Source organism: Cyprinus carpio, chromosome A25 (genome assembly GCF_018340385.1).
Source record: "Cyprinus carpio isolate SPL01 chromosome A25, ASM1834038v1, whole genome shotgun sequence".
NCBI lineage: Eukaryota > Metazoa > Chordata > Actinopteri > Cypriniformes > Cyprinidae > Cyprinus > Cyprinus carpio.
The window spans coordinates 8,753,889-8,898,067 of NC_056596.1; the positions used below are offsets into that span (position 1 = coordinate 8,753,889).

General features: G+C 36.8%; 5 protein-coding genes and 2 long non-coding RNA genes across 14 annotated transcripts; 4 read left to right on the forward strand and 3 right to left on the reverse strand.

Annotated features, from left to right (window-relative positions):
* Positions 1-1,080: 1,080 nt before the first annotated feature.
* On the forward strand, positions 1,081-14,491 carry LOC109050638 (protein C12orf4 homolog). Of its 4 annotated transcripts, none has more exons than XM_042715329.1 (14): positions 1,081-1,168; positions 3,482-3,665; positions 3,758-3,903; positions 5,457-5,638; positions 6,429-6,528; positions 6,616-6,737; positions 7,109-7,215; positions 8,414-8,611; positions 8,724-8,852; positions 9,814-9,885; positions 9,970-10,172; positions 11,884-11,941; positions 12,509-12,576; positions 13,439-14,491. In XM_042715329.1, exons 1-14 carry the CDS (start codon positions 1,082-1,084, stop codon positions 13,529-13,531), a joined length of 1,749 nt encoding a protein of 582 aa, XP_042571263.1. In that variant the 5' UTR covers position 1,081; the 3' UTR covers positions 13,532-14,491. The 4 variants fall into 4 exon arrangements, with proteins under 4 accessions (XP_042571263.1, XP_042571264.1, XP_042571267.1 ...); XM_042715330.1 differs by lacking the exon at positions 1,081-1,168 and adding an exon at positions 2,893-2,999; XM_042715333.1 differs by lacking the exon at positions 1,081-1,168 and adding an exon at positions 3,089-3,109.
* Positions 14,492-16,614: 2,123 nt separating this feature from the next.
* On the forward strand, positions 16,615-40,647 carry LOC109050832 (solute carrier family 45 member 3-like). Of its 3 annotated transcripts, none has more exons than XM_042715335.1 (6): positions 16,615-16,751; positions 30,576-30,917; positions 35,029-35,856; positions 38,499-38,764; positions 38,884-39,319; positions 40,112-40,647. In XM_042715335.1, the coding sequence occupies exons 2-5, from the start codon at positions 30,770-30,772 to the stop codon at positions 39,301-39,303; spliced, it is 1,662 nt and encodes a 553-aa protein (XP_042571269.1). In that variant the 5' UTR covers positions 16,615-16,751; positions 30,576-30,769; the 3' UTR covers positions 39,304-39,319; positions 40,112-40,647. The 3 variants fall into 3 exon arrangements, with proteins under 3 accessions (XP_042571269.1, XP_042571271.1, XP_042571270.1); XM_042715337.1 differs by lacking the exon at positions 16,615-16,751 and adding an exon at positions 22,621-22,921; XM_042715336.1 differs by lacking the exon at positions 16,615-16,751 and adding an exon at positions 28,150-28,673.
* LOC122135577 lies at positions 30,914-42,477 on the reverse strand. 2 transcript variants are annotated; one of them, XR_006153602.1, is made up of 4 exons: positions 42,346-42,477; positions 39,053-39,299; positions 38,463-38,745; positions 30,914-31,209 (listed from the first exon to the last, which is right to left on the reverse strand). It is a non-coding gene; the product is annotated as an uncharacterized LOC122135577 (long non-coding RNA). The 2 variants fall into 2 exon arrangements; XR_006153603.1 differs by lacking the exon at positions 30,914-31,209 and adding an exon at positions 36,604-37,219.
* LOC109050659 (fibroblast growth factor 4B) lies at positions 41,925-47,528 on the forward strand. Its single transcript, XM_019068238.2, has 3 exons — positions 41,925-43,015; positions 43,685-43,788; positions 45,417-47,528. The coding sequence occupies exons 1-3, from the start codon at positions 42,679-42,681 to the stop codon at positions 45,591-45,593; spliced, it is 618 nt and encodes a 205-aa protein (XP_018923783.1). The 5' UTR covers positions 41,925-42,678; the 3' UTR covers positions 45,594-47,528.
* Positions 47,529-52,340: 4,812 nt separating this feature from the next.
* On the reverse strand, positions 52,341-55,765 carry tigara (TP53 induced glycolysis regulatory phosphatase a). The gene is made up of 6 exons (XM_042715339.1): positions 55,069-55,765; positions 54,421-54,458; positions 54,081-54,226; positions 53,664-53,717; positions 53,448-53,558; positions 52,341-53,040 (listed from the first exon to the last, which is right to left on the reverse strand). Exons 1-6 carry the CDS (start codon positions 55,098-55,100, stop codon positions 52,654-52,656), a joined length of 768 nt encoding a protein of 255 aa, XP_042571273.1. The 5' UTR covers positions 55,101-55,765; the 3' UTR covers positions 52,341-52,653.
* Positions 55,766-56,518: 753 nt separating this feature from the next.
* On the reverse strand, positions 56,519-73,850 carry ccnd2a (cyclin D2, a). Its single transcript, XM_042715338.1, has 5 exons — positions 73,073-73,850; positions 71,494-71,709; positions 68,483-68,642; positions 63,929-64,077; positions 56,519-60,015 (listed from the first exon to the last, which is right to left on the reverse strand). Exons 1-5 carry the CDS (start codon positions 73,265-73,267, stop codon positions 59,839-59,841), a joined length of 897 nt encoding a protein of 298 aa, XP_042571272.1. The 5' UTR covers positions 73,268-73,850; the 3' UTR covers positions 56,519-59,838.
* Positions 56,816-70,059, forward strand: LOC122135578. 2 transcript variants are annotated; one of them, XR_006153605.1, is made up of 4 exons: positions 56,816-56,940; positions 59,812-59,964; positions 68,801-68,911; positions 69,838-70,059. It is a non-coding gene; the product is annotated as an uncharacterized LOC122135578 (long non-coding RNA). The 2 variants fall into 2 exon arrangements; XR_006153604.1 differs by lacking the exon at positions 68,801-68,911.
* Positions 73,851-144,179: the final 70,329 nt, after the last annotated feature.

Genomic DNA, 144,179 nt, shown 5'->3' on the forward strand with positions numbered 1-144,179 from the left:
CACATCATCAGTCTAACACGAAATCCATGACTAATCTCAAGCAATTCATTGCCTGATTCCTCTCACACAGCATCTAGTCCACAAGCAAAGAAAGAAACAGTGACTCAAGATGAGAACATCTTCAAAAAGTCGTAGATTTCACAGTTCAAGTTCTGAGAGTCTGTAGTGTATTTTACATTAAAGGAATAGATCTTTCAAATTTAAAATTATATCATTGTTTATTCACCCTCATGTCATTCCAAACCTGTTTAACTTTATTTTTTCACAAAAGGAGTTGTTTAGCAGCATGTTCATGGTGCTCTTTTTGCATATGGAAGTGAATGGTGACCAGAGACTGTCAAGCTTCAAAATGACAACAAACTAAATTTTGTAAATTATAACAGAATTGTCATTTTATGATAAACTACCTCTTCAAAAAACATGCAGCGCTGAGCAGGCGGATTGCTGAATCTGAAAACAGGAGGACGTTATTCTCTCTACAACAGAACAGGTCAGCCATTAAGCAGAATGCAACCAGTGTTCCTGTTTTACATGTACAGTACAGCACAATGATCTGAGGACAAATCTCACCAACATGTCATCTACAAAACGAATAAATGGCAGTATTTTCGAAACAGATGAAGAAGGAGTTGTAGTGTGTCAGCAGAAATGCTGAGATACCCACATTTCATAACATCAGGTTGTAAGTGCTTTATGGGTTTGCATCAGAGTTGTGGTATCTGCCAAAGCTCCAGGATACTGGACTGGTAAAAAAAAAAGTCACTGAGAAAGAGCTGTGCTCAAAAAAAATGAAAAAATGGCTATGGGTACCATTAAAACTATTCTCCATTTGCCATTGATCCAACAAACAGATAGTCTAGCCCCAAACTCATGCTTCGGATGAGTCAGTGTTCAATGCATGTAAGCTTGGGTAGTAGACCTTATTTTAACACTGAATAAAGTTTCAGATTTATTTTCTTCTTTTCTTTAAGCCAACAGGAGCAGAGGTTTACTGATGTGCACATGTGCTGCATGAAGTTATGACTCATCCTTCTGGACAGTGCATTAAAGTGCATCTACCTTTTTCACCAAAGGAAGGCTAATGTTCTTCTCCTTCATGAGTGTCTCCAGTTTCTTCCTCACAGCTTTTCTGTTCGAAGCAAAACATATCTATGCTTTAGGAAATGCTGTAAGTAAAAAAAATACATATATTTTAAAAAAACGGTGTAGGATTTACTCTGAAATATTTTTTTTATTATTATTTTTTTTTACACAGAAATTGCTTTACATTTACATAATTACAAAGAAACAGCAATAACACATTGAATTAAAAGTTAAGTTTTGAAAATTCATAATAAATATGTATTTGTATAGGTTCTATACATTTTAATTATAAACATGAATATGAATATAAATTGTTTAACTAAATATATTCACCGGCAGTTAGTGCTGGAGGCTATACTGCAAGCGTCTAGTGACCCCAGCTGGTTAAAATCATATTTATTCGTATAGCCTATACATTATTTTTCTACAAAATTTTCTACACACTCTTTATATAGCAACCTAAGCTTTAAAATATGTTTGCCGATATCATAAGCCTTTACAGACTGTATAACTTGCACAACTTTATGCAAATACAAAAAAAAAGGAAACGAAAGGTGGAAGAATGCTGTTTCTACTTACTTTTTGTCCATGATCAGATCACTTGCTCTCATTTAACAGGATGTACGAAAACCCATCCACTTCTGCACGTGTTTCATCGTGTTGTGGTGGTCGACGTAACCATGGCGGCAACTTTACAACGCCTGAATATTTCTGGAATTATTAAACTGTTTATTTAAAGGCACAGTCAATTAAAGTTAAATAAAAAAATTATAATTAAAAAAAAACCTTTTGACGATTTGTACGACGCGTTGGCCTATGATTTATATTGTTTTACCATAAAATATCCATTAAATAAGTAATGAGATTATAAATGATGCTTTGACACAAAATACTCAACTATTAATATTAAATATTGCAGCAGCACGAAAGGGATTTGTATGGACAATATAGGTCCACAACTGCTATTATACAAATAACCTAGATTTTAACATTTAGAAACATCCATAAACATATTGAACAATATATATTACATTTAAAAAAATTAAATTATACAAATTAAATTAATAATTAGTAATTTAGCAGACGATTTTATCCAAAGCGACTTACAAATGAGAACAATATATATATATATATATATATATATATATATATATATATATATATATATATATATATATATATATATATAAATCTCTCTCTCTTTTCTTTTTCATTGTTTGCACACTTATTGAACATATTAATGATATTGGTCATTTGTGGGGAAATAAAGTTTATAATGCATGTTGAGAATGATCTTTAAAAAAAAACTTGACCAATGATCATATAACCTAATTATAGCCTACATTATTAATTATAATAGTATTTTATCTGATAAACATGTTAGTTTAAATTCTTACATGCAGTGGACACACACAGCACTGTGCTTGCTTGTATTTAGGTAAAAATGAACAGCTGCATATGCAAAAATAATTTTTTTTGTGTGTGATTAATGTGCAGTAATTAACATATTTCATCAGAGGATAGGCCTACATTTTTTAGGAATGAGGAGGAGAGGATTAATTGGAGTATACGAAGAATGAGCAACATCAAATTAAAATAACAAACCTATGTTAAGATATTTACACTGTTGCACCAAAGATACTACGCATAATATGCTTATGGCACAAATGAAAAGATTCTGTTGCTTTCTTCAGTATTTTGTGTTGGACGAAGCACTTTCAACAAATAAAATTTAGCTAACTTTTGGCCTGTATGTTGGTCTGAATTATTGCATACTAATTATTGCGAAAATAATTTAAGAATTAAATTACGGGCGAGCTAAAAACAATACACGCTTCTAATATCGTATGGAATCTGCTGTTACTAATCTTACACTAGCGGATCAGCTGACAGCTCGCGGAGTAAAACAAGTGGCGGTAAGTAGGAAGTGTCTCGCAAGCAAATAATATTGGACAGTTTACTAGAAAATGCACGAATAATAGCCGTATAGTTCTGCTACACCAGATTTTCAAATATATTTCAGACAGTATGTTGTGGTTTCGTCGTCTAGCACGAGCTCTTTTCCTAGCACTCAGTTCATTCACGTGATGATGTGAGAGTTGTTGAATAGCATTTGTTTTTTTGGTTAGTTTATTGTTGTTTTTGTATTTTTAATGGTGTGTTTATATTTATGAACGGATATTTACGTCCATATTTTCAGTATTTGTCTAACGAGAATTGCTGGCTACATAACATCACAATGGTTTGGAGTTATTTATGTCAGGCGTGCATCTATACCAATGCATCTCTGCATCTAGGGAGCTAACGTACCCTACCTAGACAGCATTCATAATAATAATGCATAATCATTGTCTATTATATAAATCCATTATTTTTTATGTCTGTCTTCTATATACAGGTGAAGATGAGGAAAAACAAAGGGAAAACCAATACAATCGAAAAGGAGTTTGTGTTTGAGTTTAAGGCAGGAGAAAACCACTGTGTTCTCAAAGTACCACTTCAGTTCCCTTTTAATGAACATGTCAGTGATCTTCATGGGCGGATCATGCTGCTTCATAAAATCCCCTGTTTTGTAGAAAATGGTAATGTATTAACATTTATTCGAACATGTATATGATCAGATTCGACCCTCGGTGTTACTGTACATTCTCTTACTTTTCTGCATTGATTTTAGACTTGAAAAACAGACTGGTTAGTTTCATAGAGAGGGAAACATTAGTGGATTATGACCGGGAGGCAGAAGCAGCCCTGCAGAGACTCACTAACGGAGAGGTCGACATCAACAAAGTTACAAATTCATGGGCCAAGGCCTATTCTGAGGTGAGAGCACGGTCTCAGTTTAAATGGTTCAGTTATTTTGTATCATTGCATTCCTCTTAGACATCACCGTTTTTATATACATTAGCAATTTTTAAGGTTCATCCTTTTTTTCTTTAAATTAAAATATTTTTTAAATTAAAAATGTAAATTTTTAAATATTTAATTGTATACTACGTATTATATAAAACAATGCAATATAATGTGATAAACAATATATAATAATTAATTATTTTCATGTGTAATCTCTTATAAAAACTGTTTTATATTATTTGCTGTTGAGTTCAGACTTTTCGGGGGAAAACAACCTACTAATGTCATACTTCTGGTTTTCTCTGTACATTAACATTTAGAAATTTATTTTACAATTTGAAGAAATTCCACACTTCAGTTTTTAATTCTAAATGAATTTTTATTTAGTATGTCAATAGTCAAGTCACATTTACTTACATAGTGCTTTATACAATAATAGTTCCGAAGCAGCTTCATATTAATAAAGCAGGAAAATAACAGTGTTAATGTTGTAGAAATTATACTTAACGAGAATTGCTGGCTACATAACATCACAATGGTTTGGAGTTATTTATGTCAGACTTGCATCTATACCAATGCATCTCTGCAGAACTATGCCTGCGTCTCAACAACTAGAGAGCTACCCTACCTAGACAGCATTCATAATAATTATACTTATGAAACAAATTGAATTTAAGCTGCAAAGCAGCTCTACAGAAGATAATGAAGTAATTTTAGTCAGCTCAGTTTAGTTCAGTGTTGTTTCAGTTGAGTTCAGGAACTGTCAATGCTTAGCAATTATGAAATTAGTTTAATTCCTCTATAGGCAGCTCTACAGAAGGCAATTGTCATTATTTAGCTCAAGTCAGTTCAGATTTTGTTCTCAGTGCCATTATATTGATACTATTACTAAATATGAATAGTCTTTTATACCAATTAATCACTCTGACTCTGCCCACGCAAGAAATTGCTTTGAAACTGAATATCTGACCTAATTCCACATTTAAGGTCAACCTGACCATCTGCATTAGCACTTCAAAGTATTGCAGTTTAAATTCTGCTTCCACTCGCTCCAGCGAACTTATAAAAAGAAGCAGGATCTGCCCCTCCCTTTCCTATGAAGCGCTTTTGGCTCACATCTATGCACACAGAATAACCATTAACATTTTACAGCAGCCATACACAAATACACATGGATGCTCTCCGATCTATTTCAAGTTCATCAAATGGCCTTTTAACGACCACCTGGTTGTTTGCGTAAAAAGATTTTTATGTTTATATTTAGAGCAGTAATTAAGCTTCCAGGATGTTCTGTGTAATCAGAGTGTGAGGGCAAAAGTTAATCAGAAAGTATTAAAGTAAGTGTGCAACCTATGCTTTTATTTACAAAGAAAATTATTAATAAAAACATCAAGATTTAAAAATAACAATAAACAAAAACATTGAAAGGAAGTCGACTAGCTGGTGCAGAATGAGTACTCAGCTAGTCAGTTGCTCTTGTGCATCTCTGGTAAATCTCTCTTTTGCATAATTTCTGTGTGTAGACTACACTGGAACACGCCTGTCCTGAAGAACCCAGCTGGGACGAGGACTTTGCGAGTGTCTATCATGAACTGATCCACTCCCCGGCCTCAGAGACTCTTCTCAACCTGGAGCACAGTTACTTTGTCAGTGTCTCTGAGCTCATCAGCGAGAGAGACATGGAGCTCAAGAAACTTCAGGAGAGGTTTGTGTGGGAGGTTGTTATGAGATGGAATGCCAGGGAGTGCAATTTGGATAATGAGCTCCCAACATAAATTCAGAATAATACCATACTGAGTAATTAGCAAAAGGTCAAAAATAAGACCTTTTGTTTAATTGCAAATTATTGCAAAGGCGTTCTTTTATCTGTGCACAAAAAAAAAAATTGTTTAATTGAAAATTATTTTTATTGATTTTTTAAACAAAAAAAAAATTGACATTTATACTACTTTTTTTTTTTTTTTTTTTGTTATAGTTTCATATGTGTACTATGGCTGCATTTATTTGATCAGAAATACAGTAATATTGTGAAATATTAGTAAAATCTAAAAATATCTGTTTTCTGTTTCAATTTTTTTTTTTATTTTTTTATGTAATTTATTCCTGTGACGCAAAGCTGAATTGCATCAGCCATAAATCCAGTCTTCAGTGTCACATGATCCTTCAGAAATTATTCTTATATGCTTATATTTCTAATTAATTTCTTGGTAAACATTTCTTCATCAATGTTAAAAAACAGTTGTGCAGCCTGACCTTTTTCTTAACTTTTTTTCTTAATTAATTATTAAATTATTATATCCTATTATTAAAGATTATAGATTTTATTTGTCATCAAAAACACAAATGAAAATATAGGAATTATGCAGTGACAGAGAATGTTAAATAAATCTGAATTATCTTACATTTAAGCTTCTTCATGAGAAACATGCCCAAAATGTCCAAACTTTTGACTCCTACTATAAGTGTATATGTAATAGTTCAATTTGTCTTTACAGACAAGCTGTTGAGATGGACAAAGTCATGCAGGAGCTCGGAAAGACCTTGTGTGACCAGGATGTGAATACTGTTGCTGCCCAACACTTTGATGCCCAGCAAGTAAGACCAATCTGACAGTCAGATTGAAACTAACATTTATTCAGAATGACTCCTGACTCTTCTTTTTGGTATTTTTGTGATGGGAAGGTGCTGGAGAACAAGTGGGCCAGTGAACTGAAACAAGTCACAGGTATCCAGAAACAAGAGTATCAGGAGTGGGTGATGAAGCTCCACCGGGACCTACAGAACCCCAACAACAGTACAATAAAGTGAGTGAAAGAGAAAGCTTTAAAGATGCTGATGGAATAGAGTTGATCAATGTTTGTCCTGGGAAGTGAATAGTATTGGGAATCGGACACAGAGGAGCAGAAAGTAAGATATTCCTCATGTTATCACTCAAGAAATTCTGTCTTAGAGATTACATTCAGTTTCATTCAAATGTGAATGTTCTTGCCACCACATTAGATGCAGTTTCAGTTCTGATTAGATTTTACGACATCCCTGCTTTGACACATTGACACTGTCTAGCACATGAGTGAATAGTGTTACACTTGAGCCAACAGCAAAACAGCTGTATTTATCATCGTGATTGATGGACGCCGGAGAACTTCAGAAATTGAGCCTGTTATTTGTGTTTCAGCGAGGAGATCAAGGTGCAGCCGGGTCAGCTGGGGGAGGCAGGGGAAGCGGGGGCCCGGCTCTTCGAGGAGCAGCGACAGCTGGAGGAGAGCTTCACCATCCACTTAGGTATGGTGTTTCCTTGGAAACACTGGCTGCTACTAAACGATGCATAAAAATACCTGCATACAATACACTGCCGCAGTAATTTGCGCCCACTTCCAATCTGTCTCTCAAGTTTTGTTCACATGTAGTGGACATGTTCCACATATGTTTGACAACCAGAAATTGTCCAAATGCATTTTATCTCTCTCTTTTTTTGTTTGATAGCAATGTATGATAGTTTATTATGACATTCATACAATGACATTCATACATTTTTAGTAGTGGCTAAAGGGTCCAAATATTTTTGGGATCACTCTACATAAATTTGTTAAGGATGCACAGATTTAAAAATTCTGTGCAATAACATAATTAAAATAGAGATAGAAATATTCATATTATTTTAGCTAAATATTTTTTTTTAACTTAAATCAGTAATTTTAAATACATGCATTTAGGCATCACAATATTATAATGGACAATATAAGAAATGGACAATCATTTTAAGATTTGCTAAAGATTGCATTTAAAAGTATTATTAAACTATCAGTGTAAATACATATTGACTAAAAGGTTTTACTAAGTGCGTGATGACAATGTAAAAATAAAGGAAATACACAAAAAAAAAGTCCAATATTGACTAGTATACAGTACTGTATAGAAGTCTGGGGTCAGGGGAATTTTTTTTTTTAGAAATGAAAACTTGTATTTAGCAAGGACACTTTAAATTGATCCAAATTGGCATTAAAGACATTTATTATTTTTATTTCAAACAAATGCTGCTAGTTTCAGCTTTCTGCTCATCAAAGGAGAAATTGTATTGTGGTTTCCACAAAAATATAAAGCAGCTGTTTTCATAATTGATAATAGTAAGAAATATTTCTAGAGCAGCAGATCAGCAGATTAGAATGATATTAAAGTCATATTAGAATGACTGCTGAATAGTCATCTCTGTCATCACAGGAATAAATTGCATTTTAAATGTATTCAAATAGGAAACAGTTCAGTCAAACTATAATATTTTACAATTTTACTACATTTTTATCAAATAAAAGGTAGCCTTGGTGTGCATGAAGCATAAGAGGCCTCTATCAAAAACAGAAAACAAACCTAGTGTATATAGGTAGTGTATATTGAATATGTAATTATATCAAACTATACATCTTTTTTAAATAAACAAATTATAAAGCATACAAATAGATATAACAGTTTGATATACTTTTAGGGGCTCAGTTGAAGACCATGCACAATCTACGTCTGATGCGATCTGATGTTCTGGATTTTTGTAAGCACCGTCGTCACAGCAGCAGCGGGGTGAAGTTACGGCGACTGCAGACCGCGCTCTCTCTGTACTCCACATCGCTTTGCGGCCTGGTGCTGCTGGTCGACAACAGAGTTAACTCGTACAGTGGCATCAAGAGAGGTATCATACCTAATTTGTAGTGTTTTGTTGCAACGATCAGAAGTCAAAGTCAGAATCTAAAGGATTTGGCAACTAACGTAAACAACATTTCAAATTGTTCCTATGACATCAGACTTTGCAACAGTGTCTCGGGAGTGTACAGACTTCCACTTCCCCAGAGTGGATGAGCAGCTGGACATCATCCAGCAGGTGGTGCTGTATGCACGAGCTCAGCACAGCAGCAAGCAGAGAGAGCAGCCCGGTGAGTGACACAACAACTGTGTGTGTTTGTGTCCGTCCAAAACCAGCACCTCTGCATTTCAGCATCACATATCCGACTTCAGTCCTACCGCGAGGAAGTGTCCAGTTTCATGCAACAGGGACTAGCTACAATGAAATGCGATACACATTTTTTCACGATGCACAAACGTTTTTCCAGAAAATGGAATGCTCTCATGTAGTTTTGCATTTTGTTAAGTATTTGTAATAACTGTTATATATCTAATGAACACTGTTACATAACTTGGATTGAAAGAGAACACATATTACCATAATATTATCTCTTAGAGTTTTTTTTTTTTTAAGTGATTTATGGTGAAATGAACCACTGAGATTCAAATTATATATATATCACATTATATATTAACATTATTACTGTTTTTACTGTATTTTTGTTCAAATACATCTGGCTTTAGTGATTTAAAAAAAAAAGTTTTATTTAGCGATAAATATGTTCAGGTCACATTTGACACAAAAATCAAAAGGAAATTATATGAAATCCATTTTGTTTTGCATAAAATAAGCATATTTTAAGACTGATAAGATGTAAAAAAAAAAAAAAAAAAAATATTAAATTGCTATATTTTTATATTTTCAGTTTAATTTTAAGCACATCCTCCCAGCCTAATTGACAGAAGCCTGATTTTCTTATTACTAAAGTTTAAGGTTTTTTTTAAGATTTAAAATTTTTAAATCATTAATTAAATTCTTTTTTTTTTTTCTTTGTAGAAAATGCCTTCTGCCTTTTTTGAATATGACAATTAAGCACATTTTCCTCCTTAATTAATTAAATTACTGGAATGACAATAAAAACTATATATCATTTAAATTGTAAATTAAGTTGTAAATGTATTCATGCATTATTTTTATATATTGTTTAAGTTCTTCATTGTGAAAATATTTGAAAATATTACACTAATACACTTCATGAATTTGTTTTATAGAAATGCCAAGAAATGGAGGAAGTGAAGACAAAAATAAGATCATAGACAGAAATTCCTCCAATATCCTCCCAGGTAATTAAAACATTGTCTCATGCTTTTAGTGCTCTGTTTGATTAGTCGTAACACTGGAGGATGCTGTGCTCTCCTTCTCTTCAGGTGAATTCTACATCACACGCCATTCAAACCTGTCTGAGGTTCATATTGTGTTCCACCTCTGTGTGGATGATAATGTGCGTTCGGGAAACATCACAGCCCGGGACCCAGCCATCATGGGCCTGAGGAACATCCTGAAGGTCTGCTGCACCCATGACATCACCACCATCACCATCCCACTGCTGCTGGTGCATGACATGTCAGAGGTAAGAGTAGATGCATGATCATTCACTACAGAAACATTTTTACAGTATACATTTACAAACAGTGACTTTTGTTAACATTGAAATTTATTTTAAATCTGTGAAGGAAATAATGGGATTGTTTCGAGGTTTAATAAATTCCTGAAAGTGTCCACATTCTGAGCTTTTGAATAGTTACACACAATTCTGATGTGTAAAAATGGTAGTTGAGGACATTGCCAATATCTTAGGGTTTTTCAAAAACGCAACCGAGCCTCAACTTTCTGTTACTGGAATCTACAACAATTTACATTCTAAGGGTGTTCCAGAGTTTTCTTCTGCCAACTAACATCATTTAAATGTTTTTCTGTTTTTGTTTTTTGTGGGAATTGTTGAGGATTTGGCGTTTACATTGGCATTTAGTTCTAGAACAGCCAAACAATCAGCCAAACACAACATTCCAGTTCCAGCTTAACCACCTGTGTCACGCTACATATCATCTGATTTATTTGCCCTCAATAAGCTAAAGGCATTTTATTCACTTGTGATCTGTGTTTCTATTATTCAGTGTGCAATTCTGTAATCCTTGAAAACATTGCATCTTTGTGCACACTTAATGACTGTAAATTATCAACAAGCCAAAAATCTGATCTGGCTTGCATTGATGTGTGGCAAATAAAAAAGGCTTGATATATTTTAGAAACAATTCTATACTACTTTGTGGTTATTAAAATAAAAGAAAGAAAGAAAGAAAGAATCTTTTTATATGCTAGAGTAAATTTAGACATTACAACATTATAACTGAGTAAAAATGGATTTTCATTTTGAAATGTAACAGTGTTATTAAATTATAGGTGATTTTAAATAATTTATGTGAGTGTAACATGACAGCAAAGTTCATTTAATTTTTTTTTTTTTCAAACAGTAAAAGAGTATATGCATTAAATATGTAATATCGGCCGGTATATAACCAGCATTTGACATATAAAGAAATAGTGGATGATAACCAATATTTTGTGTCCTGATTAAACGGAACTCTTTAACTTTAGGTTCAAACCAGATTAATTTGTCTTTTTTGAGTTGGATGCTCAACCTCAAAACTCTGTCGTCTAATTTAGAAATGGTCTATTTTGGATCAGGCCGTCTGGACTGACCAGTTCTGGGTAAATGAAAGCCTCAATCACAGCCTCTCTGACCACAGGCCGATGTTGAGGAATGTTCAGTGTGCAGGAACTGTTTTTCATCTGAACAGGAACTGTGTTTTCCCAGCCAAAGGCCAAGGATGGTTTTAAGCCAAGGTCTTAAGCTCTATTCAGTCCAGATTCGTTTTAGGACGTATGTCTGTAAAATAATTGTTACTGTGGACATCTGTAATGTTTATCATCAAATGTCTGTAGAAAATGGCAAGATTGCTTTGAGTACTGTATTTATATGTATCTGTAACACATAAATGATCATATTGATCTGTGGTGTTTAATTAGACAGGAAATGTTAAACGTAAGGCTTTATTAGGAGTAAATGAATTCATTTTTTATGTAAGTATTATGTCGTATTAAAGAGCAATGTGAAATTTATTGGAGATCTGAATAGTCCTGGATGAGAAGTTGTAGTTCTTCACTTTGTGTAAATGTTTCTCTACAAGGAGTAGTTTGGTGTGTTTGAATCCTGGTTATCCACATGGTTAAATATTATCTCAGTCACTGACTGTTTTTCTCTCCCTTCTTCATCTGTACAGGAGATGACTATTCCTTGGTGCTTGAAACGAGCTGAGCTGGTCTTCAAGTGTGTGAAAGGTGGGCAAGCAAAGAGCTCACAAAACATCACTGATTATCAATATGTTATATCAGTATTTTAAATGTTGTTTATATTCTGCTTATTTTTGTCCTTAATGCTGGTTTTAAATGCAGTGGATTCTATTTTAGGAACATAACAGTTCTAATACTTGGTTGTAAAATATTTGTTGTTAAAAAGATTACCATCCTGGTTGGCTAGTCATGTAAAAGCCTTAATGTGAATATTTTCCCCATAGTAATAAATATCTTTATTATAGTTTTAAATATACTATACATTATCTATTTTTATACTGTTTTATAGAATATTATCATTTACAAATAATTTGGAAAATAATTCTAAAAGTAACTTTCCAAGTTCATCTCTCTAAAGAATAAAGGAAAATAAATAAGAAAATGGAGAGTTGAAAATTAAACTAAATTATTTATTTTTTAGGTCAATATGAGTAGTTTAATCAGTCAGTTTTGTCCATCATTGTTCATATTTATGTGCCTACCATTTCAAATAGGTCATTTTCTCCATCATCTCAACACGAACACAAGAGTTTAAGTCTTCTTTGGCTTTTCCAGGTTTTATGATGGAAATGGCCTCCTGGGATGGAGGAATCTCACGGACTGTCCAGTTCCTTGTTCCCCAGGTACTTTTTGGCCTCACTGACAGTACAACAATGTCTTTTTTAATCTAATAAGTGACTATTGAAGAATTTCAATGTTTATTTACTGGCATGATATAATAACACTGTCTGTATTCTCAAACAATAGTGTCCATCGTTTGACACATGCTTATAGGCTCAGGGGACTCTTCACATTCACAGCTGCTTGTTTTACTCTTTAGCACCTTTTAAAATAACTCCCTTAAACTCGTCTAGATGTTGCACACACTAAATACACTGTGTACTGTATATTTACACAACTGTTAAAAAGTATTGGATACAGTAATATTGTGGAAATATCATTGCAGTTTAAAATGACCATTTTCTATTTTAATATTTTTCAAAATGTGAAGTGATTCCTGTGATGACAAAGCTGAATTTACAGCAGTGGTAGAGCATTGCGTTACAAAGCGCAAGATTGGGGGTTCGATTCCCCGGGAACACATGATAGGTAAAAATGGATAGCCTGAATGCACTGTAAGTCGCTTTGGATAAAAGCGTCTGCTAAATGCATAAATTTAATTTAATTTAATTTAATATACTAATTTGGTGCTTAAAAAAACATGTATTATTATTATGTATGTTGAAAACAGTTGTGTTGCTTAATATTTTAGTAGAAACAGTGATTTATTTAGTCAGGACTCTTCCATGAATAGAAAGTTAGAAATAATTTTGTTTGACAATGTAAAAGTCTTTACTGTCAGTTTTGATCAATTTAATGCAAATATCATACTAATATGAATGATAGTGTATATTGCTTGATTTGTTTTATTTACTAACAGTGAAATTGTTTAGCAGTTTAAGAATGTGGCATCAATCTGTCTTTCTGATTTTCTTTTATCATCAGAGTATCTCAGAGGAGATGTTCTACCAGCTGAGCAACATGCTGCCTCAGATCTTCAGAGTTTCCTCGACCCTCACACTAACATCAAAACGCTAAACAAGCCACACAAACGGATCAGCCCTTGTGTTACACCTCAGCTGGCAATATGGTAGACATCTTGTCACGTTAGGTTCTTAATTTTCAGAGAAGTACAAACCGTAAGCTGTTTTGATATGCACTGTCATGTGATCATCAACACAAGCCTGTCACAGGAGGCTTAGCACCATGTCCTGATTATTTCAGTCATAAATTTTCACTGGAATTCACAGATTTGTACATTCCTTCGCATTAAATATGAGAAGGAAGTGTTCAGAGTTTTAGCTCTTGTCATACTGTGAGTGCTGTTTACCTAATGCTGCATGGGAAACAGGTAATGCCAAGAGAAGCTGTGTGTTTGTGCTGCATTGCAGTCAACCACCTTTGGCCCTTGTGTCATCGTTTCGCTCCACAAACACCAGATGGCACTGTATTCGGTAGCATTTACATGTAGTGTAAGGTAACCAAAGCTGCTGATTCCAAATGTCAAGTGAACCCAACCTTCCAAGCATTCTAAGTGATTTACCATGTGTTTGTGTATTAGGTGCCAGTTGTAACCCCTGGCATGTGTGCAGTTATATTTGAACTGTGTAATCTTCGGAAAGTGGGGCATTTGAAAACCCTATCATCTGTTTTTGTGTTTATTGGAAATCTAACCTGTTTACCTAATTTGTATTTTTTTAAATAGGCTTCTTAAAATATGTAACATTGATCAGGCTATTAGGAAAATTATTTCCAGTTTTGTATTATTTATTTTTTTAAAGCCTTTACAAAGAAAATCTGCATATTAACTACTGTCTGTTAAGTGTTTTTTTTGGATTGCTCCTAACGAGGATATTAGCACACAAAGTAGCAAAGTAGGGATAATCTGAGGGTTAAAGGATTTGCATCTATATTAGCCTCTTGTCCGATACTACTGACATGCTAAATACATCTTCATTGCAAAATGTTTTTTAAATACAGTACACTTTATCAAATTAACTCTGAATTTTCCTCTTTGATAATGAATTGATAAAAATGAGTCAGCTGCCTCATATTTTATATATATATATTAGGGCTGTCAAATGATTAATCACGATTAATCACATCCAAAAAAGTTTTGTTTACATAATATATGTGTGTATACTGTGTATATTTATTATGTATATATAAATACACACACATGCATGTATATATTTAAGAAGAATATGTTATGTTTATATATTAAATATATTTATATATAATATAAAATATAAGAATATAAATATATAAATGTATATACATGTAAATATTTTCTAAATATATAATTTATGTGTGTGTATTTATATATACATAATAAAAATACCCTGTACACATACATATATTATGTAAACAAAAACTTTTATTTTTGGATGTGATTAATCATGATTAATCATTTGACAGCCCTAATATATATGTGTTTGTTTGTGTGTGTGTGTGTTTGTGTGTATGTATATATATATATATATATATGTGTGTGTGTGTGTGTGTGTGTGTATATATATACACACATTTACATTTTTGGCCTGTATGGTTTCTTTAATAACTGTCAGTACAAATACATCCATTTAATATGGTGTATGTCATACCTGATCACACAGGTCACAAAAGGGCACCAGAAGTTCTAGACTGTGCTGCTGTCTGTTGCAAAGTGAACTCAATCAGTCCCTAATGGCCCTGCAATCTCGCTGTCATTGGCACTCAACTTTGAGTTTGTGCTAAGGAAATGTGTCACCAAATGTCTCACATTCTTGGTATCAGTTAGTGGCGGTATCTGGCCTCTGGTTACCTCTGTAGCCATAGCCATCTGAGCCCCTACCATCCAACAACTGTGCCTGACAGAGCACTGTTTATTCAGCCAGGCTGGAATATTGAACACCCTCCCCGATTGACTGCCCTCTCCTGTTTGTGTGATGAGTGTAGGATGCGTTTGTTTTAATTACAGCTTATCATCTGCACACTGTCTACATGTGTTGGCATTACACAAAAGGGTAGAAACAATAATTGGAAAGTTTATTCTCTTGGTGATTAAGTCGCCAAAAGAAGCTGACACTCAATTTAATAACAGCTTTCTGCGATGTGTCATTAGAACAGCAATATAAGCCAGGCCTAGACATTCCTCATGGGATCTGATAGTGGCACGGACTGTTCTGTTAAGTATGTCTGCATGTCTCAGCTATTCCTCTCAGAAACCAACACGAAGACAGCACAACAAAAACTATTCTCATCTAAATGTAGCTTCCTTGTAACTACAGTGTTCTAGCTGGCTGCTAGGGCATATATAGAAAGAATACTTTTGACCTAACTTGTTTATCACATTGATTTCAATAAGATAATCTTTTACCATACTGAAATAAAAATATAAAGAGAAAGGAATGGTGTTATTAACAACATGAAGTGCATGAAACGTTACATTATATCAAGGTTTCCCAAAGTGACGTTTGTGAAGGAAAAATGTAAAAGATGAAAAATAAGAATTAGGGAGAATCACTACATTATGGATAATTTATTGCTATTGTCTGAATAATATGTAATCAATAAAAAAAAGTGACTGTAGTCTGATTTTGAGTAATTTAAAATGTAATATAATCTAAGCAATTTTTGGAATCTGATTCATTATGTAATCCAGATTACAAGTAATCAGTTAGGATACTAATTAGCACTCTGGATAGATGGCTGGACGGATAGATATTTAGACAGAAACAGATAGATAGATAGATAGATAAATAGATAGATAGATAGATAGATACTCAATGAGAAAGCCTGTTTTAGAATAATAACCCTGCTGAGCCTAATCTGGTTTAAGATGGTCTCTCGGGCTGCTGCTGGTTTTCCGCTAAAGGCTACTTATTATTATATAATGAGCGTTTTAGTAGCCTATATTTATCCATGTAATGGAAAAGCCATTGCTGTGTTAAAAATAACTAAAATTAGAAATTCTTGCAAATTCAGGCACTTGAATGAAAACGGCCTCTGTGCCTAAAGTAAAATACGGACCTAAAAAGAAGAAAGCGAAATTCCGGGATTATTTATTTATTTTCGGTGGCTCTTTGTTTCTTTTATTTGGTGGGTGACCTGAGCTCAATAAGAGGATTTAACCCATCCGCTACACCTCCCTGGTCCGAGCAGTGATTCTACCTTTTTCCCGGATAATTCCCGCACGTCACTGAGTCCTTCCCACAAAGTTGGGAAACAGCGGAGCGTCCGTGGAAGCGAGCAGACGCACGAGAGCCGCGTCTGGAAGGTAAGAGCAGCTTGTTCTCGTCTCTATATAAGTGATTTTATAATATATAGGAGCTTTATACTTGGTGTCATTGACGTGGTCGAGCCGAGAGAGGTTTCCGAATGAGCGATAAACGCAAGAAACTTGTTCATTGAATCAAAATAACTTCCTCTTCCTGCGTGATACGCTCGCGCCGCATATAAAATCACTGGAGAGGAGAACAGCAAAGATGTTTGTACCGTTATACACACAAAGACTAGCGTTGCTTGCATGACGTTTAAATTCGCATGTTTTTTTTATCAGTGATGTCCACGATAGAAACCTACAACTGTTTTCCTTATCTGGAAGTTTAACGTTTAAAGCTTGACTCACTTAAACTCACAAACATTGTGTAGCCTCTTGTACTCTGCCTTTCCATTATATTTATATGGGGTGCCAAGTGCAAGGGTGGCATCGACTGTTTAACAATTTGAGTCGAACATTTCTTTTTTCCAACTGAAGTATTTCTAAAGCTGGAAACGTTTGGTGTAACCCCCGCTGTTTTGACACATGGCTGTGGGGGATGTAAATACTTAAGTATTTTGAGACTTTGTTTAGTCTGCCTCGTGTTTTGTCTGTCTCAAAACTTAGCCAGCTACTTGCCTAGACAGCATTTTTGGGCGTCATATGCAGATATTTCGGCGCATTAAGAGCGTTCGATGAACGAATCTCTTCTGGAGTCTCACCTTTTAATCGAATAAGTTCCTAAAATCGGTCTGAACAACACTGAGTCATTGAATCAATAACTGCCTTTCAAACGCGTTAAACACAACTCGCCGACTCAACAAACCAAAAACCGTCTTTTTTGAATATTTTCGACTCATTAAGGTTAACAACTCTTTATTTTAATCGTTATTTACAATGTAATAAACAGCAACCTGTACCTTTGGGTTTATTAGAACGATTTGAATCATGAAATATACCGCAATATACTATAATAATGTCAAAGAATCGTTGGATTGTTTATTGAATGAGTTTGATTAGTCAGCACCTATTACGTTCAAAAAAGATTTTGTGAGACAGCAAATGTTTCAGTGAATGTCTGCTGGTACCAAATACAAGATACTGAACGAACATGTTGTATGTTACATGTTATAATATCAAGTTCAGATGTTCATATTCAAATCGGAATTAAGTGAAGCTGCAAAGGTGGTTATATTTGGTCATATTTTCCATCCACCAGCACAGTTATTATGAGTCACTGCTGACAGCTAGACAATATTTATGGGGAGTCTAGACAAGTATTTATTTATAGCAGTCTCTCTTGACATTGTTCGCCTAAAACTATTTAATAAACAGAAAATGACACATTTGAAAGCTCATTTCTCTGTCGGAGAGTGTGTTCCACTATGTTTCTTTTATACCAGACAGACAAACCTAATTTAATAAGTAAGATTTTTTTTTCATTAAGTTTAGCTGAGCATAAAGATGCTTTAGGGCTTGAGATCCAGCACTAACAGGGCTCATCTGGTACTTCCTTAAGAAATGTTCCTCACCCGAAATTCCCTTGACAGACCAGCTGTACTTAGCTCGCCTAATACTACACAACAGCAGATCAGATCACGCAACCTGCAGAGCCTCTTAAGCCAGTCAAGGCGTTATGTTTTCTTAATAACACATGCTCCTCTTTCAGCACCTTTACCACCATGCAAGATGGTGAGTTATAGTAGATATATAGAGAACACATTTTAGTTGAAAGTTCAGTGGTGATGCTCCAATTTATTTGAGTAATTTTTACATTTTACTACTATGCATAATAACAATAATTATTATTTATTCAGTTATTTTAATTTATATGTGCAGCTACATTATATGTAATAATTTATAATAATAATAATAATTATTATTATTATTAAAAGTTTTGAATCTAAAAGGCTAAGATTTATTTTAATATTTCTTTATTTTATTTTTGTCTAAAAATCATGGTCAAATAAACTTGCAGTAGTAGTATTAATAATAATAATAAGTATTATTATTATTTGTATTCGTTTTGTTATTTTACATTATATATGTATAGATATTTGTATATAACATTATAACATGATGCAAAGTTTTGCAATCTAAATGATTGTAAGAAAAAATTATATTAATAAAAAATATATATTTTTGGCTGGAACTTATTGCAAATAGACTGTAATAATAATATACTGCATTATATATTTGCAGATAAATAATAATAATAATTCTTATTCTTATTATGCAAAGTTGTTGTTGCTGTTGTTTTTTGCCTGAAACTCGTGGCCAAATGGACTGCTTCAGAAACAAGATTATTTGTTGGTTCTTTTGCATATTTAGCTGTCCTCAGTATATCCAGTCAGTTTTCCAGTCACCCTGTTCCAGTTGCCCTATATTATCTCAACAGATGAGAAGCAAGTTGACTTCTGGAATTTAGCTAATTAAGCTGCTGTAACTCGTCTTGAAACTCAACTAGTTTTTTTTTTTTTAATCTTTTGGTGGAGCTCAAATTGTTGTTTAAAGACACAAATACATTCCAAAAAGCCTCCACTTGCCTCAAGGTTAAAGTTCACACCACTAACCTGTAATACACAGAGCTATTGCCAGCTGGCTAAAGGTGAATGATGTCTCCACGTCTAGAGCAAATCGCCAAGTTTGCAGGGTTCAGATGGCTGCCAACCAGCTTCGGAAATGCACCTTTCATACTCTTGGCTCAGTTTATTTCTTTCAAGTTGTTCATTCCTTTAATGTTTGCTGGACTGGATTTCAGTAAATAATTGGAGCTGCCAGTGAAGGCCAGGCTGAGCTAGTGATGTCTGCTCGAGTTAGAAAATGAAATATATACTCTGATTGATGTGGTGTATTCTTAGGACTTCAAGACAATGGTGGTGAATGCAGATTTTGTGATGAAACACTTTGTATTGCATGCCTGAGGCGTTGCGGTTCAAATGGTTTTATTGCAGATTGCAGACAAACCTCATATGACCCATCTCGTGTAAAAAAAATAAATAAGCAAGAATAATTTGAAGGACATTAATTCGGATTCATTCATATTTCACTTTTTTCAGTCATGTCACCCTCCCACTTGTAGAATAACATGATGGCAAGATGACAAAAGTGATGAAAACCGCTGAATACTGAAACAGAATGTGGGAACACTGTGTTTCAACATTGCTCTACCAACTGTTTGTTTTCTGCCTCTGTGTTCGTGGACTCAAAAGAACATTTATTACAAAGAACTGGAGAGTTGCAGCCTTATAAATAGGATATTTTTGGCATCCTTTGAAAATGTGCTGTTTGGAATAGTCAGAACAACTGACAAGAAACTACAGCTACTTTTTTTGTATGTGCTTTAACAAATCGCATTAGAGACGATAGTAATTTTTCGACGATAGTATTTTTCATTATTACAATTTTAAAAAAGCATCCACAAATTTAATGTCTGCAGAGGAGGCCCCAAAGCTAAGCTGTTTTTCTAATAGCAAATACTTTTATGCAGAGTATCAGGTCAAAATCACAATGGTGTACATGGGGCCCTGAGGACAGGATAAATGAGACTCGTCTCAAGTCATTTTCCCATGGTGATAACTTAAGGCCAGATGTTGCTAGAGAAAAGCCACATTGCCCGAAGCGTGGAAGAAAAGCCTCTAACATAAACACTGATGCATCGGTTGAATAAACAGATTCTGTATATGCCAGGAAACCCCTAGTTACGAAGGGGATGAAATGAAAGTTTGTGATTTACTGTCCTTTCAAGTAACTCAGTGTCTGAGTGACAGTGAGAAATATTGGTTGGGGAGAAGGTCTCTATTATGTAGGGAAAAGGATAAAAGAGGACCTTTGATATCTGAGATGCACTGAACTCTTTGAAAGGATAAACTGTGATTTAAGTCAGTATGGCCATGTGCTTTGATGATCATTTCAGCTTGGCTATTGTTGGTGGAGTGTCTCCACATTTTGTTGATTCAGTGAGTGTTTGAGCACCTTATGTGTGTCTTTTTGACTGTACACATATACACCCAAATTATATTCCATGGCCTTTTCATCTGAAATTTCTATTTGAAAAGAACTTTGCACTGTGAGTTCAGCTGTTTCCAAAACCATGACATTAACGTCTACAAGAATAGATCAGGTGAGTTTTAAGAAGTGCAGGCAGTAAAAAGTCAATCCCTGGTTATGGATGGGCACATAAAAATAGAAAGAGCTCCTGAATGATTGTAATTTCCAAATTGTGTCTCCTGTGTGATGGAATTTTCCACCCGGGAATGGCTGCAAGGCTGCGCCTGCTACTGTGGCACCATTTGTTCCATTCCCTACTGAAACGTCTTCTAATTTTGGGATTTTCTGATTATATGAATTACTTTTGAAATAGAATGAGCAATGAACTTTGATAGGCTGCTGTCTACAATATCTTGAAAGAGCCTTTGATGTGTCTTGAGAGGTGTTTTTTTTTTTTGCTCAGTAGTACCCGTTTTACTGTGATTCAGATGGTAAATGTGTATCCTTATATGACTCACATGGATCTTTAAATTATAGAGGTACTGACTACTGACCGCGATTACGTGACTCTCTGGAATATTTATTTTGGTTGGTCAATTGCAGCTTTCTGTAGTCAGACTGCCAAGCAAGTGACTCTTATGAGCTAGTTCATTTAGTGAATCGAAAAGCATACATCGCAACCAGTGTACTCTGATTTCCAAAATAATGACTTTGGTGAGCTGGTTCTTTTTAGTGAATCAAAACACATACAGCGCAAACAGTGTGGACTGTTGCAAAATGAATGAATCTAGTAATATGGTTCTTTTTATCAAATCAAAAAAACATACACTGCCGTATACTGATTTGCAAACAAACGTCTTTAGTGAGCCGGTTCTTCTTAGTGAACCAAAAAACATGCAGCGCAAACAGTATAGTCTGATTCCAGAACTAACTGTCTGTCTGTTTTAGTTAGTTAGTAAGCAGTCATGTAATAACCAGGAAAATGTAAAATATTTTAACTTAAATATTCATTCTCTCATCCATTCATTTTTATTTATTCATATGAGCAACTATGAAATAACCCCTTCAGGGTGATACAAGGGTGATATTTATTATTATTATTATTTTTTTTTATTGGGGTAATGGCTAACCAACAGTATTTTTTCCTTAATTTTTTAGTCATACATAAATACCCAACAGATTGACTGATTCATGGTCATAAACAGCACCAAGGGCTGTTTTTCTCAGTAACTGGGAGTGTGTGTAGTCTTCTCAGAAAATTACATCATACCTTGTGTTAACATAATCACTATTTAATGAACCAAAGATAGATGGCAGTAAACTTAGCAATCACAATAAAGACCAATAGGGAGGAGCGTTAGCACTCAGCCAAAGATGTACCACACACAATCTCAATCCCAGGCTTGCTTAAAGGTTATTGTGTGAATAATCACTTACCCTTGATTGACAATACTGGTGACATTTTAGTTATGTTTTTTATTTCTACACTAGTGCAATAACTGTAGCTGTTCGTTGTATCTACATCGAGTCATGCATCTTATCTTAAGGATAATTCACACAAAAATGAATATTGTGTCATCAAACCTGTATGACTCTCCTTATTCTCTGAAGAATACCTTGGACGTTTGTGTCCATACAAGGAAATGTGGTCCAGATTTTTTTCCCCACTGTACAAAAACCGTTTTAAAAACCGGGGGCTAACATGTTCAAAGTGCATCAGTGTGCAGGTTAGGTTTTGGTGTTGGGGATGGTTGTAAAAGATTTTGGCCCCGGGGTTGGGAGGTAGAGGTGTGAGAAATGCCTGTCCTTATTCTCAGTTTAACCTGATCTGGGCCATTATTGCAGGGTTTTTTTTAGCTAGGGAAATGAGATGGATCAGGGGGTTGGTGGGTGGGCTGGACAAGAGGAGGGGATGGAGAGAATACAGTCCTGAGGTGGAACTGATATGAATGCGTTCTTTGTTTCATATCAGTGTTGGGCTGCTCTGCTGGGGGCCACGCTTAGTGTTGTTTGGGGCCAGAGGTGACAGGATTTTGGTGTCTTAGAAAAGGATCTCTGCCCCATACAAGGGATTTTCCATCACACATATCGGGGCAAACAAGTAAGAGCGCTATGAAGGGAGAATAAGGGTGAGAATGAAATTAAAGGTAGCAGAAGGAGTTAATGACATGGACGGTGTGTACTATTGAATGTATTCGGTAAGATTTCCTTTTATTTGTATAACACTTTCTTTTTTCCATCCTAAGCAAATTCTGCATGCTGTGAGAGAAATGTGTGCCTATGTGTGTAATCCGGCTACTATAAAAGGTTCAAGGGCGATGAAGTCATGCTTTAGCACCTTTGAGAATAATTCCAATGTTTGGTATTTGCAAAGGCCATGAATGATGCTTGACATATTTATACATTTTCCTCTTAATTTATTTTTGTAAAAAAAAAAACATAAAAAAAATGTAAAATAAAATGAATGGGATGTGTATGAATATATATACATATTATATCTTATGTGCACTCACACAGACATATGTGACATATGTTTCAAAAATTATATGAGTTATAGCTGATTTGTTGTCCATCCTTTCCAGAACTTTTCTGTAATTTCATAGCACTCCATAGAAAGGATCAGAGCTTGCTTTATTGTGTCTCTTAGGTCATCGGCAGCCCATATTCCTCTCTCTTTTGACCTGATAAGTGTCTTTCTGTATCCAGTGTCTATCAGATAACTGAGCGCTCCTCTCCCTGGAGATGCATAAAGCCTGAGTGTGAACTGGCTCGGCAGATTGTGTGTCTGCACCTGAACCTGATACCATTGGGTGAGAAAGTGTAGGATCAGTTCAGTGTAGCCAACCTCTTGCTTTTGCAATGCATTGTTTGCAAAATTGCAACCCTTTGATGATATTAAGTATATCTTGATAATTATGTGTTTGTTCTAAAATGGACTGAAATGGTGATTTCATTCAGTCAGAAGTTCCATTGGTTTCAGTGGATTCAAAATGCTGTATGCATGAAGTAAAGTACAGTAAAATCTATTTAAAAATAATCATGGAATAATTTTGCTACGATGCTAAAGTAACATATTAAACTTTTAACCATTGCAAAACATTTTAACTTAAAATTTTACTAGTATCCAACAGTTATATTGATCTAATAGTCTAATAATCCAAATGTTTTTCCTTAAATGAGTCATATGACGTTGCTAAAAAAGAACATTATTTTGTGTATTTGGTAAGAGGTAAAAAAAAAAAAAAAAAATACATAATTTTCCACATACTGTGCATTATTACTCCTCTATGCCCCGCCTTTCTGAAACGTGTCAATTTTTACAAAGCTCATCGTTCTGAAAAGCGAGATGTACGCTGTTTGGCCAGCTATACAGTGCATTGTGATTGGCCGAATACCTCAAGCGTGTGACGGAAAATTTGCGCCCCTCACCATACTGTGATGCCGTCTCCCGGCACGGCGAGACAAAACCAATAAAACCCATTACAAATGAGACATTTGTTGCATCCAGTGGGGACATATTTACTGATTATAATGACTTATACTGTGTTTTTACAAGTTGCGTTGCATATCGCGCCAGGTAAACATAAAACCATGTCTGCATTTGTGATCAGAGAAACGACAAACAACAAGCGCTACTCTACACTGCTCAAAACTCGTGTTTGAATCATCAGTGGCAAAGTTTTTTAATATAAAAAATGTACTTACAGGCTGTGAGTCAGAAGCGCCAGACTGTCCTTGCAAAGTTGGAACTGCCCCACTTTATAGAACAGCCTTTGAGCACACACCCGTTGAAGGCTACTCTGCAGGTTCAGGAAACAGTGCTCCATAAAATGCGTCACACAGCGTCCCACACTGCAGCTTGAGTGAGGAACAGCCAGCGGATTCGATAAAGGAGCGCCCGGCGGGCTTGCAGCAACCACAATTGATGACACCGGGCGATCCACAGCGCAAAGTTGATGTATTTCCTCAGCAACCAGCACGGATCAGCTCTAGGCATGACTAAGCAGATATCATCCTCTTTTGGAAGGCCAAACAAAGTAGTTTCGCTTTTACAATGAAACAGTATCTCCACAACATGAAGGCGGTGGCAACAACAATACTGCAGCGAGAATAAAAGTTATGCCTTCATTCTTTGAGTGAACATTTGGGCAGTGTTATGCAAATCTTCCCACACAGTGACGTAGACTTTTAGGAGGGCATGGACGAGTCTTAACTTTTTATAAAGAATATCTCTTTGGGTTTGAGACTTTAGTCTTTGCAACTTTATGGATCATATCTATGCACAAACAGCTTGTAACACTCCAAAGAGAAAGGAAAACTTGAAATTACATCATACAACATGTGAACAAAATGTCAAACTGTTGCGTGTCTTTGAGGGATGGTTTATCATATGATCGGGCCCAAGTGCTGAGGTCAGGGGTCGCGCTAGCGGATGCTAGGATAAATTTAATGTGCCCAAGATATGCCATTGTCGTGCGATCTCAGTTAAAAGAAGAATTATGCCGAGACCTTCCCTAAAATCAAGACCAGAATCACTTTGGAGTCTATGACAAAGTCTGAGATTTTGAGTTGACTGCTAAATAGCTTGACTAAGTGGTATGTTAAATTGTGGGATAATGGCTCCAGTCTCGCCTTGATCTCATCTCACTTTCAGCCAAACCATGTTGAACATCATCTGAGGTTTTTGGTTGGACATCCACTGTTGCATGTGGTTCTGATGTCACTCTGGAGAAATGCTCTCCTCTGCTTTAGGCTCAGACACTCGGGCTGTTGTTAAGGGTGTTTCTAAGACTCTTAAGACCTGATAAAAGCTTAACTGAAAGGGCTTGATTCTTCAGTATATCAAGTTACTAACATTGGCTCAATGTTCACAAAGCCTGTTTTGTATGGTAATAAGACCCTTCAGAGCCATTAAAGATTATCTGCGGGGGCAGAGGGGGATGCGGTATTGAATAGGTCTGGGATTGTGGTGTGTGAGACGAGCAATGGTGGTGTCAAAGGATCCTTAACCTGGTATGCAATGCTAAAACCTTTTCAGATCAGGTGGTTAGAGCATGTTTAAAAACTGTGCATTTCAGTGATCAGTTGACATGAGGGAATGGTTTGAACTTTGAAGATGTAAAAGCGGGGCCATTGTGCTGGCTGAATGACCCAGTGCCTTTGCTTAGCGTGATTCATGTCACAGTAAAGGCACGCCAGGTTTAAAGCAAACACATGTGGCTTTCATTTGACACATAATTTAAGGCACGTCAAACATGCTGCTAAATTCTATACGGTAGCTCTGCTTATAACTTCCAGGTTCCCCTGTGTCTCTGAACCATGATACCGCTGGCATGATAACAATTTTAATGCCTCGTGAGTGACACATCTCCTTGAATTGTCAGTTTTCATTATGTCAAATTCTCCCCTTGGTAACAAGGGTCTGAAATTAACTTGAGTAACACAATTCTTCATGCTGACCTTCGTTTGCATTGCTTAAAAATAATGTTCAGTGGTGTAGCCTAATGTTGATTACAAAAGAAGCATCTAGACTCATTCCTGATTTTTGTTTAAAAAAGAAGATATGTCCCTAAATCATCCTTTTTGAGCTGAGAATACTTTAAGTAAATGTTAATTAAGTAAAGTTAATCTAGTTATGCATTACCAACATAATTACTGTGGAATTTGCTTCAAATAAGCAGTCATTTGCAGATAGTTATGTCATGTCTGTTTCTGGTATCCATGGTATTCATGTAAATGCGATCTGTTTTAATGGCTTTACATGGTCATTGAAGTTGAATGATTGGATTTAACTTTACTCATGCAAGGCCAGTCACAATGTTACACTAGATAACTTCTAAAGGATTTTAACAGTAATGAGTGAATAGTCTTTTTGAATGAGCCATTGATTTGTTCAACTGTTTTGTTCAAAAACACTGACTCTATCAGGAATTAAACAAGTGATATCTTAATGAGTGAGTCACTGAATCAGCTCAACTGATTTGTTCAGAAACACTCAGTTAGGAACAAAACACAGCTACTGTGCATTGCTGAGTCTAAATAAACAAAATAGCACAATATTGTACCTAAAATTTAAAGGGATACTCCACCCCAAAATGAAAATTTTGTCAGTAATCACTTACCCCCATGTCGTTCCAAACCCGTAAAAGCTCCATTCGTCTTCGGAACACAATTTAAAATATTTTGGATGAAAACCTGGAGGCTTAAGACTGTCCCGTAGACTGCCAAGTAAATAACAGTGTCAAGGTCTATAAAAGTTATGAAAGTCAGTCTCAAGCCTCCAGGTTTTCATCCAAAATATCTTAAATTGTGTTCTGAAGACGAATGGAGCTTTTACGGGTTTGGAACGACATGGGGGTAAGTGAATCATTTTGGGGTGGAGTATCCCTTTAAGTAACGTAATATTAACTTCCTGTTTGTTGATTTGTCTTATGAGGCGATTGACTTTTCACTGTTAGAATCACTCTGCTTGACTATGTTTGCATGTTCCAGACAGATTGTCAGTCTGTGTATTATTTGTGAAGGATTTTTGACTCTTTCTGCAGGTTACAGTTCACCAGTAGGTGGCGACAAGTGTCTTTTTTAGTAAGTCATTGAATATTACTATCAACCTATTCATTAAGGAACAAAACATGTGACATCTTTATGAGTCACTTTATGAGTTATTAAATCACTCAACCTCATTCAAAAACACTCATTTCATTTAGTTGAAACGTTGCTACCTGTACTTTGCAGTGCTTGGAGACAAAAATAGCAGAAATAACAAAATAACCAGCAAAATTATAACTAAAATATAATTTATAATTTACTCAATATCAAACTTTCATATATTGAATAGTTGTAAAAAAAATAAAAAAATAAATCACACTTAAAATTCCACAAATGCTGTTGATAACTAGCTAAAACAAAACAAAAAACATATGAGAAGTATAGGAGATGGTGAGATACTTCATCTGCATTATAAAAGTCTATTAACTACGACTCAGGAAAAACATGCATTAATGTGCTTCTCTTTTGTAATTGTTGTAGAATTCTAGTCATTCTAGTCATCAATAAGAATATGACCTTGAAGGCTAGTTCTGGATGGGGTGGGGGAAGTTGTCATGAGATGGGCCTTGGGGGGTTGTCTAGGCATTGGGACAGCAGGGTGGAGGTCCTACAGAGATGGACTGGGATAGACCCCTGAAGTGCTTCTTTCAGGACTGAAGTAATTGGTGTGAAATGGTTGCGTCTGTGGAGCCCCATTTTTGTTATATGCTTTGTGCTAAAGTATTGTGCTTGTTTTTCATTGACCGTGCAATAATGGACCATATGATGAGATCATTATTAGATATTTCACAAATTCGCACAATCTTCAGCCTTTAATGCACTTTTTGGTGGTGTAAGATAGTTTAAACACCTCTATATTTAGATTAAACATATTTTCCTTATTTATTTAAATACTTAAAATAAGTCCACTGTGCATAATACACTGAAATACAGAATGCTAATTAAGTCTTTGTTATATTTTTTGGTTTGTTTTGGTCCCTTGACTATAGCCTTATTTAAAAACCTTTTTAATGAAGCCCTATATACAAAATGAACTTGTAGATTTGAATAATTTCTCCAAAGTTTCTTATAGATTTTTCAAATGGAGATGATATGCTTTCTATCTGCCAACATTGAGCAGATGGCCCACATAGATGGAGCAAATATGAATTTAGCACCTGGTTGTTTTTCATCCTCCTGAAAGGTGGCGGCTGCTCTGAGTGTTCTCACACATGTCTCATCATCAGATGGCAGGGTGGCAGTCAGTGCCAGAGAACTAGAGACGCAGAACTCGCCGTCACTTGTGATTTAATATCTGAGCTCAGGAAGAGCTTGATTTAATCGAGAGAGAGTTTCAGCACTTTAAACATTATCGAGAGCAGCTCTGAAGCAAATCAAGTTACCTGAAGTGCTTAGAGAGAAGTAAGTGATCAAATTTGATCTGTTCTTGTTGAAATCTGTTTTTTAGTCAAATTTTCTAGTGTGCTTTGCCTATCATTTGAGTTCTAGCAAAACATATTTGCATTTGAAAACCAAATAGCCTCTCTCTGCAAGGTCAGTATGTGAAAAGCTTCAGTGTGTCTTATGTTGTTAGAAGTTTCTTGTCATTTTGAGAGAAGACGTCCATCATCTGATTGACATGTCATGCCCAGGAGAGTTGTGGGAGGAAATGATATTCAGAGAGAGTGCGTTGGTGTTGTATTTCACATGAGATGCTTTGTTTGCACATGTATGGAGAAGAACGCTGGGTTGTGGATGAAGTCATTGGTGGAGGCTAGCAGATCTGATGATAGACATGAACAGCTTGGCATAAAATAAACCGTTGCAACTAATGGTTATTTTGATAATCAGCGAATATAATTAGAAGGATTTATTGACTATTCTGGTGATTAATGAATCAATTAATCATCAGCTTTTAATATATTGTTCAGTTTTGATCTTTTTTAAGAGGGTGTGCATGTGCTATCTAACAATAAAGACATGTTGATGAATCAATAAAAAAAATACTTTTAATAAACTTGTGGCCAACCTCCTTCACATTTTTAGCATCCAACCTCAAAAATAGACAAAAACATCTTTCTTAACATTTTAGTTACCTTTGTTTTCTTAAAAATAATAATGATAATAAATAATGAATACAATTTTAAAAAATTATATAAATTAATAATTACCAAAGTACTACAGTAATTAAAAACAAATGTATGTATGTATATATATATATATAATATATATATATGTGTATGTCTGTGTGTGTGTGTGTGTGTGTGTGTACTGTATATATAATTTAGTTAGTGCTGCCTTATTAATGATTTTGCATTTAGAGAGACAAAAAAGGGGGGAAAATCATGCTTTATTTATAATTATGATTTTATAATTGACAAAGTTGAAAATATGAAATAAAATGAAAAATAAAAATAAAAATGATCAAAAATTGAAATTATGACATAAATAGTCAAAATGACATCATAATTGCCATATAAAAGTTAAAACTATAACATAAAAAGTAAAAAATTTACAGTTGTGAGAAGTTTTTTTTTTACTTTTTATGTATGACTTACCATGTCATCATTTTGACTTTTTTATATCATAATTATGATTTACCAAAGCATTTCTTTTTCTTATGTGGCAGAAATGGGCTTCTTTATAGTTTTGTGACACATTGAACAGTACAGTAATTTTCCAATAACTGATTGTCTTATATTTTGTATTTTCACTCAAATTGCTTATAGTATTTGACATTTAGAATGTAAATACATTTTGCCATGCTAATGTTTGGAAATAAGCATATCTCAAGCACTAGATTACTTATTTGTTTTCCAATAAAAAGCTTTAGTTTAAATACTTTTAAACTTCAATTCAGACTCCTAGACTTTAAATTAAACAACCATCATTGTTTAAAACAGTGTTTCCACTGGAATGCTCCAGAATAAGCATGAATGACCTGCTGAAGAAAACGAACCCTGATATTAGTCATAAAAAAATCATAATTGCACAGTCTCCCCCGGTTAACGAAAAGCAGCCACAGAGTAATGCTCTCAATGCACGGTTCTCCACTAGAAGCGGTAAAAATCAGACTCATTAACATTGCTTTTCATGAACAAAGGCTGCTAATTAGAGGTGGCAACTGCAGTGAGGAGGCCCAGTCAAATCAGCTCTGAGTGAACAAGCTAATGATAGAGAGTGAGGGGGAATGAGGGCCATCAGACAGGGTGACCTTAGTTTGGCCAGCGGGTCAGGAACAGAGAGAACAACATCTGCAGTAATGTGTTTCATAGTGTCCATCACAAAAATGGATCATGCATACCTTTTGTCTTTTTCTTTCAGATTAAGAATGCTGAAGACACAATGGATCCCCTAGTTCATTTGAGCCCACTGAGAGTCCGAATCTCTGCTCTCCCGCACCCCACGCGCCCACCTCGTCCCTGGGCACCCGACCCTTCACCTTTCGCCTTCTCCTGGAAGACTGAGTAGTTTTCTTACTGACACACGGGAGAAAGGTGAACCCTTCCTGTGTAAATATGACTGGATGGAGGTCTCAGTGGCATCTGGTCCTGCTCAACTCGCTGACATGTGGCCTGGAGATCTGCGTGGCGGCTGGGATCACCTACGTGCCCCCTCTGTTGCTGGAGGCTGGTGTGGAGGAACAGTACATGACGATGGTTTTAGGTAAGGTTTCAGCCTAACTTTGGAATGTGGAACCAGGGTTTATGATTGGTTAATTAAGGGCTGTGCAGTAAACAGCAAGTCAAGGTTGTTTCCCACTAAGGAGCTGATCCTATAATGGGGTCCATTATAATAATTACTGGCTAAATCACTCTCTGCCCCATCCAGGTGGTAATCAGGTGCTAATTGGAAAGCACTGGACTGCAGGAAGAGGCCCGGAAGCTTGAGGGTCAGCAGCTGTGTGGAAGCTTGTATAGTTTTACTGCATCTTGTTAAAATTCTGTGGGACTTCCCTCTGGAATTTCATCAGAAAATATAGTCATCATGGGCTACCTTAGATCTGGAAGCCTCTTTCTCATATTGTGGGCTTGTGGAGTCGACTGTTAACTCGTATTTAAATGTGCACTTTTTCAGTTTCTCACCCCCAATGTCCTGCTAATTGTGTTAGGAGTTTTGAGAAGCATTTTCAAAAATTTCATTTCTAGGGAATTATTATTATTTTCCTTATTGTTTTCCTTATTATTCCTTTGAAAAAATAGCAGAGAAAGTATTATGGAAAACTTGTAGAGAAAGTAATAGTATTAGTAATAGTATCAAATTAAACTTGATAAAGTGTCATGTGAAAATAAATAAATAAATATACATATATTACTATAATACACAAACACACACACACACGCACACACACACACTAGAGCTGTCAAGTCGATTAATTTTGATTATTTGAAATAGAATAATCGCATCCAAATATTTGATTTATATTATACTTTATATACACTCCACATTTTAGAGTGGCCTTTTATTGTGGCCAGCCTAAGGCACACCTGTGCAATAATCATGCTGTCTAATCAGCATCTTGATATGCCATACCTGTGAGGTGGATGGATTATCTCAGCAAAGGGGAAGTGCTCACTAACACAGATTTAGACAGATTTGTGAACCATATTTGAGAGAAAATGGCCTTTTGTGTACATAGAAAAAGTCTTAGATCTTAGAGTTCAGCTCATAAAAAATGGGGGCAAAAAGTGTTGCATTTATAATTTTGTTCAGTGTAAATATGAATATATATGACATATACTTCTTAAACATACATGTATGTGTGTATTAATATATACATATAAATATACACAGTACACACATACAGTATATTACGTAAACACAAACTTTTATTTTGGATGCGATAAATCGCAATAATATATATGTATGCATACACCGTTCAAAAGTTTGGGGTCATTTTTTTTTTAATAAATTAATACTTTCATTCTGAAAGGATGCATTAAATTGATCAAAAGTTACAGTCAATAAAATCTATTTTAAATAAATGCTGTTCTTTTGAAATTTCTATTCCTCAAAGAATCCTGAGAAGAAGAAAAAACAGTTTCCAGCAAAAATGTTTTATATATTAAAATATTATAATAAATAATATAAGCATTACAACTGTTTTCAACAGTGATAATAATAAAGTGACAATGAAGACTGGAGTTATGACTGCTGAGTATTCAGTTTTGCATCACAGGAAGAAATTACATTAATATATTAATATATGAAACTGATAATTTTAATAATATTTCACAATACTGTATTTTGATGCAGCCTTGGTGAGCATAAGGAACTATAAAATCATTTTGAAAGGTAGTTCATGTAATATATTAATAAAATATATATTCATAACATGTATTTAAATATTAGTATTATATATTTTCATTGTTTATATATGCCACTAGGCCACGGCCTGAAACAATTTAAAGTGTGCAGTTTCAAGAGAATCATTTGCTTTTGTCTACTAGAATAGCGACTTGAGTGATTGTTTTTATTTTTCATCCTAGAATAACAGCCCTTTGACTCTAAATATTTGGCGTTTTTGTTTGAGATTTTTTTCAGCGTGCCATATGAACAGATGCATTATTTTGTGCCCACAAATGGCTTCCATGTGGCTTTTGCTGTAAAATAATCTCTCTCAAAGACTATTTGCCTCGCAACCAAAACAGAAAAAAAACCAGTTCACAAATGTGCATGTGGTCACTTTGCACCAGACGGACAGAAGATGTGTGGTCTGTTAATACGTTCTACACACCGCTCTCTTTGTCAACAGCTGCAGTGGAAAGCAAAGAAAGATCTTTTGTGTACATTTCCATTCACAAGCTATATAAACTCATAATGTCGTTGCCATTGGAAGTGCTTTCAAAAGGTTTTGTGTGTGGTTGTTTGTGGTTCCAGAGGTTTTGTTGGACTGTTTCTTAATGGAGTGGGGTTTGGAGGCATTTTATTCATTTTAATGTTATGGTGACCTGAGAAATGAATTCCTTAGTCTGGGCTTTTTGGACCAGATTGATGCTCATGTGATTAATTGTTTGCGACCTCTTCTCGAACTAACACTGCATTATAGGTATACATTTTTTCCCCGGAACTTAAACCCATGACCTTTGTGTTGTTAAAGCCATGCTTTTCGATTGGAGCTACAGAAACCATTAGGATGACTATAATGAATTGCACTGTGTAGTAAATAAAAGAGTCATATGATTAATTGTCTCGAACTGCTGCAAACAGCACAAAGGCACCTTTAAAGGGAAGTGGGCATAATCCCACTCTCCGTCCACTTTGGGAAAAACAGCATGTGTTGACTTACAGGCACAGTTGACTGACATTGTTAAATAAATCTCTTCATGGTAGGCAGTTCCAACTACAGTATTCCTCACATTACACATGGTTTGTCAATACTTGCTTAGTGCCTTAAATGCAGTTGCCTTAAAAAAAATTTAGGTGTGATTTTACACACATGCTTCCATTTTCCGGTTTCCAGCTCTTGTCTAGAAATGTGTTTTTGTAATGTGTGCAAATTTGCAAACATTATAACTATGCACCATGATTGCAAAAAACAGCATAAATTAGTTTCAAAAACATTATATACTCTACAATTCAAAAGTTTGGGGTCTGTAAGATTTTATTTTTGTTGTTTTAAGAAATGTATACTTTTATTTGGCAAGGACACATTGAGTTAATCAAAAGTGACAGTAAAGACATTTATAATGTTACAAGAGATTTCTGTTTTAAATAAATGCTGTTTTTGAATTTTATATTCTTTGAAGAATCCTGAAAAAATGCATTACGGTTTCCACAAAAATATTAAAGCTGCTGTATGTAAGTTTTTGACTCTACTAAAGCATAAAAATACCATAATATGTTTGCAGATATTTAAGAGACATGCTAAGTTAACATACTTGTTTATCTGAAAAACAATGCTACAGTCAGTTATTCTCCTTTGAAAATGTGCGTTCCGGGACGGAATGTCAGTGTTTGTTTTGGTTTGTGAAACCCGCCCACTGCCAGTTTACCCAATTGTATTTCGGCACTTTGGGTTGCCAGTTGGTGGAAAACACAGCGTATTTCATATCAATTCATTGTCAAGTACGCTTGTTCCTGTTGGTGCTGTCAATCTGGCAACCTGTGTGTGCGTCAAGCCTGAGGAGGAGGTGCCAGGTGAGAAAAACCCTCTCCAATAGTTCAACCACTCGGTGTCAATCCTACATATGGCACCTTTTAGCAACTCTTTTCAACGTGGCTAATAAACATTTCAAAAAACATTTCTTGAGCAGCAAATCAAGGATCATGTGTCATTGAAGATTGCAGGAATGAATAACAATTTGATTTAATTTTTAATTTATAGTATTAATGCTTCTGTTAAATGTAGGACAATTGTTCACAGTATACTTTAAACTCATTAATGTTTTGATATTCTTTACCATTAAACGTACTAAGATTTTTACAGTGTGCACTGAGTAAATTGACTCCAGTGAACTTTTAATTGCATTTTGAGCATGTTCAGGTCATCATTCCACCACGCACTTGAATAAAAATAGCTGCTGAAGATCAAGACATGAATTGAAATGGGAATCATTGCCTGACCAGTGCACTGAGTCATCTGCTTTAATTAGAAAGCTGTGGGGATGAGGGACCAGAGCCAGATACTGGTCACCTTAAACTACAGGCAGCATTACAGCAGGCTGAAGACGAAGCCAAAAGATAGAGGCCATGGCTGTGATTCTCTGACATAAATGTTGTCTCCAGTAACATAAAAAACATTTCTTTTTTTAATATTCGTATACTTTTTCATTAGGTATTGGACCTGTCCTGGGACTTCTCTTCATCCCCCTGATTGGCTCAGCCAGTGATCACTGCAACAGCAGCTATGGCCGACGGCGACCCTTCATATGGTTGCTGTCATTGGGAGTTCTCCTAGCCCTTTTTATCATACCACATGCTGACGTGTTGGCTGCCAACCTGAGCTGGGGCAGCACCAGTCGCAACCAGGCTCTCCAGGTGGGCCTGCTCATCCTAGGTGTGGGCCTATTGGACTTCTGCGGACAGGTGTGCTTTACGCCACTGGAGGCGTTACTCTCGGACCTGTACCGTGAAAGGGATGACTGCGGACAGGCTTTTGCTATGTTCTCCTTCATGGTAAGCCTTGGAGGTTGCATAGGCTATTTGCTACCTGCCCTGGACTGGAGCGGTGGGCTCCTCTCCTTCTACCTGGGTGGTCAGGCTGAGTGCTTGTTCTCCCTCCTCATCCTCATCTTTGTGGTCAGCGTGTTAGTGACAATGAAGGTGTCCGAGGAACCCTCATCCACCCTGGAACTGGTGCCGTCGGAGCCCGGACGTTTTTTTCCACGCTCATGCTGCTATCTGTTTCAGTGTAAGCTGCGGGCTCTGAAGTCCGGCCCACTCATGTGCCTGCTCAGGACTTGCTGGTCCATGACACCGGCCATTTATCGCAGCTACTGCCACGTGCCACGTGTCATGCGACAGCTGTGTTTGGCACAGCTCTGCAGCTGGATGGGTGTCATGTCCTTCATGCTCTTCTACACAGATTTTGTCGGCGAGGGACTGTACGAAGGAGTTCCCAGTGCCGCTCCGGGTACCATTCTCAGGCAACGCTATGATGAAGGTTAGTAAGTAATATCAAAATTGACCCCATTTACTTTCTTAATGCACATTTGTAGTCTTTATTGTGAGGGATTCATAAGTGTGATTCATCTTTGTCTGCTAATGTCACTTAGCCTTGTAGGTTATTGTTCTGTTTAATCTAGTAATTGTTTTTGTAAACTCATATTGGGACTTGTATAGGGCTGCTCGATTTAGAAAAAAAATAATTTGGGTAAAAACTGCATTGCAGAGAGAGAAAAAAAAAACACGTATAAGTTGCAAACGGTGTACAAATCACATATTATTATTTTAAGAAATATTGTAAAATACAGATAAATAAAACTAAACATTTACAAACATTATAAACACTATAAACATATAGTTCTTTTCTTAACACAACAAATTATTTAAATTTAACAGTATTCAGAATAGGGATGAAAAGCATATGTATAAAATAACGATATATTTTAGTGCCATTCATTACAAACAACAATTTTTATTTTCTTTAATTAAAAACAACAATGCCTACTTTTCATGGTCTAATTATTTTTTTCAATTTGAATATCCATTCATTGTATCAATATATCTTTGCAATTTGATAATTACTAGCCATAATTTAATCAAAATGCAGGTCTTGTGCCTACTGATCTAATTATTTTTTTCAATTTGAAATATTTCGCAAAATTAATACAGAAAATAAAGTTAATGCCTACTTTTCATGGTCTAATTATTTTTTTCAATTTGAATATCATTCAGAAATACATACTTTCTTTTGTGGAAAACAAAAAAGGATGTTTTGATGAATTTTTCAGCTTTTTTGTCCATACAATTAAAGTCAATGGGGAGCAGTTGCAGCTAGGTGTTTAGTAATAGGGCAGTAAGTTCCTTAGTAGAACTTTTCCAATGTACTGAGCAATCTGAATCCAGAACGGTTTTATCATAATGTTGCATTTCAAGCAGGTCATGAAATGTTTGATTTCCCAAGAGATTAATGATATTATTTATTTCACAGACGCTCTCTGACTCATGCTTAATGCATTCCCACTCAGAGGCGTTCCTAATGTTTTGTTAATGTTAAGGGACATTTTATTGGTTAATATTTGTACATAGATTTTCAGTTTTGTCTGGAGGCTCTGATTAGATAGCAAGAATGAATATAAAGGATATCAGTGTTTGTTTCATGGAGTTAAGCATAATAATAAACATTACCTTCACTTCATTTCCCTGTCTGCGGTCAAAAGGCAGGTTTTTTTTAAAACTGTCCATAAACTTGTTTTCCTGCTGTTGGTGGTCTCTCATTTCCGTCCTCTGGCCAGATTGTCTGTCTCTATGCCATGAACTTGTATTCACCTCCACATGTGGCCTCTGTCAGCCTTGTGCTTGAGCTTCCAGCAATGTTCATAAAAACAAATGCATGTCTTTAGCTTATCAACAACTAGCTTACAAAATCTACATCATGTTAAGCTAGCATCTGGACCTCTCCCACTGAGCTTTGACACCAGCAGAAAGCTCCTTTAGCAAAACATTTTGACAGATGTGGTCAAGATCAGTGTGCAAACAAATGAAGTCTTGTCAATGCAGTCGACCGCAAACTGTGCCCCATGTAACAAAAAGTGTTTGAGATAGTTGTTCAATACAGTGAACATATCTCGGCTTTAAATGATGAATTCCTTCTCTGAGGAAAGTTCCTGGCTTGTTTGAAGTACAACGCCAAAGCCTGCAAACACATGCCTTAGTAAACATCACTAATAGGATTTATTCAAAGGCAACATTCTCCATTATGCTCAAATGGGCAAAGCAAACAGTATGAAATGACCTCATCTGTCAAAACCACAAGGGCTGGGGATTGTTGTTTACCTGGACATGCAGCTGTTGGAAAGAATGGTGAGCCCACCGGTGTCCTTTGAATTTACGCTATTTTGTGATAATTACCAGCTCACTGTATATTATCAGTGTATGGAATCAGTAAGATTTTTGAAGGAAGTCTCTTTTGCTCACCAAGGCTGCATTTGTTTGATCATTAATGTGATATATTTTAACAGGTAATTTATTCCTGTGACGCAAAGCTGAATTTTCAGCAGCCATTACTCCAGTTTTCAGTGTCACGTGATCCAAGTCAAGTCACCTTTATTTATATAGCGCTTTTAACAATACAGATTGTGTCAAAGCAACTGAACAACATTAATTAGGAAAACAGTGTGTCAGTAATGCAAAATGACAATAGTAAACACTCATTTTTCAGTTAACGGCAGTTCATCAGAAATCAGTCTAATATGCTATTTTTCTGCTCAAGACATATTTCGGATATATGTTGTAAAACAGTGCTGTTTAATATTTTTGTGGAAACCGTGATTTTGTTTTCAGAATTTAATAACTAAAAATTTCACAAGAACAGTATTTATTTGAAATAAAATTTTGTAGCATAATAGCTTTTTTTCACTTTTGACAACTTAATTCATTCTTAAGTAATTTTTGCTGAAGAAAAGTATAAATTTCTTTCAGAAAAAAACTTACTGACCCCAAATATATATAATATGTTTTTTTTCAGGTATGTTGCTATAAACAACACTGAAATATTTTTAAGTGCCACTATACAAAAATATCTGTGCAATCTTGAAATTCACCAACCTGTTTCTCTGAAATTCTCTACCATCCCCCCTCCAGGTATCCGTATGGGCAGCCTGGGTCTGTTCCTGCAGTGCGCTACCTCAACCTTCTTCTCGCTGGTCATGAGCAGGCTGGTGCATCTCTTTGGGTCCAGGGTGGTCTATTTGAGCAGCATGGTGTGTTTCACCATCTCCGCTCTGGTCATCTGCTTGTCCAAGAGCGTCCTGTTGGTCACGGCTATGTCGGCCCTCACTGGCTTTGCCTATGCAACGCTGCAGACACTGCCTTACACGCTTACCTGCCACTACCACAAAGAGAAAGAGGTAGGCATTTCATATTTACATATATTTTCTCTCTTTTTTATATAGACTTAATCAATAATAAAAACTAGATATATTTGTAACATATGTCTCACTTGCTTCTCATCACTAACATCCTTCAGGTGTACATGCAAAACAGCAAAACCAAAAAAGGGCACACAAATGGATTCACCATCACAAGAGATTCTGTTTGTCTGACACTAGACAACGGCCCTGGAGATCTCAACCACAAGAGTGACATTTCCAATGGGCATGTTTCTTACAGTGGAGATGAACCAGAGTATTACCCACCTCTGCATCAGAACGGTGCCGCCCTTGGTCTGGAGTCAGAGGATTTTGGGAAACGTGGGGTAGGACTTGACTTTGCCATTCTGGACAGCACCTTCCTTCTCTCTCAGGTCTTCCCTACCCTCTTCATGGGCATGATCGTCCAGTTCACAGAGTCCGTCACCACGTACATCGCCTCGTCTGCCATCTTTAGCGCCATTGGCATCTATTTTGCCACCCACATTATCTTTGACCAAAAGGACCTCAGAAGCTGAAAGCAGCAGTAATCATGTGAGTCATTTCACAGTTCACCTTAGACTAAGCATCATGTTAAATGTCACTGACTATTCTACAGAAAGTGATGGTTAAAAAAAAATGAGATGGGAGTAAAAACTATATTTCAATTCTCTTTGCTTTCTCTTCCAAAAGTATTGGGTTCTCCTGAGAAACTTTGCGTTCGCTCACAAAACTTTTGTGATGGAAATAATATGAAGATGGTGAAAAAATGCAAATGTTTTCCTTGCAAATACAGCACTTCTCCGGGGAATGCAATACTTTAGTGAGAGAACACAAATGTTTTGCGATGGAACGCAAAGTTTCTCAGGGGAACACAATACTTTTCTAGGAGAATGTAATGCTTTTTGGGGGGAACGCAATACTTTTTAGGAGAAAACACAAATGTTTCGTGACAGAACGCAAAGTTTCTCAGGGGAACAATATTTTTGCAAGAGAACGTGAATGTTTTGCTAGAGAATGAAAAGTTTCTCAAGGGAATGCAATACTTTTTTAAGATAATGCAAATTGCAAAGTTTCTTGGGGGAATGCAATACCTTTGCAAGAGAGAACATGTTTTGCGAGATAATACAAAGTTTCTTGGGTAAATGCAATACTTTTGCAAGGGAATACTATTTTTCTTCTCAAATCATATTTTTATTAGTAGTAGTATTTTTTTAACATCTTTGTCCGTTAAGGGGCTCTGCACCAATCCTTTCTTAGACAAGTGTTTGCTTTTTCTAATGCAAGGCTTGCAAATCCTTTGTACTACATTTTGCTGACTGCATTGTTTATCCTTTTTCTTCATAGGTCATGCTTGCTGTGAGGATTAATTGTGCTTTCTTAGACCTCTATGGGACCCATGGACACATCAAAATGGACTTGATGTAATTCCTGTTGTGTTATAAAGATTCTTTGTAAAGAACTATTTTATTGTATATATATTTTTATATTGATAATATATACATATATTTATATCCCTATGGGAATTTATAAGCAACTCGTTTTGGCGAGGTCTGTATTTATGTAGTACTATAACCTTGTTTGACTTGTTTGTCAAACAAAAGTGTCTTATTTTTATTTTATTTTTTTTACTTGAAATCTTGGTCAGTAACCAAGACTAATAGCACAGTAGGTTACTTTTAAAAACTGTAAAAAAAATGTTTTATTTAAGTAATGCATCTGTAAGTACACTCACCATTGGTCAGAGAGTGTGTGTGTGGAGCTTTATGTGTATGAGTGCTACAGGGTTTGACTTTGTTAAAAATTTTCAAAATTCTCAGGATAAACTTCTTGTCCAGTTGAAGAATCATCAGTCAGTAATAAAAGAGGTACTGATATTTAAATGCTGATATTTTTTCTTTTTTTATTTGGATGAACTATTTAAAGTGGTGAATTGTCAAATCTAATGCAGCACGTCAATTGTTTACAGCTTAAATTCAGATATTGTTTCTGCATGATTTACATTAAACTAATGCCATGGGCAATTATGTTTTACTGAAAGGTTTCAGATGATGTCATTCTGTTTTGCATTAATCCTGTTTGTCACCTCAGTAGTGGCGTATATAAATAATTTTCACTATCCAATAATTTCCAAATGGACAATATACTTCACATTTAATTAAATATTTATTATATTAGAAAAAAAAAATTGCAAACTCAATTTTTTTCCTGAATGTTTACATGGTGTTTGGTTAATCTTTTGGTGTCAACAGAGGACAAAACTTTCTAACTAAAGAAATGACATCAAACTCATTTCTGTAAATTAGTGCAGTGTCATGTTATGAAGTGGATCCATGTGAACTGATGCTGCCGCACGCAACTACTCAACATTCTCTTCTGTTCCTTGAATTAGACTTCTGAAGTGCTTGAACAATTAATGCTGTAGATAAATGGGTCAGGATTTTGCATGGAAAAAAACAAAACTTCATTGCACTTTATATGGCGTCCATAGGGATTATCTCTGACTCGGTTTTAATTATAGTTTATTCATTACTTTAGGCCAAAGCTAAAAAAAGAATTCGGAGAAATATTTGTTTTTATAAATTATTATTTGTTTACATTTATTTATGATTAAAAAAAAAACTAATATAAAGATACCAGTTACTAGGAGTCTGGTCTATGTTATTTTACATTTTTAAACAATGATGATAGTGAAGAAACTTATTGCTCCTGTTGGTTGATTTAAATGATAATCTAATAATCATAATTAATATTTTGACTGATTTAGGTTAATTAAATCTGAGAAGTGGTGAGTTTTGATGTCAGTCTCAAATATCAAGGAAATAAAAAAAAAATAGCCTATTACTTTCTACAAAAGAATCTTAGAAGTTATTAACAAAGCTAGGTATTAAATATTTGACCATACTGGGACCTCGCACTGTACAGCTATGCATAAATAATCATAATAATAGTAATAGATAACATAAAATACATTTAAAAAAATACGTAGCACACTCAATTTGAGTGACTCTTGAGTATTGGATGCGCTTGACATTTTAACATAATGACACAGCGCCACCTGTTGGACACATAGCCTACTGTCTTTAATTTTTGTTTACATGCCAGGTGTAAATTATCTATCTATCTATCTATCTATCTATCTATCTATCTATCTATCTATCTATCTATCTATCTATCTATCTATCTATCTATCTATCTATCAGTGCTTAGTCACTTAGTTACGCGTTAGGAGTTCAGTTCGCGCTCGGACGAGCGTTACGTCCAACTAGCCTGTGTGTTTTTACCCAGATTAATAAATCAAGGGGCATATTAAAAATATAGCTTAGTGAAAGCTTCCAGAGCAAACAGCGCAGGAAGTGTTTTGCCAGATTGACACGGCTCCGCGGTGACAACTGGCCTGTTTTTACACGTTCCTTCTAAATAAGGAAGCGGCCCGTCAGGCATATGACCCCCGGTCCAATTTGGGAGCTGCCAACGAAGCCCATCACGCCCCATATTCTCTCCCGCTCACTCTCGCGCTCGCTCTCCCCGGTGCCGCTCGCGTGGATTGACAGCGATTGGGTTTTGACGTTCAAACTGACCCCCGGCGGCGGTGAGGTCAGCATGATGTCATCCTGAAGGTGAGTGATGTCATCCCGAAGATCTCCCAGGCAAGGTGAGCTTGCATTTTGGTGAGTGTGTGGTGCTCCCCGTCCAGAGAGGTGAAACATGGTAATCATCATCGCCGCCACCGCCACCAGCTCAAGCTCTGCCGCCCTGCTCTTCTCATCTGCCGAGGGGCTTATTGCGTTACACGCTCGCAGCCCCGACCTGCCTTCCAAAAATAAGCCCCTGCCACCATGCCGAAAGAAGAAAAACAAGAGTGGTATTTTTAGGGGCATTAATTTTGACCACGTGCCCCGAGGGTAAACCGGATGGCCACTGCGCAAAGGTTCCTCATCAGTATGTGCGAGAGCAGCGGGCGCTGGACGTGGACTGCGGTTATTCTGCTGGGCTTTCTGCTTGGGATCGTGTCCTCCTACCCCACCTCGATCAGGACTAATGCAACTTCACTGGAGAAAAGGTGGGAGACACTCTTCTCCCGCTCCGTTTTGGGGATCTCGGTGGAGAAATCGGACCTGAACTGGGAGCGTGACTATTTGCAGGGCATTAAGAGAGTGCGGAGGCTGTACTGCAACGTGGGCATTGGGTTTCACCTGCAGGTCCTGCCAGACGGAAGGATAAACGGTGTCCATAATGAGAACCAGTACAGTGAGTTGCATCCAGAAATGTCATGCATGACGCGTAATACCAGGGATGGAGAATGACAGCTCTCTCTCTCTCTCTCTCTCTCTATATATATTAAAATATATATATTTATATATCTTTCTATATATATTAAAACAGGTAAATCAACAAAACATAATGAAATATAGATATCCTCATAGTTATGAAATTCCCCTAACTAAGCTATGATCAACACAGTAGGATATATAATTATGTTTAATTTAATATATATTGTAGGATATTTATCATTATTTTTATTATTATTATTTATTATTATTATTATTATTAGGCCCCTATTACTATTATTGTTGCATGTGTCCTAAAGCCATGACATATCTATTAAAATAAACCCTAGTGTCGATCACTGCTGAATTTCACGAGGCTCAAACATGATACGAATGCTTGGACGAATTTAGACGGCAACTAATTTTACACAGCGTCCATCTGCTTGTCGTACATGCCAGAACTGCAGGGCTTTTTTTTTTTCCATGTCACATTATAAGAAATGAGCCAGCATGGGAGAAAATGCAGAACAAAGGCTCTGTGCATCCCCTGGATCCACCCACTTGTGCAGAACGCATCCTACCGTTTGAGTAAATGAGCTGCCATGTGCCACATTGTCATGTATGTAACACTGATGTTCTGTTCAATCAGGTCTTATAGAAATCTCAGCGGTAGAGAGAGGAGTGGTTAGTCTATACGGAGTGAAAAGCAAGCTGTTTGTCGCAATGAGCAGCCGTGGAAGGTTATACGGAACGGTAGGTATGCCTTGATGTATGTCGTTTGATTTCATTGTATTGTGCAGAAAATGCCACTTCAGTCTTGAAGTCTTGAAATAAGGATTCATCTAGTCTGAGGTGATAAAATGCCAAGTTTAGTGGCAAGTTCTATTAGAATGTAGTCTTTGAATGTCTGGTTGGTTTCATAAAAAAATATATATTGATGTATTTATTTAACGGCTCTAAAATGTCAAGTGGTGTAACCATTAAGATAACGTGCTTAAATATTTTCTATGTACTTTGAATACATGTGAGTACACAATTAAAATAAGTTTTTTTAATGTCTTAAGTTGGTTTCATAATATATATATATATATATATATATATATATATATATATATATATATATATATATATATATATATATATGTTGATGTAATACAAAATTGTCCTTTCATTAAAGGTCACAACACCACCCGACATTTATGACTGTTATGTGCTGGTGCTAAGAAATAAGGATTAGAATGTACATAACCTTGCAGACTAGTGACTGAATGCCTGATATACTGTAGGTAAACATATACTAGAAGGACATGTAGGCCTAGGCATATTTTTTTTCAACTGGACAACAGCCTTTTGATAGGCTACTGTAGTCTACTTGAACATCATTATCCAACCATCAAACAAACAGTTTGTAATTGTACCGTGCCAAAAATGTGTTTGTGTGGAAATGGAACAGTTTGCACGATGGTGTCAAAAGGTGAAATCAAAAGAATTTTAATGTATTAAAAAATATATATATATAGATTCTGACGAGAATAGTCACATCAAGTCATTGAACTAAATGTATACATTTTCCTTTGATTAATTTTAAAGATGCTCAGATATGAGCATCATGGTCTGGAATATGTCATTCGGTTTGGAAATGTCTTGATTCCTCAGCTGCACTTGATGTTACATTCAGTAGGCTACTTTGGCTTGTCATTCATTTTTAATAACTGTTGGCTCATATGAGCTGTGATGATGTGCATGGCTTGAATGTAAAATGACCTACTTTGAACTGGGATTATTTAGATGCCAGATCTCACCCAGAGTAACACATTATCTCTTTTGATGATATGCGCTCTTAAAAATAATAAATGTTTTTTTATTGGCACTGAGAGTTCCACTGAACCTTTCCATTCCACAAAAGATTCTTTCCATTGGAAAAAAAAGATTCTTTAGATTTTTTAAATCTGTTAATTAAAGTCACTTAAAAGATTTATGCTGTTGGCACAGTCAGTCATTTATACACAATAGAAATTGAAGATAAAACTGATGGACTGATAAGTTTGCCTTTTTTTGATGTTCATCTGATTGGCATCTCCATCTGAAGGAGTATGGGCCTTAAAGAATCTAACATTCAATCCAGGTGCATGCTGTGTGGCGATTGTGAAAAAATTCATTCTCATTGAATTCTATGGAAACTGGAAATTAATTGCCTGGGTTTTGTCAATTGGTTCATTACTCGTGTAAAATGAACTAGTGTTGCTTTGTGATTTTTAATGCATTTTACCCGAGTTAGATTAGAAAGGAGGGTGTATAGAGAGTATGTGATGGAGAAGTGGTTTAGAAGGAGGATGGGAGGAGTAATACCAAACTAACTATCTAATCCATACCATTTTTAGAGGGCCTTCCGTGACGAGTGCAAGTTCAAGGAGACACTGCTGCCCAACAATTACAACGCATACGAGTCTTCCATTTACAAGGGCTTTTATATCGCCCTCAGCAAACATGGCCGCTTGAAGCGAGGCTACAAGGCTTCCCCAGCAATGACCGTCACACATTTCCTCCCACGTTTATGAGCAAACCTGGCAATAACACAATCATTTGCACATGTTTGATGTTCTTGCAGGTAACCCAAACATGCTAAGAGGTGAACTGCAAAGAACTAAAATAATACTTATTGTATTTATTCTCATTGAAATAATAATAATAATATATGTATATTTCGGTAGCTTACTTTGTGTCTGAACTTTGTGTACATGCCATTCTTTGCTGCTTATGATTTCTAATATGAATATTATCGAGGAGCTTTTTTGCCTTCTCACTTTTTATGGGTGCTTGCCATAACTGGTGTAAATCTTACCGGGCACTGGACTAACATCCTCAGCTTTTAGAAGTGAAATGGATACTTTTTATTACCTCAAAGAGCCACATCCGCATTGAAAAAAGTTATGGAGGGAAAAAGAAATATCAGTTTAGGGAAATAACAGCACTTGTTTTTCATGATTAGGTGGTGCCTTAGCCTCTGCTATTTTGCCTCCTTTTATGCATGCAAGAAAGAGGTTTTTGTTCCATATTTAGATCAACAACTAAATAGCTGACTTTAAAAACTGATTGCATGCATCCTTATTGGGGGTTCAACTCAGAGAGGGCTATTTTACGCCTCATGCAAGCTCAGAATTTGACTGAAAGTCTGTGGACGGCTAGTCCTGAAAGGTTTGGGTGCTTCCATTTGAATGAATGCTGATCAAGCTTGTGAAATGCATAGAATTGCATTAATCTTGAGTTATGTGGCATGATTATACGATAGCATAACTGTTGCTTAGTGATAATAAAACCACTCATTTTACTTCTCAGATTAAATATAGTGTGCAATTAAACTTTTTTTGTTTTTTTTTTAATCATAGATATGTATTGATACTAGTCAGTGGTGTCTATGTTTTACTTCTACAGTCAGTGATCTCTAGTGAGGGCTCATACACCAACATGTTGACTGCATACTTGAACTCCCACCTCAAAAAGTCTTTGGAATGTAAAAACCAATACAACTGTCTTAATCTGTTTGAGGTAACATAATTTGCTCATTACTTTATGTTTGAATACCAAGCATAGACCCGAACACCTGTGCACACTCTTAAATTCCCAAGTCAGTTGACTTTGTCTAGGGTATTTGGTTCAAGTCGCACTTGAAATTGAATTGAACTTCGGCATTTGTAGGCGATCCCCTTGCCTCGCCCCACTTTTTCTAGTTATAGAATTACAGGAATAGTTCACCCAAAAAAATTAAAATTTTCTGAAAATGTACTCACCCTTATAGGCCATCCAAGATGTAGATTAATAATGTTTATCTATAAGTAATGGATAATGTATATCTAGCTGGTTGTTATCTCAGAATTAACCCAGACAGGGTGATCAGTCTTGCATCAGCCTGAAGGGGTTTATTCTGAGATAACAACCGGCTGGATGTACATTATCCTGCTAATTACATGGCTAAAAAGATTTGTTTTTACCATATATGTTGAAATTAATGCTGATGTCTTAGTTAAGTGTTTTCAGTCACAAGATGGCGCCAGACAGTCAACGATAGCGGAGTGACTCATTAAGCATATAAGTAGTACCCGGATGAGCGGTGTGTTATTCAGTTTGGCGGTTGTTATCTGGGAATAACATACCTCGGAATGTTGCGATTGACCGATAAGAATCAAGTATTCCACAGAGCCGTGTCATAATGTTGGATAAATTTAGCATTACATCACTTGCTTATCAATGGATCCTCTGCAGTCAATGGGTGCCGTCAGAATCAGAATCCAAACAGATGATAAAAACATCACAATAATCCACAAGTAATCCACATGACTCCAGTCCATCCGTCTTGTAAAGTTAGAGAAATACGCACAGATCAAGCACTGTTTACAGGCAAAAACAGTTCTAAAAACAAATATGTTGGTGGAATTTGATGTGATGATTTATTACAAACACACAGCTTTTCACTTCACAAGACATCAATTGATAGACTGGAGTAATATGGATTATCTGCGGATTATTGTCATGTTTTTCTCAGCTGTATGAACTCACTCTGACGGCACCCATTCACTAAAGAGTATCCATTGGTGAGCAAGTGATGTAATGCAAATTTTCTCCAAATCTGTTTTAATTAAGAAGAAGAAGAAAAAAACTCATCTACATCTTAGATGGCCTGAGGTTGAGTAAAACTATACTTTTACAAAAACAGCAATCTCCTTTAAAGTCAAATAATATTTCATTATTTTAAGAATATTCAGTTAAAGACTGAGGCTTTAATTTTTCAAAGAAAATCTTTTAATTTCCATCATCATTTTTGTTGCAGTTGTTGCTCACACGGCAACAATCAAGATCTGTTCATATCTTTGCTTCAATACCTCTAAAACACGTGCAAAACACTTCATGTTAGAACACGTTGGATTTCTGTCGCAGCTGCAATGTGCAGGCGAGAATAAAAGGTTTGATAATCACTGCAGTACTAGCTAGTACAGACCGACCTTGATTTCTCTTGCATTACTGCTTCTACTTGATCTTAATGCTACAAAGGAGAAGGATGTTATTTTTATAACAGTTATGGCTGGGATGTTTGAGCCAGGTACACTGATAATATGCTCATGGAGTGTGTTTGTGACTTTTTTCTTAAAGGTATATTTCACTGAAATAGGAAGACTACGCACCCTCATGTCGTTCCAAACCTGTGTGATATTCTTTCTTCTGTGAAATGTAAAACAAGATATTTAAAAAAAATGTTTTGGACCCCTTTGACTCTCATTGTATGAACAAAAATAAAAAAAATAAAAAGAAAACTTTTTTATGTGTTCCACAGGTTTGGAACGACTTGAGGTTGAACAAAAAATGAATCAGAATCGGTTTAAGCAAAATTAAAACTATGGTCTATGGCTATGGTCATTTTTTATGTTCTGGGTATAAAGAGAGATTTTCAGCTGTATTATGTTGAAAATATGAATATATTAGTATTGACAGCTATGGATTTAATTCTTTGTACCCCAAATATGGCATGCAATGTGATTGCTTCAATGAAAATGTCGAAATGACTGCTTTTTTATGTATGTGATGACTTATGTTAATTTATTGATATGTATCTCCGCTGTACCCCTGTCCTCTATCACATTTCTGATCTCTTTATTCTTAGATTAAATTAATAGAATTTTGCATGGTTTTTAATGCAAAATGATGGACAGAAATGTGTATTTAGAATTTAAGCCCTCTAAACTAAGTGCTTATAGAAACATCTTTTTCTCATGTAAGATCCACCAGTTTCTTTGTACTGTACTTTGTCTCCAGCTTTGAAATGGCCCCATTTGCGGCTTGCAAGATGATTGTAAGGGATTGTGCATGGGTGTGTGTCCTTGTATGTATGCAGTCTTTGTGTTTTCTCAGTTTTGTATTCCTGCACTGAGGGGCAGACGCCCCCTCCAAATTCCCCTCCTATTTTCTAACATATACCTCACCTTCTGCCTTAGTTCCAGTTTGTTGAAATGATTGTACGATTTGTTGGCAACAACAAACTTTTTGCCAATCATTTTGTTCTCTGAAAAAAAAAAGAAAAAAAAATGAGTAAGAATTCTAATATATTAAGAAAATGTTTCCTTTTATTTTTATACGTATGTGCTGTGCACAGCAGCCAACTGTATTACTGAAATGAAAATAAAAGGTTGTTTTTTAGCCTCTGTGTTTTTGCATTATACTTTAATCATTATTAAATTGTATTCTTATTTAAACAGGTTTGAAAGATTTGTAGGGGGTTAAAAATATGGATGGTATTAGTTGGGTTAGTCAGAAATGCATGATTTCTTTTTTTTAAATCTGTGCTTTGATTATTTATTCATGTAATATTACCATCCTCCGTCTTTAAATTAACAATAAATAAAATAATGACATTTTAATCTTGTAAGCTGTAATTTTTCTTAAACTAGAAATATAAAATATTTTAAATATAAGATAAGCAATAAAGAAGAAAGTTATTAGTCAAAATGGAAATAACTGAATAAATGAATGACAAGGTGAATTTGAATGCGTGAGCAGAAGTGGTGCTGAAATGCCTTGAGTTTCCTTTTATTCTTGAAACTAACTTCTTTTCTTCCTTAATTAACGGTAAAAATACGTTGTCACTGAAAGTGAATAACATAATATATATTTTTGTAAATAAAGATGAATATATATAAACACAAGGCTTAAAAAAGTAAAAAATAAAGAAATGACAATTATGGTGCAAAATATTTAGGCTATAGTGCCAAGTATTAATTTGGTGCCCCTTCAAAACTAGGCTAAGGTTGTAAGCGACCGGCCCCTGTTTACAACTGCCAGCTGTAGGTGATCAACTTTAAAGTTATTGGTTGGCAAACATGACCTTTGAACTAATATCCCAGTTATATAAACTAGCAGTGAGATGCCTTGCTGTACTGATCAGCATTTGCGGATATTTCCTGATCAAGAAATTTAGTAATAGTATGTGGAAAGCCATTTATCAAAAGTCAAAAGGTAAGTTAAGTACATTTTTTTTAATGTTTTAATAACATTATGATGCTCTTTTAATTCATAAAGGAGACATTTTACTGAAGAAAAAAAGCAAGGATTGCTTCTCACTACTTTATATTAAAAATAATAATATAATTTGCTTGGATACAACTAAAAACACATATTTCAGTAAGTATTATTATTATCAATATTGTAAACAATATCTGATTTTACAAGTTTTTAAAGACTTTTGCTATTATTATGGATTAATATACATATAATTATTATAGCTAAAAATTATACCTAATAAATAACTAATAAAATAATAATACTAATTTAAAAATGACAATTCTAAATAACTTGTAATTACAGTAAGATTCTAAGGTTTGGGGTCGGTAATTTTTGTTAATGTTCAAAAAGATTTCTATTTCAAATCATTGCTGTTCTTTTAAACTTTCCATTTATCAGTTGATCATGAAAACTAATTTAATAATAATAAAAAAAATTAAAAAAGCTTTAATAAAACAAATTATTATCTTCAGGTTGATTGCATTAATAAGGACTGTTTTTAAAACATATAATACAATATGTGTCCATGGAGGAATGATGCAATGATCAAGCTTGTTGATCTAAAATCCACACTGAGGAATTACATCATTCTTTGCAGTCAAACAACCATAAAACACATCTCAGATGGAGAAGAAGCCAGTATATTGATCTGATCCTTTGGGATTCGAGAATCCAAGGTCAAGGACCATTAATTATCAAAGACCAAATTGAAGACATGAGCATGAGCGCAGCAGTAATGTTTCTAAAGAAACCATCACCTACGATGATGACCCTTTACATACTGCTCTCCAAGAGCCCTGTCAGTCCAAATTTAAAAAAGCAGAAGAAAAACAAGCAAGCTGCACCAAAGGATCCATTCTGATCAAATAATTGACCTCTTAAAAATAAATGTTTGTGAATGATTTTACAGCCTTGTACCAATGAAAACCATCTTTGAACTACCCAGGAGGCCTTCGTTTTTTGGATGATTCCTAAAACCAATAGACTGAACTAAAGAACTTCTAATGTAACTTTAAGAAACCAAATGGTTTCAAGGAACCATATAACCAAAGATCTCTATATGATGCAATCTAGGGCTTCATGACCTCAACAGGTGAAGCTATTTTAGGTCAGTTTGACAGTCCTTTCACCTTTTTAAGTCAGTTAAAATATAAACTACCTTGCAATGCTGTGGCAATGACATTGTTTTAATAAGAACTGTGCAAGAATCTTTTCCATTTATTGATGTAGGTAATATCATGAAATACAGTCAGTATAAGCCAGACTTAAATGTCTTAGTTTCAAACATGTATGAAATGTGTGAAAAAAACTTTTACATTTTTTTTTATTCTTGCTAATCTTTTCCAGTATTTCTACTCAGTAAAAGGTACAATGCATAATGTAATATATATATATATATATATATATATATATATATATATATATATATATATATATATATATATATAATGCATTCAAACAATAAAAAGATTTTAAAAATACATTTTCTTGGCTTCCTGTCTTTGTTAATGTTATATATGTGCTGGAGTGTCACAGATTCTTCCATGAAATCTCTTAAATTTAGTCTCTCAGAAGTTTACCAGCACATTATATAAAACAATTGATGTATTATATGATTAAACTGTTGTTGTGATGTAAATTTTTACATTTTTGAAATCTGATTTTTTACATTAATGCTTTATGATGATGAGAATAAAGTACAAAAACAGCAAATAGTACGATAAAGATACTGACAATCTATTTAAAACTGATGTTGCCATTTGCATTGGAGTGATATCAGTTAGACTTGTTGATGTTTGTTTTTAGAGATTATGTAATTTTAAAAGAGGCAAACAGCATGTACAACCAACCATATAGGCCTATCCTTTCCTTCATCAACAGATTGTTTACCTTTAAGAACACAATTTGGGTGCAGGAGTTTGCAAAAATAAATGAATTCAAACGTCTTCTTAACAAACACCTTAAAATGAGTTCAGAGTAGCTGAATATCTTCGATATTGACTGTTCTGTGCTGTAAAAACACATGTACATGTCAGGACACTCTGCAACTGTTATGAAATATGAGGCACATTTGCATATATAAAAATCTTGTTCTTGCATGTAAGTTTTAAATTCAGTAATAATTTAGGACAGGTTATTAGTCATGATTTAAAGATGAAAACAAAAGTTCACCTAAATCACTTTGAAAATTGTTACATTAGTAAGAAAACATGCTTAATATTATAGAAACTGCAGTGATTCCAAAGAGAAAAAAAACAGCACATGGATGACATATTTATTAAGCTAAAATGTATACTTTTATAGCATTTAAATTAAATCAATAACTACCACAAACACGCCCTTACAGCATATTAAACACTTTTAAGAGTCAATATTTAATACTGCCAGTGTCTAAGTAGTAATCACACATATAAAAATTATATAATATAGGATTCATAAGTTAAATTCATAACTAAATTCTGTATGAGAAATTGGGGTAAAGTGCTTGAATGACTTTTTGCATAACACAAGTAAACATTTTGTTGCTTTTTTACATTTTACCATTTCATTTTTTAAACTGTTGCTCTTAACCTAAGACTTGATGTGATCTCTTCTGTTGATGAACACACATTTCAAGTCTGAAAGCGCAAGATCTGCATTACTACATTTCAAAGTGATAATAAATCGGCACATTCCGGTGTTCGGGCAGATGGAATACTGTTGAGCAGCATCTAAACCACGGGGCATGGGGCACTTGACGTCCTCGAAGAAATACCTCATCGCTATGCTCATGTAAGCCCCGTGGCCCACCACCAAGGCATGGACAGGCACATTCAAGACTCCATCATCTGGAAGTCCTGCAAGAGCCCTATCGGTCTCATCTGGTATGGATGTTTCACCATCTTGTATTTTGTCTTGATGGTCACTAGCTATTCGCTGGAACATAACCTCGAGAAAATCCTTGATTCGCACCTTTACCTGAAAACAAAAAAGACTTTCTATATACTGTAAAAATATGTAACATGCTGTTTTTAAATAGCATTAACGTCAAATTCAGCCAGGAAACACAAATCAATTTTAGTACTGAGACAAAACAATACTACCAACTGTCATGAAATAGAACCCACAGGATAGTGGGATATTTTAGACAGTGAAGAATACATCTATGCTGCCTTCAAAAATCGATCAGATGAAGGCATCTTGGTAGAAAGGATGTGACACAAATCACACAATCATTGGATTTGGACCTTGTTGCGTTCCTACCTCTGTATGCGGAGGCAGCATTTTTCAGATTTCGGATGCAGCAAGTGCTTGTTTCTTTCACAACAAACCCGTTATACTGACCATTAATTATTTTGGACAAAAAAAAAAGACAGTGATTTTACCTGCTCCATGGTCTCTCCCTCTGGTGGAGTGAACTCTGGTAAAGGCTGCCCGGCTGCTTTAGCCATATTTTTCATTTCTATAACTCGACCTCCCTCAGCTATACCAAAACTCTGGAGAAAAGAAACTGGTTTGAGATGCATATGAAACGTTGCTTTGAATGGACAGACTTTGAGCAGACATTTTTCTTATTTTATCAAGCAGTAGTCTGTACTTACTCTCTCTTTAAGTGATGGATCTGCTACTAGTTCTATATCGTGACAGGTTCTGTTGTTTATTATATTTTTAAGTGATGTATGTGATTTTAGTTATTCGTGATTATTCAAATAATAAGTGTCAACAAATAAACACAAAGAAATTGATATTTGTTACAAGAAGGGCATGTGCAACCTTATATATCATTTGCAATAATTCCATATTGCAACTGAACAGAAATTGTCTGATGCAAACATATGATGAGTATTACTGGTAATTTCTTTATCACATTAAATATACTTATTAATACTCAAAAGTACTCTCTTTAATGCTTACTGAATCTCATCCAAGGAAACCAGAATTTGATTTAAGTTACTTTGTCAAATTTGTGGAGAAACATCTCCCTCTACCTGTGACCAGCTTGTATGTTTCTACTAGATTCCTGCTAGTATGTTTCTGCTTACCTGCTTGGCACGTTTCATGTTACTGACAAACACATTTGTGAATTTTACATCCCTGAGGTACTGACCAGCAGCCTCAGACTGCCGTATCCCAATTTCAGAAAGCGGGGAGTCTATTTTCTGACCTAAAAGCAAAAAAAATAAAAATAAATAAAAAATAATTAACAGATATAGTTTGTGGTTAGTAGAGCATTTGCTGAGATACAGTAAATAGGCCAATAATTAATGCTTCTAATAATTAATAGGTTAATGAAAGAACGGACGGGATACTGATAGTTAGGGATAACAGATAATGTGTTTCTCCCTAAAAAAAACTTACCTTGTAAAAGTCCATCTTTGTTGCACTGCGTCTCACCACTGGTAAACGAAAACAGCAAGAGTAATCAATAAAAATAACATTACTAACCAGCACACATTAAGTTAATTAAGTTAATCAGTTAGGGTTGTCCTAACTTAACGGATTTATTTATGGTAGTAGGCTGTGTATATATATATATATATATATATATATATATATATATATATATATATATAAAACCTATTCATAGAACTTATTTTTTATTTTATTATTATTTTTTGTTTAAGCGAGTAGACCACAGGTTACATTAAGTTTTGCCTCTGACCTTTCACTGAAAGAGGGATTCGTACTGACCTTTAAGCATAAGGTACAACGGACAGGAGCAATATGATATGAGGAACTAAGTACACTTTAAAGTAAATTCTCACTCTACTAAATATCCGACAACCCTCATGTATTATTACCGATCTACAGTATAATGCCATGATGTGCCAATAGTGATTTATTTATAACTACTTCAGCAAAGTACCATTAAAACTATTCTCTCGGATCATTTTATTTACCATTACTGAATCAATAATGCAGTGATTACCAGTTGGAAATGTAGAATAGCTATGAATTTAAAAAAATCTCATTCATTAAGTGAACAAAACAAATAAGGCAACTTACTGTCGGACTATCGTTAAACCAAAAGCCAGCATTGGTGCAGCTATAATGGTGCAGTGAACAGCGTCTTGAGGTTATAAGATGTTCATCCACTGAGCCCGGAGTCATTCACAAGCTGTCACCTTGTGTTTTCACAAAATAGGCGCCTATACGTGCTCCTTTGGTGTGAAAGCACTGACAGCGTTTATCCCCGTAGGCTACTTGATTAGCCGGAAGTTTAGTACGCATGGCTCGTAGGTCCGATTCAATTCCACAAATCGGTTCTTTTGAACGGTTCAAACAGTACAGCAATTCTTTTTTTATGTCAAAACCTATTTACACCACTACGCCGTCAAAATAGTTGTATTTTTTTTTTTTTTACATAAAATACTATTTGTGGAAACCATCTCTGTTTAGTAAGTTTACTGATAAAGCTGTCATGTCACACATATGTCCAGTGTCTTTAACAATCTGTATCCGGTTCGTGAACAGATTGTTCAGACCGGTTGTGCGCTGGAAGGAATACAGCAAAAACCGGAAGCTAACAATTAATAGAATTTTCTACCTATTAGATGTTTTATTAACGTCTACACCTACCACAAACCCTTAACCTACCTCTTACAATAATGCAAAAATAGTAATTATTGTTGTGTGAGAAAAATAATGCTATATTGATGCCCAGTAGCTCTTGCTGTATGCCATCTTAACCCGCACCGCACTCGCTCAACCGATTCCTTGAAAAGATCCGACTCAAAAGAACAATTCGTTCACGAATCAGTCGTATCATAGCTCACAGTGACGTAGAGGTTTGCAGTCACTCACTGGCGCCAGTGGCGCGTGGCGGGCTTTGAAATTGCACGAGTTTTGTCAGAGTCTGTCATTTAGCGGTTTTATTTTGTCTCGACAAATAGGTATTTTATTTTAAATGTTATATTTTTAATCGCTCATCAACTGTTCCTCAGTTATAAAACATTATAAGACGTCGAGCTACATCATTTTTCATTAATGACCTACTGAAATAAAGAGAACAGGAGACTGAATACTTCTTTCATGGTAAGTTTATTGACCTTAGCATACAGCATGTCCTCTCTTTTAACTTCGTCCTCTCTCTCACACTGACAAATTACTTGAGTTCAACATAAATCCAAAGAATATCCACAGAGTTGCCAAGCACTAATGACTTTACCTCATAATTCATTTCCTCAAAATCAGCTGTGACGATTTCTGACTTAGTTGTAATTATTCAGAGGATAATTCTAGAAGGAAACATTGTTGAACAGAAAAGTTCAACCTCTACTTTATTTTTAGTTTAAAATGTGTCATTTTTCCATCTGGCCTGTGTCTGATTATCAACATTATCTTTACAGTCATTCTTTACCAGGTTATTATATGCCGGATAGATTCCCACTGTTATTTTCAGCAATAACTTCGCCAGTAAAAGGGAACGATAACATAAGACCAACATAGCACCACACTCTTTAAAGCAGATTTATTGAACAGAAGTTGTGCAACAGACATAACTGAGGTACATGATATGGTTATAGTGGAGGGAGGAGGGCTTTTCTCAAATGCTTATTTGATATTTACAGGTTTATAAACACTGAAATGGGCCGTGTACATAAGACATTGTCAAGTGTTCATAACCTCCTCCGTCCACTATTTCTGAAGTCCAGGTGGGAGCCTTGCTATTCATCTAAATTCAATTCCGCTGTATTTACTAAATCAGACAGCAGAAATATCATAACCTCTTATTTGTGCGGTCCGTTCCAGGTTCCCGAAAAAACTGTTGTGTGAGGTAATGGGAAAGTCTTTTATGTCCAGTAAACCTGAGGTATAGAGATACCACACTTACAGAATGTGACAGAGAAAGAAGAGGAGGAAAAAAGAGATTAAAAGGTAAAGAAACACGCCTTAATAAGAGCACACTGTACAAAGAGCATTTCCAGTTGAATACTCGTTTCATGTTCTTCTTTTACCCTCTACTTCTGTATTCTCAAAGTATTCTGTAAGCAGTAAAATAATTATAATACAATTGTTTATAAAATAGCAGCACACTGATGTGACATCACAACTATGTAATGTTATTTTTGTGTATAAGATGAAACAAAAAAAATCATAGCTTTTTAGCAGCGGAAAAAAAACAATAACTCAAAAATATTGACACTTGATTGACGTCTTCACACTATTTCCATCTCTCATCACTTTGGAATACAGTATCATACCCCTTAAGGAACGTAACTTCGGTTCATATTCAAAGTCAAACCACCTAGCCACCCATACAATCTGTTAACAGTACTGTAATTCATTTTCAGAGCAGAGCTGGGAAAATAATAGGACCGACTAACTTAATACAATAAGATTGACAGGGGGTTTTGGTGTGAGGATGGAGGAAATGTGGCTTGTGAGACTCAAGCATCACTAAGAACTGTTTCTGGAGAAAGGAAATGCATGAGTACACAAAAACATCTCAACCCACAGAAAGACATGCACACGAACACACATGCATACATCGATGGACACAAACCTAAGCTCGACGGCCCCTTTTCAAGGTAAGCTGTGAGATTTCAGCATATGAAAGCCGTTTTGTGCTGCTGATGCACCCTGTTTTTAGCCACTGTGAATGACTTGTGGATGTTTTCAAACCCCATGCCAGTTCAACCTTTGGAAGCAGCACAGTTTGGATGGCTGGGTAGTGGATATTATGCTTAAGCTCAGCAAAACAGGGTGAAAGTCTTCATCAGACTCAAGGCACTATATACATTTTTTTGCTGCAATGTTGCAGTTGCACAAGTCTTTTCAAATTGAAAACTGCCCTTGGAGCGTGCAAATCAACAAATGATTTTTCCTTACATTTCAATCTGTTTTCTGTCGTCTTGTTTGTTTTTTGGTCTTTATTTATTTATTTTTTTCTTTCATTTGCATTAATATTATTATTTTGTTGTTGTTGTTGTCATACATTGGTTTCCAATGCTTTAACGCTATAATGAACTGAACATGCCATGATCTAAACATGGGAAACCAGCCCAAAAAAAAAAAAGAGAGAGAAAAAAAAATAAAATTAAATTAAAAACATTAAAAATGGCTCCTTAACCTTAACCATTAATGGCAAATATGCTCTCTGAACTGAAATTGATGGAGTAACCTTCCCCAGTTATGCGCTAGCGGTATCAATGAAACTGGTTTAGATACTGGTCTGTAATTAAAACATGAGACATAAAACTAAAGGACAAACAGATAAACAGACAAATAGATTAAAGATCTTAAATATCAGGTGATGTATGGAAACCATAGCTGTTGGTTCTCCTTTGGCCTCCTTTCCTGCTTCTCCATATCTACATATAAGCATATAACAAATCACATATCAGCATCCTCATCTCAGCAGCATGCTTCAAACCTCAAACCAACCAAGCTTCATCGTCATCGTCCTCGATCATTCTTGCCAACACATTCCTTTACTGCTAACAGAATTTGCACACATTTGCTTGCAAACAACTCCACAACTCATTTTTCGGTCCCTGATGGGACCAACCATATATCAGCCTAAGGCTCCTTCAACACACTCACAACAAAATACGTAATAACGTAATAAACTGTCTGTATACAATACAACTGTATTTAGTGGGAGACTGCCATGAAAGGCAACCTTACACACATATTTTAAAAACAACTCTTCTTGCCTTTAGAAGATACAAGGGAACATAGTTGTCTCTGTCTGCTCCCTGTTCTTGCCTCCTCTTGTTCTGTGCACTGGGTTGGGCTTAGCCCTCAAGCAGTTTCCAGGCCAGTAAAAAAAAGCATTTAATATAAGGCACTGATACAGGAGGCCATCGAAGCATTGTGGAATCATGTACTATCCCCTGTCCAGTCCTTTGACCTTGTGCCCACCGCTGAACCAGTCTCTATGACTAACACTTGCAGATAGATGATTAAACAAAGTCCACATGACTCACACAAGAGTGCTTGATATAGAGTAACTTGTACACGCTTGCACATGAGCCAACATACACCACACATAAATGCTTGCACACAATCAGCTTGACAAAAGCTTATTTGAAGTGTCTGTAACTTTAGCATCGAGAGACAATAACTTGCTTGTTTAACAGGAATAATAATAATAATCATAATAAAATGATATTAATAGTCTATTCTCGTGATATAAGCCCCTGTTGCCCTTGCAAAAGAGCCCTGCGTGCTTAACATAAGACTTGTGTCTCACCACGCCTTTTTTAATCCCTCTTTCTGGTCCTAATGCACTTAGTACACATAGCCAAGTGAATGGGTGCGTCCATTCATACTCATGGCACCTCATTGTGTGTTCAAGTTCAGGCATTCCAAAATGACCCCCCCCCACCCCTCCCAAAAAAAATCACAACAAAACAGGAAAAAAAACATAGCCCCACTTTTTGTACCCTTTCAAGCCAGTCTGATACAGTAGACTCTCTATTTTGAAAAGCCCTTTACACTATCACTTTTGCATTAAATATCATATTATGTTTACACAATCAAAAGAGTTTGCAAAACACTACATGCTTCCCTTCTAAGAGTCTGAGGCACCGTAGAGCTTTTTGCATCAGTATCAAATCATTTTAAAAATATCTATTTTTGTATCTAAAATAGCTTAGATTTTTTTATTTTTTTTCATTTATGGGAGCAATTTTTACTGGAAAATGAAGATAAAACTCTACAATGACTAGCAAGCACTTTTCGTTGGGGTGGTTGGTTTTTTTGTCATTTTTGTTTTTTGTTGTTTTTTTTTTCCTCTTGAAGACTGATCACAGCGTTCCTGCAGCAAGCTCACAAGTTGATGTCTCGTACATCGGTTGGGGTGCTGGACTGGTCTTGGTCATCAAGTGCTTTGCTGCGCGGGCCACCCTGTTCCTGCTGCTGCTGTTTCTGCTGTTGCCGGCGGCCCTCCCTCAGGTTATTCATCAACACTCTCTCAATCTGCTCCTGGCATTCCTTTAACACATCCTGCAATGCATTAGACAAAAGGCGTTATACAAACAGGTCACTTACATAGCTGCGATGTCTGTACTAATCCAGAATCACTTCATCAGTAGTTTTACAGTCAAACCACAGAAATTATATATAATAATAATTATACACAATTGTTATATATAATAATTATAGACACACACACACACACACACACACACACACATACACATATATATATATACACACACACACACACTTTCCAATAAACAAATGAAGATGCACTGTTGCACTGTGAACAGTTAAAAAACAAAAACAATAGGTGTACCACAGTTTGCTGTGTTAATTACATCCATGTCCTGTGGATAAAACAAGACAGTGTTTCGTTTACGATTTTCATATCCTTTCATTTTCGCAACAGCATGTAATGACCTAAGGGGATCTCACTTGAGCCCATCAGAGGGTTCTTCCTGCTCTGTAGAGCTAGGAGCAAAAAAAAGATAATATATGAGTATACCCAATGCAACCCTGTGGGTGGCTCCAAAGAGCACTTGACATATTTAAAATGGCTTTCACACAGTCACCAAAATGAGCAATAATGCCCTCTAGTGAAAGTAAATGGATGCAGGGTGATCAAAGCTCTCCCTCCTGTTTAGTGGGTATGTCTGAGGCACACCAGGCGTCTGTGGGAAGTTTAAGAATGGCCAATGGGTAGGGCCCATGGAGAATGTGTTGCTTGTGGAGAGGCTGCATTCCTTTGACATTTACTGCTAATTGAAAGCTGATGGGCACTTATGTTATGCATGGCTCCTGGGCCATGTGCTTCATGCCTGTAGAAGTAGTGTATCACACAAGAAAAACATCTGAGGTGTTGGAAGTGATTGAAAGAAAGCATTTAATCTTTTTTTTTTTTTTGAGGATGAGCCTAGTGTAACTCAGTGGATGTTTTCTTTGGTGTGTTATCATGGATGACAATGGGCACCATCCTTCTAGAGGTCTCCTGTTTCCCCCCACAATAAGCCATTATTAGTCATGATGAAAATTTATTCCTTCTAGAAAATTAACTAAAGCATAAAACATGTAAAGAAACTGCATGTGTCTTACCACAAGAATGCCATGCCTGAGTTCTTAAAAGACATTTCCCTGTGTGCTGCTCTTTATAGCTGCACAGCCAAGCTCATGCCAAGCCCCAAAGGCTTAATTCAGGCAACTCTAATAGCTTCAATGTGTGACTACTGGTAAAACCAGGACTTGCTCTAGAATTGCTTCTCAATTATTAGATCTAGAGAAGGGTGGCACTGGTGAGCTTCAAGATAGAGTAGGTGGTCCCTGCCTAATCCAACCCCGCCCTGATCAAGAACACACTCTATCCCACCAGAACATGGCTAAGTTTGTTAGTCAAACAAGTTAATAAAAATGGATCAAAACCAAAAGGAAAATGCAGCTCTAATGGAGAACCAGCAGAGTGTAATGTCACTCAGTGTGTGCCATCTTGGACAAATGAAGCCTAAAGAAGAGACTTAAAGTAGCCACAGAAAATGTGTGTTTTTTTATTGGGAAGTGAAAGCAAGGATTGCTGGGTTCAGAGCACGGCCATCACAGCATTGAGAAATGAAAGGGATTAAGATGTCCCAGAGGCCTAATGCAAGAGGCCAGGGGGCCTACCACATGATCCTGTGTACCAAAATAGCCTTGAAGTTCTTCTCTAAATAATTTGCAACTTTTCGGTTCCAAATAACATTTCGGTTGCAAATAACAGAGTCCTCATGACATTATGACTTTAGGCAAAGGAGCATTCTCAGCATGCCAGACCCAAAGTTTCTAACATTTCACCTACTTTTAGAAACTGCTGTATCTCAAAAAATTTTCACTGTGCATTCTCTCTTCCTGAATATTTTCTCCATACGCAGAGCTTTACCTTGTAAAGCTATATTAAAAGTATTCTAGAGGTGCACAAGCACACAAATTCATGCCTCAAAATAAATAATTCAAGGCCTCATTTAAAGAAACTGAAAACAACAGCCCAATGAGCATCATTTACTGTATTTACTTGAGCTACAGTAACAAACTTTACTGTAAAAACCCAGTGCCAGGTGAATATTTATTGCCTTTTGCTTCTTTCTTAGAGGGACCTTAGAGTATTTGTGGAAACTTCAAGCCAATTTTTTAGCCTTCCTGGTTTGGCATACATGTGTGTACCTTACTGCTACACAGAGTATGCTTCACCAGGTGTGTCTTAGGCTATACACACATTCCAAGGGCAACTGGAAGATGCTGGCTGCCCCTATCATATGTCTACTGGAAACTACAGGCACTGGACACCACAAATGTCAGCAAGGTTCCTGGTGGGTAGGCTGGCAGTATCTTTGGCATTAGGTTGACTTTCCTTCATACTGTCTGACCGCTCACCTCCCAACCTCTGCCTCAATCTGTAAGGTCCTCATACACTAAGGTAAAGTTAAATAGACAAAGTCTTGTTTATTGAAGACTAGGTTTTTCTACTTTACTCCTGATATAGATATCTCTCTGATTTTCATATCTCTGATTTACCAAATGGTCAACCAATTCCATTTAGATAGGACCTCTAAGATTTTCTCAGAGCAATGCAAACACAATTCTGATTGGTAAAGTGAATTATTTGTCCCAAACAAATTCAGTGACCAATTTAATCTAAGGGTGCTTTTACACTTCATTTATTCAGTTCCTGGGTCTGAACCATGTTTGATTGCACCACAGCCCTCTGCTCCCATTGAATTGTTCACTGAATTTTTAGTTTTGGAACTGCGGTATGTTTGCATCATAATCATCATTAACTTACTGACCCTCATGTCATTCCAAACATACCTGACTTTCTTTTGTGGAGCACAATAGAAGATATTTTAAAGAATGATGGTAACCAAGCAATTTTGATTACCACTGACTTCCATGGTATGGACGAAAAAAACTGTTCTCAGAATTTCTTCTTTCATGTTTCACGGTAGAAAGAAAGTCATAAAAGAGTAAAGGATGACAAAATGTTCATGCTGTGTGAACTATCCCTTTATGTTTTCTTTAAGGTATAGCTCAGGGTGAACAGGGTAGTGCGTGTACATCACACCTGCATGTTTTCAAAAGGTATAGCTTGTTGGCATCCAGCAACGTGATGAGTTGTTCATGGACCAGGCAGTTCATTCCTTCTGCCCTGGACCTCACACTCCTCAGACACTGAGCACCTTTACTTCTGTGGAGGACTATTTGTTTTTCCTCTGCTATGGTGCACGACTTCACACACCACATGCTGGGGGAGCAGGCATTCTACCAGCATCAGTGCACTCTAGGGTCTCTTGGGGAGGCTTGACCTCTTCAGGTCAGGGCAGGAATTAAATGTGTTTACTGGGTTATACCCTTAATCCTAATTTTCTCTTCTCTTTGGCTTTTATTTTTCCCACCAAAGAGAAACTAAAGGACCTAAACAAAAGTAAATGATCATAAGGTGTTCCCTTGTGTGAAAGTATGTATGAATTTGGATGCAAGTCATATGCATAAAGCCATAGTATCCCTGACACATTCCTCTAGCCCTGCAGATTCTTTCCTTGCAGTCTCTCAGTCAGGGTCAATCCCATTTCACTTCCAGTAATTCAGTGGCTGAATGCGAAATTGAATTGGAGTTGGACTCAAGCCCATTGAGTAAATAAAGGAAATGCACAGCCTGCTCTCACAGTCATACAGGCACAGCAACACTCAGATTACCAATAGTGTTGCTATCCCATCCTATCAGCAAATAAAAATGAAGAATCCTTTTATCAGGGTCTCTGTTTTAAATTACAGAGTGCTTCCACTTTCAAATATATACACACTATGAGGTGACCTGTGTATCATATACAGTATGCCTGCAGGGAAAAACCTTGTATCATAATGATTTATTAAAAGTTTCATTAGTAAAATTAATTGTCAAAACACCAATACTCACAACTTCTGTGTTTGTGATCTTGGCGAGTAATTCTGTTAGGTTTTCTCCCCACAGTGAACAGTTAGTGCTGTTAAGCTGCAGGCCACAGATAGCCGCTGCCATGCTGCCCGTTGCAATCATGGATGGAGGATACATGGCGAAAGTGAAATCTGAGGAAAGAGCAAACCAGGCATTAAGATCTGTCTCGCTCCGAGTTCATAAACATGTACTTTATCAGACTTTTCTACAGTATTTTGAATAGTTATATCAAATATTATGAAATGGATACAAAAATAAAAAATCTGAAATACTAATAAATAAAGCCCTTTCCATTAGGTCTGTGCAGAGTCCTTTGCTAATGACTACAGCCCAGGATAATGAGAGTTCACTTGGCTTGAAAAGAATCTGAAAAGCACACCCACCCCTACCCCTCTACTCCAGTCACCCTTTGCAGATCGGCCCCTTTTCTTCCAGCTCTTAAGTAAATCGTGTGCTCCCAGAAAAAAAAACCTATAGCCTTCGGAAAGGATGGAATAAAGAGCCACAGTCCCCCTGCCAGTGCTCACTGCTGTAGGTCCTTTTTCCACGTGTGGTCACAGGCGTACATCTCAAAGACCAATAACCTTGTTAGCTTTCTCACTGTCATTCATAATGCAAATAAGACAGCTTGTGAACGGGCCTGAAGCCCAAAAAGACGACTGACTGCAAGAGGGGGAGAAAGAAAGGAAAAGAGAAAGAAACGAACAGCTTAGGCGTTCTGCCCCCTGCCTCATTGATTTCTGTCTTTTTTCTTTTTTTGCGGCTCCCCCTCTTGCTTTTTCAGACTGTTTTTCCAACACTTTTTTATTCAGGCACATACCCTTAAGGTTGAATGGCACACATGCTCTAGCTTTGTTGTTACAACAGCTCTGGATTTGTATCAGAGTTGCTGCTATCTTTTAGCATATTAATTGAGTGTGGGCACTGATGGACCTGGGTCTAGTGAGCAAGAAAGTATTTGAAATTGTATGAAATCATCACCTCATCTCATCCAATTGAAAGATGCAACATCAAGCCCTCTCTGTGGATTCCAATTCAACCCGACAGCCAGCACAAAAGATGGGTGTTGGGGGAGTGTGTTGTAGGGTTTTATACAGCAGGGGTGGTTGAGGGGGGCACTAAGCATCATTCTTTAGTCAGTGTCCAGGCCTTCGTAAGGTTTTGGCAGCAGAAAAGACCCTGCTACCCACCTCATTCCCCCCATGCCATTCCTCTGATGCAGGGCCACCTCTGGGCTCATGGTTCCACACTCCCTGGCAGTCCTTTCATTACCATATTGCCATATTCAGTTGCAAAGCAAACTGTGTGATGGCTCTAAGGGTGATTTTTTTTTTTTTTTTTTTTTTGGAAAAAAATATAAGAGGTGTGGGGTTTTTTATATGACGAGCATGCCTTCATTGCCTTCTTAACATTCAAACTCAGTGCTGCTCAGTGTTGACAAATAAATGAACTTATTATAAACTCTTCCCTTTTGCAGTTGATTCGGGGCCAGAGAAAAATGTATTAATAGTTCTGGTCAAGCAGAAGAATACAAAACAAACTGCACTGCAACTCTTTGGGTCTTTTGCAGCAGGGAGAAAAAAAAACATACAGTGGAAATTGGGTGCCCACACACAGCTTGTGTGCGCTGAGTGGGCTGCAATCTGATTTTTCACACTCTAGACAAGACAAGTTTGTTGAGGGAACAAGAGTATGCGCGTGCTAGCGGCAGAGCTGAACGCTCTGGTTTGTGAGAGTGGTAAGGGAAGAATGGCTGTATTCTACACGCCTTCATTGATATTCATGCAGAGGATAAACAGTGTATGTAGCTGAGTGGGGACGCCTGTGATGGAAGGCTCCTAGTAAGCGGCGGCTGGCTGGCCTGGTATACCAGCCTCTCACCCCCTTCAATGGACCATTCTCCTGCCCTCGCCACACTGCATCCCCAGACCTGTGCCAACACAGCAAGCTCCTTGGTGGGTGCAATGTGCTGTATATGCATTTACTTGTAAATTAATTAAGCGTCCGGAAAGTTGAGAAACAGCCAAAGAGGCAGATGATTTGGGGGGCAATAAATAAAGTGCCAGACTTCCATGCAGATTCATAGGTTTGCATTAACAGAAAGTCTTGTTTCACGCAGCCATGTTTGACCTGACTGACAAAGATCAAACATAAATATGAATTTGGCATCACAGTTTAACACTCAGTCAAATGGAAAGTCAGGTAAAGCATGTAAATTAAGATCCTAAAATCACGGAATAACAGAGTAAACCTGTAACACCAATATTCAAATAAATGCTAATTAGCTATTTTTATACTATTTGTTAAACCTACAACTTAGAATTTAAAAGGATTTTTAATAACTAGTTATGTCATGTCTCATTTTGAGGCTTTAAATAATTGAATGTCTGTATAACATTACTTCATAGAATTGTATTACATTAACCATCTATTGCCATTTTTGGAAAATGGTATCATCAAAAGCAGCGTATTGGTCTGCCCTGTCAAACCATATTAAAACAGATTAATTAAAAACAGGAACCCTCTTTGACTGTTAAAATCCTGTAACAACTTGTTTCAGTCTTGCCCCAGTGCAGTCTTGAGCAACAGCAGTCAGGCCGGTGTGGGAGGAAACAGAGCCTCTTGATGAGAAATGACATGAATTGGTAGATTTAATTTTCAGCCCTGCTGAACTCTCCACCAGTCTCTAGTTATCTATTTTTCCTAAGGGATTTCTCTGATAAGTAAACATCTGAAAAGTGGCTAGATTATCTAATCATAATCATAGTGTTTCTCAAGTATGTTCATATACATCTACAGACAATCTATGATGGAGAAGTAGGGGGTGCTGGGTGTTTAATAGTAAGAATGGGGTATAATTGCTTTTAATGAGCTTGTTCCTGTGCAGGCCTTCGGCAGACTGCCCTCTGGAGAAACGTTTTATTGGGTGCTCTTTCTGCATTGACCCTTACATGCCTCTGCATATAAAATGGAGGGTTGTTCCTTTTGTCTCCTTTCTTGTGGTCTCCAGCCGAGCCTTCCATTCATTTGCATACCTCTGAAAGGCCCCTCCATGTTATTAATTAATACTGAACTGATCCACTCTGCCTAACCAAATCTTGCCGAGTGCTCTGAACAGAACCGTTTTATCAAAAGCGAAGAACCATTAAAAATTAGCTGTCTTCTTTCCACACTCTTCTCTTTCGTTCTCATTCAGATACAGTGGCCTTGATTTATGCATATCTCAGAAATGAAGGGGATGCTGAATTCTCTGAACTGTACAGAAGAAAGAAAAGCAGCAGTCAAGGCATCTGCCCAGCAATTATAATCTTCTGGATGCCCTTTGAATCCCTGTTGTTAAACTAGTAACTAGTTTGTGTATAAAACAACAGAGGTATGTTTCACTAGCTTCTGAATTTTTCAGCATCTAAAAACCAAGTTATACAGCCCAAATCATCAATGCTCAACCTGTCAAGCACGAGATTCTTAACCAGTGATTCAAACCAGTTTTCATGGATTCTGTTTATGTCAGAGCAGTTCCATAAATCTATATCTATTGCACAAACCAACAGGAGAATCAAAAGCTCCATGTTTAAAGACCTGCCAGCTCCTCCTACTAATCCCTCTCCCCTCATATCCCACTTTCCCAAAGTCAGAGTCACTCCTGAGGTTCCTGGGGAGCTGAGCAACCCCAGGGAGGAAGAGAAAAGCCTGAGGGAACAAGGGTGGTGCACTGGATCCCATTACCGCCTATGGTGATGTTGGGTGCAGGCTTGGCTGGGAGAACCAGCCCCACAAAGGCTCCTGATTATGGGAAAGTCATCATGCCCTGGAGCATCTGGGAGGCGTGAGAAGAGGGGATAAGATATGAAAACATGACATGCTTCACTATTTGTCTCAGCTAGAACAATACACTCCTCACGTTTTCTCACCCTCCTCTCATCTCCATGTTTGATTTCCTAAAGGTAGTCCACCTCTAAGAGCAGGAATGTTACCAGCACACAGGAATGTCCTTAACTATACAACTGCCCTTTGAAGTGTCACTGCATTCAGGACTTGTCACTGATATGCCTGCATAAGGCTTCCAGAGAAATTCTCTCCATTACACATCGCTATTTCAGTCCACATAGTTTCTCATGAATGTAATGAGATGGCATCTGATAATTTGCCTGCAACGAGAACCTGAATAAAGTTGCCATAGATACTAAACCCACAGAAGTTGGGTTATGCAATACATCACTTATTAAAATGATGCTGCAAGACATCAACACCAACTTAACTAGGCAGTGGATCTTTTATCACAGATACTTAAAAACATGAATGGAAGACAAATACACAAGTTGGCAAACACTATCTTTCTTTCTTTTTTCTTTCATTTTACGGACTAATCATGAAAACAGTTTATTAACCTAATTTCTAGATTGTGAAAAAAACTAGGTACTTTAAGTATAACAAATGCATGTTGAGAGAATATTTTTTAGGTTCTGTGTCGCACTACACAAAAAAGCGGTCATTTATATATTTACAAACATCAATCATCTACATTGGATACACTACCTGTTGCACAAAGGGCGATGAAAGTTTGCACATGTTTACGGATCAGGTCCAGCTTATCCTCAGGCAGCGGAAGTTTCCTCATAATGTGCTCAATAAAATCATTGGGAGTGACAGCAGCCAGATTCCACTTCAATTTGCCCAGGACAACCAGCTCCCATTCCTGTATAAGAAGCAAAATTATCAGCCTAAATAATTTGTGTGATCTGAATCTGTTAGCAGTACTTGAGGTATTTAGATCTTGATATTCATTTAACTGGAGTGATAAATTGCATCCTCTCAAGTGGCATCATTTGACTATGTTTTCCTTCACTCCACTAGGAACTGACAAGATCTAAATATCATCATGTGAAGACACAGTGTCCTGGGGCTAATATTCTTTATCCACCATTCAGAAAAAAGTTCTAAAAAAAAAGATTTACTGGAGATAAGGTAATAAATGTGTTCAAACTCTGCTGTTGTTCATCCGAATGTTTATGTTATACATTTAAGCCAGTTTTGATTGCACAAAATCTAGCATCAGTTAAGCTCTGCGACCTCCAGGACATGGTTTGGCCTTAGCTATGCAAAGATACAAGCTGAAATCCTAAAAGCTACGGGGCTGAATGCACGAGCACTTGAGTTGAAAAATGGGTCACTCAGATCACTTCACAGAGACAGTCCAGCATCTGGAACTTTCGTCCTAGCTAAGTGTAATTGTGAGTATGTTTTATAGCAATCTGTCAAATCAGAAGAGGTCCGAGTATACATAGTTAATATTGGACCTGTCATTAGCCAATTTGCCACCACAAACATGTATAAAAACATTAATTTGAAGCCTTATTATACATATAAAAGGCTTGTAATTAGATTGAGCTGTAACCTCAATGGAATAAACAAGACTCAATAATAATCATGAATGTGTCTGTCCCAACACTGCTGATGACACTATTTCATCTTTTGGGGGCACTCTTGATGCATAACATGAACTTGCTTTGACCTAACTACAGTGATAAATGTAAACATAAGATGCTAAGTTATTTGGCTTCAGTCAACAAGAAGACAGCATCCTTTTAAATAACCACTCCCCCTTCCTGTTTGAAGTGGGGTGAGTAACAGGGGAGCAAGTGACTAATTGGGGAAAACTTGCATTCGATGGGACTGTCCTTACAAGTGAACCACATGTATTTTAGTCATGAGATGGCCCAATATGGTTGCCATTAGCTTCTGAGACATACAGTATAGGCGTGTGAAAGAATACAATGGCAGCCATCCGCTGATGAATGATTTCTCCACTTCCTCTCTTTGCTGGATTTCACTGCTGAGTGACTCACACAAAAGTACAAACAGCTACACGTTCTTGTCTGTTCTCTTCTCAGGGGTGGTGCCTGATGTGAACATGAAGCCTGATGACATTTTGCAACCACACAACTCAATAAAAACCATTGACTCCTGGTACACCAAGAGGGGTATGATGGAATGTAAACTATGAGCAGAGGCGTTCCCCAAAAGAAAACCAATTACATACTAATATGGAAATGAACCTTTGTGTTCCAAATGATCTGTAAAGTTTGGCCAGTAAAAAGTAGTGTGCATGATCAGTTTGATGTGTGTTGCTTTGCTTTTTTAAGGAATACATATATGCTAAAAAAAATACAAATTTTAATTAACTAAATAAGTAACTAATTAACTGGAGAAACAGTTTTGGCAACTACTGAAGAATCAACACTTTATAATGAGATGTCAGCAAATGACTGTGTACTTGTAATGTCCAACTCAATCTTTGGTCATATTCTAAGCAGACTGTTGAACTTTTATGAGGCCATAAATGACCACAAAGACCAGTTTTAAGTAACTTAAAGACATTTTTTTTTCTTCTGTGAATTATCAACTCAGCAGTCCAGTGTCAGCTCACAAGTGTTCTGAGACCAGCCCTAAAACTCACTGTGACACTCTTGCAACACAGCCTTGATGCAGGAACCCACTTCCTCCTTTAGAGCCCTCCAGTCATACCTAAAGGCTGTCACTGTGGTTTCGTTTACGAGAAATTCTTGCCAGCTAACGAGGACAAAGATGAGTTGTGACTGTGACAGCTGATCTTCAGCTTCCTGCATCTGTTGGACTCTGCAGACCAGCAGAAGCTCCAACAACAAAGAAATAACACTAGGCCAGACTGAGAAAACAAAAACAAACAAAAAAAAACACGAAGTTGCCCGCAGAGGCAAATTGCTGAGGACTCATAAGTAAAAAAAAAAAAATCTTTGGTCTGATCTATTAAAGAACTGCCCATTTCCGGCAGAAAGACAATGATGAGCCAGTAGTGTCAAGAGCTGAGGAAAAACCAGATGCAGGCGTAACAGTCAAAAGTTTTTTATGCCACACTGTACTGTATTTCCCCTTGACTTCAGTACTTCCTCTAAAATAATAATTTACTCTTATAGTTGACCTATGCATATATATATATATATATATATATATATATATATATATATATATATATGTATGTATATATGTATATGTATATAGTGTGTGTGTGTGTGTGTGTGTGTGTGTGTGTGTGTGTGTGTGTGTGTGTGTGTGTGTGTGAATGATTATTAGCCAATTAGATAGAACAAGACCTCATCCCTCAAGTAGCTGTTGGTTGCATAGTTGCCACTAGATGGCGTGATAGCCCTGTCATGCATGAAAACGCACTCTAATACCCTTTGAATGTTTGTGGAGAACATCCATCAGTCGGCAGAATTTTTTGTCAAACAGAACCAAGTCTTTGCTTTAGACCACTTTTAATTCTTATGTCGCTGATTTGTAAACAAATGAAAAATTCCATCACAAATTAAAGTATAAAAAATTGCGTTTAAAATATTTAGTGTAGGCCTACCCATAACACCAGTAGGCTATGTACTGTAATGTAAACAAATAAACACTAAGCAATATATATTTGAGAAAATTTTGAAAAAGGTATGTTAACAATTTTCTAGCAGTCACTACAGATAAGTTAGTAAGTTTCCGTATGCAGATAGTTTTTCGGTGCTTACCAGCAGTTCCTGCGGTCTGATTGAGTTATCAGTGTAGATGCACAGCTTCTCTGCAGTTAATGGACGTGTCTCTTTCAATTTAGACGCAAGAAACATGCACACTGCGCCAAGCAACTGCAAGTTGCATTTTCTTGTTGGTACCACCGCTAAAAATCGGTCCAAGTAGTTCATAGCCAGTGGAAAAACTTCTTCCTCGCATTTCTGTTCCTCGCAGACCTGGAAAGGGCAGGGCATAACTTAATAAGTTCAGAGGAAAAGATGCACGTGGCTCAACAAAATTAGTCTAATTTATATAACTCACAATGACTATATATGCATCAAATAATTACGACGAGAAAACGAATTACGTAGTATGGTCCATCAGTTGCATAGATAACAGGTTGTAAATCGTCACGGTAACATTAGAGATAGATTTAAAGAAAAAAAGTACAATGTCTGCTTTGTCGATGTTATAAATGTATAAATTTAATGGATGAAAAAGGACTCTAACATCTTTATCAATAGACTCACATTCCTTTGGTTCATTCAGTAAGAAATGAATTCGAGTCACAATCACCCGAGCCAAAAAACACCCATGCAACACACAGTACGGGATCTGTTTTTTTAATTCGTCATATTTTCATAAAATATTTAAAAATATAAATAAATTGTCTAGGTCTACTATTCACACCTCTAAATATTCACCAATCCTTTTCACATCATTCCCGACAATTGACAAGTTATCAAATCGATGTTTTATATGATTAAAACATGATTTTCTGAACGAAGTAGCATGCGGTCTTAGATGAGTGCGTCACCATCGGACCGAATTATTTTTTTCAAAAATTTTTATAAATTCTCCTGCTTGATTCACCTGACAATTTAAAACATGAAAATAAAGCTAAGGTCCTCCCCTAACGTTTTCAACGTTCAAAGATTAGAAATATGAAAGATTCTGACAAAAACCGAACTTAATTCCAAGACTACAGACTTCGATCAGCATGGGTTAAGAAGTAGTGCGGGCCCTCGCCCCTTCCGCAACCATATATTCAAAAAATTGTACAAAAATATAGAAAAGTAATTCCCAATATATGTAATCATGAATATATACCTGAAACGCTCATTTATTAAGTCATGCACATTTAAAGAGTTGTTATGATCATTTTGTTGCGATAAAGTTGTTGTGAAAGAAAAACCAACATGGCGATGGTGAGATGTAGCACAGCGGCGAGCATTGAAGTGCATACGTGTGCATGGAAATATTTATCCAAAAAATAAATAAATAACATTAAGCACGATTCTGTCCTCCGTGTTAACGGAACCGAAAGCTTTAAGAAATATGCGCTTATGATCACTGACATATGTCGATATCCTCCATTCCCTGCAAATCTAATCGTGAACTTGGTCCAAAATTAGCGCTTATGACTGCAATAAAATAAATAGCCCGACAATATCGGATGTGCCATTTCGGAAATATTAAAGAAGCTCCTTTACTTGCATTCTACAATGCTTACATGACAGTATAGCGAAAGTAGAAAACACTTTGCTAGACGTTTTGAAGACACGGTGTAAGCACGGAAATGATCGGATATGTACAAACCTCCAACATCCAAGTTGCCACCATCCTCCGCATAAAGGGCTGAATATCTTTCTGAACGCATTTAAAATATGAACACTGGGGAAGAAACCTCTCTTCGATGGTCAACAAGCTCTGTAGTACCCTGTCATCATATAGAAGATTCGGGTCAGGACGGGCTCTTATAATGGTGTCCATCTCGAGACAAAGCAGTTCCATGATTGTTACAGTCCTTTTCGATCTCAAATATGCCTACAAACAGTCAAATATAATGTTTGCGAAATGTCAAAAAGAGCAGAAAGGACTTCTCAAGCACACAAAATCAGCCTACAGGGCTGTCCAGGTTAGTCCTGCTCCTTTTGCAAACTTTTCCCCACTAGTCTCGTTCTCTGCTCTGCTCCTCGCTGCAACATTTGAGGTCTGCAGATGTAAGGCTGTGTGACGCAAGCCAGACGCAACATGCACGGTCTTCCTCTCCGTTTCCACCCCTCTTTGCTCTGGTTATCAATAGCCCGACCAAGATAGACAAGAATTACAATACTGGCTGATATATTTATGGATCGTGCAAGACTGTTCATCCTTAGTCAACTCATCCATTAATGCGCATCTAGTCTATTTTAACGACGTTGGGTAAACATAAACATAAAGACACTGTACCTAACGCAACACTTAATTTACAGCTTATTTGATACCTCAAAGTGTTCTAAAAAAAGTGGTATTTCATATCAAATAATATGCATATTCTTGATGATCAGTAGTTGTGCCAGGCTAACTAATTGTTTAAATTAAACCAACAAATGGTCAAAAACCTTTCTTTTTGGCTGTAAGTACAGTTAAACGCCACCTCGACATCACAAAGTCGAAACAGAGCAGCAGCAGTTACATGAAGCAGCAACGCCTGTGGTCAAAGAGATAGCTTTCTAGGAAATGCAGCGAAAGCATGAAGCAACGCTCTCTCGTCAGAGATAGAAGCTGAATGATAGTTATTCTCGACCTTCCCCAGTTTATATAAAGCATTATATCGTCTCTATTTAGCATCAAAAAGCCAAGCCTCAGAAGGAGATGTGGGCGTTCCAAATTTGTGATCTGCATGCAGGTGACGGCTTTCAACATGCATAACCCACAAACTCATTCAGAAAGTCATTTAAGTAGCAAATGAGACAAAGCAGTTTAACATTTCGTATAATAGGGAAATCAGAATTAAAAATAATGTGTCTTCAAAGACCTTCTAGAGAGTTAGTTAAAACTAAAGTGAGTTATTAATCAAGGTGCATCTCGAGGTTCTCCAGCCTGTTACAGTGATTCTGAAGAACTGAACAGACCGCAGCTACTTTGCAACAGTTGCTTCGTTTCAACACTTTTAAATGTGATAGGAAATGTCTCTTTAAAACATTTTTTTTTCTCTCTGTAGACTGTTTCCTCCCCTCTTCAATTTGAATAGCCAATAGTTCTTCTGCGCGCGCCTGAGGCTTTCGGATTGTTACTGGGCAGACTTTGTCTGTGCAAGTTCACCTTCTAAAGTGCCAGCAAGAACCTAATCTATTTTGCCGATCACCTGATGAACGTTGCTACTTCTCAAAGTGTGCTGCACGCAGATGTCATAAATAAATTTATACAAATGTAGCAGACCGATAGCAATATCTGCGACCCTCAGAGTGATGCTTTGAGAAACTCAAACAGCCTACATTTTAATATCCGTATCTTATAATATAAAAATGATAGAGATGATAAAATGATTAAAATTTAGGCAAAAAGGGGGGGGGGGGAATGCAATAAAATTGAATAATATAAAAGTCACTATTTTCAAAGTTAGTCTGCTCATAAGTCTATATATATATATATATATATATATATATATATATATATCTATATATATATATATAGGCTATATATATATATTATATAGCTACTTAACCCTTATGAATCTAAATTAACAGAGCATGCAAACATGATTTCTTTTAGCGACAGCATGGAATTTAGAGATAATTAAGCAATTCCAATTACTCAAATGCTGAAACATGTAGTCATTTCATTTCCTTATTAAAACATGCGCTGCATGTAAACTGCAGTGTTTCCCACACGCAGCCGACACGTGAAAATACGGCAATGCAGGGCTTCATGAGTGAGTTTCATACTTCCAAATGCCGCCTTAATGGGCAAAACAATGGGCACTACGAGTCATAATAACATCAATGATGCATCCTTTTTCATTTTAACGATATAAAGCTTTCCTTTTCTGGCGCATTGAAACTCTTGTGTGTGGTTATCATTCATATGTTATTTTTAAATAAAACAATAACTAATAAATTGCCCAATTATTTATTATTAGAATGTATCTGTTTAAACAAACGTTACATTAATGTTTTTATAAGATTTTTCTGTTTTTATAAAATTAGCATAAAATAGTACACATTTATAAAAAAAAAAAATTTAAACATCACTCTATGTCAGCAATGTTTTGACTCCCCATTTATTCAGTGACGTGAGTCAGACCCTCATCTATAAATCATTGCTTATAATTTCCTTTGAGCTCATTTTAAGACATTCAAGAAGCCAAACATTTTTATATATATTCTTTTTCTTTTTTTGTACGTAGTCAACATTAATATGTGCATCTTTAAGTCTTTAAGTTCTGTAACTTCGTCGGGATATATCTTTCACAGTAAACAAACCATCTTAAACAAGTAGCTTACATGATATAGGCTAGGTCAAAGAGAGAAAAAAAGACACGTCAGAACATCACATATCCCCTCTCAAATAAAAGTAAAAAAGTTAACTACGGTCTGATTCAAATGCCTGTCTGTGGCTCACGCCTCTATATTCTAACCTGACCATGCTGGTTTTTCGCGGAATAATGACGTCACGCAAGCGCAGCTCTTACTGGGCTAAGCAGCTCGAGCTATTTCCCGGATGCCTGCAATTAACGCGATATCCGTGAAGACACACCCAAAGAAAGTTGGCCAGACCCTCTAAATATCGCAGCTGATTTTACATTTCAGTTTTTGACACATTACCCTATATGTTTTCTTCCATGGAAACTCAAAGAACTTAAGGTTTAGATTTCCATAAATTAAGTCTTTCTGTGTGGTCTTTATCACAGCAAAACAAAGGAAAACAATAAGAGTTACAGTCCTCATAAATTCAAGGTAAAATGATAATTTTATGTATCTCTCATCATAAATAAAACATAATATTAATTTATACACATGGACATAGTATCACAGTTATTTGAAACAATCATCCTAATAAGATAACAGGAAAACTAATTTTGAGACAAATATTTGCTCATTTACAATGGTCTCTACACTTAAGCTCAGATTCAGTATTATGTATTACCACAATAACATACATTATTATTATGTATTATAATTATTATTACTAATACTAAATTTTTATTGATTACTATAAATTTATTTTCTAGAAGAAAGTGTCTGCAAAACCAAAGAAATTGTTTTTAAGAAAATATTGTACAGGCACAGATCTAAATTATTAAAATATTCAAATATATATATATATTTCAAAAGGAAGATCAGTCTAAACATGTTTAAAAAAATTTAATTATTATCAAACATAAATTATTAAGACAATCTTTGTGCTAGCTAATGTTACAAAAATAATTTTACACTTTCGTATTGTGCTACATTATTTACAAAAATATTCTCCACCTTCAGTTAATTTAGTTTTATTTCATTTCAGTATTTTTATTTACTTACAATTTAAAAATGTCATTATTTACATTATTGTTTAATTCTGCATAATTGAGCAACTTAAGAGAGAGAGAAAAAAAACATTTTTATAAGGTTCATCATCATCAGTCACAATTTTGTATGTTATTAAATTACTACAAATATTATCTCTGAACAAAGAAAATTTATTTTCTGGAGAATCATGTATTTTTGAATAAACAGGTGACGACTTGATCGGCTTGTATATTTATAAAATACAAGCTTTTTAAACAAAAATCATCAAGCAGCAAATGTCTTTACCATAACAACAAAAAATGAAAGTTAAATTCCTAGTCAAAAGGTATAGAAAGACAATAACAAAATAACAGATTTCTCACAGTTACAATGTTGTGGTTGAGCAACTGCAGATGTCCTTATTGAATGAAAACAAGAGCACTTAGCCATCCATCACAAAAATATTTGATATGCTTCATTAATTGACATAGTTTACAATTATTGTAAATGGCAACTACTGGTTGAAACTGCTGTTGACAAAAACAAAAGAGTGAAAATCTTTGTACAAAAAAAATAATTACACACACACACACACACACACACACACACACACACACACACACACACACACACACACACACACACACATCTATCTGTCTATCAATCTATCTATCTAAATAAAAAAGCTATTATTTATTTTAGAGTTTTAAAAGTTTGTGGAGAAAATGCATAAAGAGATATGTGTAAATATTAAAAACAATTTATAATGATTCTCAATTAGTTCCTCTATATGACTTTTTATTATTAATTTGCTAGTCTTAAATGACTTGATGTGTAAAATGTTTTATGCTGCCACACATTCATTGGGATGCGACAGCCTCACAAATTCTTTAAAATAAACATTTATCTCATAACATTATAACATTTATTTAAAAAAAAGACAAATGAGATGAACAAAGTCTTACTGTTGATTGGAAATTTTTGTTTAGTCAAATAAAGGTAAGAAGTGTCCAAAAGATAACAGCAGTTTGGGAGATGCAGAGGAATTGAGCATTGTTGACATACTGGTGGGGACGTTGTAACACTGCTTCTCAATTTTATCTTATTTAGCACAAACCCACAACAGGTGCATCAGACCTTTAGGAAATAACTTTATAGAGCAGCAGTCACAAAATAGCTTCAGGCATATCTCCTATTAGAAAAAAAGAAAGACTTTCTTTGCTTTACTTACAAAAATTACTGGATGAATCTATGTTAATTTTACCCATCATCATTTCAGACATCTAAAGCCAACCTGGACAATGTGAGGACAGACATTTTCTTCAGACATAGTCTGTCTAGTCTAAATTGACAATGTGCTGTAGATCCCTGTCAAAAGCCCCCTGCCAGCACAAGACCAACATTACAGCATTCATACTCCCGACCCCCATGCCCTCATATAAACATTAACCGTCAACCATCAAAATGGGGGCTTAACTTGCACAAAGACCATTTTCCTCATAAGTGCATGAAAATATTGTCGTGTCCAAGATACCTCTTGCAGGTACGGTCTTTTCTTTGTAACACACCAGCACATTTTATGTTGGACTGCAGTTAACTGCTGTCTTCCTCTCATATCACAAGCCCTTGAGTTTGTCACTCACGCAACAGCTGCTGGCTGATACTTTACCATTCCAGTGCCCATTTTTTCCCTCTCCCTTCAAGGAAAGAACCCACACAGAGAAACAAAAGCCTTGTTGGAGAATGCAAGGACATTTCGGGGGCAGGTTATGTCCCTCAAGAATTCGTCAGCACAAAAAATGCCATCCCGACTTTACATGACTGACTCTTCCATTACTGGGAAAACATCCTGAGAAGTTCCACCTGGGAGCAAAGCATACTTCAGCTTTGTCAACAATGTAGCAGTCGAGATCAAACATGCTTTGAGCAGAAACACTGCTTTTTCTCTCCTTTATCTTGAAACCAACTTGAAACTATATTAATGTTTGTGTTTTACACAGAATCTTGTTGCTTTTTCTATCAGCTGAAAACCACCTGCAGCAAACTATCGCTCGAGACTTCTTACTGCAGTAATCCAAATGCAAGCTTTGCAGTTTTGTTTTAATCATGAAGGTTCCTGTCATGTTCTCCTGCAATCCCACACTCACACCTGCACTGTACACACAAGGTATGGCATCTTGAGGTGGGTTTGCACCTTGGTTGCCCAATAGTCACCTAGTTGTGTTCTTGGATAAGTACCTGTGGGTCCCTATAGCAAAATCTGGTGGGGTTAAACCATCGATGTGAGAGAGATCATCTGCAAATTCTCACGTTCAGCATACTTCAGGTGTCACCTCATTTAGGGTTCAGTAATAGTGCTAATCATACATAGCCTAAAAACACTTCTGAAGTCATATCTACTAAATGAGAGGGATATAATAAGTTAACAATAAATTAATTCTTTATAAAGTTAGCATGCCTTAAAAACGTTAAACATTCATTCTTCCAAAAATTACAGTTCTGTCATCATTCTAATGTCCTTCCAAATCTGAAAATTTTCTGAAGACTATGCTGTTAGATCTTTTCCATTCAATGGCATTGAATTGGGGACCGAACATTTTAAGTTCGAAAATGACAAAAGCATCATAAAAGTGGTCGATGCCACTCATGCGGTATATACCAAGTGTTCTGGAGTTGTATGATAGTTTCGTGTAAGAAGCAGAATGAAATATATGCTATTATTCGCTTTATTCAAATTTTTTACATTTTAAGGGCATTAATAAGAGCGGTAGCGATATCAAATTGATTGTTACATATAAAGATCGATGTCAAAAGCTTCTGTATGACTGTGATATAATGCACAAAGTATTTTGTATAATAATGATGAAGATTTTTTTTGTGGGGGGGGAAAGGGTATAGATTTTGTGTTGTTTGATTAGTGATTAAATTAATTTTCTTTTTTGGGTGAACTACTGCTTTAATACCACTAAAGGATCTTATAGGTTCAACGACAGGTCCCCAATTCAGGCCTCTAGCCCTCCAGGAAGGAGCATTACAAATCAAACAGCCCTCCATCATGATTGAATGAACCACACATGAATTTACAGTATAGCCTCACGCTTGAGTCAGGCTGCAATAATATGATCCTTTTGGGAAATTCTAGTGTCGGGTGTAATTTACGATCCGTATCTTTCAAGTTCCTCCTGCCCTGCTGCTGGCGTCAAACCCCGGCAGCCACCGTGTGTGTTTGCAACATGTGTCGCTTGCTATCTCACTCGCTGAGGCACACAAAAGGTAAAGGGAAGCTTAACATCCTGGGAAAATCTCAAACAGAGTGAAATTACCTTGATCCAAAGATTCCTGCTGCATACCAGCCCGATGAACCCATAACACACCACAGTAGAACAGCTGAGAGAGATAAAGGGCAGTACAGAGCTCGACATAGTAAAATAAAAGAATGAAATACTGAAATAAATGCAAAGATGACTGTAAACAGGTTTTCGAGTGCTGTAAAACCATATTCTAGACCAGATTCCCCAATACAGAAGCCATGAAGAGAATTGATCAACATGGGACATCAATAGTGATCCAGCTGCACTTCCCTACAGGACAGACCCATGATTCTGTTTGGGTTTATTTAAGAAGGGTGGAGGTTGTTTTGGCTGTGATGCTATTATGTGAACTTAATACTGGGGGGAAATTTTCAGGGATGTTGGACGTTGCATTCTTTTAGTTGGGTGAGTCTGAGGATACGTTCACACTGTGAGCCTTAAAGCTCAATTCCGATTTTCGATCTAGATTGACGTAAAAGTCACATGAATTCCGACATGACTGTTCACACTGTGGTCGCATTTCAAAACATCTGACCTGTATTGGATTTGGTACCACATATGGACGTGGCACAAATTGGAATTGAAAAGATTAGATTCTATGGAGTTTGTGCTGTTCACACTGTCATGACAAAAACAGATCTGAGTCACATGTGAGCAAAAAAAAAAAATCTGATTTGGGCCACATTTACCTGCAGTATGAACGTAGCCTGAATCTCCTGCTTTCAATTCTGCACTCTGTAAACTTAGGCTTGATACTGGTTGTTCACACCTTGTTAACCTACAAGATTTATACATTTTATTTAAAATGGACTTAATAACAGATGATTGTGCACTGGCTAAGTGTAAAAGAAACCCGGAAAATAATAATAATAATAATAATAAAAGCATTTATGACAATTCTTGACATTCTTTGAGTAAAAGTGCTAACAAGGAAGTGTACATCAAAGAAACTTCATTGAGAGCAAAAATTATATTAAATTGATTATTGGTTAAATAAAGACAGGGTATGTTTCCTTAAGTTGCCATGCAACTTGAGACAACATATCAAAGCTCTGAGTCACATTTGCTGCGGCCTATTCACTTATCTGAGTAATGCATTGATAAAATTAAATCTATTTTATCAGACCATGGCAGTCAAACATTCATGAGTCAACAGCCTGCATAGAAACATTTAAAAGTGACAGTATTAGGGATGCAGCAATTAACTGCGCTTTAAAACGCCACATAATGGTGAAGGCTCTGCTACACCAACTGTTTTGTTGCACGGAACGGAACTGTTGCAACTTGCGCAAAATGAAAACAAATTTACACCAGCGGTGCATGAGCTTAAAGTTCCATGTTTATCAGAGACATGTCAGCTGCTACACAAACTAGGTTAACTATGACAGAGGGACCAAACAGCGAAGCTTTATTTCCACCAAAGAAATGCCCGAAGTCAATAATATGGGAGCATTTTGGGTACACCAAGAATGAGGGCGTTATTTATATATTGCAGGAAAAAATTGCTACTAAAAGAGTGAATACATATGTAGATACTAACTGTGCTAGCTGTGCGTTAAATGATTTTAATGATTTAATTACAACATTTAGGTACTATTAATTATTCGATCGATCTGTCGAGAGAGAGAGCAGGCCGTGCAGAGAACTTTGGAGGGGCAGGCTCTTAAGCTATAAAAGGGGCACATGGAACAAGGCTTTTAAAAGAAACGGATGCTTCTGTATTGATACATCAGCAAATGCCATGACACAGTTTTGAAAAAAAACAAAAAAAAAACAGAAATGACCATTTTAAATGTAAAAGTTAAATAATTTTTTTCTTTGCACCTTTTAATTACTCTGGAATTAGAAACTGAATTAATTTTTATTATTTTTTTTTTTTTATTATTTTTAATTGTGTTTGTTTTGTTTTTGTTTACTGTTTTTTTGTTGTAGAAAAATATATATTTTTTTATTTAAAATAGAATTCTATTTTTTTTTATGAATTTATACATTTTTTTGAATGATAATGATAAGAAAAACAAGATTGATAAGTATCATTCGGAGGATGGGGAAATCAGTATAAAACTGTTTTACCAGTGTTGAGATCATGATTTTAATGCACGCTAAAAAAATTTAATAAATACTGTAATAATAATAGTTCAAAGCATGAATAGTTTTTAGTCAGATAACATAAGTGATTTGAAGTTGCAAGTTATGTTGAGTGGTAATGTGTGGTTTGTGATATGCGTTTTTTGTGATCTGAGTTTAACCCATTCACGTGAACACACACTCGGAGCAGTGGGCAACCATATTGCTGCGGCACCCAGGGAGCAATTGGGGGTTTGGTGCCTTGCTCAATGGTCTCAGCTCAGTCGTGGTATTGAGGGTGGAAGAGAGCACTGGTTATTCACTCCCCCCACTGACAATTCCTGCCGTACCTGAGACTCGAACCCACAACCTTCGGGTTACAAGTCCGACTCTCTAACATTAGGCCACAACGATCCTTTGACGCCCTTTAAACTTCTACCCAATCAAACAGCAAGAAAGAGAACAGGCATCTTTGTGTAGAACTTTGTTAGCTGCATTTTTTTTATTTATTTAATAAATATTTAATTTTGATAAAATGCAAATTCGTCCCCCGCACTTTAAATTAAAATGAGGGGATGTGAACATCAGGAGCACTGAACTCTCTCATGCAGTACATGTTTCATTTATACTCAAAGCCAGAGGGCGCTCTCGCACAGGAAGTCCAGAAAGGAATCATAGAAGTAATAACTTATGACGTGCAGGAAATCCCTAATATGGACAAAAGCATCCAGTGATCACTGTAGCTGAGCGGAATAAAAAGCAGAAACATTTTTACTGATGAAACGTGAAGACAACAGACGATTGCAAAAATATGTGGTTTATGTGTGTTTTCAAGTTATCTCCAGGTAAAAAAAAAAATAAACTACATGAATAATGCAGTACTGATTGACATATTATTTAGTATAGAAACTATAAAATGTATTTCCTAAATTGGGAAACGGTGTTCACAGTATTGTTTTTAAAATTGTGATAATGTTTTCGTTGGGGTAATTTTTAAAAAATATTTTATTTGTCATTGGTGCAGCTAATATTACTTCCATTGTATACACTTGGTGATGTTAATATTACTTCCGCACGTTGTTCTTATAAAATAATAATAATTTAATAAGTAAGCACACCGCTCAGCTGATAAGTCCACTTAGCGGCAGCCGCGGACGCTACTGAAGATATTAGGGCGCTAAATTACTAAAGCTGTATGAACATGAGGGATCGTCCCGGATGAGATCATCAGATGAAAGGTCATCATGTCAATCATATTTTTTAAGGGTAAATTATTTATTAATTTTACTAATAGTTAGACTGGTCAGGCCTTCACAAAAGGGTGTTTAATTACTAAAAAATTGCCTTGACAAAAGGGCATATTGGGCATCAAGGGGAAAAGGGGCAGGTGCTCAAGCTGGACGTGCCTGAGAGAGAGAGAGAGAGAACCAAATCAAGAGACATGCTTTTATCAGGCCACATGTAAAATCAGATGAATTACTAAACAAATTATTTAAATGAATATGTATGGATGACAGTTGATTACAATGATAGTTCAGTTAATTCTCCTTATTAGTAACGGTTTCCCCTGGGGAATAAATAAAAGTTAGTTAAGTTAAAGTTAATCGCCTATTAGTTTTATATTAATAATAATACTTCATTAGCATTATTATTTATTATCCCTGTTATAATATTATTTATAAGTCAAAAACCAGCAAGATCTTTTTCACCATGTTTCCAATTTCTCTACCTCTGGTCAAATTCAAATGTAAAAAGAATGTACAAACTAAAAACAATAAATACTTTTGTGATATTTGTTATTTTCAAAAGGGAAACACTGACATGAATGTTTACACCTTTTTTAATTCCAATTGGAGAGATGTTTCAAAAGGCGGCAATATATAACACTTTAAAATCTAAAGAATGTTCATGTGATTTTATACATTAGTAATGAAATGAATAAATGCATGATAATCGTGAAACCATGATTATTCCTCAGACTATAATCACACCAACAAAATCTATAATCGTTGTATCCGACCATAGTGGCCATTAGCTACATTTAAGAAACGTGGTGTGATGGATCGCCCTGCACTGAGCAGAAAATGAAAACGATAAAACAAACTGAGAGCGGGGCAAACTGGGTTTTCAAGTCATTTAGAGAAAGACAGTTTCTCTAGCTGAATGCACCTGTTTGCCAAGTGTGAAAAATTATCAGCGCTATCATAACCTCAACATCTTGCTGAGCTGCTTGACAAAAATGCATGACTGTATTTGCAAGCAACAAATATATTCTAACATATTCTCCCATAATGTCGACTGCTGAGAATCTTGTGTTTTAAATAAGTACAACGCGCAACACAGAAACATAACCACACAACTGCCTGAAAGTCAGTTTATCAGATCGGAGTGGTTCTATTCTGGCTTTTAACTGTTTGTTGTGTTTGGAGTGATTCCAAGTCATTTCAGATATGTATCACATGATACCTCTATTCAAAGGGATTCGGTTCTGAATTTCCCTTTTCCGTTTCCTGAAAACATTCCCTATGTGTTGCCGAAAGCAGATGCAGATGTAGAGTGTGTTCTGCATGGGATGCTCACACCTGCTTTAACTTCACGAAACTGACTCTTCATAAACTGAAACATTTCACAATAATTTTCACCTCAACCATCAGGCTTTACAGTACAAATTACATAACATTTACAACAAAAACAACAAAGAAAAGAAAATGTAATTAGAAAAATTATTGTTTATTATAAAAATATTATTTTATAAAATTAACAATAGTGCCAAATATTTACTTGATTTCCATAAAGAAAGTACATTCACAGTTTCATAATTTATTTGAGGAAATTCTAATGGTTTTGCTAGGGGGAAATTCAATAAAACCCAGATTTGTTACAAAAACATTTGTGTGTCCATTCATCACTACCTGCATTGATGGTATCATTATATTATACACATAATGAGTTTTCATTTCATTTACTAGACTAAATATGCTTGGGATATACAGAACTTTAACAATCATGCATTACTACTGCATGCATGGTAATACAACAAAGAAGCACTTTTATTTTATAACTTTATCATTAACCTTAACAGTTGCTGATTTAAGGGGACAGTGCAACAACAGAGTTGAACAGAGTTTACTGTATGCAAATTAGAAGCAACATGATGCGTCAACTACCAATAGGTGTGCAGACAGTGATCCACCATCTGATACAGTGGAAATGTCCATCAGCAACCAATTATATACAGTGTTACTCTGGAAATGCATGAAATAGGTTACAGATTACAAGTTATCATATTTAAAATGTAATAAGTAGTGTTAACTATTTCAATTACTTTATTAAAGTAATGTAACTGATTCCATTTGATTAATTTGTTTTTTTTGTTGGAAATTTTTAAATTTCCAACAAATGTTTTCAACTTTTTCAAACATTTAAACCAGGCAGGGTTAATATTACAGTAGTACTCAAGATCAAAATCTGTCATCACTTTAATTAATATTATAATAATTTAATTTTAAAGCACAGCCACCACAAAATCAGACTTCAGCACCTTTACTTTGCAGTCATTCTGAGGTTAAATACAGATTTAAAATCATAACAAGAAATAGTGTAATAGCTATGTTAATTACAGGAAACACTGGCATCTAGCAATGCCTTGGAAAAAAACAGTTATTCTTAAAAAAAGAATACATAAACCCAAACAGGCAATAAAAGAGTTATTGAATATGTATGTGTCCTATTCTGTGTCCTTAACTCCAGAAACATTGGTGTCTCATATTTTAGAGCAATCAATGCATTTTGGGAAAGAAATCAATTAAATCTGTGTGTGTGTGTGTGTGTGTGTGTGTGTGTGTGTGTGTGTGTGTGTGTGTGTGTGTGTGTGTGTGTGTGTGTGTGTGAGAGAAAATATTCAGATGTAATACACTTTTTTTTTTCCAGTAACTGTAATGGATTAGAGTTACATTTATTTTGTAATTAAATTACGTAACACTGTTACATGTAACTAGTTACTCCCCAACACTAATAATACAGCAACTTTCATTTAATTCATCTTGGTGCAACAAAACCATAAGGTTACTTTACAGAGCTTATATTATAAATACTCATAATCATAGTATATAAATAAAATGTTTTTGTTTTTTTTACTTCATGTTTTTATGAACCATTTGGAGAACATTTACAAGGATGTGTCAGTGAATGGTCATGCAACAAAAGAATCACCTTCTCATTCATATTTTATATATTTTGATAGAATCATTCCTATCATTAGAATCATTCCTGTTGGTTTATAAAGTCAGACATTAGCATGCAAAAATCCTGAATGTTGAATTTAATTCTGCAACCACAAATGATAACAATTGCTTTGTAGTCTAGGAAAGCATCTTGATCCCTGTTTTTAGTTTTCCATTTCTCTTCACATGCAAGGACAGGACTCATTCTTAACTTTCTGCCCTCCTCCTGTCCACATTTAGGGTAGAGAAAGCCATTCATGATCCATTACCTCTGGAATTCCTCCACATAGTTGAGGAGCCAGTCCACATCACAGGCCGGCACTCACCTTTCAATCACTCCTCTGTCTTAATCACGTTAGCTCATTCATAATCGCATTGCAATTACTGACAGGAGTGTGACCCTTTCTTTCTGCACTTCCAATCTAATACATGTGTTTCACTGAAGACAGAGGGATGCTTTGTGTGAAAAAAACAGGGGACAAGGGGGGAAGAGGAAAGAAAACAACACTGACATGCTGTGTCATGCAAAGGCTATAAAAAGGGATGCAGCCTTTTTCCTGAATCATTCCGGAGAGGAGAGCACTATTTTTAGCGAGGCAGGGGAAGTGTAAGCACCAGCCGTGGCTGGAACCAGACCTGGAATCTTCTCCCCAACAAGGTCTTCAGGGGTCCAAAGACCCTGTTTCTTACATCTTCCCCCTTCGTTTCTCTCATTCTCTCTTTTTCTTCCTTTCCCCCCACCCCCTTCATATCTCTGTCTGTCTCTCCAGGAAGGTAATCTCCATTACCCTACCTCCATGCTGATTCAGAATTTAGAACTGTCCACTTCATTCTGGGGGTGTGAATGCTAAGAAGCCATTCAATAAGGGAAGTGAAACTCTGCTGGGGATGTGGGATGAAAATGCCTTGCTCCCCCCGCTAATTTCTCTAGGCTCAACTTCCACTCTCTGGAGCTTCCCAGCATGTCAAGGGTCAACCCCCCTGACTTCCCCAGAGTTCTCCATGAGAATGCCAGAAAGAGAGAATGGACAACAAGCTTCTAATGAACTGGGGAGGGATCAATCTGGACCACAGTGCTCAGCCATAAAAGATGGCTAGCAGAGACCAAAAGACCTTTAAAGTGATGGGTCCTTCCATGCTGCTTAGCTTGAGTGGTTCAGGAAGTTTGCTGACAGTGAATAGAAGCTGTTATGAACAGATGAGCCATAGAAAAAAGCAGTGCGGTGACGGCAGTAAAGCTACCTCTAAATTCCTAGGGCCTGGGAGCATGAGAATGCATTACTGTCATGCCACCAGAGCCTGAATCAGTCGCCCTTAGTCAAGCCTTTATCTGCACAATAGTAGGATTGAGTCTGGGGTCCATAAATGAGGTCAGAGGGGGGGAAATAGTTAGTTCTAGAAAATAACACGGTTCTTTAAACTCATGTTACATGCTCTATCAAAACTATCATCTAGGTAATGTTGTTGCATGTATCCAATTAGTGAAATTGAGACAGGGATAGTTACATCACTGAAACACACAGACAAAAATGCACACAAAAATGTAATTCCTTTAGTGATGAACTTCATAGTGTGCCTTACTGAATCTATATGTACTTATAGGGATAGTTCAAGCAAAAATTAAAATTCTGTCATTCACTCATCCTGATCCAAACTTGCTGCACGACTTTCCTCTGTGAAACACAAAATATATTTTGCAAAATGCAAAACATTTTAACAGCCTTCTTTAGTGTTTCGCAGAAAAAAGTCATACTGCTATGGAGTGACATAAGGATGAACAAATGATGAAAGAATTTTCATCTTTGGGTAAACTATCCATCTAAGAACTCAAACATTCAGACTTTCATTGTATGGACATAAACGACTATTCAAAGTATCTTTGACATGAGGCTGAGTAAAAGATGACAGAATTTTCATTTTTGGGTGAAGCATTCCTTTAATCCATGATGTCATTGAACTCTCTCTCTTCCCACGTCAAGAACGTGAGTGACTAGTTCAAACCGTGATGCCAGTCATGGTGGGCCAGGGGAGCGTGAATCAGTAGTGTACCAACAGGTTTGGCTTCCACACCCTGTAGGAAAATAAATACTCCATAATGACTGCTTATTATAACATGAAACATGGGTATGACTGAAAGTGTGCATTCCATAGGAAATCCATTACAAGCAAATACATGTTCTCTCATCAGCCATGACATTTCAAACACACGGGGGAGAGATTAACTACATATTTACAGTAGGTCAGTGACCGCAATGAAAGATGGCAGAGTAAAAATGTCACTCCGAGCAAATTAACAGATTGTCATCTTCCTTGCAGGCCTGTGCGTGAACTATAACCAGGATCTGATTAATTGAAAAGCATGATGTTATTAATGAGGAAGAACCACAGACAGATGATGACAAGAGCCTAAAAGAAAAAAGAGACTGTAAATATCACAATGACAAACATATTATGTGCTATTGATTTTTTTTTAAAAATATGCCTGATGATACTGAATATATAATTTAAAAGTATTCCACCAATGGGAAATTCTAAGACAGAAGTGTTCATCTTTCTTTTAGGAAAGAAGAAAAGGCTTGTTAGCCCCCCTTGATAGCCCCCCCCCCCCAGCCCAGCCCACCCACTCACTGCTCTCAGACTCTGTCCCGGGCCCTGCAGTCTGTTGCGATATAGATTAGGTTTCAGCTCTGAACTTGCACTAGTGTTGCCAGAATGACAGGGGTGGAAATTTCGAAGAAAAGAAAGGACAAGAGGTAAAAAAAAAAAAAAAAAACAGGAAGGTGTTTTAAATGCTGAGTAGAGGAGTTTGGTTATTATTGGAAAAAATCTAAGAGGTCATTCATGAGCCTGAGCCAAGCTATGAGGAAACTGCTCTTGTGTCTCAAACAGTTGGGGGATCTGGCCAAGTCCTACTTCAGCTGTTGTTCCAGGCCTTGCATTTATCACAGAGGCATTTCCCCCAGAAATCAAGAGACTCCCAGAGGCCAGGCGATCAGTCGCATGTCCTCTCAACATCCAAACTGCACGAAAAAGGACGCTGTGTGGGGAATTCCACCATTTAAAGTGCCTAACAACAACCATAAAGCAAGACAAACAATCTGAGAAAACATTTGCACCAAATCTACATCCTGAAGCAGATCATGTCAAAACTTTAACTTTGGTGGAGCACACCCTCAAGCTATTTCACATACTTTTCCCACCCCGCCCCCTAAAATTCCTCACCTTTAAAAAAAAAAAAAAAAAAAACTTTCAGAGTGGGGGAGCTCTGTATTTGACATTTAAAGGATTAATGATTATAAGAACAACAACTATTTTTTTCCCCCAAAAAAATTCTGCCATCTGTCAGTTTTATGGACAGCCAACGAGAAAATTGGGTCTTTGGGTTGTTTGGCCTGAGAATAATGAGCCACTGAAAATGATTGTTATAGATGACCCCTCAGCGCCGTCCTCATATGGACCAAATCCAGCTGCACTCTGCAAGCTTCAAACAATCAGGGATAAATCAATTGGATGCTATGAGGAGAAGGAGAGAGCCAGGCTGGGAGCAAGGTAATGACATTCGCTGTGCAATGGAATGGAGGTGCTGGGAATGCTTTCCTGAGCCTTGTGTTGGCTATGAGGGTTTAAGCTACCTTGGCTGCCTGCACACGTTTATCAGGGGTGGTGCTTGGCCCCCTTTCAGCACATAAGACTTGAGGAGTATGTATGTTTTGTGCCGTATGAGGGGGGCTGGATGTTCCTCAGACAAAGGGTGGGAAGTCGTGGCCTTCTGGTTACAGAGTTTGACTCCTAACCCTAAGGTTGTGGGTTTGAGTCTCGGGCTGGCAATACCACGACTGAGGTGCCCTTGAGCAAGGCACCAAACCCCCAACTGCTCCCTGGGCGCCGCAGCATAAATGGCTGCCCACTGCTCCCAGTGTGTGTTCACGGTGTGTGTGTGTGTTCACTGCTGTGTGTGTGCACTTTGCATGGGTTAAATGCAGAGCACGAACTCTGAGTATGGGTCACCATACTTGGCTGTATGTCACGTCACTTTCAAAACAGCAGATAACATGGTGGGAAGGAAGCAAGTCTCATGTATCACATTCCAAGAGGATTTATACATATAGCATGCACAACAAATTCACATCTGTGGCACTAAAGGTGCATTTATATATGATGCAAAGTTACAATCAATGCAGCAAAAAAAAAAAAAAACCTTCCTTGTCCTTATCATGTCGCACGTCAACCATGGTTGCTGTAAAATAATAAAAGATATGATTATGATTATGACACACATCACACAATTAAAGTGGGTTACATTCTCTTGATAAGGAACTCTGGTATGCTTGTGCAAAGTTCCAGTTTGTCCTTAAGCACTGATGTAAATCAGTCCCCCGAGGTGTTTAGAATCAGATCTATCCATACTTGAGAAATTATTAGCAATAAGCTTGGCATGCACATTCATTCCAAAGCCATATGTCACACCTCTTGTGAATCTTCTAATTGAACAAGCATGCTGAATACCACATTTATGCTTTGGAAATTCAAGCAACCACCTAAAAGAGGTTAAGCATCATTTAGAAACAATTAGCATTGTGTACTTGATGCTGGCTGTACAAAAACGCTCTGCAAGTACTGTCCAACACTATTTATAGCTGCTATGATGTTCTAACACTTGTGACAACAGATGTTGCTGAATGAAAGTGAAAGCTCAGGGCCAGAGTTTGAAGCGACATCTGTGAGCCCTGCTGCTACATCATGCTAACACAGAGGCCCTTTGCCCTCGGACAGGAAGTGTGGGCTGCAGCCGCTGCATTGCCAGCATTTCTCACAGTAGCCTGAGTTATGATGTGCCACCATCATCTGGCGCGTCCCAACAGCTGCCAGGACAGTTGTTGAGCAGTGGCGTTAGAACAATAAAAATGGCCAGTAAGGCTCCCTTTTCTGAGACTGTGTGTCCAGGTTTTGGCAAACCAGTTTTGGTGTTTGATGTGATATATTTACCCACACAATAGCATTAATGAATAATGTGAAGATTAGGCAGTAGGAGAGCTCTGCATCTGCCAAAGTCTTTTAAAGTACAGTAGAAAAGACCTTGACCCATTCCGGCCTCATTTCTCCTATCCAGCAGGAACTGGGGACAGAAGGAAGGGGAGAAGGGGAGGTGGGTTGTGGAGGAGGCTGCTTAGCACAAAGAAGAAGCCTGGATTAAGTCATGGGCAGCAAACGACATAGGTTGCATTTTTAACGGGTGAGATCACATCCCCTTTCCTCAGTGGCTGAGAGACTCATCCTCAGTCAGACAGCCGACTGTTCGGTATGCCAAACGGGACATCCATTATTGGGACAGTGTCATGCAGTCACACACACACACACACACACATTAGCATGTGTATGCACACATTAAAGTTAACAGATCTGAATGCAAATTATCATGCAAACATTTACAGTACAACCTCACAAAGTCACAATCGATGGGAAGTTCAAGTTGCATGCAGACATACTGTACAGCCATCAGTCAAATCTACAACACATGCGCGCCTGAGCAGTCAGCACAAAGGGACAAGCAAGCAGAGTGTGTCTGAGCATGTGTGCGGGTAAGTAGCATGGGAGGGCCACAGGGTTACATAACTGTGCTACAGCAGGGCCCCCTTGTTCTCTTCCATATGGGGGCACCAAAGGTTTTGCGAAACCCTAGTGTGGAAGGAGCTAGCACAAGCGTTTGTTAAAGCAGTGGGAGACTTTACATTTGATGTAAAACCAGATGGCAGATTTGTAGTCAGGTTCAGGCCTTTGAAAGGCACAAAACTCAGAACGTGCTTCCAAAACCAGTTTAGAAGTAGGCCAGTTTGGTGCTCAAATTGACAAATGGAGGTGCACGTTAACACCACACGATGCACCAGGCTGAAACGCTCCCTCCCCACTGATGTCGGAACTAACCTTGACCCTCCGACAGAGGAAAGAGGAGTAAAGAGGATACAACACTTGAGATGGTGCACAGATGGAGATATCCTCTGCTTACAGTCTCGACACTATAAGGAAATCTAAGACGAGGAGAGAGAGAAAGTGAGAGAGTGTTGAAGAAGAAAAAATGACCTCAGTGTGTTGTGGGAATTTTTCTCCCTTCCTAAAATATTTCCTGTATGTCTTCAGCCGGGTTGCCCCCCACCCCCCCCCAATTCTTTCCCTCCGCAGACTGGCTTTCACTTTGGGGGGCCCTCAGACCCCCTCAGCCGAGCAGGGAGCTTTCAGGGTACCCTGATGGATGCTAATGGGGGACTCTTTCAGATCATTTTACAGGGCCGGGCTTTGATCTGCCGGCTGGCTTGCTCTCCACAGGCTGGATATCCAGAGAACATGCAAATCCCCCTCCCCTCCACACACAGAAAAACACCTGTGAAAAAACTCCAAGAGCATGAGGGAAGAAAAGAAGAGCTGGCAAAAGAAAGAAGAAAGTTCATGGACGTGATAAAAAAAGAATGAGAATGAGACTCAAATAAGACAAAGGAAAGAGAGGAGGGAGAGTATGTCAAAAAGGCAGGGACTGAGAAATAAAGAGAAAGAGTGAGAGAGAGAGAGACGCTTTAGGGGGAGGGTGGTGGTCAGAGCCTGAGGCGGATGTGTCTGCGCTGTTGAGAATTAGGAAGGAAGAACTGGAAAAGAAAGTCCGGTGAGGGAACCTCGTCAGTAGCACGCAGCAGCCACACTCTGAATGGTGGTTAAGTGTGGGGACAGCTGGAGGCAGTTGATTGGCTGAGAGGCTATGGAACTTGTGCTTCCTGTGGCCAGCTGCTATACCCATGGCCCCAAGTGACAAGGGTTATAATTGATTACTATCTGGCAGTTCAGCAGAGTGTATAGAGTGCACAGAGCCGCTGAAGTACAGTACAGCTGGCTACACAGAAAAATGAAACAGCAGTTTTTTTTCCTTGCTCTCTCTCAACTTTTCTCCTTTAGGCCACTGCAGGCATTGCACAGCATGTGGTCTGACATCGTCAAGCTTCCTACATTTGCCTTTTGTCTTATCCTTTTTCTACAGCCGAAGCTTCAGCAACCCATTCTACATCCATCTTCAGATAAAATTGGACTGCATGTGAAAGCAGACCCCAAGAAGTACCTGACATCAAAGCTATACATTTAGGTCTACGGATTGCTTGCAGACGTTGCACACCAAACCAGAGCCATTCCCCTGTGTTGCTCTACACAACTCTGTGAGCTCCATATTGCGAGGAAAGACATAAAGGGCTCTTGTGCGCTGGTGCCCGGCTCAAGACCTAATTCACTTTATTAGTTTCATCGCTTTATTAGATTCCATGCAAAAGGGAAGAGGGAGAACAAATTATGTAAGTTTCTGAAATAAGAAGGATATTTTTGTAGCCTTTAGGAAACAGAAAGCTGAGTCTGATCAAATCCTCCTGGAAGACTGGTTTCGGATTGAGCTGCCATGCTTTGAAAAGGGAAGATAAGTTCTTTCTATGGCTCTCAACCTTTCCTCCTCCTCCTACCCTCCCCTTTAAGGTTTCTGTCTATGATGTCATGTTTTAGAGTTCTTTAAAGGAAGGAAGGATGAAGGCTTCTCTCTTCAGCACCTCTTTGTACTAATGGAAAGCCCTGCTCAGGACACATCCGCCCCTATGGCCTCGCGGCATCCAGGGGGCAGGAAACCGCTCCGGCCAGATGAAAAAGAGGAAGTATGAGAGGAGAATCCTTGCTGGACCCGATCCACTCCGATGGAACCTTGTCACTGTAGTGGAGCCAGAATGGAGATGGGGGATGAACTCTGGAGACAGTCCATTAAATGCAGCAGAGACTGTCACCCGTTGTGTTGCAGATAGACTTGGGTTTTGTTTGTACACTGAGCTTAGGTGATTTCTTTGGTTCTAGCCTTTTTAACAGAAACAGAATGGGAAATTCAACAACGCATACAACTAAAAGGTGCATTTGGTGTCACTCTCTATGTTTCTGTTTGACTACGGGTAACAGGATGGAGGCCGTTCACCTCAGTGGAAGTTCTGAGTCATCCATTCAAAGTGCGCAATGAGTACAGCAGTTAAGTACAACACCTACAAACCTGTTGCAGTGGCAATTAACAGTGTCAAGGATTTCAAATGAGCGGTGGAAATTTAAGCTTTGATTTAAGTTACATATTTGCATTGCAGTGCGTGGGGAGACAAAGTTCAAAGTTCGTCTTTCGGGGAAATAATAATTATATATCAGATTTTAGGAACAGTACAAAAACAAAAAAATGACAATACTTATGGTAAAATTAAAAATGTAAATTAAATGATTTGTAAAATAAATCTATAGACAAAGAATATATATATATACTTTTAGCCAATCAGGTAGGACTACTGGGCCTAATGAATATTAAGGACACCAAATAACTAATATTCTTGAGCCAACCAAACCAAGCCATATTTATAAATCTTAGAGCAAGAGTAAATAGTGAAAGAAAAGGAAAAATCATCCTTGTCATCCTTGATTTGTTGTTTAGTTCTCTTTTTTCTCCTTCCTAAATCCCTTGATCCATTTCCAAACAGTCTTGACTTAGTACAGTGTGAACGGGCTGGAAAAAGGCCTTTCCTGGAAGAAAGCAGGGAAACGTTATGAAGACAGCCTCATGATGACTACAGCATAAGCAGAATGGGCCCAGACCCCCAGATGTGTGTCATCCTCTGGCTCCAACTGCAGCTGAAGGTAATTTTGCTGGAAAGGAACCAGGGAGGGAACACCCCCCTAAAGCTGAGCCCCACAGACACAGCAGACAGAGCAAAACTCCCTCCTTTCCTCAACACTGTTGTCAGAGACTGGGACACTTTGTAGCAGCAGAGGGAGAGGCACACGGATGGAGGGGTAGCGATGGATGATGTGATGACAACTGTGATCTCTCTTCAGACACCAACTCCTGTTCCCACACTATGATGGAAAGCAAGACCATTACTAACTTCCCCAAACGGTTTTGCAACATCAAGGTTTTGAAGTATTGCTGCTTTCAAATGTGACATAGAAATGACAAAAGCAATAAGGACTTCTTTACATGCAGTTTTGCAACCCACTGTTGCATGCTTTACTGTACTGCTTTATCGTATAGTTAGTGTATTATTGTTTTGCTTTGTCTACGATTTTTCTTCTAGCTGGTGAGTTATGGGCCTCCTCTTGTGTCTGCTCTTAAGAGGCACCTAAAAATACCCAATGAGGTAATGAGAAAGCCTCTGCACTATTTACATTTTGGCGAGTTGGGCTTTCAGAACAGACTCTGCTGAGAGAGGCGAATCTGTGAGATGACTGAGGGGGGAAATTGTTAAATGCTCTACACAGAACTCTACATAAATAGCTGGGGCTAAGATAAAAGGGACAGACATTAAAAAATGGAGAAGAGGCCAAGGCAGAGCAGTCATACGGTGAAAAACAATCAAAAGGAAAGGAAAGAGAGAGTGAGAGAGGAAGGAGCGCAAGACAGGAAGACAGAGACAAACACGAGAGACAGAGGTCAAAAGAGACAGAGAGGATGAGATAGACCATGGCCCTGTCTGAACACTGAAAATATCCTCTTTCCTCATCTGCTCTCCTTCATATGTGCTGATATGCATGAGGGCTGGAAAGCAGAAAGCAAGATGGCGGCTGCTCAGCCTATACCAGTGCTTCCCAACCCTTACGAAGCCCCATTACGAAAGCTCAAATTTCCTTTTATCAACAACAAAGTGTAACTGTGTTCCTTTTAACTCATATTAGTTCATTTAGCATTGTTATTAACATTATTACATTTTAATTTTAAATTGATGGTTTGAGAGATACAGAATCTGAGGTGAAAAAAGCAAGAATACTGTAGTTGTGAAATGTGAGGCGAGTAAAGGTCTCTGTTGCTGTACCTCTGCATAGTGTTTATGCATATAAACCTGAAACTTACTCATATTATTTACTTTCCTTAAAATACTAACTGAATTTAAAGGTGCTGTATGTAAGATTTTGGCTCTACCACAGCATAAAAATACCATAATATGTTTGCAGATATTTAAGAAACACGCTAAGTTAACATACTTGTTTATCTGAAAAACAATGCTACAGTCAATTATTCTCCTTTGAAAATGTGTGTTCCGGGCCGGAATGTCGATCTTTGTTTTGGTTTGTGAAACCCGCCCACTGCCAGTTTACCCAATTGTATTTCGGCACCCCGGTTTGGGGTTTGGAGTTAGAGGAAAGCGTATTTTATTTCATTTATTTTATTGTGTGGTATTTTCTTTTTTTTTGGTGTATTTGGTATGGTGAATTTGTTTTGTGTCTAGTGTGGGGGGGGGGAGGTGAAAAAAACCCTCTCCAATATTTTAAAATTGGACTGCAATACCTAGTTGAACCACTCGGTATCAATCCTACATACAGCACCTTTAAATATGCAGTTTAAAGGGTAAGTTCACCCAAATATTAAAATTATGTCATTAATGACTCACCCTCATGTCGTTCCAAACCCGTAAGACCCCCGTTCATCTTCGAAACACAGTTTAAGATATTTTAGATTTAGTCAGAGAGCTTTCTGTCCCTCCATTGAAAATGTATGTACGGTATACTGTCCACGTCCAGAAATGTAATAAAAACATTATCAAAGCAGTCCATGTGACATCAGAGGGTCCATTAGAATTTGTTGAAGCATCGAAAATACATTTTGGTCCAAAAAACTATTCAGCATTTTCTTCTCTTCCGGGTCTGTTGTGAGCGCGTTCACAACACTGCAGTGACGCCGCTGACGTACGACACTGCTGACGTGTTATCTTTGTTATTGGATGCACCAGAAAACACATCAGCAGCGTCGTACGTCAACAGTCACAGCAGTCGCGTTCACAACAGACCCGGAAGAGAAGACAATCCTGAATAAAGTCGTTATTTTTGAACAGTTTGGACCAAAATGTATTTTCGATGCTTCAAACAAATTCTAACGGACCCTCTGATGTCACATGGACTACTTTGATAATGTTTTTATTACCTTTCTGGACGTGGACAGTATCCCGTACATACATTTTCAATGGAGGGACAGAAAGCTCTCGGACTAAATCTAAAATATCTTAAACTGTGTTCCGAAGATGAACGGAGGTCTTACGGGTTTGGAACGGCATGAGGGTGATTCATTAATGACATAATTTTAATATTTGGATGAACTAACCCTTTAAGCGCTATATAAGTGCATTGACAGGGAAAACCATAAACCAAGAAAGAGAGAGTGAGTCCAGATGAAAGTGGGCAGGGAGTGATGAACTGAGACAGAGCCAGCGGAAAAAGGAGCTGTTAGGGCTTTCAGGTTTTCGTCCCTCTGGACCATGACGTTATCTAGAGATGAGTCTGTGATGGTTTCTCATTCCAGCCTAATGGCCAGAGGCCTCCAGATAATGAACAGGATGGACAGACTTCCAAAACTCCCTGGGTGTGCAAATTTATGAATGATTGGGATCACGGTAGAAGCACGTGGAAGGAAGTACCATGTTTATACTCATCTGCCTGTCCTCCTCTCCCTTGTTACAGCAGCATTCAGTTCAGATTCAGATGAGTTCCTAATGTTTCACATACATTGACACAACAGACTTTCCAACTGTGGGAATGCCAAGCAATATGCTACTGAGGTCAAACAAAGTTAGATAAGGCAAATATCAAACTCTCTGTAGTCTAAACACAAAACCAAAAGAGAGAGAACAAGGACCAACCACGCTAAATTAAAATCTACTGCATATCAGGGCCTGCAAACTATCTTAACTGATTTTCCTCAAAGCTGGAAACAATTTTCAAGGTCTTGGGTGAGTAAAGTAATAGTGTAATACAGGCCTGATTAAGCTATTAAAGAGCTAGAGAGCAGAGTTACGTTGTGTTTGAATGGAAGGGGCCGAATACAACGAAGCATAGATAAGAGGCTATTCACAAAGCGTGTACTTGTACACATACATTGGCAGATGAGCCTAAACGTGACACACTGAAATGCTACCAGAGCTGCAGATGATTCACATTCCCTCAGTCGATCCCTCCCATCCTAAAAATAAGAAAAAAAAATGAGAATATCTGCAGGAAATAGCGTTTGATGAAATTACACTCCTGGGCCAGAGCTTGAAAGTGATGGCCGGGCCCCTGCACTCATTATCGAGTCCCCCGACACGCGGTCTGCCCTTGATCCTCAGCCGGACTCGACAAGGAACGCGGAAGGTAGACCATGGAGGGCCGACGGAGCTGGGTGGGCTCGCTATTTCACTCGCACTGGGACGTGTTCAACCATCAGTTAGGTATGTCGGTATGTACGCTGGTGCTTCTGTGCCCGTTCAGGGACCGCAGGTCTGTCCTCAATGGCGGACAATTGCCACCCTGCCCAGAGGAGCTCATCTAAGGGAAATGTTAGCTAGAGAAGAAACGGCAACAGTTCTTTCTGGTCGTATTTTAATGGTTTAGCTGAACAATTAAATTAACTATTAAATTAATTTCTGTACCCCATGTTTGATTTAACGTGAAACGCCATGTATTTGTGTTCTGCGATCCCACTGCTTGTTCATTTTTGATCTAACTACATATCAGTTAAAATGTCAGTGTTAGGGATGGGCGATACAATTTGTTTTCTTTTCAGTCTGACATCAAGTACTTTCAACCCTAATATCACTGAAATGAATACATATCTGATTTCCGAAGATAAAATGGCTAATTATTGCCATTAAATGTTATATTTGAAAGCCATAATTTAACTTAATTAAAATTTATTGGTCTGAATTACATTATCTTTTGTTATTTATCTTAATATAGTTTTGTTATTTTAATATATGAGACTCGACATGTGATTCTTAATTGATATTCTCATGAATAGAGTCACGCATGCATATGCTTGGGCTTTCCCCATTGGTAACCATAGAGACCCCATATCATCAGCCCAGCACAGACCATAGGGCAGAGCTGCTGACCTATTTCCGATACTCAAGCGCTTCTCATACTCGTGTATGTGACTCCGATTGGTGGTGGCACACAAAGCCCAGGAACACTTTACCTGAGAAGAAGTCGCCCACTCCCTTGCTCAGGGCGCTGCACCCCGGGACAGACTTGTGGTTAATGCCTGACAATCCTAAAGCAATAGAAACCTGGACTGACACTTCAAAAGCTCAAATCTCAGGTTGCTGTCTTCAACACATTCACATGTCACACATCTTCGCTGCTCACCCTTTGTGTGGAAGATACAAGATACTACACGCTCGTGGTTGGAAGATGCACTTTCCATGCAATCTCTTGTTTGATTCATTGACCAGAAGTTCTCACATGTTCTGCAAGCTTATCGAGAGGACTATTAATACGATAGACACCCTCGGGACCTGTGCTATATCTTTAATCCACAGGGACTCGGAAAAGGAAGTCATCGATTCTTCCCACCACTCGCTCTGGGAATGAGTGGGCCTGTGCTTTCCCTTTTGCTAAACGGGATATTATTATTTTAACGTCCAATTGTGCCTTACCCACGCTAGACTATTTATGTGGCTGGGAGAGAGGACAGCAAGGGCCACTGGCAGTCTGGACTTGCAGAGGAGTCACTGCGGTAGCCATTTCTTCTCAGAGAAAGAGCTTCCTCTCTGGGGAACCTGACTTTGACTTCGTTTCCTAACCTTCAGAAGGACTAGACCAATGGAGTAAGTGCACAATGACATTCCCATACAATACAACAGTACAGGTGGAAGTTGCAGGTGAAAAGTATCATGACATTGGAAACATTAAGGTTATTTCCCAAACCAGCGATGAGGAAGTAAGTCTATATAGCCCATCGATTCATTTTAAAAGGGCTCCTCTGAAATTTTTCACCAAAAAGGTCTGAATATAATATATAAAACAATAAAAATATCAAGTTGGCATTCATTTCAAATGTATTCATAGCACTGGAAAGAACATTAAATTGCTCAAACTAGAATAGGACACTAGTTATGGTAATCACATGCATTTTTGCATGCGAAGCAAGATTAAACACATGGATTCTTCGTTTCCCATGATTGTGCTTCCTGTGTAAATAAATCATGAAATGCACATTTTTTTATGGTATACTGTATGTGCTGCTTCAGTGCTCCATTTCTACATGTGGAAAAAAACATTAATATACTAAATCAATGATAAATTACAGATAAACCATGGATCCGAATTGGGACCACTGATTAGTGACCTGCTTAACTGCATTATAACATTTCGTTTTATAAAGGTAAATGTAAGACTATTTAAGACCTTTTTATGACCAAGTAATGCAAATGTAAGGAATAAATTGAAGGCAACACAATAAGTAAAAATGTTATTCTAATGTAAATCTCTACAGAGAGCTCAAAATGAGTTGTATTAGCAACATGTCCAACTAATCTCTATTACTTTTTCATTAATTTTATAGAAAGCAAAGTGACATAGGATAAGAAGTCTTGTTTTCTGTGAAACTGATCAAAATGAATACATTTATTATTAAAATAAGAACAATGAGCTAAGAAATATCAACTTAATCCAAAGGGAAAACAAGTTTTTATAGTTTATAGACAAATATTTGTTCTTGTTTAAAGCACAAGTCATTTCATTGTGTTTATTTTTTTAAGAATTAATTCCTGTAAATGTATCCTGATTGAAGTATGTTTGGATATTAGTATTGGAAAACAAAAACACTGAGGAAGATATTCATTTTTTTTGGAATGCTTGCAGAATTTAATGCCATGACTTTATGAATTTAAGACTTTGTGCTCTGATTTAACAGCTTTTAAGGCCTTAATTTGTGTAAGAGTCTCTTTAAGATCAGAAACCCTGCTTTCATTGCATGGACAAAAACAGTTGAAACATTCTTAATTTTTCTATGATCTACCCCTTTATTTATCTCAAAAAGTAATCAGATTGTGTGATTGACATTTCATGTACCACATTTGCCACCAACCACAGAACATTTTGTGCCTTTAACAAACTGCATTTAAATTAGAAAATGCATTGGTTTTATCCCTAAAACCACATCAGGTTAAAAGGAGCCTTACTAACCAGACGTAATTTCTGCATCAGCTTTCTTGTGACATTACTTTGAAAAAGGATGAAAGCAAGCCTTAATTGGCTCTGAAATAACACATTGCTATTATGCACAACTGAGTCTTCTTCTGCTAGTCTGCACAAGTAGTCTACTGATCTCAGAACTGCTCAGTGTAACCCACTGCATCTAATCAGGTTTACCACACAGGAACTGTGTGCACTTGTGTGTGTGTACGTCCACGCACTCCAGAAGAATATGGAACAGAGCTGATGGCCAGTGGTGAGGACTGAGGCACGTTCCCAACTGCTGGATGAAAAGAGAAAGTTCATGTGTTGACACACATACACAAACAGACACACGCACACAGCTGCTGTGGAGGATGCTGGTGGTATGCTGAAGCAGAACTTCACGTGTGTGTGTGTGTGTGTGAGAGAGAGAGAGAGAGCAGCAGCAGTTTCTCCAGCGATGTGGATGTGCCGTGCAGCAGTTCTCCCTCAGTTAGCCGGCTGTGGTGATCTGGTGCAGACGGTGCAACACGCAGGCAGATGTTTCCTTCATTGAGTCGTTGTGCACCATCAAACAAGGCGCTGTAAAACAATGTTTGTGTGCATGAGCTTGTATGTGTTATCAAATAAGCAGTACAGGGCTAATCAGACACCCTCATGGGATTGCACGTCAATATTGTCCTGTCAAAACTACACATGCCACCCAGCCAATAAAATTAGTAATGAAAATGTTTGATAACAAAGGGTTTTTTGATTTGATCAATAGCTATGATTCCATCACCCTGTTTTTATGTGCGTATTGAAGTATCACATCAAAAACGAGTGATGGAAATAGCAAATTTAAAAAAAAAAAAAAAAATCCTTTCGCAAAAAAGTTTTTACGTTCGCTTGAGGTGGTTTTTGACTTGTGCAAAAATGGGTGATGGAAATGCATTTGCAAAAAAAATCCTCCATGCATTTGAAAAAAGTCATGTGACTTTGCCCTATGGGTTAGCATAACCTGACTAGTCTCGGATTGGTTGAATTCTACAGGATTTCCAGGAGACATGTGTGTCGCGTTCTTTAGCGTTCTGCCTGGAAACAAAGATGCAGTGACGCCAAACCCCCTCACGCGAAAGAAGAAAGCGTGTTTCAGGGTGTGGAAATGTCACCACAATAACAGACGACAAAACTCTCAGACATATTGCGTGTTTCAGGGTGTGGAAATGGCTTATCAGGATCAACTAAACACTGGATTTTCAAAAGTATGTGAATTATTTAGAGTTTGCGGCACAGAACATATTCTTTAAAATATGTCCGAGAGTTTTGTCGTCTGTTATTGTGGTGACATTTACACGCTCTGAAACATGACGTTGAAACAAAACGAACTGTGATTGGTTGTTTGATATGTGGGTCAAATGGCCTCATGGGCGGGCCTTGGCCAATGGAAACTGCCATGAATTCCAGACCTTCAGTAGTGATATTTAGTGCCGGTTTAGTTGACTCGTTAGATGCTTATTCGCAAATGTTTTATTTGATATTCCAATTTTGCACATAATTTAAATTAGCAACTTTGGATGGAAACCCAACTAATGATAGCGAAGATGGGACAAAAAAATTCATTCAGGCAGTATTTAAAGGACTTTAATTCAAATGCTGTTGATTAAAATGCATTAATGTTTTTAAATAAAAGAAAGCTACAAAATTAATTTTTACATATAACCCAATCATAATCAATAATCTGCAAGCTGCAGCTAATGAATGAATGAACATCAGTAAACTGAAGCACATCCTGTATGAAATTATTTTCATATCTACACAATACAAATCTGATTTAAATGTATATATAAATTGTTTGAATACTTGGTTTCATTTAAAACTAAATCATAATTTTCGTCAACTAAATGCCTTTTTAGAGTAAAACGGAATATAATGTATAAATATGTGATAACAAAATTCTGACTAATTTTATAAGATATTACACATCAAAATACAAAATCTATAACTAAGACAAAAACTGTAAAAAGCTTAACACAGCACCAACCCAAATATACACTTAACTTAGACATAAGATACTCTAATTGTTGTAATGTATGTTCTAACCAATCCTGTAAACCAAAAGAAGTTGGAACACATTTGTGCCAAACTCTTCAAAAAATAATTAGTTTGCTTTGTGCGCTAATGAGTGTTGCTATTACATTGTACGTTATGCATTCTTAGGTTCTTGCTTGGGGATGGCCACTGCAGTTGCATGTCCTTGAACTCAGATATGGTTCAATATGGTGGCAAACCCCCCATTTAAACAGGATGTTGCAATAATATCAGAGTTTATTACCTGGGCTAAATCCTGTGGAACACTTTATATTCAAGGTGGAAGGAAAATTTCATCCAAGAAAAAATGCAGCTGGATCTCAAAATATCCCATATACCGATTTAAACCCTGTAGGGAAATCATGCCAACCCTATGAAGAACCTGGCGTTTGCTCTAGCGTATTTAATGGAAGAGGAAGTGATACAGGCTGGCCTCCAAATCTGACATTTAAAACAGCACCAGCAATGACACACAATCTAATGAGACAGATGGGTCCAATAAGCGGGAGATTGGGTGGCATGTCTGAACCGCAGGGAAAACTGACCGCAAGGAAAGACGCGCTAAAGCGTTCCAGGAGAACATGTAGCCGGTGGAGAGGGGTTTTAGAAACTGTGGCTCCAGCGCAGAGCTCAACTGGAGCTCAGCTGCAGTCAGCAGCTGCACAGACCCGATTCCCAGGAACTGAAAAGAGTGCAAGTGCAAATATTCATGTCAAAAGTGTCAAGTCATTCTCACCAGAGGTTTCTCTGTTAAATGACACAAATGCACCAATGCACATAGTCACATGCACATGTACAAAAACAAAAAAACAAAAACAGCTTTATAAATATTAAGAGACACCCTTAATAAAAGACACCCTGGGATAATGTGTACATGCTTGAGTATAAATTGCTGTTTTGCCACTTTTAGCTTGCTAAGATCCAAAGCATGCTACTCATAGTTTAAAGTAGCTAAAGTACTGCAGAAGCTATTTACAATGGAAAAATCTTTTAAAATATATAACTATCAGATTATAGAATTCATACTTTAAACACAGCAGTATTTCTTTCAAAAACAATAGTTTTTGAATGATCGCAATTGGGTTGACAGCATTAAATTTTAAACATTATAAGAATATTCAGTAACAGATTTGAAAACATAACTAAAATATAGCTTATCTAACTTTTCAATGCAGCATGTAAGAGAGAAGACATTTTATAAGAGAGCATTAAATACTTTTATTTTCAGCTATAAAGGTATGTGCAACAATACAAGGTGCATTTACCACATAAATGTAGTGTTTTGTCACACTATAACTGCTACTTGTTGGGAAAATAGATTGTTACTGTAAAATGAGCTGCTATCAAGTATGTAGTTAAGCTACTTTTAGTTAGGGACTCCTCAACACTGTCTTTAAGCAAAGACACACAATTGTGAATTCCTGGATTGGCAGATTAAAGTGGCACCATCTTTAGTGCAATCCAAACAAGTGACTCCAGTCCAAGCAAGAGTTTATACAAAAGGCAAAAGCGCTTTAAGCCATATGTTCCACTGTCCATAATTACCTCTGTGTCATACTGAATTTATTTCATAAGGTTACAGACATCCTCCATTTCAGGATTTACAGAGAATTATTGTATAAGAAAAGAGGCAAGAGTAAATTAAAGGAGGTTTAGTAATGAATGGGATTTTTAAATAGCTTGGAAACCCCTCATGAGAGCATTTACAGGAATTTAACTGTAATTCAGGTTTCAGTGGTTCAGTAAAGTATCAGATCATTTGTGATACTGAGAATCTTCACTGCTGTTGCTATTGGTACGAAGGTTGTCCAATGTCTAGGTCAGAGTCTAAAGGTCAAATAGTAAAAAAAAAGGGGGGGGGATAGTTTCTTTATAAAGTCAGAAATAACAACAAAAATTTAAACAAACAAAAAAAAGTAACCAAAAATTGATAAAGAAATTTTGTATGCCTTAAGTAAGTAAAATAGAAAAGTAAAATATATTAAAAATTGTCTGAGTTTAAATATCAGTTCAGTATGCCTTAAATAAGAAAAATTCAAAAACAATAAAGTAAAACATACATAAGTAATAAAGTAAGTATAAATTAAATATAATAAAATCAAATTGATAGAAGACGTGGTACCGCTGATTCACTCATGCTGTTTTGACTATGACTGATTCAATCTGTGTGGATTTACTCCTGTTAAACTTCATCATATGTCTGTTAACATTCCAGATGTGTGCTCTAAATGTTTGAATGATAAAGGTACATTATATCATTGCCAAGTCAAACATATCTAGCATTTTCTGAATGTGCAAGACATCTGCAGTTGAAGGAGATTTTAAAAGGCTGCAACATCTAAACTACCACAACAACCTAAATATTTGCAGACCTGAGGTTCACAGCTCGTGCAAAAGAACAACTGAAGGAGCCCTTGTCAGCAACACCCGCTCGCAGTAAGACGTGTCCCTATACACACACAAATGCATTATCACTTTACTGAAATAATGAGCCTTTAAAACAACACCCACCTCCGTGCTGTTACATGAAACTATGTGTATTTAGATACTTGTGGGAAATGTAGAAAAACGCCAAAATGAAGACAGTGCGATAGGATACAGTGAAATGGTTTGATGCCAGACACAGACAGAAGGAAACAACAAAAACATAAACACAACAAACAAACAAAACTGAAATGAAGTGCAGCGAACAAGTGTCAAATCATGAAGAGCCTATCATTCTCCATGTTCACTGATTATAATAATAAATCATTTCACTTCATAATTTTTTAGGAACTGACATTACACGCCTTTGTAACCACAGAAACACATTTACTTTAAGGTCAACATCCTATAGGTATTAGTGGGTATGTTGGTATTTCTCGCCACAAAACTTCATCACGTTACCAGCAGGTATTTCCTGGTTTAACCATTTAACACTTGATGAATGCCAAAAAACAGCCAAATTCTCAAACAAACTGCTGTCTTATGCCATAGCAAGACATTTTTTAATAAAGAGTGGCTTGGAAAATCAGATACAGAAGCTGCAACGTCAGCAAAACCTTTAACCAGCACTTACTTGAATGCATGCACAAGATCTGGCCTATGTGAAATCCATGGCCACCTGCAAACACAGAGAAACAAACAGTGATTACAGTGTTCTGTATGACTTATTTCACAATCTAAACATGCTTCTGATGTTCTCGGCTGGCGCATGGGGCTTCACGGTTTGGCTATGTCACTGAACTGTACAGCCCATTGGACCGTAGTGAACGTATCTTCTTTTTTGTGGAAAATCCATGTCCTCCTCATATTGAAATTGGTGGAATTCCCCTAATGGTGGCCAGTTTCAGAAGAGAGAAACCCCACACTTTCAGACCAGACTGGTTTTGTTACTCTTAAGACTTTGGAAAGTGGAAAAAGTTTCAGCACAGTTGAGAAACGTACTTCTGTATGAATTCAACACTGTGAACAATTAAAAGATATGGAAAAAGTGTAGGTTGTTAAGAGTACAAGATGAGTGACTCAAAACATCAACCATCAAACCATCTCCAGAAACGTTAGACTTCATGCCACCATATTTTACTTGAGAGATACACATTTTTTGCTTTTTGTTGTTTTTAAAAATAACTTAAAATACATTTGAACCCTAAGCTGGAAATCAGAATCTGTTTTATCATTAAATACATGGAAGGAGCCACACAATAGCGCAAATTCACCAAACAGTTGTGACACTTTAGCACAAAAACCTGCATCATATACCCTGTTTACACAAGGTATTCAAATCAATCTTTGATGATATGATTAAAAGTTGACAGCAATGATAAATTGCTATTTATAACTTCTACCGATATAAATACCGCTGACCACTATTTTCTTTTAAAGTTGTATGTAACCAATAGTTTAAAACCATTCTTAGAGAAGCTAACATTCAGAACTTTGAGAGAACGTTAATAGAATGTTCATTTAAAGTCATCTGGTCTTTAAAAACGTTCTCAACATTCAAAAGTAATGTTCCCATAATGATTGATAAAATATACTGTTCCCCTAACTATTTCTAGTGTTTGCACAACTAAGAAAAAATGTCCAGAGAACATTCAGAAATAATTAGCAAAATGTTCTTAGAACATATTTTTAGCTGGGTTCAGCACATTTGTTGATTGATAGGTGATTTGACAGTCCCTCACTGCTGTCTGGGACTCATCAAGACTGACTGGTCCAGCTTACCTGGGAGGAATGGAAAGAAAGTAGGCAAGAAAGAGCAAATGTGAGAGTCCCAGCACATGAGGAGGAAATAAGGGGCGAGGGGGAACCGGTTGCATCCCTAAAGCTACTGAGATGTGAAGTTGTCAAAACACATATTTCAATATGAACAAAGTGAGCAAGGAGTATGCATACAAAAGCGTGTGATTGGGCAGATGTCTGGAGCAGATCCCAGGCTTCAGACTCTCAGGAAACTCAGGAGATAAATGATGTGAGACTAAAGTTCTTCCATTGTTCCCTTTGCATTTACAAGCAGTGCTATTATCGGCCAAAAAATGTCTTTGAAACTTGAGTACTTAGTGTGTATGTGCCATTGAATCACACTTCTAGGGGGCTTTCAATGAAACCACCTGATTTGATAGTGAAAAGACAGATGAAGACAATTTCCTTTTTCATTTATACATAACACAGGTGGTCAATTGTGAAAAGAGAATTTTGTTATTGATTCAAAGTATACTGAATCAAGTTCAGGTGCTATTGCGGTTGGGGAAAAAAATTGTGTTTTGGATGCTACAAGAATATTCTAGGTTTAAGACAAGCTCAGTGGACAGCATTTTGTGGCACAATAGTTTGGACTTATCCCTAGTTTACATACACTGGCTGTAATTAAAAAAAAAAATACTGACAACAAGGGGATGATCTTTTTTCCATCTCAGTGATTCTGTTTTTTTTTTTATTTAGTTTTTCCTAATATGTTGGTGTTTTATCTTTCACTTGGATGTTATAAGTTGCACTGAGTAAATACAGCTGCATAAAACAAAAACTGTGTCCTTCTTCATTTCAGGCAGCAAAGCTTTGCCGCTGCAACTAGATGCTGCTTTTCACAAGCCAAACGCATGAGTCAGCAGTCACACACACACATATGTACATCACACCACAGCAGGGTAACAAGAAGTAAGAAACCACATAATGCATTGTCTTATAAGGTTCATTAACATTGACAGAGGAACATTTAAATTTACCAGAAGGTCAAAGACATCTCTTGCAATGGGCAAACCGTGGGAACCCCATTAGTCATGTAATCTGCTTCTACAGTAGGGTGCGAATATTTCAGTGCTAAGTCAGCACTCAGGCAGAAAGAAACATGCACTTACACCACACCTACGGCATTTCTACAAGAAGCCCAAACCACACATCTACTTCTGTGTGATTGACGTGACAGTCCCTAACAGCGTCAATTAATATGCTTGAAATGGTTGAACTAAGGAGGCTTGCTGGTTCAGCTAGTTGAAGGTATATCCCGGGGTTGAGTACTAGTTTAGCTTAATTGACAGCATTTGTGGCATAAAGTTGATTAACACAAAAATAATTTTCCACTTGTCCCTCTTTTTCTAAAAAACAAAAAACAAAAGCAACAGTATGGGTTACAGTGAAGCAATGGAAGTGAATGTGGCCAGTATGTAAAAGTTAAAATGCTCACCATTTCAAGACATAAACAAAATGTTTTATCATGTTTTTAGTGTAATAAAAGTGCCGGGCTCTGGCTAGGCCATGCAATGACATTCAACTTCTTCTCCTTCAACCACTGTGTGCTCAGTTTTGCTGTGTGCTTTGAGTCACTGTCATGTTGGAAAGTAAACCTTCTTTCCATTGACAACTTTCTGGTAGAGGGGAGCAAATTTCCATCAAGAAATTGATAGTATTTTGCCCCATCCATTTTCCTTCTATCCTGACGAGTGTCCAGTCACTGCTGAAGAGAAACACCCCCATAACAGAATATTAACCCCTCCATGCTTTACTGGAGGAATGCTGATATTTGGATGGTGAGCTGGATTGGATTTCTGCCAGACATATCGTTTGGTATTGAGGCCAAATAAATTACATTTTATTCTCATCTGCCTCAGAATCTTCACGGTGTGTTTTGGCAAAGCTCAGTCGTGACTGAATGTGGCCTTTCTTGAGGAGTAGCTTTTTCTTGCAACCCTCCCATCCACACATTTGTGGAGATTTTGTGATATTGTTGTCACATGCACACAACGACCACTCTTTGCCATAAATTCCTGTAACTGCATCAGAGGTCACCTCTCTGATCAGTTTCCTCCTGGCTCATTCATCCAGTTTGGAGCGACGTCCTGATCCAGGGAGGATCTGTGTTTTACCAAAAACCTTCCACTTCTTAATAATAGACTTCACTGTGCTTCTAGGTATTGATAAAGCCTTTAACATTTTTTTGTATCCATCTCCTGACTTGTGCCTGTCTACAACTTCATCCCGGAGATCGTTTGACAGTGCCTTGCCACCCATAGTTGACTGTTTGCTTCTGTTGCACTACCAAGGACTGAAATGCTCCAGGAAAGCTCTTTTCATGCTGAGCTCATCAAAATGACCACAGCTGATCCCAGTTGAACATAAAAATAGCTTTGTGTACCATTGAGAAGGTGATTAACTACAACTGACTGAGTTTACAAGTCCTTTTTAGGAGGGGGTGATCCTTTTTCCAACTCAGTGATTCTGTTTTTTTATTATAATTTTTTTTTGTTGACATGTTGATGTTATGTCATTCACTTGGATGTTATAAGTTTCACTGAATAAATACAGCTGGATAAAACGAAAACTGTGTCCGTCTTCAATTCAGGCTGCACAACAACAAAATGTGATTGTAAAGGGGTGATTCTTTTCTATACCCACTGTAGGTTTTGGTTAACAATGGGAATCAATTCTTGGTTTGATTCCAACTGCTCTTAATGATTCCGGTTCATTATTAATTACTTGAAGAAACAATAATTTGTTTTACATGATTTAATGTAACAAAACATAAATAAAAACTATAATAATAACAACAACAACAAAACAATATTGATGACAATAATAATAAAATGGTGTGCACATATAGAAAGATGCAGAAAGCAGATGTTCAAGGAGTGTTAACGGAACTGACCGTCATGAAAATCATTTGGTTTCAGTCTTTAAAAACAAAACAAAAAATGGAATTGATTCTGTTTCAGTACTGATTCTTGATTGCCCACTATAATTTTGGGTGCCCAAAGATACTCAACATGATTCTTAACTAGCTTGACCAACTCCAAAACATTACTGACTAGCATAAACCAGCCTGGAACATTTTTAGCAGGGTCATCAATCACAAGGTGAAACTTGCAAATGTGAAGACAAAAAGTCATCGCTCCTTTATCGTGCTCTTCTCTGAACCTTTCGTCTTAATACTTTCTTTCTTTCCATATGAAAAGAAAAAAGAGCTTCAACATGATCGGAACGTTGCTTTCTTTTTTTTTGTGGGTATGGTTAGAGCCGTTCACAAGTGTCATCCAGGTGGGTGTCAAAAGCAAGAGCCGGCATCAAGTCCAAACGCACCTCTTCAATGCCTCCAGTCTCCCTTTTTAAAATAGACTGCTTTGATATATGTGTGGACAAAAAAAAGCTGAGTAAACAAGTGTGCAATACTGGAAGAACGGACAATGTGTTTGGTCTGTTCCCGCTCCACCATTTAGTGAGTACATTGAGGATTAAGCCAGAATCACTTCCTCTCAGTGTCTTTGTCCGTGTCTCTGTTTGTATCCTGGGAGGACTTCAGAGCCATGTTTGTTCACAGCTGACAGTGTCACGCAGATGTTTCATTGGTGGCGGCGCACGCTGGGATTGCATTGAAGGAACTGTTTCACCTTGTCAAAGGGATGAAAAAGAGGGATAGACAGCAAAAAAGAAAGAGAGAGACAGACTGAGACTGAATAGTCCATGAAAAGACATTCCTCTGCAGTTTTGTGCAGTTTCTTAAAACTGAAAAACATTGGATACACAGAGGGGCGTCATGCACCTTTTTTGGAGCTCAGTGTCCAGGCGAGATAAAAAAATAAATAAATAAATAAATAAAAGTACTTTTCAAGTGTATGTTAAAAAGTTAGTTAGTCTAGATAAGGAGCAAATTCTCAGCAAATATACATTTTTCACAACAATTTTTGACGTAAGTTTTGATGCACAGCTAGATCTAGCCAATTTATATTCCCTCATCCATTTTAATTATTTTATTTTCATTTATTTATAATGTATTTACATTTATTAGGTCTGAATTTATTTTTAATAGTTAATTACATATTTAAATGGCTTATTTTTGCTAGATTTTATGTTATGAGTATGCTAGGTATGGAAAGATGAATCATACCAATAACTGTTTAACTGTGCCGGAAACTGCACATAATTAAAATGAACTGTTCAAAAAACATTTGTATTTGTTACCGTCAGGTAATTTGTATAGAAGCCTGTTTCCATCTCAAAATAAATGAATGAATAAATAAAAAATGTAAATGCAACTTTTTTATCTCACAAAAATCTGACTTTTTTTTCCCTCGCTATTCTGAGAAAAAAAAATTGAATTGTGAGATATAAATTCAGAATTCTGACTTTCTTTCTCATATCAATTCTGAATTTACATCTCACAATTCTGACTTTTTCCACAAAATTCTGAGTTTATATCTCTAAATTCTTGCTTTTTTCTCAGAATTCTGAATTTATACCGTGCAGTTATGTTTTTTTTTTTTTCACACAATAAAAAATAAAAAGGTAGTTGCAACTTCTGGGTTTATATCTCACAATTCTGACTTTTTTTCCCAGACTTGGGTGTTTCCATCTAGAAATTCTACATTTATATCTAACAATTGAGCATTTATATCTCAAAATTCTGAATTTAAATCTTATAATTGTAAAAAAGGTCTGAATTGTGAGATATAAACTCAGAATTAGAAACCAGTTTTAATTGTGAGATTATGTTTCAATTACCTTTTTAATTTTTTTATACCGTGACAATCAAGCTTTCATAAATTTGAGTTTGAGACTCCTAATTAAAAAATTCTGATCAGTGGAAGGTGAGACTCGATTGGATTTTTCTTTTTTTTTTAAATTTAATTTACAATAATGCTTAACTTATCAACATTAATTTATCACATTCAGAATCTATGTAGCTGAAGTCTATGAAAGGACGCTCACATTTCTGGAAGCACACACACACACACACACACACACACACACACACACACACACACACACACACACCTTTATAAGATCCATGCTGACTATCCAAATAAGGTAAAAGGATGTGCGTGTAGAATCCATATCAGTTCTTTGTCCTTGAGAGCACATGAAGGCATGAATACTTTCTGTTTCTATTTCATACATAAGCCCCAACCTGTAACGTTTGTAACCGTCAGGTGTAAAAAACTAGAAAAAAACCTGAATAATGTCCAAGTTCTGTGACGCTGTGAGTCATACAAGCTTTAAGTGCTCTCCCATCCACCCACAGACACACAAACATACAAGTTACAAAAGCCAGGGGAGCGGTCCAGTCGGGGGGGAGCGCATTCTTGCCGTCTCCTCACTCAGATCTAACACAACATGCAGCTTTGTGACCCCCTCACCGCCTGCTCTGTTTAAGAAGGCTTAATGGGACATAGACCATGCACTTTTTTGTTACAAAGCACTGGTTCCTCTTCATGTACCAGCACTGACAGCTGGATTCAGTTTGAAAAAATGACCAGGCAGGTCTGGGCAGGTCCTCTCTAGATGAATCTGGACCCAGCATGTAAAGGTGTACAAGACTACAAAACTAGGGCAGACAGAAACGGCTGTATAGACATATGACATATAGATACGAGTACCTAGTTCTACATTAGCAACTGCTGCTTAGCAACTGCATGCTGCAAACTGCATCCACCCTATTTTAAAGGTCAAGATCCACTGTAAACACATACAAGTGAATCAACAGATGTTAAACAGCTCCGCTTGTTGCAGATGATATAAAAAAATATATATAAAAAAAAACAAACAAAAAAAAAACAGAAAAAATGTTTTCAATAATGATTAATAAGGATAGTAATTGTAAACGAAACAATTCGGATAAAATACAACTACAATACTACTACAAATATGTATCTATTTTAATATGTATATATTAGTAAAAGCTTAAGTTTCAGCAGCCATATATTAACTAGTTGCTTATTAGCATGCTTTTTATGAGCATATAGGCTGTTTATTAGTACTTTTAAAGCACATATTAATGTCTTATTGCGCATGACCATATTTTAGATCTCTAAATCCTACCCCATACCTAAACTTAACAACTACCTTACTAGCTATTAATAAGCAGCAAATTAAAAGTTTATTGAGGAAAAAACTCTTATACCTATTATATGATATATATTATAGTATGTGCACAAACTACACGAGCCAAACATTTTAACCTTTCCAAGTTGATGGTGCTTTTGACATATTCAGATCAACTAAATGTGGCATCTAGGTATTCATATCTAAGGTCCGAAATGCATTGCATTGTGGGTCATTTGATTTTCAGCGTTTCCTGTGACTATAACTTTTACGCATTGGACACAAGCACTCTCACTATGAAAGCAACTCTTTGAATAGGCTACTTTGCGTCATTTGTCTTTACCTCAAGTCAGAACATCAAGTGTCTGCTCTCTATTAACAAGACCACAAACTGTCACAACAATGTACACACAGATGTACACGGAGTGCAGCGAATGAAGCTGCTGTCAGTGTTGAACAGCTGCATGGACTTCTCTGGAGCAGGCCCAGCCACCTCTGTCCCACAAAGAGCTGCTTGTGCCCTCTCGGCTCGAGTCGACATGAAACACACACTCACATGGCCAGGGTCAGACCCTGTTCTTTGTAAAGGGAGCTGTTGTCAGACCTCATTGGCAGACGGAAGAGAGGTCAAATGTCAACGGTACGGGGGGCAGGGTGAGGGCTGAGGTGAGGTGAGTTTGTCTGTGGCTGCTGCACCTCAGAGTACAACCCTCTACCATGCGAGTAAATCACTCGCATATATGTCTAAATTTCCATGCTAGGCGGACAAATAATGTCTATTGTTAGCCACTGGCTAATAAATTGTTAGATTTCACATTTGCCAGTGTTTGAGTTAAAGGCTACCTATAAGTATAACACAGATATTTCACTTGCCTTTACTCATTTTGAACACTGTGCACTTCAGAGTTTCACTCTCCATCTTTAAAGTGCTCATTTTAATTCAACTCAATGGATGTGCAGCGTATTTGAAACTCAATTGTGAAGGCGCCCGACTCGCTGTCGCTTAGCTGAGAGCGCTCATTGTTTCTCTCACACATGCAAAGAGAGGCAGAGCAAGACAGTCTTACTTACCACGTAGAATTGATGCACTACATGTACATTATATTCTTTAGTAGTAGCGGAACTAATGTGCAAACGGCAGTCTCATTGGCTAGCGCCCACCTTTTACTGTCACTGTTCAGTAAATCAGTTCAAGCGAACGCAGACAATATGATTAATATTCATTAATCCAGCAGTTCATCAGATCTTAGTGCATTTTATATTGTTATAAGTTGTAGCAGAATTAGTAGTAGTAATAGTAGTAGTAGTATATTTTCAGTATTATTGCTACAGAAAAACTGAATGACCAACAATGTCTCAAGCACCACCACCAGTCCTAAGTTCTGTTAAAATAACATATGCATTCATGCAGTTTTAGTTCTAATTACTTGAGTTCCATGCTTGATTGACTGATGTTAAAAGTATAGGATACTGTCAGATCGTAACACACATGAATGTATCTTAATGAAGATAAGCTGATTTGGTGGAATCTATCTATCTATCTTAGTCTGCGAGTAAACTAAAATATTTACTAGCCAACGTGTGCCAAGGAGTGCGTAGAGGGTTAGTTTTTTTACCACTGATGTACACATTTACTGCTTGTATACCAGTAAACATGTCACAATGAGAGACATAAATTTCCAAATTGTATACAGTACACAGTTTCAATTTGAGACTGGTAGCGGAGGACCGCCTGTCCTTCAGCAGCATTAGGACAGTGGTTTGACATTTCTAGGTCACTGAGCTAAATAAACAGCTTGGAGATGCTAGGTGTTTCCCAGCACCGTGACCGTACAGCACGACACACTGCGCTCCAGGTCTGTGCAGAGTGGAACTCGTTGACAATGGTAAGGAAAACACAACCTCTAAACTTTCCCACAGAGTCCCGGTAACCTGAAAGATCATAAAAAACAATCCTGTTTGCGAGTATGCTAACTAGCCCATCCTTAGCTGCTGACTCACGATTTGTGCGTTTCAAAGTGCAGTCTCTTTTCTCTCACTGTACAAGCTTTTCTCACACTTTTGGACAGCACGAATCAACTCTGCGACCTTTGTGGTGTTTTAAATATTTATGTCCGTTACGTCAACAGGGTGTGGGTCTCGCGGGCCAGATGTGTTAGCTGCAGTGGCGGAGTGCCACTCTCAAAACGAGGCCGCGCACATCACACACAGTTTATTTTAGTCATTTCCTCTCTTATCCTTCAGCTGTCTGTTAGGCTGACCACTCGCTCCTGCAGCTGTGGCCAATCTATACCCCCCCACCGCCCCCCTCTTGTCTCCTTATCAGCACACTCCTGCTGACCCACAACTGTCCTCAGTGGGACGCCTCCTCACGGCCCACCAGTACAGCACCGGCGGGCTGCCAGATTTGTCACCTGTGGAAACCGAGCACCTTCACGGATTCAATCTGCTCACGCATGGGAGCGGTTTTGGATGGGCGCACAGGCACGAGGACTGAGGCAGATGCTGGGCACTTTATATTGTCTGTATCAAATCAGGAATATACTACTGTTCAAAAGGATATTTTTTTTTAAAGAAATTAATGCTTTTATTTAGCAGGATGCATTAAATTGATCAAAAGCGACAGTAAAGACATTTATAATGTTATAAAAGATTACATTTTTAAATTAAAGCCGTTCTTTTGGACTTTCTATCCTTTAAAAGAAATATATGGTTTCCATTAAAACATTAAGCAGCAAGAAATGTTTTTTAACATTGATGGTAAAAATAATAAATGTTTCTTAACCAGTAAATCAGCATATTAGAATGATTTCTGAAGGATCATGTTAGAGTGTTACTGGACTACTGAAAAATCAGTTTTGTATCACAGAAATAAATTCTATTTTGCAATTTATTACAATTGAAAACTGTTATTTTGAATTGTAATAATATTTCACAATTTGTTACTGTTTTATTGTACTGTATTTGTCATCAAATAAATGCAGGCTTGGTGAGCATAAGAGACTTCTTTCAAAAACATTACAGAAATCTGAATGCTAGTGTACTTGTTCTGTCTCTATAAAATTGCAACGCATACATCACTCTGTATTTCTCTTCTGTTTGTTTATTAATGAGTCAATTACAAATTCAATTATCTGCTGTAATGTATTATTATGGGGGTTGTAATATGTCTGTTTTCAACTTGGACCCTCCGTGAGTCAATTCACACATGATGTGCATATGAATTAATGCTAACACTTTAGTATAGGGACCAGTTCTCACTAATTACTAGTTACTAGCTTATTTTCATGCACATTGGTTGTTTATTAGTACTTATAAAGCACATATTCTGCATCCCTAATCCTACCCAATACTTCAACTTAACAACTACCTTACTAACTATTAATAAGCAGCAAATTAGGAGTTTAATGAGGCAAAAGTCATAGTTAATGGCTTGTTAATAGTGAGAATTTGAACCTAAATAAAGTGACTAAATTAATGTACATGCTGATTTGATTTGAGTTTAAAAGATGAATTTCTTCTGTCTCAGAGTAAAAACTAAAATAATATAAAAGGGTAATTGCAACTTTATTTCTCTGTAACTTTGTAACTTACAATTGCATCTTTTTTATATATTTATATTTGCAAATCTTTATCTCATAATTACCTGTTTTATATTGTTTTTACTTTGAGCCAAAAAGTAAAAAGTCCAATATGTAATAGCCTATTTCTCTTATTAGAATTTCTTAAAGACGATAAAACACAAATATGAAAAAGAAATATCTATTTATGCAAATGAGCAGATGTCACAACTGAAGAATCTGGCATACAATTCGTGACGCAAGCCGTGCTGTTATGCGACGCTGTACACGCAAGAAACGAGCAAAGCATGTACATTACACACATGCATGCGTACAATCACTGCCTCATTCAGCTGCCTGACAGTCAGAAGCATTGAAGCCCAGAGCTGCACAGGAAGTGGCTGGTATTTAAGTGGACATGCCAACCAGAACTGCTCCTGTCATCCGTCAGGCTCATCCGTCAGTCCTTTATTTTCTGCCCTTATAATCAGCATGTCATTTCAGTACGCTGACTTCATTATATCTAAGCCTGATTTGCATGAATAGCTCCTTTATGCTTCTTGGCTGTTGGAGTCGTGTTACTGTTCGACTATATTCTAGTCAGCCTGGAAAGATTACGCTCCATGTTTTTATAAAAATCTTTAATAAAACAGTAGATTGCTGACTGCGGCATTTATGAGTACTTTGAGGAGATATATACAGTATCGGTATCATATGTTGTACATTTTAGTACAGCATTTAGTGAATGCTGCATTGACCAATCAGCATCCAGGACAGGATCAATCTGTTTTATAGTGTGCTATAAAAAAAGCATTCTGACATCAAACAGCAATGACGGTTTACAAACCCACAGTAAAACTGTTCCCCTGTTAATGAAGTAAATCACTGGCATTCAGCTGCTTTTTAGTCAAACCTAATTTCCAGTGTCTTGGAATTCATTTCAACAATGCTATTTCGGCAGAGGTATTTACTTGATTTCGCCATTTTTAGGCTTAAAATAGCCAAATCTATCTCATCTGACCAAACCATTGCCAGTTAAAGTTCAGCTATGCCCCACAAGCCCTATGACCCACAAAATAAGAGAAGACTGTTCACATGACAGGAACATTCCTGGTGTATGAAGGCTGGGAATGGGAAATAACTGCAAATAACCCAGGGTGAACTTTGATTTGCATATGAAAATATGCAAAGTGATGACGTAAGATATACCGCAACACTGTCAGGTGAAGCAGGTGAACCACAGGTCCCTTAAATCATTTAGGTTAGGTTCATATTCACAATATGACCAAAAACATTGGTGAATTGTATCCCACTATGCATTGCACTAAAATGCAATTTTAGATTGATGAATAGGAAACAATTAATCTATCTATCTATCTATCTAATGTCTGTTCGTCTGTGTGTGTGTGTATCAATATACTGTATGTACATATGTATATGTATACTGTATGTACACTACCGGTCAAAAGTTTGGGATCAGAATGATTTATAATGTTTTTTTACAGGGGTTGCATTTATTTGATCAAAAATACAGGAAAAAAATTTATTTTGTAACATTTTTATGATGTAAAATAACATTTCTATTTTAATATACATTCAAATCTAATTTATTCCTGTGCTACAAAGCTGAATTGTCAGCATCATTACTCCAGAATTCAGTGTCACATGATCCTTCAGAAATCATTCTAATATGCTGATTTATTATCAGGGCTGGAAACTGTTGTGCTGCTTAATATTTCTTTTGAACCGGTGATACTTTTTTCCAGGATTCTTTGATGAATAAAAAGTTGAAAGAATAGCAGTTATTTAAAATAGAAATCTTTTCTAACAATATACACTACAGTTCAAAAGTTTGGGTTTTTGAAATAAATTAAATCTTTTATTCAGCAAGGATGTGTTAAATTGTTAAGAAGTGATTTATATTGTTAGAAAAGATTTATATTTTGAATAAATGCTGATCCTTTTTACTTTTATTCATCAAACAATCCTGAAAAAAGTATCGCAGTTTCCCAAAAAATATTTGGCAGTACAACTATTAAGTACAACTAATAGTATATTAAAATCAGCATATTATTCAAACAATCAGCATATTAGAATGATTTCTTTATGACACTTTACACTGGAGTAATGGCTGATGGAAATTCAGCTTTGCATCACAGAAATAAATTATATTTTAAAGAATATTATAATAGAAATCATTACTTTATATTTTAATAACATTTTGCAAGATTACTGTTTTTTTTTCTGTATTTTCGATCAAATAAATGCAGCCTTGATGAGCATAAGAGACTTCTTTAAAACACATTACAAGTCTTACCGATCCCAAACTTATTTATATATAATTATATATATAAATACATAAATATAAATAACATACATAATCTGTCAGCTGAACCCCATCTGCTAAATTAAGTATGCAACATAATGTTGGTGATATGACAATAATGTAGCATACAGTACCATTTTATTGTTTTCTGTTGCATTTTACAAAATAGCAGGCAGAGTTAAGTATACAGTGCAGTAGTCGGCACAGAAAAAAACTGACTTTGATTTGTTTGGTTTGTGCCCTCTATGGGCAACACGAGGTAGTGCGCTGAGGTAGTGCGCTATGAATCATACATTTACTCAGTAGTCTTTTATCAGTTAGAGGTTACCGTTTTATTGAACAAGGATGTACAACCACTTTTCTTTAAGAGAAAAAAGAAAAAGTGATCAAACAGGGAGGTGACAATCTCACTATGACATTAAAGGTGCACAAATGATTATTATTGGGTGTGTATGTGTGACTGAAAGGAAGAAGGGGTGAGAGATCGGAAGGATGTGTGTGTCTGTGTGTATATGTTTCAAACTAAGAAAGAAAAAAGGAGTGACAAATGAAAAATAATCACTGGAAAATTAATGTGTGTGCATGAAGAGCTCAAGAAGAAATTTTAGTGACCAATTAGGTCATCTCTCTCGCTCGCTCTCTCTCTCTCTCTCTCTCTCTCTCTCTCTCTCTCTCTCTCTATCTATCTATCTATCTATCTATATTAACTGTAATAATATATAATAATATTGTTTTTATTTAGTAAATAGTGTATAATTATTAAAATACATATTAACTGTATTTTAATGTTATAACTACGTTATAATGTTATAAATTTTAACTTGTTGTAAGTACATTAAAAATGTATTTTTAGATGATTGAATAAACAAATAATTAGAACACATTTACAGTAGAATTTTAAAGACCAAAAAAAAAAAAAGTCTAATTTTTAGTAGTTCTTTCATCATTTTGAAACTTTCTGATTCAAGCATGCATACAAGAACAGCAAGGGAAATTTTGAGAGTTTCTGATATACAGTATAATCATATGCACTTAAAGACTCCCTGAACACAGTAACAAACTAAAGACTGATGATGTGTTCGCCATATTCATCTCCATAAGTGTGATGTTACTTCTAAAAAAGAACCTTTTTCCCACATAAAAATCCATAGACCATTCATGCTCCATACCATCCAACTGCCCATAATTCCCATAGTTACTGTTATCTGTCATCTCTCATGGTAGCACCGGGTTTGGCTTCCCACAGCACACAGACGCTGAGATCGCACTCCCCCCCCAGCGCTTTTCCCAGGCCAGTCTGATAAAGGTGAGGGTCATGTAATCTTATCGGCTGGACCGCTCGTGTTATTTCCGCTGGCACCCTTTCACACCACTGTTTGTGCACAAATGGCCCTTCCAGAGCCCGAGCCGCCCGCAGTAAGTCTTATCAGCATGAATAGAGAACCGGGGACAGGGAACGTGACCACCTCAACAAGGAAACGCAACACTGCAAAACACTGCAAACACATTCCCCCTCCTGAGACACTGTCAGGTCCAAAACACGCCACATGCCACATTCAGGGCCACTGTAAACCACTGGAACAGCAGGGCAGAGACGGCCCCTATAGGTTACTGTAAACTATCAGTGAAATTCAAGTAGGTGGGCATCGATTACTTCAGCAGAACTGAGAAGCAAGCCTGACAGCTGGGGGATCAGAACAGCTCATGCTCAGCTCTAATGAGCTTTGAACCCGATTTGGCAGTTTGGCAGCTTAACTTTATTTTTTATATATACACTAGCATTCAGAAGTTTGAGGTTGGTACAATTTGTTATTGTTTTTTAAAGAAGTCTCTTACACTCACCAAGGCTACATTTACTTGATCAAGCAGTAAAACGGCAATATTATGAAACATTTCAATATATTTTAAAGTTAATTTTTTTCTGTGATGCAAAGCTGAATCAGCATCATCCTTCAGAAATCATTCAAATATGCTGATTTGCTGTTCAAGTAACATTTCTTCTTCTAATATCCATGCTTTATAGGATTATGGAAATTCATGACTGTTTAGCAACTTATTTGAAATAGAAATCATTTTTTAACATTTGTAACATTTTAAATGTCTTCACTGTCACTTTTGATTACTTTACTGTGTCCTAAGTATTAATGAATTTCAAAAATAATTATTGCTTATTATAACACAATGGCATATGTGTGATTCATTAATAGATTATATGAATAAGGGGGAACTTCTGCGCAGGACCGATCTACTCTAAAAATGCGACTCTGGAAGTCTTTAAACTTCCCACTTAACGCTGATGAACCTGATTCATTAAAATGCCCCATGTCATATCAGAAAAACTCCAGTGTGCAGATGAGATGTCACATCCACCTTCAAGATTCACAGCAATGCTAATCATAACAGTAGTTATAACACAAAACTGACCAACGTTAATGTAGACCAGCCAAAGCAATAGTAACGTATTACTTTCTGAATTTATACCGTAATACATTTACAAATAACATGCATTACTTTTCTATATATTTATTATTCATGCATTTAATTCTATATTTTAGAATGATTCTTTTTTTTATAAAATATAAATAACATTTATTATTATATACTTCATTTGAAATATCACTTGCCCATAACAATCACATACTGCATGCTGTGTATTTGCTCTATGCAAACAAATGGCACAACATTATAATGCAAGATAGTGGTAACTAATATGTTCAATAAACAACTATGTTTTAGGAGTAACACACTATAAAGCAGCTTGTTATTGTTCACATTGTGAGGCTAATCATATGTACAATGTCAGATGTAAGAATTAAAGTTGCTGTAGTAAAAAAGCAAATAACAATTTGACTAAAACTGTAATATCTCTCATAATTCATCTACATCCTTAAGCAGGTAGGATATTGTTCCCCCACATCCTGCCATCTGATAAAAGACCCCATCCTCTCTAACAGCCATCTTCTGTTGGTGAACGCACGTCTGATCCGCGCTCCCCCTTTACCACCGGCAGGGTTCGAACTATAAACAAAGGAAAACAAGTGAGGTTTGTGCTGGTAACAGGTACCATCTGCGTCTGGTTACCTACCCGGCAGTGGTGCATGGGAAAAAAAGGTAGCGCTCCTCTAAAATGAGCTGGCCGGAAGTGGCCCCTGAGCCCCTCAAAGCTATACTCCAGAGCACAATGTCTGGAGGTGTTACTGTCTCCTGTTTTGTGGTGTTAAACCATGAAACAGGAACTTTATTGTACATGTGCCCTGTAAAATGCAGCTCTTTTAATCTAGCTATACTGAGACCAAAGATTTAATTTAGGATTTAAAAAAAGTTTTCCATATGGAGACAGTGATGGACTTAATCCTGAAACAGCCCATTGCAAACCCAAACTATATGTATCACATATATATATCATGCAAATACAAAGTTTTAAAAAGTTAGTAATCTATTTTTTTTTTCTCTTCAAGACTGGTCACTTTTTAAATTCAGTTATTAAAAGGTAGATTGTAAGACTGATTACCTCTTGGCTTAACATAGTGTCTATGTTTATGTAACTGTATCCTGAGGTTGTCATAATGTATTATGGGATTGCTCTCTCTGTTAAGTATACAGTATATGCGATGCTGCCTTGAAATTTGGCGGGGTTACAGTTAAGTTAAACTAAAACAAAAACAAAAAATTCTGTTAACTGAAATAAAATAAATGGTATCTGAAATAAAACAATATATATATATATATATATATATATATATATATATAAATCACTTATGTAAGCTAATTTCCAGGGCAACAATTTTTATTTTATTTAATTTAGTTTAACTTGATTTAACTATAAAAATAACTAAAACTGAAATAACTGAAATTTTTGTATAAAGGAACAATTTTTTTTTTTAGAAATTTCTAGTAAATGTCAGTTGAAAGCTTACAAAGAAACAGCAAGTAACACTGAATTTAATGTGAAGTTTTAGAATTTAGAAATACTGAAATAACATTGTCTTGTAAAATTCACTCCAATAATCGGTTTCATTTGCGATTTTGAAAAATCATTTTACAGATTTATATTTAGAAAAAAATATTTTTTTCTTATTTCTTATTATAATATTTAGAAGAAAAAAAAACGAATAAAAATTACAAAAGAAATACTGAAACTTCAATGACAATTCAAATGAAAATGGAAAATATAAAAATAAAAACTAATTTAAAATATTATTTCAAATGAATAGTATCTCGATGGTGCTAAAATGACACTGATCTTAGAAGAAAGTATAATATAATTTCTTAAAATGTTCACTCTAGGTATGGAACAGAGCTAAATTGTACTTTCCCAAACCACTGTTATAATGTTCAACCAGTGCCAAAAGACACATACTGAGAAAAAAAAAGAAAAAAAAAAAACCTTTCTTGGACCCACTTATTATATAAAGCAACGCAATTGGGTAGAAAATAGCACTTCCTAGAGCTCGTCTCCATTTAAAACCATGACCAAAACCATGACTTCCTCTGCTCTAAATTAGTTCCATTCCTCTTTTTCCTTAGGATGCTCTTTTTGGAACACATCTAGGAGTTGGCCAGAGCCTGTGTTTTGGTTTTTGTTGTGCAATGCACTGGAGCTTGAAGGAAGTGTTGAAAATCACTTGATGACTGTAAGAGCTCCACTACAGAGCCGTTGCCAGCTCTTCCATCATGATTTGGGGAGGAACCTCAGGGATACAGATGCTTAAAGGAGCCCATTGCGCAATAAAATGTCAACCTATAAACACTCAGCCAATCATTATTCAATCCATTCTTGATCAAATTTCAGCAGAATATTTTCAAGCACTGATGAAATGAATTAGCAATAATTATGAATTCTTTTGATTCAGTAGGGACTCCATGTGAGTGGGGGATGTGCTTTGAAATCCCAACCACAAAACTGTCTTTTCTCACAATTCAAATCAAATTCATCAAAGTGTCAAACTGCATGTGAACTCACTGGAGAGAAAAAGAGGTGGCCAGAGAATTGCCTGCATGTAAGGGGAAAGAAAATAGCAAACTGCAATTAGTATGTTCTTCCAAATTCAGCCATGGAGTGTAAGGAAATGTGTTTTGTGAAGCCTTAAAGAAAGAAAATAATACTTCTCTTCAGCAAGAGCACAAACATTATTAAATTCAATTAAATTCATTCAAAATTGACAGTAAAGAAATTATAATTTTACAAAAGATTTCTATATCAAACAAGTGCTGTTCTTTTGAACTTTCTGCTCTTCAAAGAAGAAGAATGAAAATTGCAAATATATTCAAATATATTCAAACAGACAACATTACATTACAATATTACTGTTTTTACTGTATTTTTGAATGATCTTTTTAAAAAACATGTTAAAAAATCGTATAAAGCCCAAACTTTTAAACAGTAGTGTTAATAACAATAACAGTAAATAAATACATACATATACTGTAAACCTGTGTAAATATATTTATACTTTAATAAATAATCATGATATACATCTTTTAGTGGTATAACCTATATTTTATTGCAAGCACATTACTTATCATAAAAAGTAACCAAAAGTTACTTTTAGAAGCAACATTCCCGACACTGTTATTTAGTGTGTAGCCTAATTAGTCAGAATTAGTAGAATCAGTTCGGAAATTACACATCACTGAAAGTGTAAATGATAAAAGAGCTCTATTTCTGCTCTATTTGTCTGTTTTCTGCTCTATTTTTGCTCAGAACCAAGATAACGTAAAGATAATACCATGAATCTGAAACATTTTTAAAAGACTGACAAATAAAGAAGCTTTGATGTAATTCAGGTGGGACTGGCCCTGTGCTAAATTTGGACACCTGTTAAAGGTTAAAAGGTAAAAGTGACAAGTTAATAAAATACATTTTTGTTTTCTAAGTATTAAGACTACTGCTCTAAATCAAACAAGAGAAACACCTAAAAATATCCATTCAGATTTGGAAAACAAACACAGTAATCATGTCGGATGAAATCATACAGTCAGAGTGAAAGGTGCAGAACAGATCTGAGGACAAAAATAGGACTATCAGATTAATCTCAATGAGTGTCAAACCCTAAAAGCCAACATCTTCTGCATGACATTTTTTTCCATCACTTTAAGAGCTGTCATAGTTGCCCTTTGCCCTGGGGTTGCTGACTTGCAGTTTGCCGCTGGCAAGCACTACAAACAGCCAACCGCCTCCATGACCTCTGATCCCAGAAGGGGTGGGTCCCAAATATGGGTCAATGTTTTTATTTCAAAACAGAGAATGAGAGAGAGAAATGGTGGTTTGCATGGGACATGTACAGCAAACACACGCATCACCTCGACACTGCTTTCTGTCACACACATATCAACAGGTTTTTATTGCATCTGAACTACAACAATAGCATGATTGTATCTGACTACCTACTACCAAGAGGAAAATGTTAGTGCTCAAAGTTAAATCTTTCATAGCTCAGGAGACTTAAAGGGATAGCTGACTCAATTTATTCACCCACATCTCGTTCCAAACTTGAATGACTGACTTTGTGCAACATAAAAGATATTCAGAAAAATGTTTTTTGTCCATACAGTGAAAAGTCAGTGGGGTCCAATCAATGTTGTTTTGGTCCCAACTTGGATGGTACGGACAAAAACATTTCTGCCAACAGAAATCATTTAAGTATCAATTTTGTCCATTTTCTCCCAAAATTCCTAATAAAATCAACACAAATGAAACAAATGTTTCATATACATATATGTCAAAACTACAGAGCTATAAAGAAACTTTGGATAACTCATCTCAGTTCAGTCTTTAGTCAGATTTGAAGAGAAATGGTCATATTAAAAAATAAAAACGTAAATTTGAGTACAGTTTGAGACATTATCGAGATCTCTTCTGAAGCTTCTGGCAAACATGAGAATACTGGAGAAGTATTTTGATATATTATGGAGATTCTGGTGGATGGACGGACGGATGGACGGATGGACGGATGGAGGATGTATGGATGAATGGATAGATAGATAGATAGATAGATATTTCTATCTATCTATCTTCAAACTTGTCCATTATCTGCACAAAGTGCATTGACTTGACTTGGATGAGTACATTAGACTTTAGTCTGGATGAACTGTATTATGATATGACCATATGATCATAACTGTGGGTGGGATTCTGATGCAGATGTTGTCTGTAACTAGGTTTCCACCCGGCAATAGGATAAATCATGAACACCCTGGACTATAATCAAGAAAATCAGCCAGCTGATCTGGGAAGCGATTTAATGGCAGGGCGCACAGCTTGACACAAAAGGGTTCATCAAGTCCATTTCTGAAACAGATAAAACCCTCAAATCCAAAAAAGAAATCTAGACCATGCGGACAACTCCCCTTTTGTTGCGAAGCAGATGAGTAATCAGTTTTCTTTGGCTTACGTTAAATAAAGTCATAAAGTGGTACTAATGTTTTAATTTAGCACCATGTGTCTGCTGTGTGATGCTCATCCCTGTCTGTGCTGCATCCCGCTGACCCTCATCTTCAGAGACCAACAGTTGCTATACGGCTGGACCGAAGAGACCAAATAAAATAGAAGAGATGGAAGAAGAGACAGAAAAAATGAGGGGAAGGAGGGGTGGGAGATGAGGCAGGTGGCAGAAGCAAAGATGTAGACAAGAAAAGAGGATGATGTTCCTCCCTACCAAATTGCTGTCGACACGTTCCCCTTTCAGACTCTAAGTACTCTAAAGGACGAAAAAGAAGCAAAGGAGTGAAAGTGAAATTAAAGATCGGAGGACAGAGAGAAAATGAGAGAGAATCAGCCCATCTGAAGCAGTGCTGAACTCAACAAGTTAGCAATTACTGATTAGCCAGTTCAGTCCCGCTGGGAGGCTTGTCTGTCCTTGGCTTGGGAAAACAACATGAAAGGATGCCGACTGTTTTGTGCGGGCGACTTGAAAGCTCAGTGGCTATCAGAGACATTAGCCTTATCAATGGCCGGTGCTTTAGAGCTGAGCTATATGAAGCAACAAGGGCATGTCTCCAGTGAGGAGATAACTAACACATACCTCCAGCCCTATTTGCATGCACCCGGGTAACATGAGGGACATGATGAGGAGGGAGGTGGTTTAAAATAATTATTTCATGAGAATTTGAATTAAAGGAAGAAAAAATTGGCCAGAACTAGGCACCGGTGCCAGACGCACCCCAAATGCCCATTTTGGTGGCATAGCCAGGGAGGTTGGCACACGACTGGCACGGCTAAGGCGTCCAGACCCATAACATCTGCTAGGCCGAGCTGTCCTTGGGTGGGATGGATGAAGAGAATTGCAACTTTTCAGTTCAATAAATGCAGTCTATCTTTAACAACACATTGTCATATGAATAACAAGTCAGTAACTACACTGAATTATGTTGATTTAAGTTTGATTCACCAAAAAGATCCGGCTCATATGAGTCCTTTGGTCAGGGGTTGGACTACACTGGTTGTGTTACGTATTTGATTCACTAAAGAGAACCAAATCATTAGAGTCTGTTGTTCTAGAATTGGACTACACTGCTGGCACTATATGTTCACTGATTCAATAAAAAGAACCAAATCATAGGAGTCATTTATTTTGGAATTAGACTACACTGGTTGCACTGTATGCTTTCAATTCACTAAACAGATCCGAATCATTAGTCATTTGTTCAGTAATCAGACAACACTGGTTGCACTGTATGTTTCCGATTCACTGAATAGCGCTAAATCATTAGAGCCAAACTTTTCTGCCCTCTTGCAAAACTGCAAATCATGCAGATTCCTATTGGGATGATTGGATTGCAGAATCACTGGATGACTAGAAGCAAAAAGGACACAAAAGTACCATTAAAATGTCATAAAAGTGGTCTATATGACTTGTACGCTATATTCCAAGCCTTTTGAAGTCCTGTAATAGCTTTGAGACTATATTTACGGTGACTGGGTTGAACTTGATTTGTACACAAATCATTCAGACTGGTTTTCAGACTGGTTTTGAGAATTGGATTGACCTATTCAATTAAAAATATCTGAATGAAAAGAAAGATTTGTTTTACTTTCATGAGCACGACTCTACAGTTTATGGAGCCCTTTGTGTCATTTGTTTGAAAACCATTCATTGTAATTGCTTGGAAAAGAGCGACTAGCACATTCTTCGAAATGGCTCCTTTAGTGTTCCACTGATGAAAGAAAGTCATATTGGTTTGGAACGACATGAGGGTGAGTAAATATTAACATAATGTTCATTTTTGAGGGAACTATCCCTTTTAAACAGCAGTGAGTTACTGTATCAGAGGAGCTTGGCTACCAACACCTGAACTCACCTGTGCACATCGACACTGAAGAAGCTTTCACAAAATATTAGGCTGACTCCCAGTGGATGTTTGCAGTTTGTACAAACATCTAGGCCAAAGTTCATCCTCCCTTGTCCTACTCTTGGCTCTTTCCTGCTTTTCCACGAGCTCAGCTGAAAGTCTGACGCACCTTCTGAAGGACAAAGGTTTCCCACAAGAAAAACACACTGGGCCTTACGGTGTTGCCCTCCCTTTCATTGTGCCTGGTTACATAATACTAAACCAATCAATCTAAGGTCTGACTCCTGAAAAGCAAATACCCTGTGCTGGACTGACATAATTTTTGCCAATCGGAGCAATTACAAAACTACTTCAAAATAAAATAAATCACTCCTGCGAGAACTTCAGTCCTTCTTGTGTGAACTTTCACCTCCGCTAGGCCAATTAATGCTCTGGAATACTTGCTTGGAGCAATTTCATTAGTCATCGTTAGGTTATTTGCAGTTCACAAATCGCTCTCTGAAGTGGAGCATCTGAATTGCTTTGTGCGGGATATGCTTTTGTGTGGTGGTACAGTAAGAATTACCAGTCCCTGAAAATATACAATAATCATAGCAGGGAATTATATTAGTTCAAAGTCCTCAGCCGCAGTGAGGGAAAACCTCATGCCTGAATTTGTCCCTGTCATCGACACAAAGGCAACCACATTTTAACTGGTGATAGTGAGAAAGAGAGCATTTTGTCAGGTCTTATTTGTTCAAGCTGCACATGCTGCGTGTGCTTCGTGATCATTGGCGCCTGAATTTGAGTAACTTGTAAGGAAAATTTTTCGATTCACTTAAAATTGGGCAAATTATAATAGAATCATTTGGTTTGGAATGGTATGTTGGGTAATTGAGAAAACCCTTGTTGCAACTGTATGATTCACTAAAAGAAATATAATTTCATTAGCATCAGACACACTCAAAAGGTGTGCTATTAATGTGTTTGTTCTATAATTGGTGTTGTATATTTATTGTTTGTATATGTATTGATTCACTAATTAGAACTGAATCCTTAGAGTCGGTCGAATTGAACTACAATGCATGCACTATATGTGTATGTTTTGGAGCTCGGACTACACTGGCTGTGCACTGATTATTAGGACTGAATCCCTAGAGTCGGTGCTACTACAATGCTGTATATTTTTGATTCACTAAAAACAACCGAATCATTCGAGTCTTTTCATTCAGTAATCGCAATACACTTGTTGCGATATATATTTTTGATTCACTTAAAAGAACCAAATTAATTTGTTTTGGAATCGGACCTCACGGTGCATGCTATATGTTTTTGATTCATTAAAAAGAACCAGGTCATAAGATCCTTCGTTCTGTCATTTACGCTGTAGATTCAGTAGAAGTGTTGCGGTCCCACTGAATTATCATGAACAACTTTGTAAGGTCTGGTTAGGTTTCTTGCTTTACTGTCTGTCAGCAGTACGTTTTCTAATGAAGCACAATGTTAACACACAAATTAAAAGACTAATGTTCACAACTAACAGCAAAATACGTGATTGAAGTTTCCGTTTTTCGGAGGACTATTAACCTGGAATCACAGGCTATACTAGTCCTGTTCTTGAAAGACCGTAATGTGATACAGAGGTATTTCAGCCATGGGAGAAGCCTTCAAAGGTGGTCCGCTCTGGCATCAACCAGCCATTTGGCTGCCTTTGTCACTTTATGAACAGAAACAGTGAATTTTACTTGGCACGTGAAAACTGTTAATAAGTTGCAGAGAAATTTGTTTTAAGATTTTCTCCTTAATGCAAAACAGACACTCTGCTGCATTGTCTATTTTTTTGCTAAGCCTTCTTAGTTCATTCCTGCAAAATAACAAGATTTTTATTTCTTCCAAAAACAAAGTCTTCAAAGTTGAATGTTTTGTTGTTTGTTTTACAGTATTTACATACAGGGATCATGTTGGCCAAATCGGTTCCCTAAGCAGAATTGTATTGTTGTGCCCCCTCCCCCAAATATTATGGAAGTTTAAAAAAAAACACACTTACTATAGGGTACTTTAATAAAACATAAAAGTAAACAAATAAATAAATTGTAATTAAACTCTATTATTTACAAAGAAGAAGAAATTATAGAGGCTGTAGCAATTCTATCGCAAAAATAGGACAAATTTTCTTTCTTGTTTTTTTAATAATTGTTTAGCATATTTATGTTACTTTTTAAATATTTATAATCACTAATGTGTATATTTAAAATGTTATTATAACATTTATATTTTGCATTCTATTATTTCAGTATTATAACTTAAGGTGTAAAAAAAAGTAAGAAAGAAAAAAAGAACAAAAAAAAAAAGCACAGCAGGCCCAGCATGTGCATCAAATATTTGAGTGTTTGTAATATCATATTTTGGTTTTAAATTCCCTCATGTTTCTATATCTGCATTGTGCATGTTTTTAGCTCGTCCTATTTTCCATAGATCTGTAATTTGAAGGTACTTAAAATGCATCCGCCACAAAAAGGATCGGCACTGTGGCTCACTTAGGCTTCAGATCCACCAGGAGACGAACCAGCATGGGAAGACAACAAGTGCCATAAGCTCCAAATTATTGTAATTATCATATGCTTCGGGAATTTCCTGTACCAGAAAATGGGGTATATGAATGTCATATGTAAAGTGTTATAAACATGGAATTGTTTCATATAGTCTCTGATGGGCCCAAGACACTCGGAGCTGCAGTTAAATTCACACATGTCCTGGTGTGCTAACTATAGGAGTGGTGGTCACCGACCGATTACAGAGCTGAGAGACTTCAAACGCCCTTTAAAAGGAAGAAAGCTAACACGACAGATGCTAAAGCAACTTTCCAAAACAACTCAAAATAATGTTGAACTACTTTAAATTACTGAATTACTGTTAAATATTATTATTATTATTTTATTATTTCATATTCCTGCTTGCTAGGGAATAGTTAAAAGAGAGATGATGATGGCATGGGAAATAGTCAAGACACAAAACATGATAACAATGTGACTTCAGACTGTCAATGCTAAAATCTTACTGAATCAACAGTATATTTCTACATCCAACTAGGTCATAGATAAATAAATAACCAGTTCAATTACAATTCAACTCAATTTAATGTAATTAAAATATTTAAATATAAAGTTTTATAATTATAATAAACTAATATAATTAATTATATTATTTATAATGAAGTAATATTTTCATTATAATAACAAAAAAAAAATGCACAAAAGAAAAAAATATTTTTTTTACACAATCAGACCCATACATACATTTTGGGGTGATTCAGCGATTGAAAAAAAATTTAATATTTGATTAATATAATTATAAATATAAATGCTATTATTAAATATTTAAATATATAATATTTAATTATAATATTTTAAACAGAATTATTAAAATTATATTATATTATATTATTATATATTATAATATATTATAAGTATATAATAATATTATAATTATATTATTCTTAAAAATGCAAAAATAAAAAAATGCAAAAAAAAAAAACAGATCTGAGATGATTATGTAATTTGATTTGATGTTTAATGTTTAAATACAACAAAAGTAAATAAATAAATAAATAATTAACAGGCCAGAAAATGATGAACACAGAGGACTGGGATCAAAAAACTCAACATGAGCGCCATGTGTCAGTGCATGAGCGCTAACCGCTAAGCTACTCCAACCAAAGCTAAATGCTAAAAAAAAAATAATTGTGAAAAAATCTTGTGTAGGGTCAGTTTCTTCGTGTATATAAAATAAAATGGCTCTATATTGCCCTATTGAACATCTAGTTTTCGTTACATAGCAAAGGCTACGTTACATAGCAATGCAAACATTCAAGATGCCTAGATTGGCCAATGAGGAATGAAGTGAAGGCAGTGTTTTACATTACAAGAGTCCTTGGAGGTAACTAAATATGACTACATTTATGCAGGAAGCATGAAAAGAAAACAGCAGCAATGCTTGCATACAATCCGCAACTTTCAAAATGTCAACCCACACATGAAAATACTTTTCAACGCACATGACGTCAGATTATAAACGCCGACTTTTCGGCCCATAAGCTGCATCAGTCCCCCCTCCACGGCTCTGACAAGCACCCTGAAGTAGGTGAAGATCAAACAGTGCAGCCTGGGGTAAATTATATCAGATTCCACTTTGTTACGAAGGCCTGTGTTCGCTTTCCGACATTTACAGTCGAGGCCGACCCTCGCGGAGGCCCCTCGGTCTCTTTCTCTCTAAATCCCGACAGCCGCTTACACTTGAGTCTGAAGGGGGGGAAAGGAAGAAAGAAAACGCAGACCATCTGACTTCCATTGCTCAGCTCGGCGTGTGTGTTCCGTTTAGCCACTGGTATTTGGATGAGGCGTACGGCGCAGCTACCAGAGCCCTGCTCCAAAACGTGTATGATGTCATTGAGGTTCCATCATTACAGGCTGCAGATGAGGCTGCTGTGGATGGGCCAGGTCAGTTCCCACGCTTGTTTGGCAGACATCAGATCCTGCAGCCATAATGTGAAGATGCTTCTGGACAAGATTAAAAATGGAAGAGAATTAAAAACCAGAAAGGGTGAGGATCTCCCTCATAAGACTTCCTTTTTTTGGGCGCTCCCTCCTCGATCATTCTGAATGGCTCTTATGTTGCATTCCATATCAGTGAGTGTGTCTAAGAGGCCCCACTTGCAGGAGTCTCTTGTTCGTTAAACACAAAGAAGTAATGAAATACAGTACAATGAAATGCACTAATGCCAGAAACCGATGGTTCTACTAATTTCTGGCTTGTAAGTCTAAGTACTGATGATGTTCCGGCTGTTTATCTGTGAAGCATGTGTCTTTGGGTGTGCTGTTATGTGAGATGCAGAAACCTCATTCTCAAACCAGCACTTCCTGTAGTTTCTATAACTCAACTTGTAAAGCATATGCAAGTCTTTTCTTGTGTCCATACTTCCCTACTTCATAGTATGTTAAAAGCAGTTTGTAAAATAACCAGTACATCTAAATATCAAATATTTATAAAACAGTAACTGAAAAATACCCTTGATTGTAAATGGCAGATAATAGCAACAACAACAATGCCAACATGGCAGACTTATAGTACTGTACTTTCGGATTGTATTCATATGAGGTTTTGAATTCGGAATTGAAAACACCATTTTCAATAATTAATTTAGCAAATGTTTTTATGCAAAAATCCATATCATTTTAACTAGAAAAGTTTGCAGCAGAAAAGGTAAAAAGCCTAGAATATAAGACAATAGGCCGAAGAATAGAACGACAGAATGATGGATAGACAGTGACAGACAGAACAACAGAACGATAGATGGAATGACAGAACGATAGACAGAGAATGACAGACCAATAGATGGAATGACAGAACAATAGATAGAATGACAGACAGAACGACAGAATGATAGACAGAATGATAGAATGATAGAACGACAGAACAATAGAACAGATGATACTGTAGATAGATAGATAGATAGATAGATAGATAGATAGATAGATAGATAGATAGATAGATAGATAGATAGATAGATAGATAGATCAGTTGCTTTAGATAATAGCATTTTCTAATTGCATAAATAATATAATATTAATCTCCCACTGCATGTTAACATCTTAGCAGGTACAGTATAAATTGCACGTGTCAAAAGGAAGGCAGGAAGTTTTATTTTCATTCTGCTAAGCACACCTACACTGTCACTGTCAGACACATCAGTTTCAGGGCATCAGGGCCACCAAGCTGGCATCTCAGCCCTGGCACAAGCAGATAGCCATGAGGGTGCAACACTACCACTGCTAGCGTAGGGGGGTTGCAGACAGACAGGGGCCTACCAAACAGCTTGCGACCATAACTGACAGTGGCTGGAGAACAATGAGCGCAATTATTGAAAGGAACACAGTCCAAGTCTGAAAGCCCTTCCCCGTCAAGTCTGTTTACTTGCGAGGGGGTTCGTGGCAGGGCACTGACCTCCCTAACGCCAGCGGTCCTTTAGAAGCGGCCGGTTGCCATGGTTTTCCTCCATCACCAATGACAAGTGTCCAGCTGGAAGAGCTTTCTGGGCCATTGATTACTCGACTGTATTCCATAGATCTGCTCAAGCAAGTCAGAACAGAGAGACGAGGTGGCACGATGTGAAAATAAACCCTAGAGTGTGACGGACAGGTTTTCTGAAGGTTACAATGCTGAGGTAATATGGAAAGATTCGCCAGGGCTCGAACAATAATAAGTGGTGAATCACAGCTTTCATGGACCATTAGGAAGGAATTCCTTTTTTACTGCTTTTTTGGCTGCTGAGAATCCCAGACAACCGATCAGGAGGGTGTCAGCAGGCTGCCTTTCAGCAGGTAGGCGGGGCTTGCGGTGCCTTACTGGTGTAGCCAAAACTCTCGCGGCTCCTTGCAGGTGCCGTGACGCTCTTGGGGGAAAGAAACCACTATAGATTCCAGCTGAAGAAACAGCTCCTGTTCAACGCCGTATCTTGCATGGTAGGCGAATTTGAAAGGGCAAATGGGGGACCGTTTCCACAGTGCTGATACCCAGTTCAGTACTTGTTTCTGCAGATGAATAGACCTTGAAGTGTGTTGAAGAGTCTCGCCACTAACAATGAATAATAGGCAGATTATGCGAGAGCGCCTGTGTCAAGTGCCACACAGAGCAGAGTCGGCAACTGAGGGGCGCCTGCTTGAATCCTTGAATCGCATTTACAGCTCGCTGTCTCTCTCTGTGTGTGTGTGTGTGTGGGTGTACAGAAGCACAGAGCTCCTCTGTATTGTGTTGTGCAGAAGAAGGTGGAGCGGGAGCAGGCGGGGTGTGTGGTACGGGTTTGATGTAGGGGGTGTGAGCGGTGCCAGAGTGCTCCAGAACTGCAGGGAACTCCTTCCAGATCCCAGCTGCCCAAGCCTGGCTGCAAGCTGCAAGCAAGTGCCAGGCTTCTTTCGGCCTTCCTGGAGGAATTCCAGCCTGCATGGGAAGAGGAGGCAATCAAGAAAATGCCAAAAATAATGTCTGGGCCTAAATAAAGTTAATATCATGGGTCAGACAATGCTGAGTCATAAAGAAAGCAACCACTTGGGGAAGTTTTTATAGAAGAAGCAATTTAAATTGTCTTCAAGAGGACCAAAGATCACATTTCAGTGCTTAATCTGCTATACCTGTTATTTTTCCAAATTAAAACAGAATGGAAGAAACTCCTACAGGTCTAGGGCTGGTGCAACAGGGTATGTTCTCAAAATCAACAAGTTGCGGGCTTCTTGAAGGAGGCTTTTAGATTAGACATATTCTTATGTTCAGCAACTAGACAGTATGAAAGAATAGAATGCTGGGAAAAGCCAAGATGCAGCTTCTTCAGAATGCTATACCATACTTTCAGGGGAAAAAAAAAATTCAGAGAGGATGCAATAAATTGATCAGAAGTGACAGTAATAACATTTATAATGTCACAAAAGATTTGTATTTCAAATAAATATTGTTCTTCTGAACTTTTGATTCATTAAAGAATCCTGAAAAATTATATCATGGTCTCCACAAAATGTTTCTTAAGTAAATCAGCATATAAGAATGATTTCTGAAGGATCATTTGACACTGGAGAGTGGAATAATGGCTGCTGAAAATTCAGCGTTACCATCACAGGAATAAATTAATAAATTCAGCCTTGGTGAACATAAGAGACCCTCATGACTCATCCCTAAACAGGCCAGTGTTAAAATGGTACAAATGAATCAGAGGATTCTGGCTTTTCTACAACAAGTTTATCTAAGAAGTATTTAATGCATTATTTGTCTAACAATCATGGGACTGAGTTTATTTTGAAGATAATTATGGCTTTTGTTGAGCTGATGGTCAAGATAAGCATGTGTTCCGAACCATTAACTTGTGCGCTTGTTCTGGCAACGGCTATACTTGTTTTGGTGTAGTTGAAAACTATAACACTTGGGGATTCCACACATTGGCCCTGCCAAGTTTATCCACAGGTGTTTCACTTTGGACTACTGAGACGTCACTAACCTGCATAACAGTAGAGCACAACTGAAAATCTCTTTCAGTACAGAGACGCCACATAGAACAGAGAATTTTTATATATAATAAATATAAATAATTGTTAACAGTTTACAATAATGTTAAGGGATAGTTTCATTTTCTCTCCCTTATGTTGTTTCAGTTATACTGTATTTGAGCTTCATTTTTCTGTGGAGCACAAAAAGACATTGAAAATTGTCAATACAGTGTCCAAATGTCCATATTACCCATAAGGTCCACATTGCCCATACTGTCTAATTGTCCATACAATTAAAGTCAATGGGGTCCGATGTTGATTTGGACCCCAATGACTTTCATTGTTTGTACTTTCGTGTTCCACAGAAGAAAAAAGTTATACAAGTTTGGAAAGAGGGTGAGTCAGTGATGACAGATCTCACTGTTAGTCCAAATGAACCACAGTGTAAAGTGTTACCAAATAAAAGTTTCTGGATCACAGAGGGGAAGTAACAGTTCCAATAAAGAACACCACTGCTGAATCCTCTACAACTGAACACTCAGAAGTGACCAAGATCAAAATGTATGCCATTATTAAGACTTCTTTACTTCTTTTAGTGAATTCAGTGCAAAAACACAAAAAGCATCTGCAAATTGCAAATCAACCACACTATCATCAGCAGACGCCAATTCATTCTTAATAGCTGTCCTTAGAGTCAAGATGAATCCAAACCAGAAGCAAAGTATTTGTCTCCCTTTCCTGAAGAGTTACTTATTCTGATGGGCAAGTTTCTTTCTTGGGCATGTGACAATTGCTATTGACATACCGCCGTTTCCTTTTGTGTCTGAAATATATCTGATAAGAATAGCATGGGCTGATGCTGCTGAAATCCCCCGTGCCACCTGCACTGTTGACTCCGGAACGACGTGGACAGTGATCATGGCACTTGCCAGAATGTATCACTTTCCCAAGAGCTGCACAGTTGATGCCTTTCCTTTGGAAACCAGGTAATTCTCGCCTGTAATGAAACAATTGACCTGTGTGTCATCCAGGCGTGACCACACTTTAGCATTGTTCCCGAAATAAGATATATTTGTCCCTTTAGAATGAGCACGATTAGACTATCATATTCGGCCTCGTGCGCTCTTTTTATTCTATTCGGCACACACTTCCTCTCTATTGATGAACAAGTTTCCACAATGCCTTCCTGACTCATCTTTGACGTTCAGGGACATCTAATGCACAAAGTCAAACACCTGTATTGCATTTATCCTGTTTAGACCAAGTGTGGGACATAAATGCTGATGTAGCTCACACTCAGTAACAAACAGTGCCAAATATCTGTGGAAATGGCACAATGTTGATGATTTTCCAATTGTCCCACTGAGTGCACCAACTATGATTTTTTTCAACCCAGACACATTGTAAAATCATGCCTGTGGCAATATTTCTGTAAAATGTCCAGTAAGTGGCGATTACAAGGGTGTTCAGTTTTATCCAAAACAGATGAATGGGAATTTGGCAGTGTTTTTAGTATACTGGTTGTTGTACATACCGTGGCAGTTTGGAAAATAAACCTAACCAATAGTCAACAAAAGCAAACCATGCTCTTTTATCGTAAATCATGTTTCACGGCACTTGTATCTGAGCACTTTGTACCGCAAATGCAATGTTGCACCAGGTGAGGTACCAAGCAAGTTTACTACACCAGAAATGCCATACAAAATGAGCTGTTTATGGGATGCAAAGATCAAGATGTATTTGTTTACAAATCATGCACTATGATAAAAGTATTCAGAAGTCATAACATAGCATTGTGCAAGGAAAGGTGCAAAAAAGTTATCAATAATCTGCCACTGTAATTGTAATTTGTGTAAAAGGTAATTAAATTTTAATGGTGTTTTAAAAACCATACCAATACATAAAATTCACTGCACTTTTTTAGGCTGAAATGAACACTATTAGCACTCATTTCAGCTTAAAAAAGTGCAGTGAACTGTATTGGTGTGTTTTTGGAGTTTTGCAAAAATGTAAGTTTCCAAAGAGCCTATGTTGATGTTTTTTCTTCTCACATTTGACACAGATCTGTATTTCTAATTACAATGTACTTAATACTTTGATTTGTCAGCATGTTTTGATCCAAGTGACATGGTAGGTTAAACTCTTTGCTTATTCACACAGTTAAACACAAGGTCATGATTTCACTGGTGATCAGTCGACAGACTAAATACTTTTGTGTCATATACATTAAATTTCTGGTGACAGATCCTAAGCCAAGCCAATTTTTCCTGCGCTGCAGTTCCCAAAGATGGTGGTGATAAATGTTCCAGCATGCAGGAACATGGAAAAACTCATTTCCTCCCTGGCTGAAAAGCACCAAGCCCCCAGAGAGCCATCAAGATCAACTGGAGTGGACACAGGGGCACAAGGGGGAGACAGAAATGATAACCTAATCATCTTGTGATTCCAGATGAAGCCATCATATAAACCATTCAATCACATGCAAATGCCACCAATACTGAAGATCTCAACACAGGACTACAAGACACTATAAACTCTAAAATTACTCTGCAAAGCTCCCTCCGGCAGACTGGAGCATATTCCCAAGCTCTGTAGCTATTTCTAGCAATTAGCAGACCCCAACTGTGCTGTTAATAGTCTCTGAGGTGTGCTCTCCCTTCAGACCTTGCTTTGTTTTCCCGCCCACCGCATTGTTCAAGAACGTTAACTTACAACACCGGCTCCTTTGAGCAGGACTCACCAGAAAGAGCCCACCCTAATGCTGGCACTGATGCAGGAACGCTGACAAATAGCATTTACCTTGAGCTCTCCTGCTAGCATGCTGAGAGCTGCTGTTTGTCTAGATAACATGACAGAGGAGGAAGGAGAAATGGAGTGCATGCAAGCCAGCTGGATGTGAAGAATTAATCTAATATTACTTAAAAGTATTTCACACATGGTGGTCGAGAAGAAAACTTCCCAGTGTCTTACAAATATATTTATAGTTACATAGTTTTAAATGGTTTATCTGATGTGAAGAATGTTTCATGACGTATTCGACTGGCTTACTTATCTGTTGTGTGTTTTCTGGAAATAAAAGTTGTTTTAATTATATTAAATTAAATGTAATAAAAATGATTAACAAATAAATAAATAAAAAGTATTAGCGTTATGGTATAAATAAAACTGAAATTTGCAAGAAAATTCATAAGAAACATTAATAAAAAGTTACAAATAAAATAAAATAAAATAAAATAAAATAATGGTATTCCAATAAAGTAATGAATACAATTGTATTACCATGGCAAACAAAATAAAAATACTGCCATAGCAAACAAAAAAAATAAAAATAATAATTTTTTATAAAATACATTTCAGTATAGTAAAGAAAAAATGGAATTGCCATGGCACATGTGCAAACAAAACAAAAAATGTGCAAAAACTGATATAAATAAAGTCAATTAAAATAAATTTAATAAAAAATAAATAGTTATGCTATGATGTAAATAAAACTATATATTTGCAAAAAACTCTGATATTAAAAAAATCTTAATTAAAAAATAAAATAAAATAAAATATTGTAATGGTATTCCAATATATTAACTAATACAACTGTATTACCATGGCAAACAAAACAAAAGTACTGCCATATCAAACAAAAATAAAATAAAATAAAACTAATTGAATAAAAGTACATTGCAATATAGTAGAGAATAAAATGATATTGCCATGGCGCATGTGCAAACAAAATAAAACGTGCAATACTGATATAAATAAAGTAAATTAAAATAAATTTAATAAAAGTTATACAATGATGTAAATAAAACAATATTTGCAAAGAATCTGATATAAAAAAAATACAAAATTGAAAATAAAATAAAATATAAAACAAAAAATTGTCATATTACTAAGTTACCATAAAAAACAATACAATTTTTTTTTTTACTAATTTCTTTTTAAAGTTTTATCTAAAACTTTACACAAACAGCTTGAACATGATCAAAACATCTGAAAACCCAGAGGACTCCATTCACATTATTGGATAAACATTATGCTTCCTAAGGCAGTGCGTCACAGCAGTATCAGCCAATGATGTGGTCTCTTTTCCTGTCCGCTTGTATCCCCACTGCTATTTCGTCCCTGCTGGTGTTTCTCGTAGGAGCTCAGCGTGCCGCATGTTTGTGACTCATTGCAAACGGTTGATGTGGCGGTGCACAACAGAGCCCTGCGGGGTGTCATAAGTGGCCCATGCATATAACAAGCTTCAGATAATGATAGAGTTGACTGCAGTCTGTAGCGCACATGGCCTCTTAACCTCTCGGTTATTTTGAATAAAGATCATGTTTAGCATTCTCTTCCTTAGCCACAAGCTCACCCGGCAATGCAGTGGAGCTGGACTGGAGCTTTTGATACATGATATGATGTTGTCAAGAGTTGTTCATAACTCGAAAGCGAACAAGTGTGAGGTTTCGTTTGAAGTACGCAGTTCAGATAAATATTTGCACTGAGGCTTCAAGGCATGTGATGGTAACTCCTGGCACTGTCTTAAAACTGACTCCTGGTTGTGAAAACTCAGTGACAGCATCTACACACCAACATGAGGGGGAACAACATCCACAGTGTTCTTCACTTCCCAGATAGATTTCAGGGGGACACGGTTTCGGGGGGGTTGGGCGTAAACAGAGGAATATTGCTCAGGAACAGAAAGAGCATGAGAATAATGAAGGATCATGGTCCAGTGCACTGCGTAGGATGAGGAGGCAACAAGTGCTCCTTCAGAAGCCATCCAAAAATAAGCTGAGCTCGCTGTATAGGCTCAAGGATAGGCCAAAGTCCAGTGAGCTTTTCCAATAAGTGCTCTTTCCAAATAATATCATGGAAAATGTTCCCCAAGGTTGAGGCATTTGCAGAACAGTCACATCAATATGTTAAAGCTTTTTGGACAGCCATGCATTACCAGAAGAATGACCCCCTCAGATTTTTGGAAAGATTATTTGTATCTTTGATTATTAAGTTAATAGACTGTAGCAAGTAAAACAGTGTTTGTGTAAAACTGTTGTGGCAGAAAGCAATCATTCAATACAATGTGCTATTACTAAGGTATCATGACATTTTAGTCATCATGTAATTGTAACCTCACCCTTGTGTCGCTTAAAACTTTTTTCCAGTGGAACACTTAAGATGTTATCATCAAAAAATTAAAGCTGCTATTTTCCATATACATAAAATGCATGGTAATCACTAGCTGTCAAGTTTGCAATTTGTTATTTATTGATTTTATTTTCACAGAAATTCATTTGATAGGTCAGGATTTTAATCCAGTTCCAGACTAACGAGACAATAAAATTACTAAATTTATATATAAAAATGACATTTTTAAAACTAGTCTGGACCACCACTCAAAGCACAGTGCCATCATGCTGATTAATATAAATCAAATTAACCCCACTACAATAAATTTAAATAAAATTCAATTCAAAATGAAATGATAAAATTAAGCTGCATGATAACTTTGCACTGATTATTATAAATCAAATCAACCCCATTACAACAAAATAAAATATCATGCTGCCCTTGATTAATATGAATCAAATTAACTCCTATTACAATAAACTAAAATTATACAATAATAAAATGAAGAATAAAATAATAATAATAGTTTTTTTTTCTTCCTTTTTTTACATTTACTCTTCATTTGATGGGTCTTTTTCTCTAAGAATAAAAATCAGCATCAAGATTTTAAGCTCATGAAGATAAATGCACTGAATGAGATGAAGAGGCTTATGAAGATATGGGCAAAGTGTATGAATGTAAACATGTGAATGGGTGATTTCTTCCTTTAGACAAACACTTTTTCCTACAATAATCATGCAATTTAATTACTGAAGATGCAAATCATTATTTTTGGAAGTAACATTTGTCCACAAAAAAGTCCAAAATCTCTGTTTTAATGGGTATGAAGCCTTTGGATGTAATACATTTTCTGAAATTGAATAATTTTTCTGCTCTCAGTCTTCATGGAACTATCTGCTGATGCACTTTTCCTACGAGTTCAGTTCTGTTTTGATGTGACTGATGTGGCGATGATAAATGTTGTCGTACCAAGTGAGCTTCTTGTCCCCAGAGACACGCCTGTCTGAAGTCTTGGGGTTCTGCGGCACCAGACATCCTCCAGTCCAGTATGGGACCCTCAAACAGAGACCATGCCTAATCTGAAGCTGCCATTCTCCCCGCGCCGCAGATTTTTACAGTAAGCGGTTTGCCTCTGAGCTACTCCACTCCATGACTGATGCACTTAATACAAGAACAAAGCTAAATTTCTGCCCTGATCTACGTTCCATCTTTTTCCCCCTCCTTGAAGTTGCAGAATGCCCTGAATATTCATAACTGTGTTTTTTTTCTAACAAGCATGCAAAATGGATATCAGAGCGCCTTGGCTGCCTGACAACACCAGCCTCTCTAACAAAGAGAGACTGGAGAGGAAAATGAATGAAAATGAGAATTCTAACAAGCATGCAAAATGGATATCAGAGTTCAAAGGGTGCATTCCTAGCATTTGACAGAGGGTAAATGATGCATTTCAAACTCTATTTCCTCAGTTTTAACAAGGGTGCATCAATCCTAGATCTCTAGAGATGTCAGACTGGTCTCAAGACCACTAAAATTTACACTGCATGGTTCAAGTGAAACTCGATTATTTCGCTCATGTTTCGGAAATTGAACGCGGTGCAAGCAGGAATAATACCGCATGGATTGACTCAGATCGGATTAGAGATGGGGTAATAAATCGGATATGAAAAATACGTGCATTTGGTGTACCAGCAGATCGATATTCCCAGTAAATGCGAGACGATAAAAAATGACGTCAACTCAAAAAGAAGTTGACTTAATGGCGGATAGAGGACGAAGGATACACACAGTGAGCAATGCGGAGAGTTTCATGTCTTTTAAGTCTTTGGGGAGAGAAGAAATCAATGCAGGGCAAAAAGAGTTACAGAAAACTAAGTTTGAAGACATGACGAGATAAGGCACGTTTGCTTTGTTTCTCTGCCGTACGAGACAATTGTTTTGCTGATTTTTTTTTGTTTTTCAATTTTCAAAACATATAATATTTATTTGATCTGCATCGCAATTGTATTTGTTTTTACTTCCTTTTACGAGTCAGAACGTCTACGTTTGGTAGTTTCAGCAGTGTTATTCAAAAATCAAGACACTTTTTAAAACAATGTATTCTTAAGTCAGAAAACATTAAGACCTGCATTAATGCAGCCTAAGAGTCTAAAAAGAAGTGACGTGATGCATTACTCCAAGATGTGACTGCACCAAAAGAAGGGTTTTGGATCATGAAAATGTCCAATTAACAA

Bases quoted from the DNA above. Each gene is read 5' to 3' on its own strand.
- LOC109050638 (XM_042715329.1), top strand. From the start codon at position 1,082: ATGTTCTTCTCCTTCATGAGTGTCTCCAGTTTCTTCCTCACAGCTTTT. The intron at 1,169-3,481 runs GTAAGTAAAAAA...TTCTATATACAG, and splicing joins TCTATGCTTTAGGAAATGCT to GTGAAGATGAGGAAAAACAA. The intron at 8,853-9,813 runs GTGAGTGACACA...TTTGTTTTATAG, and splicing joins CAAGCAGAGAGAGCAGCCCG to AAATGCCAAGAAATGGAGGA.
- LOC109050832 (XM_042715335.1), top strand. From the start codon at position 30,770: ATGACTGGATGGAGGTCTCAGTGGCATCTGGTCCTGCTCAACTCGCTG. The intron at 35,857-38,498 runs GTTAGTAAGTAA...TCCCCCCTCCAG, and splicing joins CAGGCAACGCTATGATGAAG to GTATCCGTATGGGCAGCCTG. The intron at 38,765-38,883 runs GTAGGCATTTCA...AACATCCTTCAG, and splicing joins ACTACCACAAAGAGAAAGAG to GTGTACATGCAAAACAGCAA.
- LOC109050659 (XM_019068238.2), top strand. From the start codon at position 42,679: ATGGCCACTGCGCAAAGGTTCCTCATCAGTATGTGCGAGAGCAGCGGG. The intron at 43,016-43,684 runs GTGAGTTGCATC...CTGTTCAATCAG, and splicing joins CCATAATGAGAACCAGTACA to GTCTTATAGAAATCTCAGCG. The intron at 43,789-45,416 runs GTAGGTATGCCT...TACCATTTTTAG, and splicing joins GTGGAAGGTTATACGGAACG to AGGGCCTTCCGTGACGAGTG.
- tigara (XM_042715339.1), bottom strand. From the start codon at position 55,100: ATGCTGGCTTTTGGTTTAACGATAGTCCGACA. The intron at 54,459-55,068 runs GTAAGTTGCCTT...TTCGTTTACCAG, and splicing joins GGTTTAACGATAGTCCGACA to TGGTGAGACGCAGTGCAACA. The intron at 53,559-53,663 runs GTAAGTACAGAC...TCTTTTCTCCAG, and splicing joins ATCCATCACTTAAAGAGAGA to AGTTTTGGTATAGCTGAGGG.
- ccnd2a (XM_042715338.1), bottom strand. From the start codon at position 73,267: ATGGAACTGCTTTGTCTCGAGATGGACACCATTATAAGAGCCCGTCCT. The intron at 64,078-68,482 runs GTAGTGTATCCA...CTCTTTCCTCAG, and splicing joins CATCGCCCTTTGTGCAACAG to ATTTCACTTTCGCCATGTAT. The intron at 60,016-63,928 runs GTGAGTATTGGT...AATGCATTGCAG, and splicing joins AGATCACAAACACAGAAGTT to GATGTGTTAAAGGAATGCCA.